Source organism: Clarias gariepinus, chromosome 28 (genome assembly GCF_024256425.1).
Source record: "Clarias gariepinus isolate MV-2021 ecotype Netherlands chromosome 28, CGAR_prim_01v2, whole genome shotgun sequence".
Classification (NCBI taxonomy): Eukaryota; Metazoa; Chordata; class Actinopteri; order Siluriformes; family Clariidae; genus Clarias; species Clarias gariepinus.
The window spans coordinates 7,297,808-7,441,986 of NC_071127.1; the positions used below are offsets into that span (position 1 = coordinate 7,297,808).

General features: G+C 38.5%; 7 protein-coding genes across 14 annotated transcripts; 5 read left to right on the top strand and 2 right to left on the bottom strand.

Annotated features, from left to right (window-relative positions):
- Window positions 1-5,582: 5,582 nt before the first annotated feature.
- Window positions 5,583-16,746, bottom strand: si:dkey-81h8.1 (uncharacterized protein LOC100034657 homolog). Of its 2 annotated transcripts, XM_053490204.1 has the most exons (9): window positions 16,629-16,746; window positions 14,607-14,754; window positions 14,200-14,316; window positions 12,507-12,563; window positions 11,774-11,911; window positions 8,809-8,859; window positions 8,289-8,402; window positions 8,128-8,205; window positions 5,583-6,600 (listed from the first exon to the last, which is right to left on the bottom strand). In XM_053490204.1, exons 2-9 carry the CDS (start codon window positions 14,700-14,702, stop codon window positions 6,472-6,474), a joined length of 780 nt encoding a protein of 259 aa, XP_053346179.1. In that variant the 5' UTR covers window positions 14,703-14,754; window positions 16,629-16,746; the 3' UTR covers window positions 5,583-6,471. The 2 variants fall into 2 exon arrangements, with proteins under 2 accessions (XP_053346179.1, XP_053346180.1); XM_053490205.1 differs by lacking the exon at window positions 8,809-8,859.
- A 2,267-nt stretch (window positions 16,747-19,013) lies between these two features.
- Window positions 19,014-69,460, bottom strand: sema4ab (sema domain, immunoglobulin domain (Ig), transmembrane domain (TM) and short cytoplasmic domain, (semaphorin) 4Ab). 2 transcript variants are annotated; one of them, XM_053489878.1, is made up of 15 exons: window positions 69,218-69,460; window positions 50,572-50,818; window positions 31,425-31,585; window positions 29,923-29,982; window positions 29,679-29,777; window positions 29,461-29,566; window positions 29,132-29,254; window positions 26,373-26,500; window positions 26,084-26,265; window positions 25,849-25,993; window positions 25,531-25,720; window positions 25,328-25,443; window positions 25,050-25,213; window positions 23,806-23,903; window positions 19,014-23,658 (listed from the first exon to the last, which is right to left on the bottom strand). In XM_053489878.1, the coding sequence occupies exons 2-15, from the start codon at window positions 50,675-50,677 to the stop codon at window positions 22,883-22,885; spliced, it is 2,454 nt and encodes an 817-aa protein (XP_053345853.1). In that variant the 5' UTR covers window positions 50,678-50,818; window positions 69,218-69,460; the 3' UTR covers window positions 19,014-22,882. The 2 variants fall into 2 exon arrangements, with proteins under 2 accessions (XP_053345853.1, XP_053345854.1); XM_053489879.1 differs by lacking the exon at window positions 69,218-69,460 and adding an exon at window positions 66,080-66,204.
- Window positions 69,461-79,128: 9,668 nt separating this feature from the next.
- LOC128515875 (uncharacterized) lies at window positions 79,129-85,866 on the top strand. 2 transcript variants are annotated; one of them, XM_053490115.1, is made up of 9 exons: window positions 79,129-79,238; window positions 79,975-80,277; window positions 81,088-81,384; window positions 81,476-81,574; window positions 81,686-81,707; window positions 81,824-81,855; window positions 82,705-82,739; window positions 82,840-82,926; window positions 85,513-85,853. In XM_053490115.1, the coding sequence occupies exons 1-9, from the start codon at window positions 79,175-79,177 to the stop codon at window positions 85,687-85,689; spliced, it is 1,116 nt and encodes a 371-aa protein (XP_053346090.1). In that variant the 5' UTR covers window positions 79,129-79,174; the 3' UTR covers window positions 85,690-85,853. The 2 variants fall into 2 exon arrangements, with proteins under 2 accessions (XP_053346090.1, XP_053346091.1); XM_053490116.1 differs by lacking the exon at window positions 79,129-79,238 and having other exon boundaries at window positions 80,140-80,277; window positions 81,159-81,384; window positions 85,513-85,866.
- A 2,042-nt stretch (window positions 85,867-87,908) lies between these two features.
- Window positions 87,909-94,372, top strand: LOC128515654 (immunoglobulin kappa light chain-like). 5 transcript variants are annotated; one of them, XM_053489750.1, is made up of 9 exons: window positions 87,909-88,258; window positions 88,380-88,512; window positions 89,585-89,896; window positions 91,550-91,867; window positions 92,589-92,693; window positions 93,362-93,389; window positions 93,520-93,563; window positions 93,661-93,710; window positions 93,804-94,372. In XM_053489750.1, the coding sequence occupies exons 2-9, from the start codon at window positions 88,443-88,445 to the stop codon at window positions 93,876-93,878; spliced, it is 1,002 nt and encodes a 333-aa protein (XP_053345725.1). In that variant the 5' UTR covers window positions 87,909-88,258; window positions 88,380-88,442; the 3' UTR covers window positions 93,879-94,372. The 5 variants fall into 5 exon arrangements, with proteins under 5 accessions (XP_053345725.1, XP_053345727.1, XP_053345726.1 ...); XM_053489752.1 differs by having other exon boundaries at window positions 87,909-88,139; XM_053489751.1 differs by having other exon boundaries at window positions 87,909-88,134.
- A 15,182-nt stretch (window positions 94,373-109,554) lies between these two features.
- s100v2 (S100 calcium binding protein V2) lies at window positions 109,555-114,957 on the top strand. The gene is made up of 3 exons (XM_053489973.1): window positions 109,555-109,674; window positions 111,882-112,013; window positions 113,887-114,957. Exons 1-3 carry the CDS (start codon window positions 109,663-109,665, stop codon window positions 114,055-114,057), a joined length of 315 nt encoding a protein of 104 aa, XP_053345948.1. The 5' UTR covers window positions 109,555-109,662; the 3' UTR covers window positions 114,058-114,957.
- A 2,597-nt stretch (window positions 114,958-117,554) lies between these two features.
- On the top strand, window positions 117,555-122,349 carry thap7 (THAP domain containing 7). Its single transcript, XM_053489972.1, has 5 exons — window positions 117,555-117,656; window positions 119,188-119,267; window positions 119,565-119,720; window positions 120,035-120,151; window positions 120,911-122,349. Exons 2-5 carry the CDS (start codon window positions 119,188-119,190, stop codon window positions 122,277-122,279), a joined length of 1,722 nt encoding a protein of 573 aa, XP_053345947.1. The 5' UTR covers window positions 117,555-117,656; the 3' UTR covers window positions 122,280-122,349.
- Window positions 122,350-128,049: 5,700 nt separating this feature from the next.
- Window positions 128,050-130,603, top strand: zgc:64022 (Ras-related and estrogen-regulated growth inhibitor-like protein). The gene is made up of 4 exons (XM_053490138.1): window positions 128,050-128,180; window positions 128,538-128,591; window positions 128,700-128,776; window positions 129,354-130,603. The coding sequence occupies exons 1-4, from the start codon at window positions 128,066-128,068 to the stop codon at window positions 129,768-129,770; spliced, it is 663 nt and encodes a 220-aa protein (XP_053346113.1). The 5' UTR covers window positions 128,050-128,065; the 3' UTR covers window positions 129,771-130,603.
- Window positions 130,604-144,179: the final 13,576 nt, after the last annotated feature.

The following is a 144,179-nucleotide window of genomic DNA, read 5'->3' on the forward strand; positions in this document are numbered from 1 at the left end:
TGCACTTAAGGACCTTTAACAGTACTGTATATCAAGGTGAACTGGATTAATACTGTTTGAATTTGACATCAAGCATCACGCCCTCATGTGTTCTTACATCAGCATCAGCGCTAATCTTTAACCCCGCCCTTATGTTAAATTGTCCTTTACTGCACTGACAAACAAACATTGGCCTAAATGCCAATGTTGAAATGAATTAAGTGAATCATTTTTCACAACTGAATGAATTCGAAGGGTATTTAAGAGAAACTTTAATGTGTAGTTAAACAATTTGTTTAATTTAACACACGTTGTTCAAAGCTTAGGGTTCTCATCAAAGCAATGCTATGACTGTACAAAGAGTTTCTCAAATTTTAAAAATAAATAGATATTAATTACATTTAAAACTGGTCCGTATTTCAGGCAGCAAACCTGCAACTAGAAATGTTTAATTCACTTAAACAAGCAGAATCAACTAAGAAAAGCCAATCGAAATGTCCATGCCAGGTGTCCACAGCTGGCATTGTTCACATTTACTGAATGAACATTTATCAGCTACTATAAACACAGTTATGGTACTTTGTTAAGGTATGTTTACAGTGTGACTGTATAGCTGCAGAACACAATGAAAAGTAAAAGTTTAAGCTGATATTACTAGGTGTAACCAAACAGTATCCAAGTGCTACCAAGGTAATCTCTGTCCCAAACCCAATTAAAGACAAATTCTTCCACATGGGAACACCTGCATACTATTAATGCCATTTGATATTCACATCGCAAGCATTAAGTTGGGAAATTTCCTGCTACTTATTTCAATGCTTCTATATCAATATATACGAATAACGCTTGCTTAAAACCATCAGGAAAGAGAATGCCACATTGGTACTTATTATGTGCATTTAGCATTAACAGCTTTTTTTTTCAGAAGAGATCTCATCTCATCCTCTACACCACTTTATCCTGTATTCAGGGTCACGGGAAGCCTGGAGATTGATAGACTTATGGCACTAGGCGGGGGACACCCTGGACAGAGTGCCAATCCATCGCAGGGAATGTTTGTATGTTTTCCCCGCCACCCAGCCTGGGGAAAACATACAAACTCCATACACACAGACCCACAAACAACGAAAAACTGTGCCACTAGACCTCCCAGACCTCTATATGACACTGTTCACAGGAAAAAGGTGCGAACAAGAAGAAGAGTCTTTTATTAAAGGTGTTAAATTGGGTTACTGCTATTTATTTAAGAGCTTAATTGTTTCTGGTATTAAATAACTTAATCTTATCTGAAGGAAATATTTGTAAAGATAAGCCATTCCGTTTGTGTTTATGATTTAAGAAGAAGAGAATGGGGAGCAGCAGTACTGTGAATGGGTGACACCTCGTTGATGAAAAAGATCAGAGCGAGCAAACTGTTTTAAGCTGACAGGAATGCTACAGAATGGATGGAATCAGATGTTGTTGGACTCTCAGCTGCTTCCATCGGGTGTCACCAGAGCAGACCATTTAATCCACATACAACTTGACACAGATTTTATACCAGATGCCCTTCCTAATGCAACCATTCCATTAAATCTAGGTTTGGGAGCCGAGTGAGGGCACAAGCTTTGAATAAATGATCATTCAACTTATTTTCTCCAAGTTAATTTTCCTCGTTATATACTTTGGCTTAAAACGGTTAATTTTTCAAAAAGCCATGTCTTTTCTTCCTGGGTTTTTCCGTAGTTTTTTGCGGGAATATTGTTGTAGGATTCATGTTTCGCAATAAATTTCAATGAAGGCCAATTCAAATAAAAAAAGAACTGACGTGCAGGTCTGGAAGGTGTATCTCACCTATCTCTAACTCACTGATGTTTACTGGACCACGAGTACCTGGCCAAGTGCACAGCACCATCATCACCTCTTTTTGCTTAAAATGCAAAAAAGAAATTTTCACCGATTTGCTTCAGCTTTACAAGTGTAGATGTCCATGAACATGCCAGTGGTGATGTTGATGAGGAAAAACTCATTTGGACAACATGAGAATTTTTTTTTAATTGAATCAGGATCGTAAGTATGGCGACCCAGAAGAACAAATGGCCAAAACATATTATTATTTTTAATATAAATATAAATATAATATAAATTATAAAGTTTATGCCACATGGAAGTGACCAATTTTGCTTCCCTAAAGATTTTAAGTTTTTAACTTTAGCTGTTTTGGAAAGATGATTTTATTAATGCCCCAAAAATGGCAATTTTTCAGCTTTATACTGTCTCACTTCAAACAATAATATTTAAAATGCACATTTTTTATATTTAATATAATAATTGGTATAAGCTTCTAAAAGGCTTTAAACTTCACGTTGCAATATCTTAACAATTTTGCATTTTAGAATAATACACTTTTGTAGGTTTATGCCTTTTTATGTGAAATTTAAATTGGCCAAGTTTTATCTAAATGACAATTAAGATCATGAAAAGATTTGAACTTTAAAAAATTACTTACTGTACGCTGCACCTAGGTGAAACCCATTTTAGCATCAATATCATGTTTTGGTATGTATATAAGTATGCTTTATTCTGTGTATAAGTATGTTTTTTCTGTGTATTTGATTATGCATAGTCATATACAGGTGAGATGATTTGCCCTTCTTGGCCACAGTACAAAAAGGACACTGCTAGTAGGATTTTAAAAAATATGACAGTATGGAGTTATGGACAAAGGAGAAACAGTGCTTTTAAGAATATGAAGAATAATTGTATTAAAGGTTTAGATACATATTTAATTTAAGAACCACACTGGTGCAATTCCAGTGATGCCTCATTTTGCCCTGCTAGATCCCTTCTAACTGTAAGTCCCAGTAAAATACAAAGCACACAGTAATTAAACTGACAAAACATTCACTATAACATGCTCGTTATTAATTAGAGGCATTGAGTATATCATTTAAAGTTCGGCCTGCGCCTGGTTGCATGTGTAGCTCCATGTGTACAGAATGTGCGTCACAGCACAATCTCTAAGCATTTATTTTTCGATTAATAATCATCTACATTTCCCCTGAAACGGTCATATCACTAAATAGGAATCATTTTAGGCCACAAGCAAACACACCCATGCACATTATCACTTAAATAAGCATTTACGCAACAACAAAAAAATCGGTATAGGTGCACATTCAATTTAATTCAATCTCATTTTAATATCAAATTAAATATGTAGTATATAAAAAGCTTTTCTTCTTCTAGTGCCTTATAAGCATCGGCAGTATTTGTTGTTAATTCATTTACTATTAATGTGGACATAATCGGTAAGTGTGATTTATATTTAGGTTTACCAAGATTGTTTTTAGGTTTATTTCTAACCAAACACATATTTATTTATTTTCTTAAGTTCATCTATTTGCTTTATTGATCGTGTGGGGGGAAAGGCACAACTTCTATAGTAATCTTTGCAACTTAACAAAATTAAAAAAACAATTGTGCAAAAGTATATAATTGTACTCATATTGCCACTGAATTACCTGCTGATTTTGGTACAGTGGGATTGGTACAGTGGGACTTTCACCTCATCTTTACACAGCTTCATCTCTTCTTCATCTCTTCCACAGGTTCCACTTTCCATCTGTCCTTTGTCATTCCAACAGTAACATTTTAATGCAAACTAAAACACATCAATTCTGACAAACTTCCAAGCACTGATTATGTAAGAGTAGGCTGCGTCATCAGTCTGGATGTGTCCCAGAAGTTTATTGAGAGTATGCCAGGGCGAATTGAATTACAGACATCTTGAAAGAAAAGGGACACCACTGCAAGTATTGACTTCACTTTACGGTTAACTATTAATATTTTATTGTTATAATTTAGTTAATGTTGATGTCAGTCAGCTGAAATGGATTAACCTAAAACTCATTAATGGGAACCAAATAAGAACTCGTTCTAAACAAAAGGCGCCATTTCAGAAGGGTTGAATTGTTGGGCTCCATCAAGCAAAGAAAACTATGAAGATTTGAAATGTATGGGACTGGGTAAACAACACTTAATAATAATCTTATTAATAAATAATCTTATTAAATAATTAATTAATAATACGTTATCAAAACCTGGTAGGATAGTGCTGAAGAAATGTGGTCTCAAAAAAGATAAATGGAAGTCACTTAAACACTTGGTGAAGTAGTACAGTATGAAAAAGATAGATAGATAGATAGATAGATAGATAGATAGATAGATAGATAGATAGATAGATAGATAGATAGATAGATAGATAGATAATCTGCATTTTGATCTGCTGCCATCTAGTGGATAAAAGAAACTCAGCTTCCATGTGCAACTAGTAGAGCTCGAACTCACTTATTAAGATAAAATAAAGAAACCAACCAGACTACATCATAATATTTTATGTTTTTTGTGCTGTTATGATTAATGCTGTACTGAGACATAAAACATGTTTTTTTTCCGGCAATTATAATCTCCACTGCATGTTTGGATAGAGGATGATTGATCATCACAATTAATCCAAGACCTTCATTTTTAAAGTTCGGAAAAGGCTAACTGAATAACTAGCTCGCTAGATAACTAAGCTGGTTATTTAGTGGGGTAAATTTGTCCTTCGAGTTGCACGACAGAGTTGATACATGTACTAGGCCAGCTAATACTGTAATAATAAAAGTGCGTTAACACAGTAAGTATAATGGATATTATTTATGATTATCATCTGCTTTTAATGAAGCATCATAATTATGATTAAAAGTATTGGCTCTGACTTTGCTGTGTTCCGTTCTCATGAAGAACATGAAATATTATGATGTAGTCTGACTAGTTTCCTTATTTTATCTTAATTGTGTTTAACTGCAAGGTGATGGCAGGAGAGACGCTGCACCACACTTGTCTAATGTTTTGTCAGTCATCTATGCATGCTGATTATTCTACCTGGTACTGTAACCACATTTCATGATGACCCAGATCACAATGTGATCAAAACAAGGAGCACAATATTTTCAATAGTTATCACATCAATGCACATTACATGAGAATGTTGATTATGAGAAAATCTAACGAAGAGTTATGACAAAAAAATATATATTAAATAAAAATACTTCTTTGATTTCTGCTTCTTTCGGACTTCTAATGTGCATGACCGACATAGCACATGATTAACATTTCAAGCATTTCAGATTTTCTTTTTTAAAATATTCCAGCATAAAAAAATATATAATAAAACAGCCATACTGTACAGTATATGTTCATCAAGCTCATGTTTAGTGAAGGATGAGATGCTTCAGTTACATCATGGTTAAAATCAGGTCTTTCCCGGATAGTCAAGTCTTTGTACATGGAGAGCCCTGTTTAAAAGTAATCACCTATAGTCCATATAGTGCACTAAAAGTGTGTAGAGGAATCTCTCCCCGGCAGAGGACACATCGTCCAATGTGTTAGCGTTACACGGTTATATTACAAAGGCTAATCACACTCATCCACTCTCTAGTGCAAGCGTTAACGTGTAACACCAGGTGCCGTAGACATATGACAAGAAAATGACAGTTTAAGTAAACAAACAAACAAACAAACTAGCTGTATGCAGTATTTTACATCAAACATACATGGCATTAGTGTACAATTTTTCTGCTTGTAGTTTAGTACACGTGTTCCCCAAACCACTGAAAGTCATTATGAAAAGTCATGTAAGTAAAAGTTTTAAACACTTGTGTGTGGGTGTGGGTGTGCTGTTACAGGAAAATAATCAACGACAGAGTGGTGTGATGGAGCTAATAACCCTGAAATGGATTATTTTCCTATAACAGCATGCCTAAGATGGTTGAAATCCTTTTTAACTCCTGAACACAAAGTACTTTTTATTCACTTTAGTTATGTAGAATGTCTGTGAAACAAGAAACAAGCTGTTTATCACATAATCAGCTATAAACAAGACCCACACAAGTCCTTTCCACTTTCCTGTAGTGTATAAGACAGAAAATACAGCTCCTGAGTCATTAATACAATGTAATCTGTTACTGCTTTAAAAAGGGCTGACACTGGAGACTCCTTCCATAAATAGTTGCTACTATAGAAACAATAATATTGAAAGAAGTGAAACTTGCGATTTACCTTCCAGCAGGAATTATGGCTATTTATAAATAATGAATCAGCACCTCCTGACCAATCAGCTTGGAGAATTCGACAGCACTATGGTATAAACACTATTAGATATCTTTTAAAAGTCTCCATGCTTAAAAAATAATTATTCACTTGGCATGACTTTCATAATGTATCAGTTTGACTTAAAATAGGAGCCACAAGGCTAATGTAAATTGTATACATTTTATTTTTAGCCTATAGATATTTGCTCTCATCTCTGATTGGTGGAAAAATCACATGGGAACTTTCACACATTGAAACTTATTCTGAGAGCAGGAACATGACTCACTACCCGCCACGCCATACTTCTGCTTGGAGGATCCGTTTAAATGAATAAAGCTCCTATTTGCAGGGGAGAAGTGGTCACATGACCCTGACTCAGACCTCCGCTATAGAGTCAATGGGCTCGACTTGTGGTTCAGTGGGAGGAGTAGACGCTTCCTCTAACGACTGAGGATATGGTTCATGTGCTGCCGCGGGTACCATCACCTCCTCCAACACCTCCACCTGCATTAAACAATGATTAGGATTAATATATATATGTATGTCACAATAAACATAAAAGCTTGTCATACTATGATAATCTTCATTTTAACATTACACAAACATTATTTAAAATAAATTCTAGCACTCTAGCCTTGATTCTGGGCCTTTTTTTATTATCCCATATGCTATTATTAGGACATTGATTTGGTATAATCCTAATAGTCTATATAGTCATAGTCTATCCATCCATCCAGTGGAGCCAGTGGTGACCATTGTATTTATTCCCATTATGAACTTGCTAGAACCTCCGGTCAGCATTCACATGCTCATACACTTATTTGTACACATACATTATTTATTTTATATGTGCTATTAAGCTTTTTAGTTTTTATGTTTTTTTTTTATTTATTTTATTTTTATTTATTTATTTTGTACAGCACTTTGGTCCAGTGTGGGTTTGTAAAGTGCTTTATAAATAAAGTTGGTATGGTATGGTATACACACACTACAGGCAATTTGGAAACGCCAATTAGCCTAATCTGCATGTTTTTGGACTGTGGGAGGAAACCTGGCAAAACACAGGGAGAACATGCTTAATGCACACAGACCCTGAGGCGGGATTCAAACCCAGGCCCTAAAGGCGCGAGGTGACAACGCTAACCACTGAGCCACCATTAATATATACAGTACAGTCGGGGATATAAGTATTTGGCTTCTAAGTTTGCCCACTTACAAAGAAATGAAGGGTCTATCATTTTTATCATAGGTTTATGGTAAAGGATTGAGACAGAATATCAACCAAAAATCCAGAAAAATGTTAAGTTGTATATAGTATAGTCATAATATTGTCAATATGATTGTAATGTACTTTTTATGGTCCTAACATGCTAACATTCATGCTAGCAAAATGCTAACATCAAGGCTAATCATAATTCCTAGCTAACTTTATGTTATTATTACTCACAGAATGATTGTCTTATGATTTTTGTGTCATAATATAGTTATCCTTGTTATAACACACAAATATTTAGAACTAATATTATTTTGAAGGTGCTAATCTTTGTCCTGATTTGCCAATCCAGTATTGATACACTAACCTGCTTAAAAAATTAATTAATTATATGTATTAATCTTACTAAAGTAGAAAAAAAATTGCAAAACAGATTTTTTTTTTTTTCTTCTGTATTGACTAATAAATTGCACAAGGAGTGTTCAAGTCAAACCGGGACTTTTGATTGTGCAGAATAACAGAACACAGTTAAAAACTCGTTTTATTTCTCTATGTAATCCACTGCTACACTAATACACTTATCCCAGTGTTTCACTAGTGCGTGAATCTAAAAAAAAATTTTTTTTTCAGATTTTCCAGTTCATCTATCTGTATTTAGTTTTTAAAATGGTCAGACCACTGCCGTGATTTTATATCCATTTGTATAAAATACAATACAACTTTTTTTATATAATGGCTTTGATCTTGTGAGATTATTGACTATAATCTATTTAGACTTTGATCTGTTCGCTCTGAGACGAGTCACTGGCTTTCTGTACCTGAGCAGGGGCGATCTCTGGCTGAGATGGAGCTGGAGCAGCTGGAGGACGTTCGATACGCTGGACCACGCCGGGCAGCTGGAGAGCGGGAGGACATTAACTCATGCTCTATACAGTACATAAAAAATCTATATAATAATAATATTAGAAACCGTACTGACATGCAGGCCTCCTTTAGCCAGAACGCTGAGTCCAAACAGAATGGTGACGATGCAGATGATCAGCTCCACCACCAGGAACAGCACCAGAGTAGCCAACAAGCCGTCAATCAACAGCTAAACTCCGCCCACAAGCAGAGACAACAGAGCAATGGTCAGGTGTTTGTGCAGACAGAATGCTTGGTCACTGCACAAATCTCATATAACAGCATAGGAAATAGTAACAGGATAAAAAAAAATTTCACTAAAACGATTTTTCATCAGGTTTGTTTCAGTACAATACGACACTACAGTTCAAAACACTGTCCAAAGTGCAAAATGAACAGCAAATTATAATCCCAGATAACAGACTGGTGAAGCAAAAAAACAATCATGGTACACTGATGTGCCAAAGGTGCACTACTTAAGAATAATCACTTGAAAATTTACTCGGGATTAAGTCCACATACTTAATACATAACTTTTCTATTGAAGCAACTCCATGCATTATAGAACCTCAAGCACAAGAGCGAGTGTTACTTACTTTACAGGTTCTTTCGATCATATTAGAGCATTTCTTGAAACAATATTGTTGCTTTGGGAAAGCAGACACAAGAGACAAAGCTGGGTTCAATTTAAATAAAAAACAATTAACTTTAACATTTAAAGTAGTAAATAGAAACTGTTACAGTTTTTTTTTTTTCATTGCTTATCAAACTGCTCTCTCCAAAAATCTGTACCAAGTGCAAACAATATCAGTCTTTTTTGTTTTTTCTAAGGGCTTAAATGTGTTTTGAAATGAACACATCAGCAACAGATTAAATGCATAACTAATCAGCATAACGGTTTTAATTTTGCATGCACATACAGTGACATTACTGGCCTGTCTCTAAAGCACATGACTTTTAGTAATCGTTACAGTCGATTCAAATCGTTTTTTGCGAAGAAAGCTTGTGCTCTCAGTTCACATCATCACCAACACAGTAACAGAAAATCCTTGCAATGCATCATGCACATGACATTATTCACTGGGACGTCAGTCACATTTACAGCTCCGTTCACATTAGTGACCGGCGCGTATCGCTTACAAATGCAGCTGTAAACAGCTGTGAAAGAAAACAAAAATTTTAAAATCATAAGCAAGTGTAAAGCACGTGAAGGCACAATAAAAACGCGGCGAACAAATGACGGCATGCAACATTGTCATGAAAATAAATAAATAAAGGAAAAAAAAAACTTCTCAAAGTACTCATGCACTACTGATGTCTCTAGATCATAGAAAAACAAAGCCAGTTCTTAGGAGGTTCGCTATTAAACCGCTATCTTTATTAGGTATACATACAGTATAGTTCTGCTAGGTGCACTTCACCTCAAACAAAACTTTTCCTCATAGCAGAAATAATCAATCAGGTTTGGAACAATCTGTTAGTGCTGTAATATTACATTAAGATAAATAAACCTCACATGTGTACAGTAGGTCTATAATTTCCAACTGGAGATGTACATGAGATCTGTTGCTCATGTACAATCGTGTTCCTGCACTCTCTACTAATTCTGCTAAGTGAAATAAATTTTCTGCTTTTTTGCATTAAAAAGCAATCTGCAGGCCTTGACGGGCTTTGATTGATATCTACTGTATACAACGCTGATCCATAGAGTTAACCAGAAAAAGACTGAAATTCAAAATAACTATTGCTGATTACTAAAAATTGGAATTGAAGATAGAAAAGAAATCAAAATCTGTTTGAATTACAGTACTGGAGGCAATTCACATGTAACACGTAAAACTAGCAATATTTACTGCATTGTTTAAAATAAAAAAGCACAAGCAGCAGCATGTTAACTACAAGATAGAGCGAGTATTAATAACAGCTTTATTGTTGTGATATTGGTTTCCTGACGCATGATAAATAAACACATTTGTTCAGCAAACCGAGTACTGCGATGAGTATTAATGAAGCCAGTGGTAAATTTGGGGTTCAGCAAACAAACAAACAAATAAACAAAGAAACAAATAAATAGGTGCAAGTGTTAATTGTGCATTTATTTGGCTATTTGGTTAATGTTACTTGTTAGGATAAATTCTAACCGACCCCAGGAAAGACTAGCGTTACTTAATGTCCCCAAAAGTATGTGACCACCTGACCATCACACCCATTTGTTGTTGTAGAACATCACAGATTCCAGATTTATTCCTCCAGTGTTTGCGGTTAAAATAATTCCCCCACTCTCTCCTGGGAAGGCTTTCCACTAGATGTTGGAGTGTTTCTGTCGGAATTTCTATTCATTCAGTTCAGCTACAAGAGCATTAGTAAGCTCAGACACTGATTTTTGGACGTCAAATACCCCTCTTCCACCAAACCAGTTATTTGTTTTCAGACAGCCAAAGCACCGGCTCTCAGACAGAAAACCCAGCTCATGTTCCTCCATCATTTGTTTTGCCACTAGAATTCCTGCTAGCACTGCTGGGAAAGTAGAGATGTACAGTGACATTATGATGTTTCTAGATTCTTAGGAGGTTCGCTATTAAACTGCTATCTAAGCCGGCACTATCTGAAAGGCTCCGGTTCCAGTTCATCCCTGTGGGTTTGAGTTCAGTCAAGGCATTTGAATTCTTACATTTCAGACACACCTATTAACACACCATGTTTTAATGGAGCGGCTTTGTGCACAGGAGCATTGTCATGCTTAGTCCCACAGAAGGGAAATTGTAATGCTACAGCAAACATACACGTTTTCTACTTCAAATTTTATAGTAACAATTTGCGGAAGAGACACATCATCACCAATGTGATTTCCAGATGTTTACATACTTTTGGCTTTACAGACTAATGTGTCCTATTACATTGCATTACTTAACCTTGGGTCTGGCTGTGTCTGGTGTATTTCCTGAGCTTCCTGCTCTCTCGCTACAGTATATCAGAGTGGGTGTAAATGGTCATGTAATGTTTTTTTAATCTAAACGCACTCTGTGCTTCAACATTCTGGCAGATTCTTATTGCCAAATTCATTTTGCACTTTGGTACAGTCCTTTGAAATATCACTTGTGCATTTTTCCTTTTTTAATATGAAAAACTGTAACAGAACATAAAGGGCACATTTCTTTTCACTTTTATACACATTTCAATTAAATACTTATGATATTTTCTTATTAGAAGCATGCACAACAGTCTCAATTCCAACCATCACAAAATGGAGCAAATGTCTGGATTTTGTAATGCAACATGTCGAGAGTTAAGATGGATGTAGCGCACAAATCGGATATGCAAATATGCCCAAAGTGCTTTTAAATTATCAATTATAAAACTAAATGCATGCAGATGCCCTGATGTAGATGTTACCATGGCGATTATATGGAAGCGGTTAGGTGTGCAATTTTTAAATTTTCGCCCATCCGGACATAAATTCATCCAAGGCTTGTAAGTCAATGACTAGAAAGGAGACTGGAGGGTGTGTTTGTTTCTTTATATTAATATGCATGTGTGTGTGTGTGTGTGTGTGTGTGTTACCACAGCAAAGATCTCCAGTCTCCTGCAGTGCTCGCAGTGATACGAGTCCTGTCTGTAGGGGAGGTGGCGGGACAGAAGGCCCACGGCAGCAGTAGAGAACGCAGCACTCACAAGGTGAACAGCCAGCGTCGCCTTGACCTGCCCACACGCATACGAAGAAAAAGGATTTAACATGGAACCAAAGACTTTCATCAAACCATTCGACACCAAACAAAACACTTGACACCTAACCATTCAGGAGCAATAAACTAATTTCACTGGAAACTGTGGATCCACAGTGGGTCTTTTGCACATCTGTTTTTGTTTGTTTGTTTTGTCGCTATACACATTCTCCAATAATTTATTTCTTTTTTTTTGTTATGTTATAATTCCATCCATTAAATTATTCAGGAACCTCTGTAGTCTAACTAGGGATTGTGGAGGCCAGTGGTGATGATTGAAGGTCAATGATGACCCATTGTATTTATTCCCATTTTCACAACCATTGGTAGGACCTCTGGTCAACACTCACACACACATTCAAACACTACCTCAGATTGGAAACGCCCATTAGCCTAATCTGCATGTTTTTGGACTGTGGGAGGAAACCAGAGTACCCAGAGGAAACCCACCAAGCACGGGGGGGAACAAGTAAATTCTATGCAAACAGACCCTGAAGCGGGACTCGAACCCTGACCACTACACCACCGTGTCACTTTATATAATTATTTGCTTTGTTTTTTCACAGACTCACCCAGAAAAGAGAAGGGAACCTCCCAGCATGGATCAGGACAGAACCAGAGGCAAGGATCTATAGTAACAAATATTTTTTATATAAATTTACTGTACAATCAAAAAAATTTGCACATTTTTTTTAAAATAAAAAATATTATAAAGCTATGTGTATAGAATATACTATGTGTGTTAACTCCCATCATTACCTTCAGATATCAGCCGATATATACCAAATATACTATTATATATACTAACAACCAAAAGAGCTTTATTGTCATTAAACCAATAAAGGAACCATGTAATTAGTGAGCAGTTTTTGTAGTATAATTTAAATAAAATCCTCATTAATGTCTTAGCATAGGAAAATAAACAAAGATACGGTGAATTTATTCACTCCCAAACAAAAAAATAAAAGAGCTGTAACACACTGAGGACAGGGTTAGCTACAGTATGGCCCTCTTCCTCATAACAAACCCAGTGATTAGTCCTCTGTATGTTGCTTTGATTGACAGCACAGAGAGATGTTGCTCCTCTCACCCAGAGATAACAGCCAGTTTTGTTGCCTTCTTCTTTATTGTCGTTTAATGGAGGTTAGAATTTACAGTAGTAGGTTACATCATCGCCAACTGTAGGTCTTGTTCTCCCTCATGTTCCTGGCCTCCTGAAGAGCTTCCCTGATCTTGCTTCTTTTGCTGTCTTGGACAAGATCAACTTGCAGCTACTGTTGTACCACTCGGGGGTTGCAACATTCTCATAACATACACTTCAGCAGGATTAATATTTCTGCAGTGAAATTTGAAAATAGTTTTACTCTACAGTACATTCTGTAAATCTAATCAATGGATGAGAGTTCTCAACCAGTTCTGTGCATCGTTTCCATACTTGGATAACTTCCCTTGCGTTAATTGCACCTCTACTTTGTTAACTGATGGATTTCAACAGCGTCTCAGGACACTTTCTGTCAATCTTATTTCAGGTTTCGACTGACTGGGGTTATTTGCTTTAGATCAATGAACCAGTGAAACCACTCAACCCTGGCAAAGAATATTTCGACATTCTAAACACTTACTGTAACTGCCTGATGACCGTGTCACCTGACAGCATTGTTACGATTTTTGTTGCTGTTGTTTTAACGTTCAAGATGGAAAAGATGGTGCAGTGTGTAAAAGAGTGTCCAGGTTCTTCCAGTAGAAAATATCTCGAGTTGGTAAATTATATCATGCTTTTATGATTTTCCTTGGGCTCGTAATATTCATGGCAAATATTCAGTCTATGACCTCATCTCTGTAATCTTATTGTAATGTAACTATGTGTATGTAAATATACACAAATCCTATGTCATTATGGACCTGTTATTGGATTATTTTTCTTTTTAAGGTAAGATTCTTAATACATGTCTGTCTGTCTGTCTGTCTGTCTATCCATATTTCCATCTATCCATCCATCCATATATCTATCTATCTATCTATCTATCTATCTATCATCTATCTATCTATCTATCTATCTATCCATCCATCTTAGGTTCAGAAATCACTCAATCAATCAATCTATCTATCCATCTATCCATCCATCCATCCATTCATTCATTCATTCATCCATCCATCCATCCATCCATCCACCTGTCTATAAACTCTGGACTACAAACTGCCCATCAGGTTTTTATCCTCTTACTATCATTCAGACATTCTTTGACATTTAGTGCTGGGATTCACCTGGATGACGATCACTACGACTACGATGAGGTCGGGGGTGAAGTGAACTTCATAGTAGATCTGAAGCACAGAGACACTCAGGCACAGTAACAAAACAGCGATGATGATCTGGATCGACTGAAACGCAGAAAAGAGCATCTTCAATGTGCAACTACTGGTTGGGATCCAAATCACATCCTATCCTAACAATTACTGTCCAAACTTTGACATTATAATTTTAATACTCTAATAACATTAAAGCTTAAAATCTGAAATCTGAAAACACTAAGCAAACTATGAAAAAAACTTTGGAGTATAATTTTGACAGTGTAAAATGACTTTGGCATAAAATCAGATACAGGCACCAATTAATGCTCAATAAAAGACTAATAACGGTACATGAGACAACACTGAGTGCAGGCTCTCACCCCTAAAGCTTTTGGTTCGACCTTTTGGAAAGTCTTGACCTGTCTGGGGGTCAGGTTTACTGCAGCCTGGGTCGGGGCTTGACTCTCAATCCCCATGGCTGTTCTTGGTTATTATGCAATGAAAAAGTCACAGTGGAGGATACAGGGCCTGGAGAAAAAAAGAGAAGAACATGAGGGCGAATAGAGAGAAGTTTCAGTATGATGAGAATTAACAAAACATTACAGAGCATAATGAGTTGGGAACAAGTTCAATGTATGGAAATTATTGTCATTTTTGAAGGACACTCAGACACAGACACACTCATTTATATTTACAGACCCAAGGACAATCTCAAGTCCATCTATTTACAGTATGCCCTAAGTGACATGTCCACACAGCCTCTCTACAACAATTTACACTTGGTAATTATCCTGCCATCACATACTTCATATTTATGATCCTTTTATTATGTATCTAATATGATTATACATTATATTAGATTATATTACTCAGCTCACATACGACACATTAGGCGTTTCTCTGGCAGTTACTCTACACCCAACTGTCATTCACACGCTACGGGTCATTTGGGAGCAGCTATTAACCTACTGTAACGTGCATGTCTATGGACTGTGGGAGGAAACCAGAGTACCTGGAGGAAACCCACTAAGCATGAAAAGAGCATGCAAACTCCATGCACACTGACTCCATGCACAATCGAACCCAGATCCTGGAGGTGCAAGGCAAGTCACTGTGCCACCTTACGCTATGTAAATACATCTGCTGATGCATCTGGACACATCTTTAGTGATGTTCCTGGAATCATACACCCTTAACCAGGTGACCCAGCCAGGTTTGATCAGACTCTAGCTTGTGTCCAGATGGCTAACTAGCTACCATGACTCCATGCCACCTTATAATATATTATGCAATAGATATTATAATATATTATATATTCATCCACCCATTTAGGAAAGTCCAAATAGGGGCCAGGAAGGCCAATTGTGTCTATTATATTTATTCCCATTTTTCGGTCATGGCAGGACCTCTGGTCAACATTCAGAAATGCATACACACACTACGGGCAATATGGAAACACGAATCAACCTAAAATGCATGTTTTTGGACTGTGAGAGGAAACCGGAGTACCGGGAGGAAACCCACCAAACTCCATGCACACAGACTCCGAGGTGGGAATCGAACCCAGATCCTGGAAGTACTAAGCCACCATGCCGCCAGTATATAGTATATAACATCATATATTATAGATATTATATTAAATCATATCATATATCATAAGATCATAATATACAAAAATCTACTAATAACAGCATATTCTATTATATGACAGCATTATGGCATGACCCTGATTGGGACGTCCTGAGCTCTGATCTCTGCATGGAGGAGCTACAGTACTGATATGCATGTGGTTTCAGGACCAGGATGGCGTCCTGCTCAGTCCCGCATTGAGGAAGAGGAGGAGGAGGAGGAAGATGCTGAGAGACACACTGCGGCACTCGGATTAACTTCCATGACTCAGGGCTTTTTTCCCCCCTAACAGACGCACTGAGCAGTGCAGTGTTTATGATTCATATCAATATTACAGCTGTTTCACGCGCGCGCTACAGATGTGTGCAGGGCGGGAAACCCGACAATTAGCAAATAAATATGATAAACCTTAAATACACTTAATTTAATTAATGTATGCAATTGATAAATGAACAGATAAGAAGGGGACACAGCATATGCAGCATTATCACCAGATATGAAAAGAAATATCCATCATTTCTCTCTTGGGGAAGAGAATAAAGAGAATAACGTTTTAGATCTATAAAGGTAGTGCAAGTTTTCTGTTCCTGCGCGTGCCAGTGCGCGCGTGAGCATGCATGCATGCGCGCGCGGGCGCTCGTCCCGCGTCCCGAGCCTTCCAGAAATAAACATTTTTTCCCGCATTGGGTCCATCTTCATGCACTGTGTCGAAAATGTATAAAATGCGTTAAAAAGCTGGATGACGTAATTTTTTTTTTTTTAAAGCATCCTACCTGCAGAAAGCTGGAGCTGGTGTTATGGTGCTGATGATGGAGGAGAGATGGAGAGAAGAACCCTGTAGAAAAGCAGCTCTGGGATCCAACAGTCAAAACACAGATTTCTCTCTCTCTCTCTCTCTCTCTCTCTCTCCCTCTCTCTCTCTCTCACACACACACACACACACACGGAATTACAAAGCTTATAAAGGAAAACTTGTATGTTATCTAGAAGAGTGAAGAACAGGGAGAGTCAGTCCGCTGGTATTCAGCTTCATTTGGTCACCTTATCGCCCCCTAGTGGCTATAAAAGAACCAGACAGTCTTTGTTATGGGGGTTTAAAGATGCTAGGCCTTAGTAAACATCAGTCCCTGTATCAGTAGACTGCATGAAAAAGGACAGGTCAATCCCTCTGTGACGGCACCCAAGGGTTTTCTGATGAAGGGTTTACTAAAGATCACAAAGCCCGTATTCACAAAGCCAGTATTCTCTTAAGCCTAAAAGTTGCTCCTGGTTATTTTTGAAGTATGGCATTTTCTAAAAATTTTACCTTAAATTTAGGACTAAATCTTAGTAAAGATAAAAAAAAAATATTCACAAAAAACATCTCCTCCTAAGACAACTCCTAAGGTAAAAATTGTTAAGAGTAGAGAGAAGGACATTTAAGAGGCTTAAGAGTTTCTAAAGCAGAGAACAAAATGGTAGAAAAAAAGAGAAATATTCTCCAAACACTGAATGTAAAGATAAAAGTAAACACTGGTCTTCTTTGTTTTTCTTGTTCTTTTACACTCTTTCATGTCTCTTGGATTGTTGGCTACATACCCAAGTAGACCTATATGTCCTACAATCATGTAAATTGGTTAAAGCTGAGCCATTTTGCTCCCATCAATCTAATAAAGTAATAAAAGTAATAAAATCAGTTTGGTAAATAAATGCAAGAACTTATTACAAATATAGTAACTATTGTGTGGAAATTGGTTGCTTCAAAAGTAGACACATTTTCAGCATTTGGCTGTTTAATTATCTTTAAGATATCTAGCCTATAACAGAAATTTTGCTTAAAGTAGCCTGTAGTCATTATTGTATATAAAAAAATGTATAAACATTATGATTTCACTGTCTATTCTATTATCATATTGTGGCGTGAGCGGGGCAGCGGCTGACGACCGTCATGCCTTGCGGGGGGTTTCTATGTGTTCACACTTTTTGGGAAGGTTGTTTGGGTTAGTGGCTTCGGCCATGTTGTGTGTTGAGTGGGGTGTGTGTGACCTGTTGAAGGTGCTCCAGGTTATGCTAAGGCTTAATTGGGTCTGGTTCTCGAGTGAATGTGTTTTCCATGCTGTATGTGTACTGTGCTGTGAAGTAATAAAGAACTCCCAGCCATTTGCATTGGGAAGCAATCAAGCCAACTCGTCTCTCCAAAATCCTTACCGGCGGTAAAAACGCTACAATATATTCCATTTTCACAAAGAGTGCAGATTTTTTTTAGATCCTTGCAGATTTTTTTTTATCACAATCCTTGAATTGCTGCGCCAACCATAGCAACAGGGTCGACCACACCTCCTCACTAAGATAAAGGTTTTTGTACTTTCCTTATTCAGGGTTGCTCTGAGAAGTTTCCTAAATCACTTTTAGTCTAGGACTCCCTAGAATTTTTTAAGCTAAGATAGGAGCTCTCTGAGAGAATTCTAAGAAGCTTTGTGAATACGGGCCCCGAACTTGACTCGGTTAACCAAACAGGCGGAACAAACACAGCCTGGGTGTTGGTTGGCAACACATCTACTTAGCTATTTCAGTTTCCACAAGCTAGATAGTTGTCTTTGGGTCAAACTGACCCGCACAAACGACTTGTGGTTTTACACTGAATGCCCTTTCTGAGGTAACCATCCCACACGGGTCTTTGATTGTGATTTAGATTGCAAGTGACTCAGCTGTACGGACAACTAGGGGAAGTTCATTCCACCATCAGAACAGACTTTTCTGTATATAAAAATATCTTCATGTAATTTTGTAATGTAATTTTAACTGATAAGTTAAATAACATGTACATGGGTAATCTAGCTATAAAGACCAAAACCGTTTTTTATTTTTTTTTAACCCAGGCTGTAAACGTTGATTTGAGATATAAAGTTCAAAAAACATGTTAACATGGAACTCTATGGGGATTGACTCACTTCTAAAGCCAGCTCCTAGTGGTCATTCCAGGAACTGCATTTTTTCATCACTTCCATGTTGGGACTTATTTTTCTAAACCGTGGGTTGGTCAGTTTCAGTAAAAATCAGGAGCCGTGGAACAACCCTGAATTACACTTTAGCATGAACCGCATTAAAAGTATGTTTTATAAATGTGTCAATCAAATCCAGATGAACTTAAACTTCCCCTTAAATGAGTGACACAACTGTGAATTTAAATGTTTATTTAAAATACAGATTTACATAAGAGATATTAGTACAAAAATATATCAGTAATCTTTTAAACAGTGGTGAGTTGATTTTATCCTCCCCTAATCCCAACTGGGGGGGAAAAAAAGTCAAAAACGTACCAAGTCTGTTAAAATGGCAAAAAAAGTTTTTGTCAAATCACAGTTCACATGTTAGGATCCAGTCCAATCCTCTTAAATACGAACAGGCAGACGTAGACTGGTGCGGATACTCGTTTATACTGTACGTAACAATAATAATCACACTGTCACGAGACGGTGTGTTAGGGCAGTGATGGAGCTCCAGGTAAAGTCTGGTTTGATCAGATGGTTGTCCTCACCAAATATAAAAAGGCATCATCACCACCATCACTATTTTTTAAAGTCATGTCTGCAGCTTTGAACCAATGAGATGCTGCACAGTAGAAATAGCGGAAGATAAAACAGTAAATTATTATGATAAAAGTTCTGACTGGTCTTGTTGTGTTTAACAAGAACAAAATGAATTGGCTCTACAAAAACAAACAACAACCAAAAAAAAAAGTTAAACTTTTAAGAACCCTTATTTCAAACATGTTCATATTCCTTTACTCTTCAAAATCATCCCAGTCTAGAATCTAGTACTATATACAAGGGGCGTTCAAGTCAAAACTGGGACTTGTAACAAAATTTTCTCATCTGTTTGATCTCACTCCAAGCTCACTTCCTGGGAGGCCGGCGTTTCAGATGTAAATCAGACAGGCAGGTCCGATCATGGCTTTGACGTACTGAGAAAACTTTGGTATGCAAGCACTTGTGAAACACTGGGATAAGTGCATTAGTGATTATATCAAAAAGTAAGGGGGATTTTTACCCTCACAAAGTCCCGGTTTGACTCGAACACTCGTTGTATTACTATATAGATTTATTTACAGCTCAAGTATAAAAAAAAGGTGCACACTAATTAAAGTCCACGTACACAGAGTGGCCCAAAAGTCTCGACCCACAGGCCTTTAACATTGCTACTCTTTTAAGATGGCTTTAAAACTAATGATAAAAGACTCAGTTGTTTCCTTTGGGCTGATCTGAAGTCAGTGGCCTGAATCGGAATCGTACCAGGACTAAAGGAGGAAATCATCTCTGCATGGAACATCAGTTTGGAATCATTAAGAGATGTTCAACAATGTTTACCACCGATTTGAGCGTATAAGAGGATGCTATAATTTACACTTTTAAATAAATAAATAATTTGTCTCGCCTGTGGATCCAGACTTCCGGGCGTCCCGGTATCACCCTGTCCTCTGACAGTCTCATCATTAAGAAGCATTAAATTATATTTAATTTATAAATTTGCTACCAAAGTGCCGTCAGCAGCGATTTCTCACAGACCAGAACGAGCGAAAGCTAAATAAACAGGATTGAAATCTGCTGTACTATACGTCTTGTGTACGGAGACTTTATCATAATATTAACAATTCTGTAATGTTAACGTAACATACATACAGACAGACAGAAAAAACACAGAACAATACTGCAAAATTTAAATCCAGCACAGGAACCTGCAGTCACTTTACTTTAAACATAAAGCACTTTGTCTAGAAGCTACAAGTTTATCACAAAAACAAAAACAAAAAAAAATACTGCAGTTACTTTTTATAAAAATGTTTTATTTGTCATCTCAGCTCAGAAGTCATGAGTCCCGGAAGTGGTGCTAAAAATTACGATTTTGAGTTTGGAGACTTTTTCCTCCGAGTGGTTTTGGTATGAAAGGAGCGTACCTTAAGAAAATATTTACAAAATGTCTCTCATAACATCTCACGGTGAATGACATTCATTCGAATTATGTGCCATGAGACATGTTCACAGGAAACAGTGTTAAGCGTGAGCTCAACGCCGTCGTCATCAGGACGTACCGCATGACCGCCCTCTTCGCCTAGCTGCTAGAACTTTACTGAAGTTTAAGAAAGTGCAGATTAATGTAAAAAGTAAAAATTGTTCGGCGCTCATCAGCTACGTAAAAATAGAAATAGTAACCATTTCAGCGATGTGTTGGCTATTCTCATAAAGACGTCAACAATAAACAGATCTTCATTTCTATGGTATTTATATTTTCATACTCTAAGACACATTTAACACAATGTTAGAACTGTTATTATTGACTTTTATAATTGTATAATTTTATTGTTTTGTTTAAATAATTTGTTAAGTAGTTGTTTTGTACTGTAGGATTGTTTCATTAGGGGTGTTCATGTCAAACCAGGACTTATGAAGAAATATCTGGTGAATGACGGCGTAAAAGCGATTGATATTTACCGAGGACTGTTTTCTTCCAAGCTACTTCAAAAGCGTTCGCGTTGTTTTTTTTGCTCTCTGTACTCGGGTCCGCTTTGATATTTAAATCCTCCGATACAGCAGGTGGCAGTATGCACCTACTTCGATTGTAATCTGCCGTTAAACACCAGAAAAATAGGAAGTTATCCTTTGCGCTGTGCCTAATATTAATGATATTTCGGAGAAAAAGGCAAAAATCACGCTCGCACATGCCTTCCTACTGAATCAGCTATGGCTGTGTAAGTTCGAGGATGAGTTTGCCATTTGCTGCATGCACACGGGAAAGATTTACTTCTGTTCTTGTGTACGATTGGTTCCATTTCTCACTGATCAAAATGAACCAGACTTTGGTGCCAAGTCTTCCTGGAAACAAGTCTGGTGTCCTAATGTGAAAACATTCTTAGTCGCAGTAAAACATTTGAAAGGTGCAATCGTTTTAAAGGAGGCCGTACGTTTGTAAATGACCTGCTACAACCCTTGTATCGCCCTGACCTCGCTTCAAGCCATTTTCACATGTCTGGACCATTAAAGGAGTTCCTGCACACAAAAGTTCTGGTTTGACTTGAACTTCCCTCCACCAAATAATGTATACGACATTGTTGATGTTTCGCCTGCTCCTGTTGAAGGGTCGCCACAGAGGACCAACTGATTGCCCTCCCTGGCACAACCCTTGGGATTGAACCTGCATGAGCTGGTGTTTACAGCGTGGTATTGCTTGTGCATTTGGCGCTAAACGAAGCAGGAACTAGCCGAGTTCTCTCCGCTACAGTTAACTACAGTTTATCTGCGACGTACCAAAAACCAGCCGTTAAAAACGGCAATCAACATTAAATCGCGGTTTGTTTAGAGCGAAAGCCAAAGTATAGAAAAAAGTAACCAGGCTATTGGAGTGACAGCGGAGATACCGAACTACCGCGTACCGTGATGCGTCCATTCTCACGTCACACGTCGCGGAACGTCTGCAAAACGTTCCTGTTCTCCGTTACATTATAGCAGCGATAAACACTCGTTCCCTCGTCAGTCTCTCTTTCCTGACTTAAAAACATTACTGATGAACTGCAACCTTAAACAAACTTTGTACAGAAAGATTCACCAGAGCAACAGTTTTAGACGTTCGTCATTAAATAACACCATTCCAGGGAAAAAAAAAATAAAACAAAAACAGCTTGTTAGTTTTTGATCATGCGTGGCATCTGCTGTAGTACGTTTTCTGCTAAAAAGTTAATCTATTTGAACGAGAGCTTTGATATGAACCACAAGCGGCTGCGGCATCGTCTGGATTCGCGCTCGTAATCGCTCCTAGCTCGCCTTTTGCGCCTTTCACAGGATCCAAACATGGTTAAGTTTTTCTCGACTCCACATCTCGTAGAAGACTTTGATCTCGTTCAAAAAGTTCAATCGTTCAGCCGTCAATCAACACGACAGAAGCAGACAGGATTAGCTCTGTGCTGGCTCAGGAAGGCGAAGCTGCGGGAAATCCACACAAGCTCTAATTCGTTGGCTAAAAGCGCAGGGCGGCGGTAAAGTCTCGTGTTTGGGGATCAGATGGGAATGTTCGGTAGGTGGCCGTTGGAGCCGTTTGACATGCTCTTGCTGTCAAACGGAGATTTCTGTTTCTCCTGTTGAGGCGATTCCCCCTTCAGCGACGCCCTCTCCTGATCCGTACCCCCCTCTGTCGTCGCCGTGTCTCTACGCAACCAGGGCAAATGCGGCGCCGTCCTGCTATGAAAGCTCAACCTCAAAATGTACGCCGCCAACAGGACGAGCGCGCAGATGCACATGGCTAAGAGCACCGAGACCGCAACAAGCTCCTTTAGGTAGCTGACTCCGTTGTCCCGCTGCAGCATATTGATCGAGCCGTCAGCGGGAGCGTCGTGACCGGAGCCCAGCATGACTTTGGTCACGCTCATTCTCGGAGTCGTCTTCTCCGGGTTCATCTCAGGCTGCTTCTCTTCCTCCTCATCATCGGGAGCCTCAGGAGTCTCCTCGACCATCGCCGGAGTCGTCGGATCTATTTCAGGGATCTCAGGGATGCGAGTCGGGGTGGACGTGGAGGGCGGCTGAAGGGTCGAGACCTCCTTCTGGACGACATCGTAAACGCCAAGCGTCTGGGTGAAGTCGTTCTCCGTGGCTTTACACGCGTATCTGCCCAGCGTACGAGGCGTGGCCAGGAAACTGAGATTGAGATCCTTCTCGAAGTAGATGATTGACGAGAGTTCGCCTCCGAGTCGCTCCCAGTGCAGCCGTGCCAGCTGGGACTCAGACGTGCAGCAGAGATGCACCACCTCATCGAGAGACACCGGAACATGCTGCACACCTGCAGCGGAGGGCAAAAAGGCACAACTTCTGTTACAGGATTTATATCAATCAAATGCATTACATTCATTCATTTTAGATATTTATTAAACTGAGTTTTTAATGCTCGTCCAGTCAGATTTAAAGCACATTCTGAGCATGTACTCACTGGGAGAAGCATTAGTGGCTATGGACCGTCCTCTGGGAAGCAGTGTGGTGAAGCTCGAACACACTTTGGACACGTTTCCTCCCTCGACATCCTGACCACTAAAGAGCAGCCAGGAGAAGCACGCACACACACACACACACACACACACACACACACACACACACACACACAATGAGCATGTCTACCAAGGGTCTTGGTACAGTGTGTGATATTAACTTTTTGTTTAATTTTTTGTGTGTTTGTTCCTTCATGCGTATGTGTGGGCTTTTCTGTGTGTGTATGTGTTTATGTATGTGTGTGTATGTATTTGTTTGTTTGTGTGTGTGTGTGTGTGTGTGTGTGTGTGTGTGTGTGTGTGTGTGTGTGTGTGTGTGTGTATGTGCATGTACGTAGTATGTATGTGTGCGTGTGTGTGTGTGTGTGTGCGCGTGTTCATGTACGTAGTATGTATGTGTGTGTGTGTGTGTGTGTGTGTGTGTATGTGCATGTACGTAGTATGTATGTGTGTGTGTGTGTGTGTGTGTGTGTATGTGCATGTACGTAGTATGTATGTGTGTGTGTGTGTGTGTGTGTGCATGTACGTAGTATGTATGTGTGCGTGTGTGTGTGTGTGTGTGTGTGAGTGTGTGCGTGTGCATGTACGTAGTATGTATGTGTGTGTGTGTATGTGCATGTACGTAGTATGCATGTGTGTGTGTGTGTGTGTGTGTGTTTGTGCATGTACGTAGTATGTATGTGTGCGTGTGTGTGTGTGTGTGTGTGTGTGTGTGTGTATGTGCATGTACGTAGTATGTATGTATGTGTGTGTGTGTGTGTGTGTGTGTGTGTGTGTGTGTGTGTGTGTGTGTGTGTGCGCGTGTGCATGTACGTAGTATGTATGTGTGTGTGTATGTGCATGTACGTAGTATGCATGTGTGTGTGTGTGTGTGTGTGTGTGTGTGCGCATGTACGTAGTATGTATGTGTGTGTGTGTGTGTATGTGCATGTACGTAGTATGCATGTGTGTGTGTGTGTGTGTGTGTGTATGTGCATGTACGTAGTATGTATGTGTGTGTGTGTGTGTGTGTGTGTGTGCATGTACTGTACGTAGTATGTATAAATGTGTTTTTGTGTATGTGTGTGTTTATATGTGTGTGTGTGTGTTTAGGTGTGTGTGTACATGTATGTGTACATATGTATATGTGTGTGTCTGTGTGTTACGTGTGTGCGTGTGTGTGTGTGTGTGTGTGTGTGTATATACTCACGCCTGGTCTTTGATAGATGAGACGAGAGCACACACTTGGTGTGTCGAGTCCCAGGCACAGAACGGGTCTCTGGCTAACACACACTCAGCACAGGTCCTGTAGTGAGAACAGCTGGAGACCGGAACCGAGGCCACGCCCTCTGAGGAGCCCACTAACACTGCACCCTATACACACACACACACTTTTTTTAGACTAGCTCACCCTGATCACTACCTGTGTACATATGTGTGTGTGTGTGTGTGTGTGTGTGTGTGTGTGTGTGCAGTAGCAGGTGTTACCTGTGAGACGGAGAGCAGGAGACTCCTGACGCGCTGAGGCTGCCTCAACACCTGGATCTCCTCTATGATGTGAGCTCTGCCCTCCACCAGCACGGCCTTGTGCAGGAAGCCGCTTTCTACACACAGCAGAAACGTCCGTATGACACGCGTATGCATGCATGTGTGTGTCCAAATGTGTGTGTACAAGTGTGTGTTTGCGCTACCTGTGAGCAGGTACAGGACGGTGTACTTTTGCCCGCCAGCTCCCTCCACTCTCTGAGCCGCGATGTTGCTGTAGCGACGGTCAGAAGACACCAGCGCCGGCCCTTGACTGCCCGGAGACACGCTCTGATCCGCCAGGAAGTTCTCCTTGATGAAGCGGAGCGCGGTATCCGAGGCGTTATGGAGACCGCACTGCGTTTAGAGGACATGTCTAGGTTACTGTCTACATCAGTGTGTGTGAGTGTGTGTGTGTGTGTGTGTGTGTGTGTGTGTGTGAGAGAGTGTGTGAGTGCTTTATAGTTTTCCCAGAGCGTCCTCACCTCTCCAGGATTAGCAATCTTCTCCTGTCTGCGTGAGCTCCATTTCAGCGTGTCCCTGTTCAGCTGCTTGTAGCTTCCCGCGAACGCGGCTTTGACGGTTTTGAGGTTGAACACACACACCGCGGAGCGACCCGAGTTCCCGGACCTGCGGAGAAAATCGTATCCAAATTCCATGGATTGTTCCAGAGAGTATTACTCTTCTTATATGCAGCGTGCGTTCGGTTTATTTATTCACCACTGGGAGCTGAAGATGCCGTAGAAAAGCGTGTTGTCGTCGCTGTCGCCCTCTGCTGGCCGCAGCGTGGTCATGTCCTGCAGGACGTTATAGGGCAGCTCTCCATTGGCCTTACACAGAAGCTGGGCTTTAGTGAAGGTCGTCCATCGCCGCTGCAGAGTCCGCTGTCCTCCTACGTCACTCTATACACACACACACACACACACACACAAACAGTTACGTTAATAATGCATATCGTAACCTGAAACAGAGAGTGTGTATTTATTCACACAGGAAATATCACACTCACCGTGCAAACCTGAGCCACGCGAGACACCGTGAACTTCTCGATGAACTCGTACTCTCGGCCCAGCTCGCTGAAGAAGAAGTAGACCTTCCCCTCGCTCTGGATGTGCGTGGAGCTGATGAAGGTGGGTTCTGGGGAAACACAAGCGAACAAGCACGGGGTTAGGAAATAAAGCAGACGAATCTCTCGCAAGTGTCCTCTACAGATCTGGAACCCAAAAGTCTGGAACCATAGACATTCTTCTTTATATGAAATGGTCTGAGGGTGCACCCGGTGCCGAAACACCTCACCAAAGAGAGATGCATAAACAGAAGCATTTGGAAAGCTGCAAACAAAATGCGGCGCGAAAAATTTCCTGAAGAGAATCATTACTGCTGACGAGACACGGATTCCAAACTGGATGGATGGAAACATCCTCAATCACTGACCGAGAAACAGCTTAAAACTCGACCATCAGCTGGAAAATTCATCAACAGTTTCCTGGGATTCTCGAGGGCCAAAAGTATTGGAACACCATCAGGTAAAAGGTTCAACAATCGACAGCGCTCGTTACAGTGAGACGCTTATCGAACACCTGAAAGCAGACGTACAAGAACGAAGATTCACTTCTGATAGAGAGGTGAAGACAGCGGCGCGTTGTCGTGTGGCTCGCAGCTCAGCCTAAAACATTTTTTAAAGGAGGAAATTCTAAAGCTTGTCTACAGATGGACAAATTGCATTGAAAAACAAGATAACCTTGAAAGATTATGTATTTGTTTGTTAGTTTTTTCCCTAAAAGTTTAAAGAAAATTAATCCTACAGCCAGAGTGCGAATAATTTTGGACTACACCCAATAAACGCTGTGCAACTTGTGCTGGTGATTGTTTAAATGTCACACATTTTCTTTCTCCGCTTTACACTCCAGGCCACTAGGTGGCGATACTGCACCAGCTGCACATAAAAATCTAAAGAAGAAGAGCAAATATTACATAAAACCGAGGACTTTTGTGTTTTCTATACTTTTATCTTGTCAGTCTCAGATGTTAGTAAGCCGACTTGAATCATTCATAAGGAGTGAATCAATTCTGAATCAAAATCAAAACCGACTCTTTGAATCAATGAATCAGACAGACGAGTACACACAAGTCAAGGCAGAGCAAATCATTTAAGTACTTTTAAATGGAGACATTGAGTCATCGTGTGTGTGTGTGTGTGTGTGTGTGTGTGTGTGTGTGTGTGTGTGTGTGTGTATATATGAGGCGCCGTATAGGGCTTAAATCAAACTTTACTCATGCACACACATATGAAACACTCACACAAACATACTACTAACTGCTCAAACAACTACATATGAAATGCACACACACACTCTCTGCGCGCACACAAGCATACTTTCCGCACACACACACACACATACTTTCCGCGCACACACACACACATACAAACTCTTCACACACACACCTATGAGATTCTCAGTGTAGACGGACTTTTCGCTTCATTCTCCCTGAACGGTAGTACTGGTTTGTAAACAGCCTGCTGTTGGACAGTTTAGAAGACGGAGTAGGACAGTATAATGATCATCACTGCTCAATCACATGGCGTATTCATTACTGTCCACATAACGTCTGAATATTTCAGCGGCAGAAAACGCAGGTGATGATTTGCAAAAATAAAATTGAAGCACGGAATCTGTGGCTAATATGTCGGATCCTACAACAGAATCAATTACTGTTTTGTGAAATGTGTTTCCTCGCCTTCGCTAATGTGAACAATAACTAACTCAAGGGAATCTCACGGGACTCTGAATCGGAAATTCAAACATTGTTTCGACCCTCCATATCACCCACTTTTGTGGTGATAAATAAATCACTCGTTGTCTTCTAAACTGTCCATTAACGGTCTATTTAATAAACGCTACTAATCAGGGAGAATGAAGTTCATATACATTGAAATTACTACTCCCTACACCCTACTCCCTGCACTCTACTCCCTGCACCCTACTCCCTGCACCCTACTCCCTGCACCCTACTCCCTGCGCAGGAAATGTCCGATAAGGGAACTTCACTTTACAAAATTCCACCATTCAGAACACCATGCAACGTCACTTCCTCCCTGCGTTACCATGGTAACACAAGCACCTCGGATACCTGTCGCTGCTGCTGCGGAAATTTCACGCCATGGACATTAAATATAGAAAATTTATTAAAACAAAAACTAAGAGCTTTAAATATATAACGTATTGAAATGTTAGAACTTACGAATAAATTATTCGATTAAGTTACATGATGAACGGAGATGTATTTATTTTTACAGATTACTAGCCTATATAATACGAATGGTTTCTTAATTAAATTAAAATGTAAATTATTGTGTCCTATTTATATGATGTCATCCTCGATAATAATTATAATAAAAATATAAACTATTTTTCGAGTTAAATTTTTTTCACACTCCAGCGATACGTAATGACTTATAGGAAATTATTCATTTCCTTTTCCGCTAAACGGAAGATCCGTTGTTCACTTGTTTCCTACACCGCTACAGTTCACTTTGTGCGCGTGCACGGAAAGTATGTATGTGTGTGTGTGTGTGTGTGTGTGTGTGTGTGTGTGTGTGTGTGTGCGGAAAGTATGTATGTAAGTGCGTGCGCGGAAAGTATGTATGTATGTGTGAGTGTTTCATATGTGTGTATGCAAGTGTTTCATGTGTGTGTGCATGAGTGAAGTTTGACGTGCCCTATACGGCGCCTCGTATGTGTGTGTACAAATTAAACATTTCTGAACCTTCTAGCCAGCCTTGTGTGTCGTCCAGCTTCATATCCACATGGTCACCTTCACTCAGGTGGCGAGAGATGACGGGATGATTCCCTCTGTAGTCTGCCACTGTGGCGGTGTAAAGTTCTCCATCTACACACACACACACACACACACACACACGTCTCTACATGAAGCAGTTTGACATTTAAACTAATCAGACCATAGAGAGATACAGAGATGGAGATCTTCCCTTGAAGGAAGTCAAAATAAAGTCCTGTGCTCACAGACAGCCGAGTCAGGCGTCTACGTGAGAGCATCACGGCGTCACGCTCCACAGACACAGAGAGGGGTCTTACCCACAGTGATGGCGGTGTTCTTGTGGTAGGGGTTGTACGGGCAGCGACCTCGGCCCTCCTCGGGTTTGCCGCTGGGATTCGTGACCAGCGAGAACGTCTCCGAGCTCTGCCGTGACATCATCACAACGTAAACCGTCAGTAAACACTGTGAATACTGCACAGCATTGTAAACACAACATCATGAAAACACAGACACCGGGTGCAAACTGCGCTCTTACGATGTAACTGCAGAGAGGACTGAAGGCGAACGTTCCACACGCGAACATGTGAGTCGAGTTCAGAACCTGCAGCACTCGCACGAAGTTCCAACAGTCAGCCTGGAGACAGAAAAGTCACGATCAGACTCTAACGTCCATGTGATGCTTTAATACTCTTACTTTAGCATGCACAAGACATGAGCGAATCCTGTGTGTGTGTGTGTGTGTGTGTGTGTGTGTGTGTGGCTCCTCATGGTTCTTTTACCTTATCCGTGCCCTTCATGCTGCACTCCTTCACATTGCTCTCCGTGGGTGACCAGTCAATCTAAAAGACAAAATGTCAATCATAAATATCTGAATGGTTTTATAGCATTTTAGGAATTATGACAAACTTTAGTGTTGAATGTTTATACTATTTTTATTTTTTTTTTTACCACTAACACTAGACATCCTGAGCACGATCAGAGGATGGCGCTATACTACGTACAAATGAGGAAAACAAACAAACAAAAACAAAAAAACTGTTCTGATTATTATTATTACTATTATTATTGTTGTTGTTGTTGTTTTTGCATATTTTTCACACTTAAATAATTCAGATCATCAAACTTATTTTAACATTACACAAAGATATACAAAGAAAAGCTGTCCAAGCCTACCATGTCCTATGTCCTAAAATATTTGCATAATTCAACATTAAGAAAGAGATTTGAGGGCAAAAATGGCGACCACGGGGGAATTTCCAAAGAGAAAGCCACCGCTGACTAAAAAGAACACAAAGGCTCATCTCACATTTGCCCCCCCCCCAAAAAAAACATATATATATATATATATATATATATATATATATATATAGAACTTCTGGGAAAAGACAAAACTTAAACTTACTTTTTAGCAAAAAGAACATCATACCAACAGTTAAACATGGTGGTGGTAGCATGGTGATCTAGGGCTGCTTCGGGAACTGGACGACTTGCTATAATTAACAAAACCATAAATTCTGCGCTCTAGAAAATCCTGATGGAGATGTCCGGCTATCAGCTCATGACCACTCGGGTTCTGCAGCAGGACAACGACCCGAAACACACCAGCAAGTCCACTTCTAAATGGCTCAAAAAACTCAAAAAAAGGTTTCTAAAGCGTCCTAGTCAAAGTCCGGACTTTAATGTGATTGAAATCCTTAAACAGGTCGTTCATGCTCAAAGACTCTCCTGGATTATTGAATACTGGATTAAACCAATTCTGAGAAGAAGAGCGGGCCAAAATTCCTCCACAGCGATGTGAAAGACTTATCGGGAGTTAGCGCAAACGCTAAGGGTGGAACAGTCAGTTATTAGGTTTAGGGGCAATTACTTTTTCACGTAGGCAGACCAGACAGGACAGGTTTGGATTTCACCAAATAAAAACTGCACTTTGTATTCACTCGGGTTATCTTTGTGTAATATTAACATTTGTTTGATGATCTGAATCATTTAAAGTGAGACCAAAAAAAGAAAAAATCAAATACTTTTTCACAGCACTGTAGATAAACTGAGCGAACACCACTAAGTGTGCAATTAGAGTAGAATCACAGTCTGTTGTAAAAACACAAAAACTCTCATTCCTCAGAAGCACTGGGGTTCGTGTCTGAGGACTCGGGCGTCTCCACGAGACCTGACAGCATTGATGGAAATTCTAAAACAACAACAACACCGGGCTTGTTCACTCCATGACTACCAGCATGACCCCATGACCTGTCGGTACACGCACACACACACACACACACACCTTCTTGTTGAGCTGCAGGCTTCCTGACTTGCTGATACTGAGGGACAGTATGGCGTCTCTCGCTCCCACGAACAGCGTCTCCTCATCGGCGCTCAGCAGGAGCGTGGTGGTGTTGGAAACATCAGGGAGGGAGAAGATCGTGAAGGGGCGACCAGGACTGTCTGCAGATTCACACACAAACAAAACACACACAATTAATATCTGTGCACTTTAACACAATAAATCTGAGTGAATCATTCAAGACTTCATAATGAAGCTGCATGAACAACGAACAGTTTGTTCTACACCTTCTGCTTAATTCCATGATCGGCCAGGACATTATGATCACATGACTCATATCGAGTGGGTACCTCCCTTAAAAGTGATGCACTGTGTGTTCTGACACCTCTATCACAACCAGCATTGACCAGTTCACCTTCCTTGGATCAAACCACACACACACACACACACACACACACACACACACACACACAAAGGTCTGTATTACGTTGTACCTCGGCACACAGATGCCCCAGCTTATGAATTTTTTCACCTTAAGAACTACAATTTTGCAAGAAATGTGCTCCAGTATACGAAGATTTTTTGGCATAAGTGCGACCAAGCTGGTAGCACACACTCCCAGGAGTCACCCAAAACTTGTTTGTTGCAAGATTTACTGAAGACCATTTATTGGGTGCCAAGAACATTAGCAAGAAGAAACGGGAGCCACTTCCAGTTGAGTTTTTAAAGCAACAAGAAAGAAATCGGAATACGAGGAATCATACATTAAGGTTTAGCGGGGTTTTAATGTCTATGTATTTCAAGTCAAATTTTAAGTTATATATCCATCAAGGAAAAAAAATAATAAAACAACCGACAGCTTTAACATGCGTGAGAAACAAAGCAGGCTGGACTGCAGTTGAATTACTGAGAACATGATGCAAATGCAGCCTTAATGAAGGCTGAGATGGACGTGAGATTATAAACTCCCGAGCGAGATATATGAGGTAACAGGACGACGAGGGATGTTTCACACGTCATCATATATTCGTTATTACATAAGCTGCATTCCCAGGGATTTTTTTATTTATTTTATTTTTTTTTGTCTGAGGTGTAAAACTTTCATCCTAAGTTAAAAAAGTTTAAAGCATTAAAGCGGAAGGAGACGCAAACAGTTAGCTGTGTATTGATTGGAGGGAGCGTTCTGTTGTGGGCTGTAAAATGGAAAGGAGCGATAAAAATATCAGCGAGCCAAAAGATGAAGAAACCAGAAAGGGAAAACCACAGAAACCGTCAGTCACGTCTTATGTTATGGCTGAGAGGTAGATTTTTACACTTTTACATCTGAAAGATTAGTTGCACCACATAGTGTTTATGTATAATTATTCATTTTAATAAAATGCGCTAAAATGCCCCCCCTGCCACAGATTGCCCCCCTACATAATCTCTATCAAATATATTAGGACACCACAATCGAAAATTTATATTATTATTATTATCAAATATATTTTATTATTATAATAAAATATATTATTACTATTATAATTAACCCTAGGCATGTGAAAAATTAATACATGAAAATTAATACATGTAATACAAATTCTCATATAATGTTTATTTTGTGGCACATTTATTTCGCATTGGTTTGTCATGTAATACAAAAATGTTTACACTAAATAAATATTGTTTATAAAAAATTACACGAAACGATTTTTATTATAAAATAGGCAATAATAATATACATGTTGTACATGAAAAAATATATAATTTATATGATGTCTTCGTTATATTGCTTATTTTATAATCAAATTAGTTTGGTGTAGTTTGTAAATCATAAACCTACAAATTTATGTTGTAATATAATATTTAATAGAGATTATGAGTTGGGGGGGGGGGTCCTATAGCGTCCATCACGGTCGCTATAGTTACCTTACAGCCGAAAGCGGAATCGAGGAATAGTGTCTAGTTCACGTCTTGAGAAAAGTGAAAGACCACCGGGTTGATCAGGTCCACACACACACACGCACTAATATAGCTAACAAGTGACGGAAGCTTGTAGCTACCGGTTTAAGCTCACGCTGTAGTGTTCCGCTCGTGCAGTAATTGAACGCTATACTTACTAGTGCTTTTACCATCGCCGCACCGTGCGTCTTTATTTATAAGCGCTCAGGGTTTTTTTGTTGTTTTTTTTTAAAACCAAGCAGCTCTAGTAATAGCATTGAACAGTGTGAGAGTTCCGAGAGCAGGTCTATTATTTACTTAACCCCAGACATTTAAGCGTGTCGATCTGCACACGTACAGTGACCACATGCTGGTAAGTAAAAAGAGTGTCGTGGAAAGGCAAGGTGGATGCGGTTTCATTGGGTTTCGTGATCACACACACACACACACACACACAGGAGCTATAGAAAGAGAAGTGTGAAGACTAAAGGGTGCATAAAAACAACTATACGCTGAGGTGTGTGGGGAAAGAACACAGGTTATACAAATACTGATATGAGCCTGGTTTGTGTGTGTGTGTGTGTGTGTGTGTGTGTGTGTGTGTGTGTGTTCGTGTGTGTGCGTGTGTGTGCGTGAGTGAGAAAGTGTGAAAGTTTGTCATTTCTCAGAATTCTATTAAAATGCACCTCAGGTCAATTTGGTTCCATTATGTATTTGTGTGGTCCCCTGAAGTACAGCCTACAGGTGTGTGTGTGTGTGTGTGTGTGTAGTCACCAGAACAGAGCAAAATATGCCAATAAAATGAAATAAGTACGCCAATAAACAAGGATAATTGGTCATCTTGTCAAAATGTGTGCTTATGAGGACCTCTGGTTCCAATACAGCACAGATGTGTGTGTGTGTGTGTGTGTGTGTGTATGTGAACAGAAAATAGCAAAATGTGACAATGACACATCCTGACAATATGACTTATTGTCCTTGTTTACATGCATACGTGTTTGTGGGGACTTCTGGTCCCCATAAAGCACAGTTGTATAAAAGAGTATGTGTGTGTTTATGTGCATTTGTGTGTGTGTGTGTGTGTGTTTATGTGCGTTTGTGTGTGTGTATTGTTACAAATGTAACACGTCTCCAAAATATAGTAAACTACATTAATGTTAACTTACAAAGCCTTTTGAAGATGTTAAGAAAATAGTTTTCTCACATTAAGTAATTATAAGCACATTTGGTCCCCTAAAGTACACCAATATGTGTGTGTGTGTGTGTGTGTGTGTGTGTTGTCACCAGAACAGAGCAAAATGTGCCAACGACACATGCGTGTAATCAAGGACAATTGGTCGTCTTATGAAAATATGTGCTTATGAGGACCTCTGCTGCTAATACAGCACAGATGCGTGCGTGTGTGTGTGTGTGCGTGTGTGTGTGTGTGTGTGTAGGTGTGTGTGTGCCAAAGACATGCATTTAAACAAGGACAATATGTCATATTGTGTTTGTGGGGACTTCTGGTCCCCATAAACCCAGCAGCTGTATGAACGTGTGTGTGTGTGTGTGTGTGTGTGTGTGTGTGTTTTGTTTGTGTTTACAAATGTTTTTACATAAAACCTCTCAAAAAATAGTAAAAGTTGGCAACGAAATCAATGCATGTGAGGCTCAATGCATGAGGACTTTAAGTACAGAACGCGACAAACGCGAGTAAATCCAATTCCATAAAGTCCCGTAAATGTGTGTGTGTGAAAGTGAGTGTGTGTAGATTACTGAATACCCACAGGGCCACTGGGTCAGAGGGTAATGCACTGGAGAAATGGAGCAATGAAATGACAAAACAGGAAGGAAGAAGCAGATAATCAGATTGTGGTTAGGTTCTTCTTCTGTCTTAATAACATGACAACACTGCGAGTTTCTTATTGTGAGAACTTTGAGAAATCCAAGTTGAGCGATCCATTAATCAAGACAAACCTTTTGGATGGTATAAAATAATAAAAAAATAAATAAATAAGGGAGTTTTAGCGTGACTTGATTACTGTGCTACTGTATACCTGGATGTCCTGAAGGGTTTTATTCCTCAAATACTACAAAAACTCCATAAATACATGTTGTTTTTTTTTCAATGAGCAACTTTCAAAAATCAGATTGAAGATGTAATAAAAGTTGCTGAGCGGCTGTGAGATGTATAGCTCATTTCCTGTTATCAGCTTTGTGAAAGCTAGTCACACTGCTTAGAATGTTACTATATAAAACGCTGATTAATGACGTTAACAGCACTGCGGTAGAAAGACCCCATCTGTGTTTGAAGTGACCAACTTTTTTTTTTTTTTTAAATCACACTGATAAAACAGTTAGGTGTTAACAATGACAATATTTTTTTAACGTGATTATTTTTTTCTTCATTTCTTGAGCATCATTTTTTCCCCAAAACCAGGTTACGCAAGGACTTAACAATCTAATCTATGATAATGTCAGATAAGTCCTGCTTTTTCCATTCACAGGTCTGAACAATATAAGCAAAGTCTTAAAACAGGAACTAAAAATCATCTGATGCTGCATCCCACATGCAAAACCGTCACACGTCAACAGGTCTAGAATGCACGCTATGCGCTCTGACAAGGCCGCAGTCACGCAGTGTTTAACGACCATTTATTTTTAACACATTCTGTAAGACACTGTGAAACACACATTCTGACACTAAATGCATTTTTCGACCACATCTACTGTACAGCGCAAAGTAAACTGCCCCGATGAGTTAGCCGAGGGAGACGCTGGGAAGGAAAAACTCCCTGAGATGGCAAGGAAGAAACCTTGAGAGGAACCAGACTCAACAGGGAACCCATCCTCATTTGGGTGATAACGGATACCAGGGATTGATCTGTGTGTCACAGGAGGCTGAAAGTTCAATATAAAAGAAGAGGTGTTTAAGTCAACATGGAATCCAGTTTGTACACCAATTTTAATGGTGATGTTTTTTCTTGGCCTTGGTCTACCACATCAGATCATCTGAGCCGAAAGATCTGGCATACGTCAGATTCCCATCCTTTTGCAACCCTCCAATTTTAATCGCGTTAATACTGGCACCACGTGCAGTGGACGTGCTGTATGGGTCGTAGAATGTCGTGACGACCCGGCAGTGTTCAAACTCAAACCGCTGACCATCCAAACAGCAACCCGGAGCCTCAACCGCCTGAGCCACCGCTGCTCCCTGATGTCAACATTGATACATGGGAGAAATATACTCCAAAGATGGGAAATCTATGGACATCTGTTTTTTATTCATTTATTATTATTATCATTATTATTATTGCATAAACATTTAAAATGTTCTGAAGATATCACTCTAAAGATTTAATCGTCCCATTAGCTAGAAAATATTTGTATCTCAAATAACCAAAATATAGCTTCATTTACACATTCCCCTGAGAGGTTCCTCTACAGAAATACTCGGCTACTAAGAAATCTAAGGAAAGATGCAACAGCTGTATTTAGACCTCGAACATGAAGCGTGAGTGCCGGTTTAAAGTCAGCAGGTTCTTCATAAATAATATTTGGGAAAGCATTTACATTTAGCCATAGACACTCTCATTCAGAGCGACTTTCAAGAGTGCTTTGAAGATCCCGTCATGTACGCACTAGGTCAGGGGGGGGCAAGTTCAGTCCAAGAGAAGTTGAGACCAGCAGACTTCAGCTCAAGCCCAGGACGGATTAGCTTGTTCAGGTGTGTTTGATTAGGGTTGGAGCTGAACTCAAAAATAGGATATATTTAATGATGAAAACTTCAAAGCATTTACGCAAGTCGCTCTGGATAAGAGCATCTGCTAAATGCCTAAATGCAATAGAAATGTAGGATTTGCAGCTTGATTAGATTTGCTGCCTTAGAACTGGTGCTGCTGCGACCGAACAGTCGATGACGAGGATCATAAAAGGTTTCTTAAAATCCAGGGTTTAACACACATCATGTTGAATGATAATGCGAGCAGGAAGTTTTCATTTTATTCAATCACAGATCTATACCAAGCTGGTCATGGAGGACTGACATTAGCAGACAGGTGTTTTTTAGAATGGCATAGTGGCATAGTGGTTAGAACTGGGGCCTTTAAGGGTTTGACTCTGGTCTTCGGGTCTGTTGGTGTGGAGTTTGCATGTTCTCTCTGTTCTTGTTGGGTTTCTTCTGGGTACTCTGGTTTCCTCCCAAAGATTCATATTCGGCCAATTAGTGTCCCAAATTGCTTGTAGTGTTTGAGTGAGTACATGCATGTGCCCTGCAACTGAGTCTCCTCTTTCAGAATGGAGGATGATGGAGTTGACCAAGATGGTCTACTTAGACTTTATACACATACAGTGACATCATAATCTTAGAAGACCACTGACAATGCACAGTTTAAAAATTATCTATGATATATACGAGTAACGTCCGCGAGCACGTTTGTAAGTCAAATTTGTTCTTAAGTCTGACAAAAGTGAGCCTTATACGCCTCTTACGCGAATATTCATTGTAAAGCATACTGATCCACTCGACTAAATCTCTGTCCCCTTTCTCCACACTGCCATCATGTGGCCAAAAACCATACCCGCCCCTAAGGAAATGAATCTCACACACATCAAATATAACAGTGTTGTCTCTGCAACTTTAAATCACAAGGGGAATCCCAAATGCCATTTTGTCCCAGAGCTGTTTTCCACTGAATCAGCCTGTGAGGTTGAGATTTTCAAAAATTAGGATTTTTCACCATTAGGACAGCTTTACAGGACAGATATTTTCTGTCATCGTGCTCCTGGACTGATTCATTGAAACCGACAAAGCCGACTCATTTCTCCTGCACCACCGAACACACACACACACGGACATTTCATACATTCAATTACACACTGAAAATATGGTTTATGATTGTAAATATTGAAATCTGGTGCTCTGGAATGTCTATTAAAAAAAAATCAATCGTGGAACCGAGGTCCGTATCTGTGGAAATTTGTAACTCGAATGTTTGTAAGTCGGAAACTACCTGTACAGCCATTTTTTTAAAAACCCTTTTAGAGTACCAAGTTTGTTTATGTGGTACCTGTTGACTTGGGTGTAATCTGGAGAATGAGACTGCTGCTATAAAAAAACAGCGAATCATGGTGGCTCAGTGGTAGGTGTTTCGCCTGCCATGCGGAAGGCCCGGGTTCGATTCCCAGCCACTGGGTGCAGTGCCGGCCCCAAGCCCAGATAAAATGGAAGGGTTGCGTCAGGAAGGGCATCCGGCGTAAAACCTGCGCCAAGTTGTAGTGCGGACTGGGTATTTTACTGTGGCGACCCCTTGCCAGGAGCAGCCGAAAGACAAACAACAACAACAACAACATGCTCAGAGTCAAAAATTTATTTTAGTTGTCATTTTGAGCATAAAACTACACATCTGAGCCCCTCATAGACACTGCCCCCTCTCCCCGGACCGCGGCCATGCCGGGCAGGAGGAGGAGTCATTGCCCTGGACACTTAACGGAATCTGACGTTCCTTTCTGCGTAATTCTGTGCACAGAGGGCTGTGTGACGGTATGAGGGGAAACATTTACAGAGCTGCGACGGAAACCAGTCAAGGTTCTTTTTTTAAAATGCGGGTGAGGTTTTTGTGGTCGTGTCGTGTTCACTCTTTTTTTTTGTTTGAGAAAATCTGCAACAAGAGCAGCAGCTCTGTGAGATCTGTCCATAGCCATCTGTTTTACTTACTGGAGTTATTCAGCTTTACTTTGTGTATTGTTTTCCTTCTGGTTCCTCAGTTCAGTAATAGGGCACTACAATTTCACGTCAATTTACTGCTCAGGTTATGTTGCTCAAAACTGATTTTTTTTTGGTCAGATCAGATTTCCCTTTGTCATGACGGTTCACATTTAAACATACAAGTGTCTTTTATCTGATGCGTACGTGGACAAGTCGGTCCTCATGCACACATCGATGCGTCTTTGTTCGCGCCGTCTGGGTTAAAACACGTCATTTGTTTAAGCACTCATTCATTTCATACAATAGATAGCAATTTTAGCAAAAGCATGCTTGGGATTTGTTGGGATCCTTAGTTTTTGAGGAAGAAAGCCATAAGCCCTCACTTTAACTGTTTTACAAATTATTGCCGGCGCTGCCATGATATCTTCTCCCTGCCGGTGACGGGGAAATATTGATGTGTGAACCTTTTGCATGTGAGACCCGTTCTCAATCACGTTGCATAACCATGTAACAGATATACGACAGACAGTATGAGAGAGGATCAGATCCCCTTTAGAAAAATGCATTCAGACAGCCCTGATCACATTAGGCTAAAAAAGACGGATTTAAGTTTTTTTTTTTTTTATTATTAGTCTGGAGAATGGTTTAAACAAACTCTGAGCTGAGTACATAAAATGTAATGAAATTAAATGAAAGACTGGGAATATTATACATACAGCAAAAATAAATAAATAAATAAACAACAAACCACGTAAACAAAAACTAGATCCGAAATCTGAAGTGCATTTCGGTAAAATAGATAATTCTGGTGTGTTTCTGCAAATTATTTCAACACTGCAAATCATTAACCAAAAAATTAAATAAAAACAACATTAGATCATTGGCTAGGAGGCATTTAGAACTGAAAACGGTACTAGTAAAATGTGTTACGCAATTATCAATCAATCAATCATAAGTTAAAAAAAAAAAACATTTTACACACAACGAGATTTCTCAACCCTGATCCTGGACCTGGTCCACTGCATGTTTTGTTCTTTTCCTTGCTCCATCACACACACACACACACACACACACACATACGCTTACATTCAGGAACTCCTGTTAATTAGCTGATTAGATATCTCAGGTTGTGAAAACACTACAATGTGCAAAGGTTGAGAACTGCTGACTCGAGAGAGTTGGTCTGGAAGCGGATCAGAGCCACCTCATCGCTCGTCGTTGTTCTCACCTGCCCGAATAAGAACCACACAAAAGTCCCGCAATAACTGAAATTCAGTACTTTAATGGACTAGACCGCGCTATGGTTATGCATTTGGCATGAAAGAAGTGAAGTGAAACCCTGTTGACTCGGCCACTTCTCCTGGTCTCCTCTGGGCTGTTCAAGAAACAAAATATGTTGCGCAACTACACATGAGGGCTGAGGAAATTCCTGCCTGAACCTGTGCGTACACGTCCTGAATGACACACACACACACCTCTTTGCGCCAGAGTGCGGAAAGATTTGAAAGATGCATGATGTGCAGATGCATGTGTGTGTTTGTGTGTAGGAGGAATTTACTCGTAATGAAACCACAAACCTTTTCTTTTTTCTTTAAGATGGCATGAGACTCTGAAAGCCACCTGTCACTTTTACTTTACGGCTCTATGAACTGAAGTCTTAGCGCTCGCTTTGTAAAGGTTAAACAATTCACTAATTAAATACTGTACACGGATCACATTATTAATGAGGCAAATCGACATCTATCTGTAGAACCTTTATTTATAAAGCTTTGTTATTATTAATGCTTTATTTATAATTGCTGCTGGTTTATTAATGTATTTTTCTAAATGTGAAAGCGTTGCTGATTAATGCAGGTCGCACTAGTCCTCCTCACCAGAAATTAAACCTTAACTTTTCACAATTTATGGCAAATTATTATTTTTAACTTGCCCCATAGAGACTGAGATCAAAACATTCAGCAAGGTCTCCTGAGCCCAATGGAATGATCCCGGTCCATAACGCACAGAGTACCCTTTTGGTACCCATGCTTTACCACTTTGCTCTCTTGACTCCTAGCTCGCTCATTTTTGGTCCAATTGGAAAACAACACGGCACGTCGCTTGGCTTGAAAAACTTCGTAAAAATCATGCTGAAGAAAAATATTTCACTTCTTCAAAACTGGTCCTTAATTCAAATCACTCAATAGACTAGAACTGGTCCTGTAGAGTGGAAGAACTTTAAGAAACCACTTTGAGAAAAATTTGGATGCATTTTTTTTTTTGTTGCCTGTAATGGTCCTGTGATACAAGTGTATGTCCAGTAGGCCCAAGCGTCCCATTGGTTTTGAAGTGAAAGCTGGATATATTCTCTGTGTCTGTGGGTGAGTGGACCATCTACAGACTCATATCTTTGTAATCGTATGGGCAAGAAGCCAGACATGTTCAGTATCTTGGCCAGGAATCGCATCCACTTTTTATACAAATGCTTTCACGTGGACAAGATCCCAACACAACACCTCAGAACTATCCCGAACACTCCTCTACTCATTACTGCTAACAACACATCATCGTTCACGCTACGGGATTTCACCATCCCTCACTAAATTAGCATTTCGAATTGAATCACCTCCTCACAGAGCCATTTCATGCATAGCTTTTATTTTCACTCTTTTAACGAGAATAAACCGTTAACTTTCTCACACAAGAAGTGAAAATATCTGGCCCTGCTTCTGGGGTGCTTGCTCCATCCTGTGTGTGTGTGTGTGTGTGTGTGTGTGTGCAGTAAGACATTTTTCAGAAAGTAGATGTGAAACTTAACACATTGGTGAGAAAATGAGGAACTAAGTCAGCAGAGTGGCACAGAAAAGAGGGAAAGAATTCTTTATGTTGAGTGATCGGACTCCAGTCCTGCAGTTCATCTGTTACATCAGTTACTCAGGACTAACTAGAATAACGAGGAATTACAAAAGTGTTATTTCGAACTTATTTAATACTAAATGACCCCAGGCATTAGAAGTTGAGAGGGAAAAATATAAATTTTTGTAATCACAGTTTTTTTGTGTAGAAATTCATACATTCAATAATAAATAAATAAATAAATAAATAAATAAATATATATATATATATAAAGGTTTAGTTTCTCTTTTAGTTATATCTTTACGATTTATGCACTGGAAAATCTGAAATGAGTCTCATTCTGTATGTCTGTATGTCTGTCCAGCCAGCCTTTGTCACAGCATCACGGAAAACTGTCTAGACAGAATTTGATGGAACTTTTGCAGTACTTAGACATCCGTCTGAAGTTTAACCTGCACCATAAATTAAATCAAAATTATTCAAAGCGATGCTATGAACAGTTATGTGTCTAAATGTGGATTTAATAATCCGCTTTAAAATAAGCCACTTGCTTAATGTAAACAAACACCTGCACCAAGAGATATTATGTAGAATCATGTCCCGTAGTGGTTTTAAGATAAAACTGTATCTTTATCCGATCTACATTTTCGATTTCTCACCTGTGATTCACTCTCCGATTACTGAACAGGAAGTGTATTTGAGTGCTGACGAAAAAAGTACACCAAGGTCTTTAAAAAATTATCTTTTTTGTATTAATTAGTATTAATAAGTTAGACAAAGGGTTCTGTTGTACACAAAGACAATGGCCATGACAGTACTGACACTAGTAACCATTATTCATGCTGACAAACAGTATGAAAATGTCTTTGCACCCCACCGCCAGTACAGACCCTGCACCTTCAAACGCATCCTCTACACTTTCCCGGGTTTCCTCTGGTTTCTGTGCAAATGATTTGAGAAAGAACCACTACTACAGCTGAAGTCATAAAGCTGGCACATGGCTGGCACTTTTCTTATTTATTTTCATAAGAAAACAATCTCTGGATCAGACACGCTTTTCTTGGAATTTCTCCAGATGAAAAATGCCCGAGTCAAGTGTGTGCACCTCATCGCTGATCCCTTGCATAGTGTGACTGCGGCTACAACCGCAAGGAACTGTAGATCACAATCAACATCACACCACACCCACAACAGTCGGTCATGCACAGCAGCAATAACACAATTTTACTCACTATTTAATTACAAAGCTACACTTGTAGCCAACAAACCGACTCTTAGCATTTGAACAGATGTGAACTCGCACTGAGGGAGCTTTCCCACATTCACAAAAAAAAAATTTATGGCATGCGAAATGGGTCAAACTCTTAACTCTGATGTCACATGCTCTAATCGCCTATAATAAATATACATTTTTGAATATTTATGGAAAATATCTGAGCACCACCTACAAAGTTCTGGAAGTGCCACTATGATCTACCTACGAATACAAAAGTCCCAGTTTGGCTTGAACACCACTCGAAGTTCCAGGTTAAATAACTTAGCGATAAAATTCCTGATCTTGTACAACCGTGGCCATCGGTTTTGAGAATAACTGCTGTTTCAGTGTTTTAGACCTTTTTTTTCAGATCTTTCATCAGCCTACCATCAGTCCCGTGTCACCCCAACAGTAAAACATCCTGAGACCTATTATGTGTGGGGCTGCGTCTCACAATTTTGCCTAAGAACACAGCCATGAGTAAAGAATGGAACAAAACTTCTCCCAACCATCCAAGATCAGTTTGGTGATGAACAATGCCTGTTCCAGCATGATGGAGCTCCTCATCATAAGTGTCTCAGGGAACAAAACATGAAAATTTTGGGTCCATAGCTAGGAAACTCCCCAGACCTTCAAAAACCCACAAGTTCTTCAACTGGCATTATGCAAGAATAGGCCGCCAGTAGTCAGGATGTGGCCCAGAGGTTGACCATATACCAGAGTAACATCTGACTAAAAGATCTAAAAATGCTGAAGCAGCGGACTTTGTGAATATTTATATGTGTGTCATTCTCAAAACCTTTAGACACAGCTGTAGGAAACAAAGAAAAAAAAAACTACTCAGACGAACAAAGCGCATTTCAATTTAGACTTTTGACTCAGTGGAAAGAATTCAAATCAAATAAATAAGTGCACAGCATTTTTTTTTTTAAATAGACCTTATTGCAAAGCAGATTTCCAGTAAGCCAGATTTAGATCCAGAGGCGACAGGAGTTAAACCCAAAAAAATCTGAGACGACATGGTGAGAAAGATCTCTTAAGAGGAACCAGGCGCAAAAGGGGAACCATGCTCTTCTGGATTCAGAGGAAAGTGAAATTATGAATCATTACAGTATTAAGGTGTACAACAGTCACATATTCATTTGCTCTCTTTAGCTGAAGCAGAAACGGCACTTTCATTTAATCTTGACATTAAAGTTGTTTTATTGCGAAAGTAAATGCGTTTATTATAAACCCACAGTAATGTCATGCCTCACTTCCTCAGTTACTAATTTGTGCATCAATGTTAAACTGGGTTTTGTAAATTCAATTTTACATTTATAAATTAAATGATTTTTATAAAAAGCATGCAGCAGCTTTCAGTAACTGTCTGCGGTGATGAGGAACATGACTGTCTTCTATCGAACCTTGGATGTGAGAAGTACAGCAGAAACTGCGTGATATTTAACAATGAACCACACTATGAGGCGTGTTCAAGTCAAACTGTTACTTTTGATCATGCAGAATAACAGAACACAGTAAAAACGCCTTTTATGTCTCTATATAATCCTCCGATACACTAATCCCAGTGTTGCACTAGTGCTTGGACACCATCAAGGTAGAAAGTTCTCTCAGTGACCGTTTTGCCCGCTTCACGTGTGGCAATGTCAGAAACGTGGTAATAACTCCCAGACGAGGTCCTAAAACACGCAGGTGCAGAGATTGTAATAGTTTTAAATCACACAATTGTGTCCTGTTATTATGCACATTCAAAAGTCCCAGTTTGACTTGAATACATATGGTCACTGGTGTGGTGAAGTTTTCGGTAAGATGTTTAATATATTTAAGGACACTGTGCTCTGATTGGAAGAGTCCGTAGGTTCCCAGTAAACCCCAGAAGCTGTGTAATTTTTCTTATTAACAAGATACTCTATTATGACTGTATTATTACAAGTAAGTACAGGAACTAACTCGTTTCACAGGAGGTAAATGACAACAAAATTAACCATGGACAAATACAAAAAAATGCGTTTAGTAATAATAGTATGTACACCATATAGACAAAAGTATTTGGCCAAACCTCTAATGATGTTGTATCCATATACAGTAATATGGAGTCGGTACCTGTTTTGCAGCTGCAGTAGAACAGCTTCCACTCATCTTGGAAGGCCGTCCACAAACGATTTCTGAAGGTGTTTTCTTTGGTAATCCATTCTGTAGAGGATTTATGAGGTCAGGCTCTGATGTTGGACGAAAAGGCCTGGCTTTTTGCAATCCCCGTTCCACTTCTTCATACCTAAAAGTGCTCCATGTGGTTAAGATCAGGGTTCTGTGTTAGGGCCGGTCAAGTTCTTCCACACCTTATTAGAACTAGTCCATAAAGTCCTTGCTTTGTTCACTGGGTCACAGTCATATTGGAATAGAAAAGGGCCTTCACCAAACTGTTGCCACAAAGTTGGAACCATAGCATTGTCCAAGATGTCTTGGTATCCTGAAGCATTAAGATTGCCCTTCACTGGGGATAATTAAAACCTGAATTTACTATTCAACTGGTTTGACCAAATACTTTTGTCTGTATGGCGTAGTGATTAATATAATAGTTCTACGGGAGAAAAAATACAATGGTGCAGTAACATCAACTCCATCTCTGATTATTTTCCTACAATACACCCCTGGTTTGTTTTTCCAAGCCTTTAATGATCCATAGTGCCAGGAGCAAGAACATTTATTCAGGCTAATGTTTACCCGAAATTACCAAATAATCAAATCCACCTCAATCTGTCATTATTTGGCAGGAGGTGTGTTATTGCTGTGCCGTATCGAATTAAACCTGTCTATTGAAGTGGAGTTTGAACCCTGGCTTCTGTTGGGTCTTGTTTATCCCCAGAGGAACACACTACCTCACACCAGTCAGCATTAACACCTCACCGTGACGCCTGAAGCAACAGCACAATCAGCATTAGAACATAAAAACATGAAGAGGAGTACTGTGTCGGTTCCACGTGTGCCACTGGGGCAGCTCTGGACATGACTGGACCAGGACGTTGGTGACGTGGTTTTAGCAATTGTGCCAGGTCCAGCATGGGTGAGCCTCAGATGTCCATGATCCTGTACCAGTTTACTGATCTATAGTTAATAATCAAGGTTACTGAGTTGGAGTTGTGTAATGAGAGTCATGATGAGGGTCTGGAACCAGAGGCAGATTTTTACGGCTTGACATCTGTCTTTGTGTTCCGGTTAAGTTAAACGTACAGTAGTCACTTTCGCTCAATAATACACACAAAATACACACACACGATCAGCATTTCTCTGTAAATTCCCGTAAAGGAGGTCCTGTTGAGCAATTCTGTGTTCGAGTGGTGCGGAAAATTGGGAAATAACAAGCTTCACACTCAAACAGAAAACAAAACCGCATTTACAACACACACACACACACAAAAAAAAAACACAGTTTTTCGTCGGACGTGAGATACGTAACGTGAGCTTCTAGCACATTTCTCTACAGGTGCTGAAAATGTACAGAACAGAAAAACTAATTGCTTTTCAATAGGGAAATAATCAGACTGAACCGATTCCTGAGCTACAGTTTAGCGGTGCAAGTTAATAAATGTATTCTGTAAAGAACACAACAGTTCAGGGAGTGCTGTTAGAGGAAAATAAGCAATGATCTACCTGGAGCTGATTCCAGAACGGAATCATTATTCATCCTTCAACCCATCTATTGTACCCCAGCAACTTTATTTATTATTTAATTAAAGCACAGCTGATACATTTCATCTGTTTACAGTTAAATTTAATCCCACGAAACCGGTTAGTTCATGTTCTCGCGGGTATAAACCGTCTCTCTCACTTTCGTTCAACAAAGCACTGATTCTTGAGACTCCTTCCATTTAACTCTATCTCCTTACAGAAAACAAAAGAATCATGGTTTATAAAGCTGTCGACTTGGGGAACATCTGGTGGTGCTGATCATTAAAAAATAATATATTTAAATACCTTACGATTTTATTATAAATTTTTAGTTTTAAAGAATTGCATCATGTTAAGGGTTAAACTGAGAAATAAGTTTAAAAAACGCCGAAACATGTCGCCTTTGCAAAACGAGCCAACCACACACACACACAAAACCGATGTAACCATCTGCCTCTACAGAACAAACCCTCTATTCATTAAAAACAAGCCACAATAAAGAAACAAAACAACTTTTTTCACCCGAGTCAGCGGTTTCGTAGCTCTGCCTCTTCATCTCCTTCAGCAAAACAATCTGACCCGAGTCACTTACATTTCCTCCTCTGTGTACACCATTTTCTTGACCTGTAAACCATACACTTAGTCACCCCCACCACACTCCACCCTGCCCCACAATACACAACACACACTACACCATTGTTCAGAATCCTAATACACTGTGAGAAAAAAAATATATCGATTTTCATTTTTGTATCATTTGCAGAAATAATAATGGTTTCCACAATAACTGACACGGAGACTGCGTCAAAACCTCGTTATAAAAAACCGTTTATTATGCGCGGACGTGTTTAGTTGGAGTCTCCGGCGTCAGAGAGACAAGAAGACAAAGGGACAAAAACATCCATGTAGAAATAGCTTCTTTTTTTTTTTTTTTTTAAAAAAAGCTTCTAATTTATAATGAATAATAAAATTTTGGCTGTAGTACAAGAGAAATAAAACACTTAACCACATAAAGAGTCGTCCCCTTAACCAGCGCGTCCTCATGTCTCCAGTGTCAGGGAGAGAGACGAGCAGACGCGCTGGTTACGGGAACGACTCAAAGTCCACGAAGTCTGTGAAAAAAATCTAACTACAAATTGTTTACAAGTGGTGCAACGAATAATAAAATTGCAACTCTGGGCTGCAGTATAAGAGGAATAAAGCACTTAACCACATGGTGCTTTTGGATGGTCCACTTTTAGTTTAGTACACATTAGGCCTCATCATACCACCTTACTGTTGATTATTTTCCCATAACAGCACATCGTCAGGTGCCTCGGATACAACCGATTCGTCATAAACCGGTCACATGAGCACCAGAGTGATGCAACAGAAGCGCGTTTGCTCGGTCATCTGGAGATCTTGAGTTCGAATCTCGCCACAGCGCTCTGTAGCCGGGAGGTCTCATGGGGGAGAGGCGCACGCGCTCAGACACGTCCATCACAGCCGCACTAGACGGTCATGTGAGTCTAGCATCCTGACGCTGCGCTTGTATTACATACCTGTATTAATACTGTAATAATCCAACATTACATAAATACATTAGACACCTGTATAACTTAAGCAATACTTTAACTTTTTTCCTCTCATGTGCAATATCTGTATTTTGAATTTATATTTACGATATTCAAAATGTTTAGTGTGCAATATGGTACTCTTATTATTGCATTTCATTCTTATTTATCTTAATTTGGTTTATTTATCATTCTTCCTCTATTTACTACTACCTTTTCCTTTGAGCAACTGTAACCAAGAATGAGCCATTTCCCTCTGGGATTGATAAAGTTCTTTGAATCTTGCCGCAGTCCGTGACGCTCATGACTCAGAACTAGCACATGAGACCTTCTTCCTGCCTGCTGAATCTTCATCATCATAATCGTCTGTCTTTTATTGTGTACATAAAACTGAATTCACAAAAAGACTTTTCGTTTGCTGTCCATTATTACATTATAGTTATGGAAGGAAAAAAAAAAAGAAATCGGAATCAGCAGGACGGACTTAAATAAAAAAATAAAAATAAAAATACTAAAAACTCAGGGACTGGTATCGGCTAAGAAGATTACAATCAGTGCATCTCTATTAATATTCATCTGAATCGACAGCGTGGTGAACTGCAGCTCGTTATTCCTCGTGTGCTTGAAAGAAACTCATTGTTTCAAGTCAGATAAAAAAGAAGAGGAAATGTGATTTGAAAGTCAGATAAAAAAAAAAAAAACACTGTTATGTGATCTGACCATCGGCGTCTGTAATGCCACACACACACACACACACACACACACAAGCGTCCTTTATTCCCTTGCAGCATCAAAGTCCTTTGCTGCATCAATAAATATAGTTTACATCTAAACAGAACAGAGCACGTGTGTGTGTGTGTGTGTGTGTGTGTGTGTGTGTGTGTCTCACTTCTTTTCGTCTTTGCTGTTCGTTACAGGATATTCACTATATTTCCCCCAGTATCTGATCCCCCATACCATGTAAGTGCTTCTTTGGGATCATTATTAGTTTATAATCATGATTTTGGTATCGACAGAGAAAGTGATGTCATGGCACCTAGTGGTCATTGAGCAGCTCGGTTCATCTACTGTACGTCATAGAATCTATCAATATCATCACGATATGATGAAGGTGCCTATTCGATTTGTATTGCAATTCCATAAGTATTTTTTTTTTTTAAATATTGTTAAAATTCTAAACACTTACTCATCTTCTATAGCGCTTTATCCTGTATTCGGGGTCGAGGGAACCTAGAGCCTATCCCAAGAGACGTAGGGCACTTAGGGCACCTATCCCAAGAGACTTGGGGCACTTAGGGCACCTATCCCAAGAGACTTGAGTTTTTCCTCATCATCACTCCGAGGTCAGTTCATTGTCCTTTCACAACACTCCCTGAATTGTTTTATTCCTTTTTTTATTTCTATAAAGGTATATGTACTATTGTGGAATTACTGATTATTGGTTTTATAACACCTCTAATCTGTCACACCCTCAGCACTCACATCATAGAAAAAAAATCCCTTACTACGGTTACTATAGAAACGATGACCTAATAGAACGAGTGCATTAATAAACAGATGTGATGTGTGTAAAAGGAATGCAAATGTAGCTGAGACCCGATCCCCTGGTCGGAAAACGTCACCACCGTGGTCCGGGTTCGTTTCCCGGTACAGCCCCAGCCCCCGTGTGTGTTCCCCAGTGCAGGTCCTAACGAGCAGACATCCTGATGCCTAATGCCTAATTAAAACAACGTGCTCGGTCGAAGGGAGCAGCCGGAAGATAAAGCTGAAGAAACACAGCTGGATCTTCTAAACCTCTCAACCAGTTTTTTGTTGTTCATCATGTGACGGATTTGCTAAATCACCACACAGGATTGCGCAACGTTCTAGAAAACAAAACATTAACCCCGTCGTGTTTGTGAACTTTGTCACTTTATTTAAGTCTAACACACTGCATGAAGGCGTGATTTGCTTTATTAATGCATGAGCTGATCTGAAGTTATCTGTTCGGGAGGTTTATGAAAGTATACACATTGGATCAACAACTGGACGAACTCACAAGCAGCAGATTAGCAAACATGCAATAGATAGCACGAGGGAGAGAGAGAGAGAGAGAGCACATGGCTCCTGTCATGATGGTTTATTTATTATTGTAATGCATGCATGGAACAAAAAAAAAAACCTTGCTGTTGGTACATGCTGTTATCTGATCAATAAACTAAGATTCATTAAAAAAGATGAAAATCTTACCGAGAGGAAAGGTGACACGGGGGATTATTTGAGCGTGGCTGCTGCTGCTGCTGCTGCTGATGAAGACGAGGATGACGGCGAGGAGCCGTGCCTGTGTGGACACCATCCTGCCTGGATGAGGACGAGGCTGAGCAGGTGCACTATCTGAGAGCGTTCGTCTCGGCGCCGCCGTGTCTTTCTGCGTCTGTCCAATACGAGCTTGCGCGCCGCTTGCACGGCCCACAGGAAGTCAGCGCCGTCATGTCATCTGTTTTGCGAGAAGACGGAGGTGCATAGTTATTGACATAGAAGCAGTCACTGTTTCCTTTTTGTCTAGAGCTCACTTCCTCTTTCTGAGGCGAGAATTGAGCATAAACCTCAGCTCTTCACCGTGCAGCACTGATATCTCAGGATCAGAACAGATGATATCAGCATCGAAACCTTTGTCAGATCATCATAACATATAAACTGAGTTCCAACTAACCCCACGAGACACCTCAGTGTGTGTGTGAGGGAGAGAGAAAGAGAAAGAGGGAGAGTGATGATATATGCCGTACCAAATCATGAATAGAAATTAAAGGAACAATTAGTCTCCGTTTGACTTGAACACCACTTTAGAACACAAGTGTGGATTTACAGTCAAATCTTGCTCGTACAAGTAAAATACAAGCATGCTCGTATATCACAACCCTCGTATATCAAAGCATATTTAAAGTAAAAATAAAACAGAAATATAAAGTAAAAATATAACAAAGTAACCTGGGATAAGGTTCGGAACACAGCAGTGTGTGTCAGCAAAAACGTGTATAAATATTTAAAAAGTATAATGTATTGCTATATGTTATATATTGACATATACTCAACAAAAAAAGGCCCGTCCCTTTTTCAGGACTGTGTATTTCAACAATAATGTTGTAAAAATCCAAATAACTTTACAGATCTTCATTGTAAAGGGTTTAAACAATGTTTTCCATGCATGTTCAATTAACCACAATCAATTAATTAACATGCACCTGTGGAATGGTCGTTAAGACCTTAACAGCTTACAGAAAGTAGGCTTTTAAGGTCACAGTTCTAAAAACGCAGGACACTAAAGAGACTTGTCTACCGACTGTGAAAAACCCCCAAAGAAAGATGCCCAGGGTCCCTGCTCATCTGCGTGAACGTGCATTAGGCATGCTGCAGGGAGGCATGAGGACCGCTGATGTGGCTAGGGCAATAAATCGCCATGTCCGCACTGTGAGACGCCTAAGACGGCGCTACAGGGAGACAGGAAGGACAGCTGATCATCCTCGCAGTGGAAGACCACGTGTAACAACACCTGCACAGGATCGGTACATCCGAATATCACACCTGCGTGACAGGTACAGGATGGTCACAACAACTGCCCGAGTCACACCAGGAACACACAATCCCTCCATCAGTGCTCAGACTGTCCGCAATAGGCAGTCCATGAGGAGGAGATGCACTGCAGTACTTCAAGCAGCTGGTGGCCACACCAGATACTGACTGGTACTTTTGATTTTGAGCCTCCCTTCATTCAGGGACACATTGGGAAACATTTTTAGTTTATGTCTTATGGTGTTGACTCTTTTAGTGTTCATACAAATATTTACACATTAAGTTTACTGAAAGTAAAAACAGTTGAAAGTCAAAGGACGTTTCTTTTTTTGCTGAGTGTATATGATAATATCACAATAATATATTATTATTATTATTATATTAACATAATATACATCATAATAGTTTTCTTTTCCTGAAGTGTCATAAATTTTTTTTAGCTATTATATATATATATATATATATATATATATATATATATATATATATATGTGCGTATATATGATGAAGCTTGTGTGTGTGTATATATACACAGTACACATACTGTATAAATCTGGTATCCAGTATATATATATTACTGAAACCTCACAAACACACACAAAGCATCATCATATATAGGTTCAAGTCAAACCGGGACTAAGATTTCCTGTACTTTTCCCGTACAAGCATTCCTATTGCTGTCTCAGGGAGACTATCTTCGCCACCGTCGTCCTCGGCTCGCTCATTAGGGACAATCTTATCATTCTGATTCATACACATTTCATACAAGCTTTGATTCTTTTGATAAAGCTGCTTTGCGACAATGACAACTGTTAAAAGCGTTTTAAACATTTTTAATGAACTATTTAGGTTCAATATTTAAGTTTAAGTTTTTTAAAGTATTCACAGTTCCATGTTTTATAGCTCATGGCTTTAACATCACTCTTAGAACAAAAAATAAACAGGATTTAGCCTGTGCTCCTGGCGGGTTATGATTGGTTGAAATGGCGAGGTCACATCTGATTGGTTAAAGAGCACAACTGACGCGGACTGACTCACGTGGGAAAGAAAAGTATCTTGAATATATATATCGCTATCAAATATTATATTAGAACATAAATTCATAGGTTTATTAACATCAAATATGATATTACTATTATAATAAACCCTAGGCACGAGACAGCCGTCAAGACCATTAATATAAATTCTTGTATAATGTTTATTTTGTAACACATTTATTTTTCAGGGGCTTGTCATGAATATGCAAATAAATATTTATATATAATAAAAAAATATATAATGAAAAATTGGACGAAACTAATTTTATTATAAAATAATATAAAAGTATACATGTATTTAAAAAAAAATATATAATATTTCTATTTTTTCATATACAACATTTATTTTCATATTGCTTATTTTATTTTTTTGTCTCATGTAATTTGTAATTTGTACATCATTAACCTATGAATTTATGTTCTAATATAATATTTGTTAGCGATTATGTGGGGGGGGGGATCCATGGCGGGGGGCATTTTAGCGCATAACACATGTTACAAAAAAAAGTTGAGCCGCTCTTTTTCCATTTCGTCAACCAATCGCAGGGCTTGTGATCAGTGTTTCTACTGTCGATGCATATCGCCTTTTAAACCAACGCACGAACGCACAATAATCCAGCTACACTAATCATCAACAACAGGTGAGCTCGAAAAACCAACTTAGCCGGATCAGAATTAACACGATGATCTCATCTTAAATGTGTCAGTTCATCTCAGATGTGTCAAGCGACGTACGAAGAACGGACCTTTGCAGTCACAGCACAGCGCTGTTAATCAGTCACACTCATTCATGTTCTTCTACCCTGCCAACACCCCAGTGTAGTCAAAAGGGAACCTGGATGTTCCTGGCAAAACCCCATCAGGGAAAGCACAAAAGCCCAGCTCACGCAATAAGCCAAGGACTTCAGCCCAAAAGGCCAGGGTTTCTCAAACCCTCAGACAAAACCAACTTTGTTTGTTTCTTCTGAGGTTTTTTTTCCGTTCAGAGGAAGCACCTTTGGGCAAAATGAGTCAAATCAAAGCACATGAACAAAAGGGAACATGGCAATGAGGCAAGAGGATTCAGACGGTGCATGTACAGAGATGAGTCGAGTGCAGTCACGGACTGGAAAACGTGCTCTTTAATAGAAGAGCAGTCATTTCATAAGAGCCTGCGGTCATGAATTACAGCTCAGCGATCAGACTGAACAGCTGTTTCATTCAGAATTACACTAAAAAAAGAAACTTTAGTGATCTGATAATCTGATATGCAAATCACTCAAATTTAATTCCCAACCTTGTTATATTATCCCAAAAAACAGCAAACTTAATCTGTTTTAGAGGCGACTTTTTAAGACAAAATGTCATATTGTGAAACGCATTTTTACATAGGAAATAATGTAAACGCAGATAATCTGTTCCAGCCACCCAAAAATATTACCAATATTACCAATCTCCAACAGTATAATCATATTTTTGCATGTAAAAACAACAAAACCTTTCAAAAAGACAAATTATGACTCCACTAGGCACCGGCTACTTAAAAAAATATATATATTTCTTTCTTAACCTCCACTAAAATTGGTATACTTTTTTATTTACGTGTAACCGTACACTCATCAATTTATACACAATATCTATATCGCAAAGAGTTGCGATAAATTAAATTGATGAGTGTACGGTTACACGTAAATAACCGTCCTGACTTATACAAACAAATTAAGTCATCAATTCAATAACTGACTATATATGAGGATAAAATCATGAACAAGTGTTCACATTCGTTCACACTGGCAGCCACTAGTGACTCAAATCTGATTTCTTTTTCTGATTTTTTTGTGTCTGAACACACAAAACCGATTTTTTTTTTTTAACGTTATGTGACACAGATCAGATTTTTTTGGTGTCTGTACGCTCAAATCTTAGGTTTTTTTTAGATCAGATCTGAGTCACTTTTGAACGTGGACCTACATTAGATCAGGTATATACAGTATCGGATACATGGTCACGTGCCTTTAACGAGGACGGGCAGATCACAAATCAGGCAACTTTTTGATTTCACAGCTGTGCTGTTAAAACAGCTAAATCAAGCCGTCTGGCTTTATTCCTTCATCCGGACCTCAACAAATACAGCCGACTAACTGCTAGAATAGATGCGTCCACATTAGAGTAAAAGTACAGTCAGTTGTAATTATAAACGTGAACCGTCTAGACGTATGTAAATCCAATCTGACCAAAAAATTGTAATTGAGCAATATGGCCTAAAATGTGAACGGGAAAATATCTGGAACTGGAGTAACTGTTCCCACCATAAATACTCCCAATTCATTTTCCATTAACACCAAATCCCAAAGCTTTTTTTATTCCACAGGTGTGTGAATGACATCTACATCAAATCTCCTCATTCTTCAATCCAGTCTGATGGAACGACAGTGCAACAATGTTCCTTTGGGCTGCGCTCACACTGCAGATCTGGTTCTTTTGACTCAGCACTGAGTGTGCTTTTACAGCTGCGACTAACTGACTGCCTGGATAAGAAAACATTTTGATAAGTGAAAAAGTGTGTGCGTGCGTGTGATTTCTAAGAATTCCGCTGAACATTTCTCTCTAATCCCGTACTGGATGATCCACCGGGAGTTGCTGTTCACAGAGTACTGGCGGCTCTGTGGGACTGTTGCGGCTCTGGGGTTGGGGTTTGTGAAGCAAAAAAGAAAAAAAGAAAAAGAAAGAATGAAAGAAAAAACAAGATATAAAATCAAAAATGAAACCGTTCCAATACACACACACACACACATCTACACTGCGACTGATATCGGACAGTGACAGTTAGTGGCCAAACTTGAATGGTCTGAGATTAACAAGTATCTAATTATATAGTATTGTATCCTCATTCATCAGTACAAGCAGCTCAGCACGTACACACACAAAAACACACACCAGTCATCAGTGCACTTTACACTATTTCTCTTTTTCCGATTTAAGTCAAAAATTCACTTCTTGGCGCGCACTTGCAGAAAACTAATCATAGCAGAAGCTGAGTAAACGCTGATTGTTTTCCGATTACAGCACATCTAAAAGTGTTCGATTCCTCTTACCCTATGGAAAGGCCTGTTCTACAAAGCTGTGTGATTAACCTGGTTATACAATATATTGGATCTTTTGCTGGTCGATCCACTGAATCAACAGAATCCAGCTTTTAAACAGTCCAGTTACTGTGTGGAGTTGTTGTTTACATGGGTTTTCCTCTTCAGTTCTTTGGAATCATCAACCAGAAGCTCAAAGGTTGTGTGAACGTTAAACAGATGGACTGGCTCATCCCGAAAGCCTCTATCTACAGAGACTGACAGTAATGTCCTGCATGTGTATTACTCTATTACATCATAAAAACATCCAACGTGATAAGAAGTAAATAAATCCGTCCTCTCGACGGCATTATTCTAATCGCTCGTTGAAAGATCATTTGATTCCCACGGTTTGTCCAGTCTCGTCAAATGACTCACAAATCACTCGGTGAACCTGATACATGAGTCACATGAATCACAAGGCTTAAGGTGGCGAGTCTGGTGATGGCGTGTGTACACAGCAATAGTGGAATATTCAGAGTAAGGTAATAGTGTGTGTCAGTCATCGCAAATTGCTTAAAAAACCTCTGATACCACAAGGCTGTTGAATTTCCTATTCTGATTGGTCAGAAGGCATTGATTCATTTTCAGTAACAGCAGCTCTGATGCGTTGATTGCGTCAAAGCACCGCTTTGAAGACGAACGATAATGTTTGGTAATTGAAAAACATATAGAACGTCAGGATGGCGCAGACGGTTTTGGCTCTGGGTTGTTGATTTGGGGATCTGAGGATCCGGGTTCGTGCCCTGCCGTCGATGGTTGGCATACCAGCCAGTGGATACAGTGCCAGTCCCAGACCCGTGGAGGGGCATCTGGCGTAAAAAAAAAACCTGTGCCGGAGCAAATGAAAAAGTTTATAGATCATCAATGTTTTCTGTCTGTCTTTAAGGATGGCGTCTGTTCTGAGCGTTTTGCATCACAGGAAAGTCTTCAGGAATACAAGAAAAAGAATCTTTTGATGAGAGATTTTGCCATAAATCATGTTTAACACTAAATGCAACTAAACACATCAGCGCAACCGTTAGCCTTAGATTTCATGCACCATGCTTTATTTTCTTAGCGTCATTAAGCTTTTATCTCTTTTGAATGAGGAGATCAAGCCTCAATTCAACATCTCCAGAGAACCTCCTTACGCCTAGAATCCAGCACACGCAAGCCTGTGCACGTCCGTCCCGCGCGGCACGTCCCCGCCGTTACTTGGAACTGACCTTTAATCTGCTGCTGGGGGAAAACAAGGCTCTACAAGTCATCGAGCTGTCTGTGTGTTCAACGAGCATGCATAAACCAGCCTCGAAGTAATAACAGCTGTACATCACTCAAGTCATCTGTCATAACACACGCTGACTAAAGCCTACCTGTGTGAGGATTACGTTCAGGACGAATGCAAAAAATCCTGTAGAAAGATCTTTGAGATCATATATTACTCAGCTCCATGTGTGTACGTGTGTGCGTGACACACACACTTAAACATACCAGAGGATCCAGATATCCTTGCTCACACACACACACACACACACGGAACAGGAAAGACACTACAGTCAGGACTGACTGGCAATAAAGGCTGTTTATAGCCGTGTGTTGCTTTACGATCAGGACTGACAACTCTAACAACGATCACAAAGCCTTCACTGCTCTGCATTGTCTTAGATGTACTACAAATCGCTCTCGAAGAATAAAAGGGCATGATGCCTTGAAGTGTGCTGATGTTCCCTGTTACTGTGTAATTTGTCATGAATAGTGCTGTAAATTTGAGATTTTTGGACATTGCGATTTTCAGTTCAGGTCAATTCGACAGCACTAATGTTTACTTGTCTGATTTGTTTCAAGCAGCTACATTTATTATAAGTTTTTAAGTACAGCGGTAACTCTGCATACAAATTTTATCCATTAATGCGAAATTTCATACTGTGAAACACATCTTCACATAGGTTATAATGTAAATATAGATAATTCGTTCCAGGCACCCAAAAGTATTACTATTATTACCAATTTCCAGCAGGATAGGGCCTTGTTTAAGGGCTCAACAGTGACTGGGGCTCGAACCCTCAACCTTCCAATCAGTTACCCTGTAGCCTTAACCGACTGTGCCACCTCAGTTTTGAGTGGCTCCCCGGCAAACGCACAACTTATCCGGCGCTCGATTTGGCTCAGTTCGGTCACGTATGCCAAAAAGGCTAAGAATGCTGAGGTAACTTTCGTGCAAAAAGTTCTTAAGGCAAAAATGCCCCGCAAACTTCCGGCGTGAGAACTGAAATTTTGCAAGAAATTTACCAATATCGTATGCCGAGGTACCACTCTATTAAAAGTTGCAAAACATATCTAATATGCATTGTAATTGCTGTGTAACTTGTGTTGGTGATTGTTTAAGCGATGATCTTGGTCTTCTGTCAATCCTCAGTGCAACACTTCCGTCCAGTAGGTGGCGTTACTGCACCGATCACCAGAACTCAAAAGATGAAGTGATAATCTCACAAAGACACAGAAGATGAAATCAATTTGCAGAGGCTGTGGTATATTTTTAAGAAATGTATAATTTTTATCAAATTTAACTCAAACTTGAGAAAGTCTGTCAGAAGATTCAGAAAGTGAATCTGAAGCGATTCCCAAATGGAAAACCAACCCATCAATAATCGACTAAATCGCACAGCTCTAATCAAAACGTGGAGCTGAGAATCACATGTAAACTGTCTAATCAATTAGATTTTTGAGCGTTACATCTTTCGATTCGATTTAACAGCACCAAGGTTCCTTCTCTGATTTCTCTCAAGCAGCTATATTTCTTATAACTTTAAAATATTCTTAAAATTACTAAAAGTACCTAATAAACACTGAAATGCTGTTTACTTTGTGTTGTTGATTTTTTGAAGTATCATCATCATCTATAAAGCGACAATGCGTTTTTTACCTGACAATATCCTGCTCGAACCTCCAGCCAGTAGGTGGCAGTATTGCACCAAATGTCAAAGTTAACCAAAGGAAGAAGCTACACTCTTGCAAAATGCAAGAATTTAAGATTAATAGAAGCAGTTTGCTGTAGTACATACATCTTTTAAGGAATTTAACAATTTGATAACTTCACACATTTCTAAGTTTATGAACTTAGAAATGTTCATTTAAAAAGCGTGAATTGATTTTTTATCTAAAACTTGACTGAAAAAACAAAAAGCGTTTATTATTACGAAGTTCGGCTTAGCGCTTTACGTTATTTATAGTTACCCGAAGATCCGAATATGTCGAAAGATCACAATATATTTGTATAACTTATTTTGTAAAACCTTTTTTATACTTTTTTGATTGATTGAATGTGATGATAAAGCTTTGTATTGAATGTTTGAAGTTGTACTTTAGTGGTTTAACCTTGAACAATGAATGTTTGTTAGCTTGTTATATTATAATACAGGTCATATGAAATGTTCGCGATGTAACCTAGTCTAAATCAAAATCCAAACGAAAGCAAAAAGATTAAATTGTGTTATTCTTACAAAGATATTTCAGGTTTCTCATGAACTCTCTCTTACTGTCAGTCTTTACCACGTTGTTGTTGTTTTGAGGTGAAACAGAGAACAGCTGGGAATTAAAAAAAAGAGTACAGAAGACGTGTGCGGTAATACCTGCTCATGGTTTGCTTTACTTCAGGTCAGCAGTGTCATGGTGTTGTGTGTTTATTAGCTGTTAAGTAATCGAGTTACGGTCTTGCTCAGGCTAGCAGTTCAGGTAGCTCTGTACCACCAATCACCCCCCCCCCCACCACCACCACCACCACAACACGCGGCTACATCCTGTCTGATGTTTGGTTTTAACATAACAAGCCTCCATGTTGTCCTGTGAAGCCCTGGAGGTCGTGGTTTTTAAAAAGCCGGAGGGACATTCGAGTCCGCTGCGCTTCTTGGAATTGTGAGGAATTCTCATTATGAGATGTTGGGAACTCTTCAACTATTCGGCATCTGCAACTCCTCCAGACTTTCTCAGCAGCACAAACATGACCCGCGTCGACCGACTCCCCCTGCGTGTTGGGTTTCAGTCGCCTGAGGACGCGTTCGATCGTAAGCCATTTCAGGACAAAGAAGATTTATACCCGTTTTGTCGTTTCCCTCCTCAGGCAACAGGCTGAATGTTTGGAGTCATGAACAGTTTATTGATGCCGATCAGAGGGAAACCATGCCGTCGGGCTGGAGGGTCATCTTCGGCTTCCCCTACGGTCGTTTCACTTTAGTCTCATACGAGCACATTTTAGCTCTGATTAGAGAAGGAACAGCAATAATGACAGATGGGGATCATCAGATGAACTGATAAGATCCGTCAAAAAAAAAGAAAAAAAAAGATGCATGAATTGCCATACAAAAGACTCATGATAAGGACAAGAATCATAATACATAAATGAATCGAATTCTCCTGTCTAATAATAATAAGAAGAAAAAGAAGAAGAGAGAAAGAATATATACATTAAAAACAAAATGTGAATTTGAAAATCTGAATATATCTGATCTAATGGTCACAATTTGATTTCTTTAAATTTAAGTTCTCCTTTCATTTCTCCATCATTTTTTAAAATTTCATCTGAAGTATTGCATAAGTTCAAAACTAGACTTAGTAAACTGATATCTATAACTAATATACCATCCAAATATGTTTTATAATAAAATTACTTCCATAATAATGCAGCCATTCCCAAAATTAACAAGGCTGGAGCACAATTTGAAATGTGAAAACCTTCTAACTTCAGATTAACACATGATACTAAGATAAATGAAGAATATCACATTGTTTAAATCTCAGGGCTTTGATTTATTAGATTTGATTCCTTTCGAAAACTAAATATCTTAACCATAATTATTTTAAGCAGTACTCTTACCTACCCCTTGTGGCCTACCCTCTGTGAAACACTGCTCAAGTCTGTCAAGCGCCCTCAACCTTACCCACTCATCCATCCACTCATCTTCCAATTCCACCTCATTCTCTCGTACATCCTTATCCCCCGAGCAGAGCTTCTTGAGTCCAACATTTTCTCTACTCCTCCTCCTGGATTTCACATTATGTTGATGGTGAAAACCCTCGAGTCAGGACACTGAATAAGGGTTGTGGTTCAAACTGTGAAACCTAAACATGCTTTAGGTGAAAGTTTGAACCTCCATGACATCATGTTTCTCCATGACAGTGTTTACACTGAACACACGCATGTACCTGCGCTTATTTTCCGTACTCAAGACTCATAAGAAAGAACAAATAAATATAATATATTTTTATATATAATATAAAAATAAATACACTTGAGACGTCACAATAATGCAAATGAAGCTGTAGGATGACTTGAAACGATCGCTTTTTAGAAAAGAAAAAAAAAAAAAAAGAGTCCCTGGAAACTCTCACTTCTCTTGTCTTGTTCACATCCTGGTGTCGTTTCCTTTAAAGACGGAGATGTGAACCTGAGAACACACTCAATATGAAAACACTAATCATAGCTAATAGAGATCATAGCTAAGATCAAGGTTTTTGTGTGTGGCGATACGTGCATTACTCCAAAATTTATATTTTCACATTAATTTTTTATCCAAATACGTTTGCATTCGAGTTAAAATGTTGCAGTTCCTTTTAAATCCTACAGGTGGAGTGCTTTAAACTATTCACCCAGTGTCAGGCAGGACGGCGTCCTGTGTTTTAGAAGCAAATTATTTGCTAAGTTTGTTTAGAATTGAAACAAAATCTGAATATATATTTGTATTACATTGAAATCGTAATACAAATCGAATCGTCACTTGGGTATCGTGATAATTTCGTATCGGGTCGCTCCTGGTGATTCCCATCCCTAATACCTAATGTGTTGAAATGATAAAATTTACATTTAAAGCGAGAAACGAGTCAAACATGCATTTATGCATTTCTAATTAATGGTTAAGCTCTAACTCTGATGTTCACATGTCAGAATGGTTAGATGCTTATCCAGAAATCTGTAACTTCAGACATTTTACCTGAACACCCCTTATCTAAGCTTTTAATCAGCTCGGAGAGATGGGAAAAAGTTCATGATATCACACATGTTCATCTTGTCTTGATCATCTTGTTCTGATAAACACACACACACACGTAACTCCAGGTAATCAGCCAGTTACCCATGCAGTGTTAACCGCCATCTTCCCTACAGCTAACCGATGATCTGTACTCGATAAACACCGCACTGTTCCACACTGGTGCAAAAAGAAGCAGGATTTACTTTTAACACAAACGAGGAAATCAAGTTTTGGGGTGGACTCGGGACTTTTGTACCCTGCTGTTAAAGCAGGCAGCGCGGTGTAAACAAGGTTCAGCAAAAACAACCAAGCAGATTAGATGGCCCTTAAGAGCAACAATGCAAGTCAAGAAAGCAACCAATCAGAGAGGAGCTTTCAGTTTGACTCTTTAATCTGGGAGAAACCTGAGGGTAAAGACAGCCGTTAGGAAAATCGGGTGTGACGGGCGTTTTCACTTTGAGGCACAGCTCTTGTCTTCCAGCGACAAAGCGAATAGTAGCACATTAATATACAGTGGTAAACAAATCCCCAACAGACTTGATCTCTTCGTCATGTTCCTTAAACCATTTTCGGTTTAAGCCTATTACAATCAGGAAGCACTGCTTGGATGAAGGGTGTAACTTGGTCAGCAACAATGTTTAGATAAGGGTAGCTCATGGGCTAAGGCATTGGACAGATCAGAAAGAGCCAGGTTCAAACCCCACCACCACTACCACGCTGCCGCTGTTGGGCCCTTGAGCAAGGTCCTAAACCCTCACCTGCTCAGATGTATAATAAGTAAGTCGCTCTGGAGGGTGTCTGCCAAATGCCATAAATGTAATTCCAGCGTTTCACTAGTGTTTAGATACCATCAAAGTAAAGTAATGGCTGGACCCATTTCCATCACCCTGCCTCTCCCGGGTCGTCTTCCTTCCCTAATGTATCCTGGTGTCAGCTCATCCCCAAGTAACCCACCAAAATTACCCACCCAGCCAACCACATGTGACTTATCCGACCAGACCACTTTCTTCCATTACTCTGTGGTCCGGTTCGGAATGCTTATGTGCCCAATAATGTAGGAGCTTTCAGTGGAGGACACGGGTTAGCATGTGCGCCCTGACCGCTCTGCAGCTATGTTGGCCCATACGCAACAAACCACTATGTATTATGCTCTGGGGCTCCTTCCTTCTAGAACCAGCATTAACTTTTAACAGGGGCTCTTCTATTGGATTGTTGGATCAGACTACACGGTCCAGCCTTCACTCCCCTCATGCATCAGTGAGCCTTGGCCGTCTATGACCCCGTCTCTGGTTTCCCTGGTTTTCCTTTCTTGGAGCACTTTTGGTAGGTTCCGACCACTGCAGACCGGCAACATCCCACATGATTTGCAGTTTTGGAGTTGCCCTGACCAAGACGTCTAGCCATCACTATTGTCAAAGTCAATCAAAGCTTTACGTTTGCCCCATTTTTATGTTTCAAAAACACGTTCAACGTGACAAAATGTTCACTTGCTGGCCAATATATGACACCTCTTTCCAGATGCCTTTGTAACGAGATAATGAATGTAATTTACATCACCTGTGAAAGGTTACAACAATATGAATGATTGGTGTACTTTATATATATAAATCATAAAAAAGGATCTTTGACTAAATGCCTAATGCACTTTTTAGTCTAAGCGTGCCGTTTGGAACACAGCCAGGATGCTGTAAACACAGTAACTTTTTCTTCATATGGAGTGTTTCCTCTTTTTTACGAGTCACTGATGAAATTTCACAGGTCAACTATAAGACAGAGAGAGAGAGAGAGAGAAAGTTTGTGAGCAGAAAGTGGAAAGAAAATACCTCGAGTAGGGAGGGGCTGCAAGAAAAATAATCTGTCCGCTGACAAATTTCTCTCCATTTCACACTAGCACGCAAAAACTTCACCAGCACTGGGTGTTTCAGAGCGAATAATGAGGAGGAGAAAACAAATGGGGGAAAAAAGAGGGCAGGGTGCTGAGGTTTGGGACGAGTCCCAGCTTCGGCTGCACTTTAAATGAGTCCAAAAATCAAAGCAGAAAGATTAGATGTGGAACAGGGTCCAGAAGAAAACATGTGCAAACCGAACAGCGTGGAGATTCTTGACAGAACATGAAAAGAGGGGGAAGAAAGAAAAAAAACCAACAACAACTGAGGAAAATGTTGTGCCTGAATTTTCAGTACTGCCTGACAGGCAGAAAAAGGGGAGGATGTACAGAAGAACACAGTGATCACAGCTGGGTCATGCTGAGGCTTACTCATAATGTTGCTACACAACATCCTGTATGTGCTCAGCACACTCAGTACTGCTCATCTTTTCCTTTAGGTCATCCATTACACTGTACGGCTGATGCGTCTAGTTAAACCTTCAGCAATCCTTCCAAAAGGTCCAGGCTTCTCATAACACACCCAAAAACCACACACACACTTCCCATCAGCTTCAATCTACAACATGGGTATCATTCATAACCCACTGTTACATACTGAAACTAAGAAAGAACAATATCCCATCACACATCTTACTATGGTATGCACTAGAGTGTAGTACTGTGGTATTTCATTGGTTACCATGGTGGTACTATGGAGTATACTACAATACACTGGTGAATACTATAGTACTTATTGGATACCAAAGTGGCTAGCAAAGTTCAGCACATATCTAATATGGTGTATTTGAGCATACTGTACTATATAAGCTATGTTAAGATATAGTAAGTCCTACAATGCCTACCATGGTAATGTTTGAAATACGAAGTAATATATTATGGGATGTACTATAATTTAACCCACATCTTATGGGATGTTTTCTTTTTTTTCGTATTAAAGAATATTAAAATGTTAGAACATATTAACGGTATGGTATAGTACAGTACAGGAAGTGCTGTATTAAATACCTGCTGAACGTTAGTAGCTCATGCGGTAACCAATAAGTACTATAATATTCACCAATATACTGACGTACACACCATAATACTACGACGGTACCCAATGGTACTCTATCATCCTACGGTTTATATTAGTAGGATAGTACCAAAGTATGTACCATTGTAGAACTATATATCATAGTGTGGTACATGTAATATATTTAATACCAAATATAATAATAATAATAATAATATAATAGCAAATGAATACCATGGTGCAGTCAAGATACGGATACCATTGGACTAACATGGTAACATTTCTTATGAGATGCAGAGGATTTAATGGTAAACTATGAACATATTTTAGTTCTTAAGCAATTTGTTTTCTACACAATATACCTGAAGAATACTACTCCAGCTAAACTTTCCACCAGATGTTGGAGTGTTTCTGTAGGGATTTGTGTTCATTTGTGCTGATGCTGGGGCATCGCAGAGACTCCGGTTCCTATTCACCCCCCCAAAAAAAAACATTATTTGAGAAAGGAGATCTGAAAGCGTTCTTCTATTCCAACCTTAAACACACCAACTCTTCACTGAGCTTGCTTCATGCATAGGGGGATCTTCATGCTGGAACACGATTGAGCCTTTGGTTGTAATGAAGGGAAACTGTAATGCTACAACACGAAGACGATCTATACAACTGTGTGCCTTCTACAATTGAAAGAAGAACGTGATGGTCATGGGGTGCACATACTTTTCTCCATACAGTGTTTAGTGTTCTTTAAATAATAAAAAGGAAGATGATTTATTGTGATAGCACAGCACCGACAGATTAAGCCTATAAGAAAACATTGCCATGGTAACAGGAAGTCGCCAGCAATGCTGCTGATTGTTTTCCTTCAACGGCACATCGTGTTAACATCTCGGCCAATTCACATCTACATACCGGGATTTAAAGCGCCCGAAATCTGAATAGGGCCGTACAAGTTGATGCTAATTGTTGTTTTGATGTCATGGATATGATGCCGAGCAGGTCTGTCTTGAAAAAAAGAAATAAAAGAGATTTATCCCTCGATGAGACTGTCCTGCTTAAACAAAAGGCACAAAGACAAAAGCTTTAAACCTCTCCTTAGGCTTCGCAGGCAGTCTTTTCTAATAATGGGTGTGAACAGCACTACTCACCCTCGGTGTCATCTCCCTGAGCTCAATTCATTCACAAAGCCGCTCGTGCACTCTTTTAACCGCCGCGTTTCCTCCTCACGAAAGGTTCGAGCCTCCAGTGGCTGCACTGCAAATCCCGACTCTGCGACTTGCTCTGACGTACATCGCTAAAAGTTAAGCTTTTAATGCTTTCCACTTAAGTAGGTGCTGACAAGTTTTTGCACATCATGACACAGAGACACAGACGCGTCCAGCTCCGCCTCGTCTGAGATGCGCATTAGTAAACACGGCGGCGTGGGCGAGTGGGTGTCACGACATGGTGTAAGTAAAAAATAAGGGGAAAAAATAAGTAGTTAGGTAAATTCCACCGCCAAAGCGATGCATGGACCCGGGCATGATGTGACGAGTGGGGAAAAAGGCCGAACATGCATGATGAAAACAAAGTTTATCCATGTCCTCTTTTTAGTAAAGCAGATCATTTATTAATCGCCAACACTTGTGAAACCTGCAAATCTTTGATATATTATGAGCTACACCTCATTCCCGTTGAATTCAGTTGTAAACTCAGATAGTTAGTGAGAAATCCATCATGGGAAACAAACAGAGCTCGTACACAACGTGTTCCTGAATCAACAAAATACAACGAAATACTGTGGAAGTCGGAAAACACCCGTGAACTTTGCACTGCGTCAACAAATATAACCTGAACACCATGATTACAATCTCAACACTCCGTAAATCAGGTGAGTTCCTGTTATCAGTTACCTCATAACAGAAATCAACATGTAAAATCATCCAAAATCAGTCCATTTTTTTTTTTTTATCCCTGTTCCTCTCAAAGTTAATCACACTTAAATTACTGTGAAAGTGTAAACTCTTCTGCCCTGAAGACACTTTCCAACAGAAGGCCGGCTGACACTGGAGACTCCTTCCATCCTTCCTTCTTGGCGAGCTTTCCACTAGATGGATATGGATTTGTGTCCATTCAGCTACTGAGGTCAGGCAGCTGCAGAGCTCGCCAAAGTGTGTGTTAGGTCAAGTCTTTAATTCTCAAGGTATGGTACTCCCCAGTCAAATTCTTCACACATTCTAGCCTGTTAGGAAGCTGGAGTCAGTGCGCAGGGTCTTCCATGGTACAGTGGCCCTGGAGTAGACTTGGTTAAGGGCCTTGCTCAAGGGCGCAACAGCAGCAACCATAATTGCAGGAAATAGGGGTGCATAACCCACACTAAGGGTCCCACCCTTTGCTTTGACTAAGGCTTTACTTGTTTCATTGATGGAACTGTGAAATCTTCAGGCAGTTTTTTTTTTTTTTCCTGAGGTAGGGTAGAGTTTCCAAGCACCTTTGTCACATTCCACATTATATTTTTTATACCTTTTTACTTCTCACACTTTTGTCCTACTTTAACTCTATTTGACTTTGTAAACTTAAATTCCAGTGTAAAATTACTGTATTGCAAATTCCTTCTTTAACTTAATTGTATTTTTTTGTGTAATTTGTAGTCAAATTCTGTTTTCAGTTTATTTTTTCTATATTTACATATATCACGGGGGGGGATCACGTCACACCTCCAACCTTCCGATCTTAACACCTTATTACCTGAACTTTTACTGTTAATACCCCAGCTGAAATACCGCTCAGGTAATCTGTTCATACCTCAAACTTCATCTTTTTCACCCCTCTTCCAAATGCACCATTTCAGTGTCTATGTAAATAAGCTACTGCTGAGCCACACCACTAGAGAGAACAGCAGAGAACTGAGCAAACAAACCAGGAGAGGGGTGTCATTGTCATCGAGGACAAGCAAGAAAGTAACTGATGAGGTTCTTATCATTTAGAAATTATTAGAAAAGAGGATTTAATACGAGGGAGATTGAGATCAGAAGGTGGCAGCAATGCAAAATATTGAATGCAGGGAAATACCAAGAAGACAAGACAAGACAACAAGCCAGGGAAGGGGCTTGTCTTACTGTATATGAGGTCAGAAAAGGGGGGGGGGGATCTAATCGGCTTGTTTTACACCAATGCGAGTATATAAAAAAAACTGATAAAAAACAGTTAATGTTTTATTCTCGGGATTTTTGTTTGCACATGTAATTTGTATAAATGGCCAAAAAACTAATTCTGCATAATAGGGTGCCTTTAAGATTATAAGTGCTACTGCATGCACAATGCACATTAATATACACCTGGAATATGCCTTGAGGCTGGAACTTCTTTCCAATATGAATTATTAACAAGAGCATTATTAATATTATCATTAATATCATATGTCAAATATTAACATCTTTTGACCGATCAGAGCCGAGAATCCACTCATGAACTGCACATTTAAACCAAGAATAACAAAATCTAATAATGCAAACCACATTGGGGCAGGAAAACTAGTTCATAACCAGACTGTTATTTCCAATATCCAGATTATTAGACAAAGGTAAGGTTTTGTCTGTAAACTTCTGTCTTCAGCTCTTTAAATGAATAGTTTTATACACCGAAGGCCCTGAACGCAGTATTAGAAAATGTCCAGCCTGATTTAGTCACAGCATTTAAAGAAACTTTTATTACTTAGATAAGAAGTTTAACCTGCACCATGAGTGAAATAAAGCTGTTGAGTAAAAGCAATGTCAGATTTAATATTCTACTGTCTCAATGTAAACAAACACCTGCATCAATAGATATTGACTAGAAAAGTTAAACTAAATATTTTTACTGGGATTAGTTCATATTGTCACTTTGGCTGAAAGACAGACAGTGGGCTTCAACCTGAATTAATAATAATAATAATAATAATAATAATAATAATATCACTGATTACATTTAAGATCATCGGATTATTTTTAGCTTTAACCTTTTGACTATTTCTTCACACTCTGCAGCCGTTAATGACGGTTAGCAGATAAAGATAGAAGTGAGCTCGCGCGCTAATGATTTAACCAGGTGTTTAAAGAGAAGCCAGTGCGCGCGCGAGTGCGTGCACGCGCGGCAGTGTCGACGCTGCACATCTGGCGTTCTTTTTTTTTTCTTCTTCTTCTGCATTTTGTTTTTGGTGTGTGTGTGTGTGTGTGTGTGTGTGTGTGTGTGTGTGTGTGAAACCCCGCAACGCACATCTGTTGCCCCGTTACCATCGTCTCTGTGTAGCGTGTTTTTTATGCACTCACGGGTCCATGCGTGGCTCCCCCGCCGTGTCCTCTCTCCACTCGGCTTTTTTCTAGATATCGTTACTCCGACGTGGCCCCTAAACTTCTGCTTTACCTTTGCAAAGCGATTCCAAAAGAAATAAGACAAAATAGTGAACACACCGCCTGTCCGTGCACCTACGCAGCGCTCAGAGCTTCAATCCTCGCCATTTTATTCGCGGTAAACACACTCCATGCCGCCGCTCGCGCGCCCACGCTGTTATGAATACACGAAGAGCCGAGCAGGGGGGCCGTGTCCCAATCCGAGAGCGCTAGCTAGTCAGCACACTTGGTAGTGCACTAGCAGGGTTGAGCTGGAACCGTTATCTCCTTGGCCTTGGATTTTACAATCACATCTGACTCACAAATAAACAGAAAAGTTGCTTGCAAAAAGATTTTATTTATTTATTAATTTACAGAAATAACCTATTTGTTTACAGCTAATTTGTTGTTGTTGCCTCGCACCTCCGTGGTCAGTGTTGGATCCCTGCCTTAAGTCTCTGTTTATAGAGTTTGTATGTTCTCCCTGTGTATGATGGGTTTCCACTGAGTACTCCGGTTTCCTCCCGCAATCCAAAAACATGAAGATTAGGCTACCTGGCGTTCCCAAAATTGCCCATAGTGTGTGAACAAGTGTGTGTGTGTGCCCTGTGATGGATTGGCAGCCCGTCCAAGATGTACCCCACCTTGCGCCCCAAGTCTCCTGGGATAGGTCCAAGCCCCCATGCCCCCCTCACCACTACCACCCTGTATTCAGGATAAAGCGATATAGACCTTATTTGTTTATGGCTATTTTTAGCATTTAGGTCAAGGGTTCAAATCTCACCTCTGGTCTGGTCTGCATGAGTTTGCATTTTCTCATGCATGTGTTTGGTGCTTTTCCTCTAGCAACTCCAGGCCATTTGTGACTCATGTGAGTCATAGGTTTCTCGCCTGCCATGCAGAATTATTGGGTTCGATTCTTAATCAATGCCCAAAAAAAACAGCCATTGGATGCAGTGCTGGTTCCAAGCCCGGATAAAATGGGAGGGGTGTGTGTCAGAAAGGGGATCAGGTGTAAAACCTATGCCAAGTTGTTGTGTGGATCGGGTTTTCCGCTGTGGCGACCCCTCGACAGGAGCAGCTGAAAGACAAATAACAACAACTCCAGTTTTCCCCCACTCTTCAAATACAGCCTTAACATTATGACCTGCCTAATAATAAGTAGGTACTCTTTTAGCCACCATAACAGTAATGCATTGTGTTCTGACAACTTTCTGTCAAAACCAGCATTAACTTTTTTATAAATTTGATGTACAATAGCTCTTCTATTGGATCGGACTTTATGGGCCAGCGTTCACCCCTCATGTGCATCAGTGAGCCTTGGACACCCATGACCGTGTCACCGTTCACCGGTTTTCCTCCCTTGGATCACTTTTGGTTTGTCCAGACCACTGCAGCTCGTTAACATCCCATAGGAGCATCCCATCACAATCTTGCTTATTAAAGTCACTTACTGTAAATCCTTACGCTTGTCTATTTTTTCTTCTTTCCACACATGAACTTCAGGACGAAAGGTTCACTGACTGCAGTGGGCACCGAGCCACCTCGGTCAGGATCATTATTCATGGATTTGTGGGCTTCTTCAAAACGTTTGCACCATTTAAATGTTTTCCTGCGGCTAAGAGTGCCATTACTGTACTGTACTTAAAGCCTTCTGTAAATGTCAGTTAGTTTTAAATTTACATCTTCAATCAAGTCATGTAAGCATTTCACTGCAGTTGTGTCTGTGCTGACAAAATAGATACAAATTACAATCTTTGTCCTCTGATTAAATAATTTTAAAATGAATGATTTAACTCACTGAATTTATGTAAGCATTATAAAAAATAAATATATTTACATTAAACAGGAGGTAAGCGTATAAGCCTGCAAAACAATAATGTATTCTGAACACCCTGAAAGCTCATAGCAACAGGAAAATGTTTTGTAACTTGTAACATGTCTAGACAAATGTGGGTTTGTCTTCCTGAGGTCAGAGTAACAATAAAAGGATTTCTCTGAATAAAAACTCTATAGAAGTGTGCGATTATAAGCAAACACTGCTATGATGGTTCATTATGTCACTACAGTTTTCATTCTGTAAAGTGACACGAACAACATACAAATGAAAATTAACTACAAAATACAGATAGATATGATGTGTCTTGTGTGTTTCTTAAGAGTTTCCAATTTAACTACAAGGTGCAATGGTGTACATTCTGACATTTTCTACACATCACTTTACCTGTACTGGACTGTGATAAGCACCATTCTTTCAAAAATAATAAAAAAGTTTCAAGACCGGTTTTGTGACAGGCCGAAGGATGGCAGCACAGGGCTTTCATAAGTCAGTGTGCCAAAAGAGATCATCCTGTGTACATCGGGAGCTGTGCAACTGGTGCTATTCTGACCACATACATTACCAAGTCTGCTATTTCATCATGGACAGCAAGTTAGAGCAAAGAGAGAACGTCAAATTCTGTGTAAAACTGTGCAAATCTGCAACAGAGAGATTTGACATGATTCGGCAAGTTCACGCTGCAGTGAGTTGTTTGGGGTGTTTTGAGTGGAAGAAGAGCGGAAGAACATCACTGGGAGATGATGAAAGATCAGGACCTTCAACAAGCTCAACCCTCCAAAATGTTGAAACCTTTTGGCAACTTGTCCATGATATTCGCCAGAGAACAATCCACAGGCCTCTGAGCGGCGCAGTGGTAAAGTCCTCGCCCTATCATATGTAGATCTAGTGGTAGTAGTAGCTTAATGTGGAAGCCCCCTAGTGACGGGAAGGAATTGGACGCGACTAAATTAGGAAGAAGATTGCAGTCCAGGCAAGTGATTTGAACATGTGCCGTGTTGCTGGCAAGTTTGTCCCCAGCTGCTGACCCAAGAGCAAAAAGAACATCACATCGAGAACAAGGATTATTACTGTTGATGAAACAAGGGCGTATGTGTACAATCCAGACACGAAGCAACAGGCTTCACAGTGAAGGAGCCCATCATCTCCACAACCATAAAAGGCGTGGCAGGTCTGCACCTGGACCAAGCGCATGCTCATTGCTTTTATCGACATTTCCAGCATTGTGCGTCTAGTATTTATCACCGGGGGACCAGTCAATAGTGAAATCTACTGCCAGGTTTTTAGGCATCTGAAAAACGATGTACAGCGAAATAAAAATAAAAAAAAACCCAGACCTTATTTGTTACCCCTTCGAAGTATAAAGATATAATTGTTTGTTCTACGGTATTATACCTGTATAGTACTAGTCAAATAGTAATAGTATGGTATGACTACTAAGAGTACTGGATAGCAAAGGGGGAAAGAGGGGAAATATTTAAAATGGCCAGACAAGCAAACTTACACATAATCATTGTATTATAATTCAGGTTCTAGCTGTCATGGTAGTGAACTTTGTTCTCATGAAAAAAACAAAACAGGAAAAGTAAAAAAAAAAAAAAGATGTATTGGACTCTTGTATGCTGATGCTTGTTAGCATGTTAGCAACTTGATATTGAGGTAAAAACATTAAACTACAAAATATTTACATTAATCAAAGACCTTTGTGGTCGAATTGATATAAATTGTAGAATTATTTAAAGGTGAAAACTACTGTCCTGTCTGTGTGTGTGTGTGTGTGTGTGTGAGAGAGAGAGAGAGATTAGTTTAGGTTAAACTGGCTAGCTAATCGTTAACAAACTGTAATTCTCTGTCGCACGCGCTCTCTCTCCCCCTCTCTCTCTCCCACACACACAATAAAGTCTAGCTCGTGTAAAACAAAACGTCACGTGGAATATCATATATCCTCTCCTCTTGCGACATCTAGTGGTAGTTGTTGGAAGACTTTATAAAATGGCAGCCAAACAAACAGTGCCAAATTGAACACATTAGCAGGCCTAGGGAGCTGCATGAAGTAAAATTTGATATATTTTATACTTGTTTTTCTTTAACACTGTTTAACATTGTTCAATTCTCGATTATGATTGGTCAGAATTCATTAATTCATATCGTGTATACAGGGTCACAGGGGATCCCTAGAGACGTAGGGCACGAAGTGGGGTACACCCTATCACAGGGTACACACAAACAATGTAAAGACACCAATTAACCTAATCTGCTGTGGGAAGAAACTCTCACCGAACTCCATGCACACAGATCTGAACCGGTAATCAAACCCAGGGCGACAGTGCTAACCGCTACACCAATCATGCGTCTGCAAATCACAGCTTTATAGTACTTTGTCTGTTAAGAAGGTAAAAACCTACTACACTGGTACAGTCGATGATACACAGAATTAAAGTCTAATAATAAATATATGCAGTGTTGAGTTGTTGCAATTTAAAGAAGAAAAATATGCAATAACTGATATGATAATGTTTTCCATAAGAAGAACTAATTAAAAGCAATTTAAAAAGGTAAAATGCACAACATGGCATTGCTTTCATGAATACAAAAGTGAATTGCTGTGGTGTAAGAGGAATAAAACACTTTATGACATGCTGTTATAGGAAAAGAAATCAATACCAGGGTGTTAATAGTAACTCCGCTTCATCACAATGCCACACTGTTAATTATTTTCATCTGCATGTGTTATTTCATGCAGTAAAGTCATATTTCTTTAATAATTTACAGTTGCATTGCAATAAATAAAAGACAATTTAGTGCACTGAGTGACTTACAGTCTAAATATTCATGCACATTTCATGCTTTAAATATGCTATGAAATTATCCAGACGAGACACAGTATATAAATATTGTATGATTACAATATTCAGATCAATTATAATGATATCTTACCTATTTCAGTCAGTCTAAAGGAGTAGCTTTTAAGAGTAATGTCCTTATTTTAGCCAGCTCTTGACCGCTGCTAAGATAAAGTCGCATACAGTAGACCTTCGCAGGTTCATCCAAGTCCATGCACATTGAAATAAAACAAAAACTAATGATAATAGTAAAAAATGAATTATAATAGCAATAAAGCTGCATGCACACACCATCTAGTCCGATTTATTACAATTTATTGTATAAAACAATCTAGGTGTCATTGAAGTTTCTCCGACCTGCAGGTCGACTAGGACAAAGTGACTGCAGTAAGAGGATCCAAGAGAAGAAAAGAGGATTTGAGGCTTAACACCGACCTCGAAACCCTTCTGCAAACCGGCAAAGATTAAACATGCAGAACTACAGACTTAAAATAAAAATGCATCGTGTTAAAGATGACATCATGGTTATATTTGGGCTCTGCTTTAACCTCTGTTTCAATTTTGCATCAGAGGGAAGGTCAACCAAAATCTTTACTGTAATTACACATGCAATCCTTCATGTGTTTGCAAACTCATGTATTCTGTGAATAGTTTTTATTTATAAATAGGACACTTAAATGTGAATGTAAATGGTACCAGACTGCAGTAAAAAAAAAAAAAAAATCCTGTTTTCCAAAATGGTCGGCATGATAACGCTACAGTTCTTAGCGACATTGTGTTTGCTTTACGTACAGTAGCAGTTTGATGTAAAACAAATCAAATGTTTACTTTGTGTGTGTGTGTGTGTGTGTGTGTGTGTGCATGTGTGTGAACAGAAACGCTTTCGACTGAGATAGACATCATGATGTTAGCTTTATTAGCCGTATAGCACCAGTGCAAAGCAAGTTTGTGCTATTTCAACTCTTCTCTGCAACACCGTAGGCGTTATTTAAGCAACAACAATTACATCATCACTGTGAGGTTAAATTTGGCACTGCTCCTTCGCCTTTCTAAATCATGGTGTTAGGATGGAGTTCATTCAGAAGTAAAGACACTTTGATGGTGCAGTCATTTAGCACACCTCCTCATCACAGCTCCCAAAGGTCACACTGATGTTATCATAAAGAAACACCACGCAGGAAAGCACACGGCGTGGGCGTCATGTATTGTAGGTCATTCTGCTCTGTCTCCCGCTCACAGTCTCGTCTCTGCGTCACTGTTTTATGGCCTGCGTGTGGTTTTAGACACCAAACGCTGTGCTGTTTCTCTGAAGACACGGACATGGATGTAAATGCTGAGGGGGAGCATCCGGGACCTGCAGTGTGACAAACTAAAGTAAAAACCTGCATGTCCCTACTAATATATCTAGTGTCAAAGCACATCAGGTTGAGTAGATGCATTTTAACCCTATTTTCTATAACAAAAGTTTTATGTGTTGAATGTGAATTCCAACACGTAAATAAAGTCATTTGTGAACTGAATCTAACATATAGAATTACAAAATTTACATTTACTGTATATCTTAATAAGTCACGTTACACATGCCGTGGTTAAAAACCCTTAAATACTAATCAGTCAAAATATCAAATTAAATTTTTAAACACCATAAAGTTGCTTTTTATTTTAAGAGATGTTAAATCAATAAAAGAAACTGTGGCATCTGCAGATTGTTCCTATGTACATTAACGTACAGAAATAGCTGTAAATCAATTATTTAGTTAAAAAGACAAATAAGTTAAAAATAAAAAGAGGAAATACATAAATATATAAATAAATAAAAAGCATTAAAAGAAGCTGTGGCACCTGCACAATATTTCCATATATTATAACTATAAATTAATCTTCTAGTGGTCTAAAAAGGACGATTAAAAAAAAAAATTATAAAAAAAACATTTTTTTGAAGGATTCTGAAAAAAAAGTTGTGATATATCTAATAAAAATCCTAGTTTAAATGCAAATAAACATAGATGAGGGTGTTCAAGTCAAACCAAGACTTTAAAATTCCACAAAAGCAATTGACATATGAGACTTTTAAGAGTAAAACATTTAAACGGTGCAAACATTTTAAAGGCCGTCATCCATGTATAACGATCAGAGCCCGCTGCAATCATTCCTCTGAAAATTCAGCTAGTAGAACATCTGATCCTTAAAAATCAACAAGTAGATCTTTGCCAACTTGCAGGAGAGATGCTTCAGTCTGTGTGAACTGTGCACACAATCATTCACCAACACCACTTGCACATTAAAGAAACTCGACTGGGAGTTATCGCCCAATCCCTATACAGTCCTGACCTCGCTCTAAGCCATTTCCACATGTTTGGGCCATTAAAGGAGTTTCTAGCAGGCCAGGGTTTCAGACGTGAATCAGACAGACAGTCCAATCATGGCTCTGGTGTACTGAGAAAACATTCCAACTTCATGGTATCCAAGCACCGGGATAAGTGCATTATAGATTAAAGTGGATTATATCGAGAAATAAAGGGAGCTTTTATTTTTTATTTAGACACTGTGTTTTGATATTCTGCACAATCAATAGTCCCGAGTTGACTCGAACACCACTTGTACTAGTTGGCATCCAATCATATGATATCTGAAATATTTACACAATCATTTAAACTTAAAAAAATATATTGCCATGGATTTTTATGAGGTTATGTTTTATAATGTTATTTATACTGTAAGTGTGTATACAGTCGTATGCAGTACAACAATGTTGCTGTATCTGTATTAAACCTAGGCATGTGTGTGGACTAAACTAGACAGGATTCTGTTGTTGATTTTTATATAAACTCTACTGTTACAGCCCAAGAAACATTAGAAAACATTAAGGGGGTGTGAATTCTGGCAAAAATTTGTCTCAATGAGAGATGATGAATCCTGACCATGTACTGTAGTTACTAAAGATGATGAACCAAACAGAGGTTTTGTTTGTCATAAAGAAAGAAAAACCCTTCTGAAACACAATTATCTGTTTGTTTTTAAATATTTTATTCATATTGAGTCATGTCCTTAGCACACAGATTCTGCTTCTCTAAAAGCAGGATAGAAAGTCTGTCATTGGCAGAGAAGTTGGTCCAGAGCCCAGGCCGGATGTTAGACCGCACACACTGCTGAGAGACAGAGAGAGACATCATGCCGCACCCTGACACCAGCAGTTGGAGATGGAAAAGTTATATGACGTTCCTGAAATTGCAGAAACCAGAAATGATCCAAAAACCAGAACGTGGCTCTGGGGCAACTCGTAATTTTCTTGGAAGACTGGATGGAGGAACAGGCAGCGTAGACGGGAGTGCATGACTAATAATCCTTCCACTGATTTAAAAAAGATGTTGACTAGTCATTTTTTCCATCATTAGAGCACAAAAATCATTTCAGCTCATCTTTAGTTCTTTTTTATTATTATTACTGCTCTATACAGACTGCAAATGGCATTTCCTTCATTTGCTTCAGTGCTTTTTATGCTACATAACTGTTGTTGGTCTTTTTCCCGCTCTCATCAAGGGGTCTCTACAGCAGACTATTTGATCTTTATGCAACTTGGCATAGATTTTACACTGGATGCCCTTCCTGATGTAACTCTCTAATTCTATCCTGGTTCTGGCCTGGCACTAAGGATGCCCTGCATCCAGTAGTCTGGTATGGGCATTGGGAATCAAAACCGGGCCTTCCACACAGTAAGTGAGAAGCCTACAACTGAGCCATCGGTGCCATTTTTATGCTATGCAGTGTCCTTCGGATGTATATGGATGAACATGCGCAGCAACGTCCATCAGAGGAGCTGTATCTGTATCAGACACTGATGTGCAACCTGAGGGTAAAAATGTAAAAAAAAAAAAAAGATTAAACAAACAAATAAATGTTATTATTATTTTTTTTTTACATTTGAGCAATCGAGGGTTAAGGGCCTTGCTCAAGAGACCAACAGTTGGAACTTGGTGATTCCACTTCCGGTCAGCAGCCCAATGCCTTAACCACCAAGCCTTCACTCCTGACCCACATATGTATGAATTATGTTTTATGTATAAAAGTTCTTAAAACTTTACACAAAAACTGTATACAACAGAAATAGATTAGGTCTAATTTTATACATTTATACATAATATATAATTTATATGTAATCTGTATTTTTATTTATTTATTTATTTATTTATTTATTTGTTTGTTTGTTTGTTTGTATCCTTTTTTTCATGCTTATGTCCTTGAGAGGACTAGGATCGGTATTAGACAGTAATGTGCAACCTGTGATTTTTTTCATACACAGCTGGACATAAAGGAATTTATTTAACTACAGTATACTTGGCTTTAAAGTACAACAAAAAATATCTTGATGCGGGTAAGGGTGGGGATTAAAGACACACTCTTTACACATGCACACACATCCACACTTTTAGAAATTTTTTAAACTATTAACAAACAAAGTAAGAAAAAAAATTGTTGTCAAGATGCAGTCATAAGACACAAAATGCAGCTCGCAGGCTTCTTCTCTAAACATTAAATAAACCTTAGTCATTGAAATTAGACATTCAAAGAAACAGAAAAAAATCTTTAAAAAAAATTATTTAAACAGAAAAAAATATCATTAAGTAACAATAAATAATTTTATCAGTTTAGTTCATTAAATAATTTATTAATTTTATTTATTTTTTTATCATGAGGTAATATAAAATTAACCTAAACGTCTGCATTACATGTGTGTGAATGCCGAAGTCCTACACACGGCACTAATGTCACTGTCAGAGCTGCTTCCTTCCTATCACATCTGAGAGTCTGTCCATAAGGTGGAATAATAAAGATGATCTTCTCTTAGGTCTCTTAGGATCTTATTCAGTTCTACTTATTTTCCTGATTGTTTGTTTTTTGTATCATTGACCAGCTCACCTGATGCGTCACTTTTTTTTCTTTTCATTTTCCACTGTTTGGACTAGGGCATCATTTAAAAACTTGTGTGTGTGTGCATGTGTGTGTGTGTGTGTGTGTGTGTGCATGTGTGTGTGTGTGTGTGTGTGTGTGTGTGTGTGCGTGTGTGTGTGTGTGTGTGTGTGTGTGTGTGCATGTGTGTGTGTGTGTGTGTGTGTGTGTGTGTGCGTGTGCGCGTGTATTCTGATATGTGAGGTTGTACAGAAGTGTGTGTTCACGCACACACACCAGGGCTAAAGGAGAGGACAGTTAAAGGTGTTAATGCTCCTGAACCTTTTCAACATGACACATAATCTCTTTCTTTTCTCCCTGTTTGCTCTTCTGTGTAAGTATGTTTTTGTGCACAGTGTTAAGGTCATTTATACATAATATATAATTCATGCATAATCTATATCTTTATTTATTTATTACATTTTTTTTATTTAATGAATCCTTTTAAATCTTTATTTAATTTCTTTCTTGTTTGTTCGCTTGATTGCTTCAGTCTTAATTGTTTATTTTTTTATTTTCTTTATGTTACCTGGTTTCTTTATCTCTCTCTTTCTTTCTTTCTTTCTTTCTTTCTTTCTCTTTAATTCTTTGGTACCTTTCTTTTTCTTTCGTTCTTTTGTTCTTTATTTTACTATTTTATTTCTTACTTTTTGTTTATATTTCTAATTATTTTTTTCTTTCATGATCTCTTTATTTATTTTTTCTTTGTTTGTTTGTTCCTTTCTTTCTTTTTTTAATTTGTCTCTTTTTTAAAAGGATTCTCTCTCTCCCTGTCTCTCTCTCTCTCTCTTTCTTCCATCTTTCTTTTTCCCCTTCCTATCTTATTTATTTCTTTTTTACTTTGTTTGTAAAAGAAGAAATAACTTTTCTTCTTTCTTTGTGTTCTTTCTTTATTTCTTTCTTTCTTTGTGTTCTTTCTTACTTTCTTTCTTTCCTTTATATTTACTTATGTTTTTCTTCTTGTTATATTTTATGCCTTTTTCTTTGTTTCTTTCTTTTCTTGATTTATTTAAACTTTTCCAGTTCTTTCTTTCTAGTTTAGTCACTCATGGTGTTTGTATGTTTTTCAGGCATTTCTCTCTCGAACATCGTTCAGTATCCCGCAGTAGTGAAGGTGTTTCGTGGTGAAACGGTCTCACTGACGTGTGATACGCAGGAAGTTTTGTACAAATGTGATACAATGTTCTGGTTTAAAGTGGACCAGAGAACCGGAGAGATGATGTTGAGCAGAGCTGTTCACACGGAGAAGAAAGAAAAACTGTGTAAAGGATTCATCTACAACACGAACACGACTGATTCAGGAACTTACTACTGCTCGGTTAAACACAGTTTTATAGCTTACACAGGCAACGGATCCACTGTAATCATTACAGGTAGAGTGTAAAAAGTGTTTAATGTTATAGAAATGATTTTAAAGTTGCCTGTACACTATCGTCCACTTCATTAGGGACCTATTCAGTCATGTGGCAGCAACACTGTGTGGAAAAACCACACAATTGGACAATTGGGCATTGGCCTACAGTTCAGAAGGTCCCTGGTTCAAATCCCACAGCCGCCAAGATGTCCCTGTTGAGCCCTTAAGCAAGGCCCCTAACCCTCAACTGCTCACATGTATAATGCAATGCAAAATGTAAGACACTCTGGATAATGTTGTCTGCTAAATGTAAATGCCTTTTTCCTCCCAAATGTACAAGTCCAGTTTGTGTGCCTCAGATTCCTGTTTATAGCTGGCACGACTGGAACCTGATGTGGGCTTCTGTTGTTGATCATCTGCCTTAAGATTTAACATTTTCTGCTGTTTTGAGATGCTTTTCTGCTCATCACGGTTGTTAAAGTGATTCTTTGACTTACTATAGCTTTCCTGTAAACACAAACCAGTCTGAATATTATCAGTAAAAAGTTGTTTCTGTCCACAGCTTATTCGATTTTTAATTTGACTATTTTGTGTGAAAAGTCGGAATGATCAACAACAATGCAAACCTGATTCCAACAACCTTGTCACGGTCAAAGTCTCAGAGATGTGAAGCTCTTGACTGATGGTTATACTGACCGCTATGCTGCTGCCCCACGATGGGTTTTGCAAACATTCCTAAAAAAGTGGACGGTCATTGTAAATGTCATCACATTTGTGAATGTATCATTTAAAATTTGACTGGAACATAACTGGAAAAAGTCTTTTCCAGAGCGCAGTCCTCGTCCCAACATAACGGTCTATGTCCCGAATGTGAGTGTCGGACCCTCGGTCTCTCTGCAGTGTGTGGTGATGGGGGTCGTCCCGTCCGAAGTCAGTGTGTCCTGGGTTATAGATGACTCAGAGATGACCGGGTGGACGGAGTCGGGCTGGACACACACTAACGCCTTAGCTGTAGATTACACACGTGCTCACATCAGCGTTCCCTCAGAGAAGTGGACGGAGGCTCGGACCGCGGAGTGTGTGGTCGAGGTGGACGGCAGACGCTTCTCTAAATCTGTTAAAGCAGGTGGTTAATCATCAAATCATTATTCGTTACATAAACTCATGGATGTAGTGAGATTACCTGGATTGAGACATGCGTTTACTTCTGTGCACAGGCTCCAGTCAGTTCTGTCTCTGGTTGATGTTTTTGTGCTCTGGCGTTGCCCTTGTTGTTATTGCTGTGTTTAGTATTACCTTTGCTGCATTACACTCAGGTAAGAGAACTACATTAAACTCTAATCCTCTACAATACTTTAATATAATGTTCTGATGACATGTTTTTAGCTCTGCTCTTATACGATGTGTAATTTGTAACTTTTCAACAGGACAGCGTTGCACGCCTACAAGGTGCGTCTCCCAATACAGAACAACATCAAACAGGGAAACGTCAATCTTTCTCAGGCTCTGTGTGTTATGGTGTGTGTACAGTGTGTGACTAATAAAAAACATGATTTTAATTTCAGATCACCCGAAGCTCGCTTCAATCGGCGAAATGGTAATTTAAATATTTGTTAAAGCTAATAATAATAATAATAATAATAATAATAATAATAATAATACACTTTATAATAATGCTCACTTGAAGAATAAACAAAAAAAAAACAAAGAAAAAACTATATAAGAGAAAATTGTAAATTGTTAAGAAAATAAATGGAAATTTAAATATTGAATAATAAAATAAAATAGGATAAAATACAATAATGGGTAATGGGAAAAAAACCTCACTCAAAATATCTCAAGGAAAAATCATTAAAAATATTTATATTTTATTTGGTTCCTTTTTTCAGGTGCTACTGATGCTTTTTGAAGTTTCTAAACTAAAAGCATTAATTACTGTGTAATATGCTCCAATATATTCAGAATTCTCCCTGTAGTGAGATATATTATATTAATGGTTGAGGAATACTAATAAACTGGATCTAATTAATAACCAACTTATTATTTTATACTTCATTATATAAAAAAATAACTATTAACAAAAAAATTGTACTGATTTGGTGCATTGAATTTAATAATTACTTCATATTTTCATTCAGTTAAAATAATTTTTAAAGAATCCTATTTTTAAGATTTTAAGATTTCTCCAAGATTTTAATTTATCAAATGCTAGGAAGAATTGCTTGTGTGTAAAAAAAAAAAAAAGAAAGAAAAAACCATAATGAGGTTACAGAGCATGAACGGAAGTAGAAAGGTTGGAAACAAAAGAAAAAGCATTTGAGGTGTTGTTGTATCTCAGGGGTCCGTCTCTGTCACAGTCTGGAGTGTGTACACACAGGAAGCGGAAAATTACACACAGCAACAGTGTGGTTTAATATACTGATGCCTTTTGTGTTTACACTCTTAGGAGGAAAAAGGAAGACAGAGAAATTCTCCACAATGGTATGATGAGATCTCATACACGTCAGGGACAAATACAATATAGATACAAAGCACATCTATAAATGTTCCAGTGTGTGAATGACTCTCTGCGTGTTTATAGGAAGTGCAGTACGCAAGTTTGGACCTGATCAATAACAGACAACGAGGAAGCAACACGTTAAACAGGAATGTTGTATTTAATGAAAAAGTGAGTGAATAAGTATGTGAGTGAAAAAGAGTATGTGAGTGAGAAAGTGAGAGAGTCAATGAGTGAAACAGTGAGTGAGTGTGTGAGTAAGTTAAAGAAGGAATAATTAAATAAGTGAAAAGTTATTGAAAAAGCATTATACTCTTCTAAAATGTCTAATAAAACCTTTTTATAAAAAAAACCTTTATAACATATTATTATTATTATTATTATTATTATTATTATTATTATTATTATTATTATCTATAAGTTTAAGCTACTAGGTTCTACAAAAATACATTATATTATAGAATAGAATAGAATAAAATAGAATTATTAATGTAGTGTTATTAACTATCATTTTAAACTCTTAGTATAGGTCAAATTAGGGTTAGGGGATAATAATGAATAACAAATATTCTCCATTCAGTAACTACAATAATAGGCTACATCACAGTATAGTATAGTATAGTATAGTATAGTATAGTATAGTATAGTATAGTATAGTATAGTATAGTATAGTATAGTATAGTATAGTAAAGTATGGTATGGCATGGTCTGGTCTGGTCTGGTATGGTCTGGTATGGTATAGCGTAGCATAGTATATTATACTATAGTATTGTAATGTATAGTATAGTATTATTATTTCATTAATTTATTGTTAGTATTATCTATCAGTTTAAGCTACTTCTAATATATGTCATACTAGGGTAAGTGGATAATAATGAGTAACATTTTTTTGTATTAGTCTCTACACTAATACCTCATAGAATAGAGTAGTATAGTAAAGTATGGTATAGGATAGTATGGTATGGTATGGTATGGTATGGTATGGTATGGTATGGTATGGTATAGTATAGTATAGTATAGTATAGTATAGTATGGTATGGTATAGTATAGTATGGTATATTATAGAATTATTAATGTATTGTTATTATCTATCATTTAAAGCTACTCTTAGTATAGGTCAAATTAGGGTTAGGGGATAATAATGAATAACAAATATTCTTCATTAAGTAATTACAATAATACATCATAGTATAGTATAGTATAGTATAGTATAGTATAGTATAGTATAGTATAGTATAGTATAGTATAGTACTGTATAGTATAGTATAGTATAGTATAGTATAGCATAGAATAGTATAGCATAGCTGTGGCATAGCATAGAATTATTGACTAATCAGTTTAAGCTACTCTTACTGTCCTAAGTCACACTAGGGTTATTGGATAATAATGAATAAAAATCCCTTGCATTTAGTTTCTACAATAATATGTTGCAGTATTGTATGGTATAGCACAGTATAGAGTAGAATTAAACATATTATTGCAGTAACATTTACATATGGTAATATTCAGGGACTATGTGTATAAAGTTTATGGTCTTAAGCACAAGTACTGTACAGTGTACATGAAATTCCCACTCATGTATTCTGCTGTAACATTACAAGCACACAAAAATGAATTATGTACATTTGTCATAGTTACACACAGAACTGACAGTGCTAAAGTATTTCAGATAAATCGGGTGCTGAATCATCACTGCCTATTAAGTTTTTAAAAGTGCAAACTTTTGCCACCCCCAGATTTCACTGTGCTGTAAGGTATATGTGACAAACAGTGTTGGGTGTAACGCGTTTCAAAGTAAAAGTCACGGTGAATCATGATGAACCGTACTTACGGCCACCTCGTGAAACCGCGTAGGTGAGATAGGGGTATTAGTATTTAACAGATTGTGGGCCAAACTTCACTGAGTGATGATGGTAGAATAATTTTAAAGGTCTTGACTAATACAACATACATGAGGAATTATAAAGTTTTTATTTTCTGAAAAAAAAAAAGTATTCGAACTAGTTACTTTTATCAGAAAGTAACGTTATAATGTAAATAATTACAATCCTCATCACAAAGTGACCATCTATTTCATGCCTACTGTATTACAAGTCCTTTGGACTGATGATGTCAAAATCTTTTGGGCAAAAATAAATAAAAATTGAATGATTCTTTTATGTGCTCATTATGTGATGATAAAAAGTATACCTTTACAATTATTAAAAGTTAAAATGAACATACAAGTCCAGTGTATATCAGCAAATCCTAAAAGCAAATATGACACAATAAGTCAAGCATCTGAAACTGAAAGAGAGTTTCTACAACATGATGATTCAAAACATAAGGCAAAATTAACCATGAACTCCTTCAAGAAAGACATTGGAATAAAGCTCACTAAAGTCACTAAAAAACTCCACAGATGTGATAACTAAACTGGTGACGCAATAAAGAAGTAAACTTAAAAAGATGAAAGAGTAATTTTCATCATAAGTATACCAACTATGAGAGACAAAATAAGAAAAGAAAACAGAAAGTCACATTGTAGGATAAAAAAAAAAAATATTTGCAAGTTATGAATATAAGAATTAGGTCACCTACAAATCATATTAGTATATAATATCTATTTGTATAATAAATTAGTATTATATTTTCTATTTTTCAAAAATAAGCTGGGACAGTTTTCATTTTAAGAAACAATTTTATTTTCTTAAAAAACTGCACATATGTCACAAACTTTATTTTCAGTTACTAACTTTCTTTCCTCCCTTTTCTTAGCCCCTCTCCAGGCTCATGCATGTTAAGAATCAGAGCATGTGCATGTCCTCTGGTTTCCTTGCAACAACAACATCAACAGAAAAAAAACCCCAAAGTGTCACTGTTTGTGCTACATTTGCATGCTGGAGAAGTACACTGCGGATTTCACTGAAGGGTCGTGAAACCACAACGAGCTGAAACGAAGGTGTGCAATGGCCCCTAAACAGTCTAACGCCGCTTGCCCGAGTCCTGTGTGGTTAGAACAAAGCTAGTCGCAACACACAGCATCAAAGCAGGATGTCAGGTGGAAAAGGTCCTCTCAACGGACAACACTGAGCACCTGCTCTGTTACAGCACTGATATTAGCCTTGCTGTTAGACCACTAGAACACACACTGTACTCTGAACACACACTTTGGTCAGTGTGGGTGGTGTGAGGCTCAAATGTGATTTAAATTAGCGGCTGAACACAAGACTGCTTTTCCTGTGAGATCAAACCACACCTTGTGTTACCTATTGCTTTACATTCGACTGTACAGTTACTGTATGTTTAGTGAATTTAACTGAAATAAGGACACATCAGATATACATGATAATAATAATAAAAAAGATTGGATTTATTAAAAATGTCTTTATTATTATTTATTTAAAAACATTTAACATATATATATATATATATATATATATATATATATATATATATATATATATATATATACTGTATATATTTTGATATAAAATTATTACATAATTTCATTAAAATAAATAATTAAATATACTCTTACAGAAGCTGTATAGTTAACAAATAGAAAAACGTCATATGTTGTGTTTCTCTCCAGTCTTTAAATCTACTGTATACCTTGTTGTACCCTAAGATGCAATATGTACAGATACATTTCTGCTCACCGCATTTGTTAAGAGTTATTTTTTATTTAAGTTAATGTGACCTTCTTGTTGACTGTGAATGCTTTTTAGTTTCCATAACACTCTTTGTAAACCCTGGAGAATGTCTTGATCAGCAGTTTCTGAACTCAAACTCACAACCACGCCACAACCAAAGCCCCTGAGGTCTCACTTCTTCTTCCTTTTATGTTTAATTTAAACAGAATTGTACAAAGTATTTTAAATATATTTTTTTAAGATATATTTTTAGTATTGTTAAAACAGTTTTTGTAAAAAGTGGAAATTATTTCAAATTATTATTATCTGTAATGATTATTCATGAATCTAGTTTTTAGCATTTTTGCCGTCTTAATTTTTTTTGTCTGTTCGTTTTTTGTGTAGGTTTTTTTTTGTAGGCTTCTTTTTTTATTTCTTTTAAAAAAAAAATTCTTTCACTTTTGTGAAGCTGCTTTGAGACAATGACTATTGTTAAAAGCGCTATATAAATAAAGTTGAATTGAATTATTTTTGAATTGAATTTCTCTTGAAGCTCATCGAGAGAATGCCAAAAAAGGTTAAATAACTGAAAACATGTTTTATATTCTAGTTTCTTCAAAATAGCCACTCTTTGTTTTGATTACTGCTTTGCACACTCTTGGCATTCTCTCGATGAGCTTCAAGAGATAGTCACCTGAAATGGTTTCCAACAGTCTTGAAGGAGTTCCCAGAGGTGTTTAGCACTTGTTGGCCACTTTGCCTTCACTCTGCGGTCCAGCTCACCCCAAACCATCTCGAGTGGGTTCAGGTCCGGTGACTGTGGAGACCTTTTTTTTGTTAAGTACATAACTCCACATGTGTTCATTCATAGTTTTGATGCCTATATATATATATATATATATATATATATATATATATATATATATATATATATATATATATATATAGTTAAAATCTTAACAAAAAATTTAATTGAATTTCTACATTAAATACTGTGGTTAAACTGAAGTAATTGACAACTTTATACATGTAATTCAAACCCTTTATATTCATATACTTTGATCTTAAGATTCATCTAAAATTACGGCAAAAACTTGTATCTCTCTGATGCTTTAAGTAAAACAGTACACATGACACAGGCAAAATGATTATGATTGTAATGAAACAAAATAAACTGTAGCTCAAACTCATCATTCTTTAAATGGATCTGGGGATCTCCAAGGCTCAGTGAATCATAATGTTTACAGCAACCTAATGACAGCTTTAATACGAGGTAGCTTTTTTTAGAAATAAAAGTCACAGACACAGAGTCACACACACACACACACACACACACACACACACCTACACCTACACACACACACACACACACACACACACACCTACACCTACACCTACACACACACACACGCACACACACACACACACACCTACACACACACGCGCACACACACACACACACACACACACACACACACACACACACACACACACACACACACACACACACTATTTTAAATACACTGCTCAAAAAATGAAGGGAACACTTCCCGGTTTGTCTTGAGCCATATGTACACATACGAGGGGTGTTCAAGTCAAACCGGCACTTAGTGTTCACTTAATTTTTCTGAAATTTTCAGAAATTTAGATAATTCCTTTTTTTTTACCTTGTAAAATAAATCTATACTGAAATTATATATATATTTTTTTTATTATTAATATTATTACTGTCACTTTTCTAAATAGGAGTCCAAGTCTACAAAAGGTTAAGTAAATGCTTCATTAAACAGATATACTATTTATTACTGAGATTTAAAGATTTATAGCCAGACAGCTTGTGGACTAAAAAGTTAATTTTTTTTAATTATCCAAAGTCCTTTAGTGTTTAGGTAATGTTTTTTTTTATGTCTATAAGTCTATCCATTTTCTAACTCTCACTGATTAAAGATTTCTCATTCTCGCTAAATGGAAGAAAAAAAAGGTTTTTGTTCTGTTCTGCTGTATTTTAAGGGGCAGGACGTCTCCTATAGCCTTCGCTGCAAAAGCACCCAGCGTTTCCCTTTTCATCTCGAGATGTTTGAGATAAGAGACACTGAAGGCTTCATGGCACCTCGACTGCTGCTTCTCTGCTGTGTTTTTACAAGTAAGTGTTACATCTTTTTTTGTTCATGTTCTCTCCATTTCAAGCCCAGTGACCTGCATCAGGGTTTTATAAATCCATCATGAGTAATGTAGGAAAGTACAGACATTATACACCAGCTATAATCAGGACACCACAGCCTTCAAAGACTGGCAACTGTTACATGACATATAGTATATGATTCAAATGCAGTAAATAAAATAATTCTTTATTTACTATTTATATAATTAACCTACTGAGACCTGGACTCTGGTGCTGTGTGCGCTGCAGTTTCTCCTCAATGTTGCAAAAAAAATATATATATATTATACATTTCTTTATATTACTCTTATATTATTTATTACTTTATATTGTTTTATATATATATATATATATATATATATATATATATATATATATATATATATATATACTGTGGAAAAGTATAGGCACCCTAAACGTATTATTTTATTTTATGTCTGTTACTGTCAGTAGTTCACAAACAATCTTTTTTTTATTATTTAATCATTTATTTACTTCTATTTTTACCTGTTTATTTTCATGTTATATTTAATAATAGAGTGCTTTTGAGATAATAACTTTTATTATTATGATTATGATGATGATGGTTATTATTATTATTGATAATAATAATTATTATTATTATTGTTATTATTATTATTTTATTTTTACTGTAATCTAAACATCTCCTGTAAGTAATCAAATCATAATAAATTTCTATTTTTTTTATAGTTTACATGCAAGCTGTGATTAGAAGTTTAATTATCTGTGATACAAACTACAAACTAAATGCCTGTCTTATAGGCAAATTGAATTGCGTAAGCGTTTTTGCATTTTGCTAGGTTAATTACTGTGCTAGTGTATTTAAAACCTAAATAAAGAAAAACTTTATTATCTAAGCACTATTTTAGATAAATATATTTTACACATTGTTTTTTTTGTGTGTTGTGTTGTTCTACAAAATTAATAAAATGAATAATAATAATCTAAACAACCACACTACTGCTCAGGTTTAAGCACTGACATTAAGGTTTTGTCTTAAAATTCTATAAAAATCCTTTTTTTTGTCTTGTAGCTTCTCTCTCATCCGTGGTGTTTCAGTCTCCTGAGTTCATCAATAGATCCGTCGGTGAATCTTTTACATTAAAATGTGCTCGTGACCTGCCGTTTACTTACTGTTACAGCTCAGTATCCTGGTTCAAAGTCAATCCAAGAACCGGCAAACTGGATGAAGTCAAACAAGTCAATGATGAACTAGTGGATGATAAAAAATCATGTAGTAAGACTTTCACTGATGTTGAAGTAAAAGACTCGGGCATTTACTACTGCTCAGTTTTAAATGATCAAATGGTTTTTATTGGAAAAGGCACCAGAGTCGTCATTACAGGTGAGTTTATTTTAATACAACTTCTTCCATCATATTTACAAGATTTTGACAATACCAAAATTCTACCAAAATGACCAAAAGTTTTTGCACCCCTGTCTATCACACCTAAATGTACTTCTTGAACATCCCTTGGTAGATTTAATCCCTGTGTGTTTGTTGTTATAATGTGCTTCGCTCTTGTGAGAAGGCTTTGCAATAGATGTAGGAGCATGGCTGTGGGGATTTGTGTTCATTTAGCTACAAGAGAGATGAGAGATGAGCTACAAGAGTATGTTTCCATCTATTGTAACGGGTTCGACCCTATGTTGCGCGGTCTTAAGGAAAAAGGGTAATTTATTTAGGTAAATGGGGAAGGAAAAGGTTAAAGGTGGGAGGATGAAAAGATAGGGAAGAAAGGTTGTGCACGTGCAGGTCTGGTGGGCAGTGCCCTGCTGGCATATGGGCACAAGCTGGTGAGCGGCGGGCAGAGTGGCAGCGTGGACGCGGGGAGAAGTCCGGGATCATTTGCGGCGATGGGTCACCAGCTGTGCTTATCTAGTGAGCAAAGAGTGATTTTAATTGATAATGACACTATCTAAAAAAAAACCAACTAAATAGATACATAAAATTCCTTTTGGGATTAATAAAGTACTCTATCTATCCATCCATCCATCTAATCTAAAGCAGTTCAGTAGGGTTGAGTTCAGTCAGGGCTCTGTGCGAAACATTCAGGTTCTTCCAGTCCAAACTTGACAAGGTTGGTTTTAATGGAGCTGGCTTTGATGTTGGAACAGGTTTGGTTGCCATAGGTCCACTTAAGGAAAAATAGTATGCTTTAAATGCAAGGGAAAATGTGTGCTTCAAATTCTATGGTAATGATTTGAGAAAGATACATATAACGATGTGATGGATCACATTTCACATTCTTTTGGCTACATACTCTATTTTTTGTAACGCATTTTATTGCGCGTATGAAAATGTTCTCTTGAAAAGTTTCTCATACTACCAGCTGAAAATAGCAAAAGAAAAAAAAACAGAAAGAACATTATCAAATAGATTTTCAGGTCCTTACTAATAACTTGTATTTTTGTATTGTATTGAAAAAAGAAGTCAATATCACTATAAGTACCATAATTTCTATTTATTCCTTGTTATATTTGATGTTTATAATAGAATAATAATAATAATTATTATATATTTAATGTGTAAGAAATATCTTTCTTTTGAAGCAAAATAAGGTGCCAAAAAATGTGCAGCTTGTCATTAGAAATAATAATTCTCCATGGAGTGGAAAACTATTACAAGGCTCTAATACTGGAGACTCCTTCCCAAAATAATACATGAACATCTTCTTGGGTCAAAACACAGAAATTATACATTTTTAAAATATGATTATGTAGAGAATTCCCTGGACAAGTTCCTGTAATTGACATTACTATAGAAATGACTGCATTAATATAAATAGGAGAGAAAACAGATGTGCTACTATCAAAGCTGCTGTTATAGAAAATGAATTAATCAACACCTTTTGGTTAATGAGAATGCAGAAATTTTTTATAGTAGTATAAAAAGTATAGGAAAACAAATTGTAAAAAAAAAACAAAAAAAAAAAACATGTGTGTTAAATGCGTACGTAATTTATGTGATTTGTATGTAATCATGTGTGTGATGTAGAAAAGGGTCCATTACAGCCGTCCATCATTCCGTACACACCACTGGAAGTGGAAATGGACGTGGACGCTTCCTCTGTCCTCCTGCAGTGTGCTGTGATGGACGCCGTCCCCTCTCAGATCAGGGTCTGGTGGTTGATTGATGGAGAGGAGCGCACAGGATGGACAGAATCAGGCTGGACACGACACGACGAGTCAGCCTCGGAATACACTCGAGCTCAAATCATCATTGCTGCAGAGGAGTGGATCGAAGCGTATCACACCATCGAGTGTGTGGTGCAGTATGAGAACATGAGCATTTCCCAAACTCTGCAACGACACAGTAAGGAAAAGTTTATTGTCTTTAATTATAAAAACTGATTAAAAAGTGAAATTATATAACTATAATTAGTTTTTTTAACCTGGTAAATGATTGTTTAAGTTTCTACGGACTATACTGTTATATTAAATGGAAAGTATATTGTGTTGAGAAAAAATACAATAAACTGCATGTATAATAGTCATACTAAAAACAATCAAATATGTTGTGAATGTTTAGTCGGAATTGTACAAAATATAAATATGTATAAGTAAGGTATTCAATTTTGCCGTGTATGTATGCAGTTATAGAAAAAAAATCCCAAAGCAGGGTTTCTGTCACCACGCAAAACTTCTTTTGGCGATGAAAAAACCGAAAGGAATAATTAAATGCACTTTTTATCTATTAAACACAATAATAAGCTGATATTGTATGTGTTAAAAAAAAATGCAATAATCTCCTTCGAACAGTTGATATTAAGATGTGTGTGCTACTTATTATCTTTAAAGCTTCGTAACGGCTCTAATCTATTAATTGGTGATTTTTGAGGTTGGTAACTCTAAAGCCGTATGTGTTATTTCATAGTCTTGAAATCCCCAGTATGGCTCTAGAATGTAAAAATTACATCACAAAAGAAAAAACAAAAAAAAACAAAACACATTTGACAAACATTTGACTGGCGCTTTATAATTAATATATAAAACCTATAATTGATAGACGAGTAATAAGTTGTAAATGTGATCAGCAGGTTATTCAGACTCTTCATGCACATGGCTGCTGTATGGAGGCTGCTGTATCGCTATCTTCACCATCGCAGTAGTGATCACCGTGGCTCTGTGTTTACGTAAAGGTGAATACAACACATTTATACACACATTATGTTTTAATGCCTGAACCCTTAGAAGCTTCCTGATTCAGTGCAGCAGCTACTCTAAAAACACTATTATGGTTAGTTCGGTAGGTTAACCCATCCATCTAGAGACCTCTGTCGTCCAAATAGGAACCATGGAGGCCAATGGTGACCATTGTGTTTATTCACATATTTGCAATCAACGTGGGACCTCCGGTCAACGTTCACACACTACGTAATGGCAATTATGCCTGCACTCACTCTCTATACCGCTTTGGACCGGAGCCTATCGCAGGAGACTTGGGGCACAAGGCGGGGTACACCCTGGACAGGTGTATAGTGCACATACTATACTGGTCTGGTTAGCTTACTGTAGTTCATAACAACTTTAAAACAGGTCCGGACGTGTATGTACTAACAGCTCAACTTCAAAATGTGTTTGGAAACGCATTTGCTTGGCTAAAATAACAACTTAAGGATGTGGATTTGCTCAGCTTAAATGATGCTTAGCTTTAAATCAGAACTGGATCTACATGTTTCTGTGTCATATCTTACTGTAGGTATTTCTAACTGCGTCCTGTCTTACTAATAGTGTACAGGTTTCAGTTTGAATATTTCATGTTTGCTATTTTTTACTTTAACCCATTGTTCTTCCTTTTTTCTCTCAGAGAAGCGAGGAACTTTTCCAGTTAAAAGGTTTGTCTCTGATTTCCCCTGAGTTCAGTCCGATTTGAGAAATGAATCCTAACATGTTTAAAACTTTGCAAGTGTTATAAGAAATAAAACTTAGCATGCGATAAAGCTGTCCTTCTGATCATATTTCCAGGCATCGCGCAGGTGTCGATACTCAGCGGAAACACCAGACTCGCGGTAAAGATAACTCACACTGATATTTTGAACATGTGGTTGAACTCTGTGCGTACACCATAGTGTTGAAAAGTCTACAAAGTCCATGTCGACTCCACAGGAAAACAGGACACACTCAGGACGAATTTAGAGACACTTCCTGCAAACTCGGTACAGTATCGCGTACAGTAACGTGCACCACACTCACATCACACACTTTTACACTTAATAATGGTGCCTTCTCATGTTTTCATTTTCCTAAAGGAAGTCGAATATTCCTGTCTGAACCCTGAGATCTTCAAACGGCAACCAAGTTCTCCAGCGTTGGAATTAGATTAGCGAGAGTTGTAGCAAAAATGGAAATCTTAACAGCAGCAAAGATGTTTTATTTTAATCCTTTTAAAATGTATTTACTGAATTGTATATTATGTATAGTATGTAGATATTAAACCAATTCAAACAGCACATTCTTGAATTTTTTTCTTACACGGTAATGTGAAAATTATGATTAAATTAATTATATTACAATGTATAATATTGTTATAATATAATATATAATGATTGTTACATATTATATAATGTTAAATATTATAATTGTTACTTTATTACGTACATTTTGCTAGTAATGAGGTGGACTCTCTTCTGCCCTTTTGCCAACCTGGCATTAGAAAACCTTCCTAATAGATTTTAATCCATATTAAAATGACAGCATCACTTTGTCGGCTGCACGTCTATGATGAGAATCTCTCATTCCACCACATCCCAAAGATGCTCTTTTGGATGGAGATCTGGTGACTTTGAAGGCCACTTGAGTTCAGTGACTTTACTGTCATGTTCAGGAAATCAGTTGATTTTTCAAGACGATGTGAACGTTTGTGACGTGTTATTCTGATACTCAGGTAGGCTCATATTAATGAGCTCAAAGTGTGCCATAAAATGATCTCCCACACCATTATACAGTAAGACCACCAGCAGCCTGAACCGTTAATAACGGATCCATTCATTCGAGTTGGTTGATGAGTTCTGACCCTACCTTCTGAATATCACAACAGAAATCGAGACTCATCAGACCAGGCAATGTTTTTCTAGATTCAAGATTCAAGAATTTTATTTGTCACATACATGGTTGTACAAGTACAACAGTAGTAAGATGCAATGCAAAAAACAAACACAAATTACACACAATATGATATAAATATAAAATTATAAAGAATTTTGTTGTAAAAATTGTGAACCCAGTGCAATGATATTAGATATCAGTCATTGTAGGGGTTGAGTGTTTATTGCCCTTATAGCCTGGTGGAAAAAGCTGCTGTTCAGTCATTCAGTACATGACCTGAGTGACCGGAGTCTCTTACCAGATGGCCGCCATTGAAACAGATTATGATTAGGTTGGTGAATGTCTTTAATAATGTGCTGTCCCCTTGACCTGGACCTGCACTGCCTGATGTAAATGTCCTCCAAGTCCTTTTTGTCCTGGGAGCTTTCCAATTCCATACCAGAGGGTAATATTCCCAGAGACAACAGGATGGATAATCGAGGTGTAAAAGGTTTTGCGTAGACCCCTGATATCATGAACTTCCTATTCCTGATCCTGATTCCTATCTTCTATTGTCCGATTGTCTTGATCATGTCTACATGTCTAAATGCTTTGAGCTGCTGCCGTGGAATTGGCTAATTAGATATTTGTCTTGATGAGCAGTTGAACAGGTATTCTGTACCTAATGAAGTGACCAGTGGGTTGTCCTTTTGATGACTTTAAAGTAGGATTTAGGGTTGTTACGGTTAGTTCCTGAATTCTTATATATACTACAGATTTACTGCACAAAGTGGAACAAACCATTGACACAAAGAGACAAAAAATTATAAATAGTGTTAAGTTTTTAATAATGAAACTGGAGAAACCTCTAAATAAATATAACATTAAAAAAGAGTGTCCATAATAAAGGTATATAAGAGAGTTGCGAGTTGCATTACAGAAAAAATATTAACGCCGTATAACCAATCAGCATCTGTGGTAGAATTATGCAGTGCAAAAAGTTAAATCTTAGTAATTTAGTCTCACACACATACATGTAAGATAAAAACAAAGCAAATATATTATTATTATTATTATTATTATTATTATCATTTTAGGCATATTTCCTAAACAGAAATTCGAAATATAAATGCTTTCAATTTTATTTTCCAAAATAACAAAAAAATATACTTTGTTAAGTATAATAATAAAAATTGTTAAATGTGTCTTATATTTGTCTTAATCTAATGTATTAAAAAACTGGATATTAATTTAATTAGAGATTAATGATGACTTTTCAAGACTTGCTAATTTGACTAGACTGACTTGCTAAGATATCACTTTTTGTAGTTTATTAGTGATATTTTTGTTTTTTGCATCATTGCATAATGTAATCTGCTTTGCTCATATAAGGTATATTATCTTGTACTTGTTCTATTATTTTATATAAATAAGAAGCCAAATTTACTTTGGCACATAATGGACTCTAATTTGGGCGTATCCCAATATACAGTATATACGTACCGCCGTAGGAAGGAAGGAAGGAAAAAGAAAGGGATAAGCATTACGACTTTTTATAAACTCATTATATGAATGTGCATCTGCATCACTTTCAATCCACTTACCGTATCTACTTCCTGATTTACAAACTGCATGTTTTTTTGTACATAATTCATATTTTGCAATAAAGAAATGTTTGTTTTCATTCACAAATAAATAGAATTAGATAGAAATCAAATAGAAATCAACAATAGTAAAGCAAACCAAAGTGAAGGTAATAAATATGAGGTAAAAAACAAGCCTTGCGATCACATTGAGGCCTGGACACACACTGACACCTACAGGCTGGAGAAAGTGCAGGTTCATCTCAACGCATCAGGTCAAGAGCAGATAGAGAGCTTTTCTAGTCTCTTTATTTCAACTACAGTTATTCATTACATTTTAACCAGATGTGCAGCAGCTGTTTTGCCCCACCCCTGGTCACTGTGAAACCATCTAGAAAAAGAAAAGAAGAAAAAAAGAAAAAATAATAAAGAAAAATAATAATAATAAGAAGAAAAATATAATAAAAGAAAAGAAAATTTTAAACTAATAAAGTCCGACCTTTTGTGTCTTCATAGTATATAACCTCAGTGGTTCCAGTACATCTAGTGATGTGGGGTTTTCCAAACTGTGATAAAACAGCGCAGGTTTACTCTCTTCGAGCTATAAGTACATCAATATTAATGATGGCATTGTGAAGATTTACTGAATGCTAGAGTAGAAGTAGGTCCTGAAACCTAGACACCTGGACTGACATCTGGCCTGATTAAAAATGGTAGTGAGTGAGTGAGTGAGTGAGTGAGTGAATAAGTAAGTAAGTGAGTGAGTGAGTGAGTGAGTGAGTGAGTGAGTGAGTAAGTGAGTGAGTGAGTGAGTGAGTGAGTGAGTGAATAAGTAAGTAAGTGAGTGAGTGAGTGAGTGAGTGAGTAAGTGAGTGAGTGAGTAAATAAGTGAGTGAGTGAGTGAGTAAGTAAGTGAGTGAGTGAGTGAGTGAGTAAGTGAGTAAGTGAGTGAGTGAGTGAGTGAGTGAGTGAGTGAGTTCCTAGCTCCAGCACTATGCTGTTTAATATGTGAAATCACTTTCAACACAAGTTTCAACACGTTGCAGAACTGACATAGGAACAAAATACGTATGGGAAAAACAAACATGCCACCTGATGAGCGGCTCGAAATTAAAGCTAAAACTTGTGCAACTCAGGAAGGAAGAGGCGGACAAAGCTGCTGAGGGCACTGGGGGACTTTTTGTGACCTTTGATAAGTGTGAATTTATTACCGCAATGTGTTAAGAAACCTACTTTTGGTCACGAAGTACAAAACATGTGGCAAATGTTTTATTCTAAAAAAGAAAAACTAAAGAAAAAATACTACAGTATAATAAAACCCTATCGTGGTAAAATTACTGCAGAAAATACTATACTAAAAAAAATACTAAAAACAATAAATTATACGGTATACCACGGCATTCAGTAAATACTAAAGTTTACTAAAGTACACTAGAGTAAGTTACAATATACCCTCGTAATTATTATAGTAAACGCTAGCATTTTTCTCCTATGGGAATGCAGAAATGTTTATTGACATGTTGCATTATGGCCAGAGGAATATAAGCATCCATCACTCTGTAACTAAGACTGCAGTAAAGACATGCTGGAGTCCCTGGTGTTATGAATGGATATATCATTAACCCACTTTGCCTAAGCAAATAAAAAATGTGGGACAATTGCCTATTTTTAAAATATTTTAACAGGGCCTGAGTACTCATTTTACCCCAAAAGGTTAATTAAACCTCAATTATATATTTTTTTATTTAAAATTTAAGTCATTAGTATGTAATTGTTAAAATAAAATAATTAATCTTGTACAAAACATGTAATTTTGTCAATTTAATATATTTTTTTTTTTAATAAAAACCAACATTTCTTTATGTCACTAAACCATTGAAACAGTGTTGTTAGTGTTGTTTAAAGCTCCGCCCCTTATGTATATCAGTTTCAGCCTGTGACCTGGAGCACTGGTCATAAGCAAATTAACTCATGAATATTTATGCGTTGCCCTGGTACATGAGATTCATTCTGCTTTTTTTTGGCAAGGTGCACGACTGGGATGTTCCTTTTAAACCAAAAAAATTAAAACAAATAAAATGCACATATACTATGACCTTATCTTATGTTTCTTCATGGCATCCCAGCCTGGCTGAGACTGAGACGGAGGACACCAGGCCGACACCCCTGTCAGCTGCACAACACCTCATGAGCAGCTACAATTCCAGCTGTATGATGTAACTAAAAGGCAATCCAGATGTTTTATGTCATCTTCCAACACAAGACAGAGAGTAGAGCCCTGATCAGAAGACAGTAGTATTTACCGTACTTAATATTTAGTAGTCATTTACCACTTTGGCCAGAGCTGTTTTTGTGCTATAATGATGCCTAAATCCTGGCTGATAATGTTTATGAATGTTATTCCTATGTGCATATGCATCAATCAGCCATAACATCAACACCGCTACCAGGTGAAAAGAACAACAATTATCAACAGTTATACACCAAAAAACTGTTGACAGGGTTATAGGCTCCCATGACTTATGCATAACCATGAGGTCAGGTTTTCCAGTCCCGTTCCCAGATCCACCCCTGTCCAAACTCCCCAGATTCCAATCCGATCAAGCAACCAGACAAGGAGGCCCTACCTTGCATCTCACAAAGGATCAGCTGCTAAGGCTCTGGTGCCAGAAACTCCAGCACACCACCAGTGAAGTGCCCTGTGAAACCACACCCCAAGAGACGAGAGCTGCCCTGGTGGTACAAGAGGTGCCCAAAAACCAAGAGGGTTTTAATATCATGACTGATAAGTGTATGTCTAACTGCTGAGCTACAACCTTTTCTAGAATCTTGAAGACAAAAGACGGGTCCCTGACACAGATTGCTTCTGGGAACTTCTGTATCTGCCCTCTTCCAGATAAACAGACAAAAAAATTCTTTCATGTACATTTTTTCCCAGTCTCTATTTGAACCCTTTACACATTCCCTGAATTTGTATTTTAATTTTAAACCGAAAACCAACCAAACCGTGTAACAAACTGTTCTAAATTCTCACGCTGGAGGATTAAATGATGGATGACTGTGCGTTCCGTATATCTGCCATGCTGAGAAGATGTGTGTTACAGAAAAGCTGGTACTTGTTTCAGTATATAAAAAATTTGCTTCTAATCAGCACATTGCACACTCTGACATGGTTATGACTCAGGTATCCTGAGTGTGTGCGGTATGTGAGGAATCTCAGTGGGCTTTAGAGCACACTCAGTTAAGTCACTACGGGTGTGAAGGATTGCGGACTGCACTGAGCGACACCGCCAGAGGGGGGTGACATCAGTATGACTGGCTCAAAAAGTTACTTTCCCATACATTACCTTAAAAACGTGTTAAAACAATTAAAAATTCGTCTTACATGTATTAAAACACCAAAAAAAAAAAAAAAAAAACTTTTTGAACATTCCAATGTGGTCAGAGCTGTTACTCTTACCTAGTTACAATGATTTTATAAATCACATGGTTTCATCTCAAGCGCTACAAGCACAAGCTGTTCTTGGAACAGTGGTGTACTAGAGTATCTTGGTATCTTACATGTTAACAAGATACCTGGTTATCAAGCTAATCATGAATACTTGGAGCTTCTACACATTCTGAACATAAGCACGATCCCCAATATGCCAGATCTTAGCGGCTTGATCTATGACGCTTATATAATATAGGAACGGGAAGAAAGTAGTACTGATTCAAAACTGAAGGTCCTCTGGTGGCTTGGATGAAGGCATGGGCATCACTACAAATAGTATGAACTTAACAAAGATGGTATTGGTTGGTCTTTCACAAAAAAAGTATGTGAATATTAATTTCATCCTGCTGCGTACTACCATCGCATTGCCACGCCTCGTGTTGGAACTGTAGAACATGATAAAAGTGTGCGAATGGGTGGAATATCCTTTAAAGTAGCAAAGACGACAGAGGACACCAAAGCTCTGAACAACAGCCTGACTCAGAATCCAGAATCACTGACTCATATCCTGCACAAGACATTTTCACACAATGAGCATTTCTGTGTTGTGTGTGAACATGCCTAGGAATGGTACAGAGAGAGAGAAACAGACAGACAGACACATGGACAGACAGACAGAGAGGGGCGCATGATAATGCATTATAATGAGTGAGTCATCATTGTGGTATTAAGTGAATTATCTCCACTGTACTTAGGTTCTCCTGAGATCTGTCTCCTGTTCCTGCTGTAAAATATGCACATAAGTCTGTTACCATATGTACACATTGCCCACCAAACCGAGTAAAAACCTGACCTTTAATACTGGTGCTATTCAGTTGTTTAGCTTGTGTTGGGAAATCCTGGCTGATGTCACTGCATCTGAATTCAATCAACCAGCCAAAAACGACCAAAACATTGGCTTCTGAGCAAAACTGGGTTTTTCAGCCTGTACTTCACCACCTCTTCTTTAAGAAAAACAAATATGTGTGGAGTTCCTGTCCATGTGCTCCCTGTGTTTCCAGGGTGTTTCCTCTGGGATCTCCTGTTTCCTCACAGCTCCCAACAACATGCCATTAGGTACACTGTTGGTCTTGGAACCTGAGTGCATGGTGTCCTGTAATGGACTGGTGTCTCATCCAGGGTGTATTTCCAGGGCACAGCCAAAGAGTGGGATCCTCCCAAATCCTGCTTAAATGTAAATGAATGAACAAATCAAGATGTTAAAGGCAACTTTGGAACTTGTTGGTTTTGGTTTTTAGGAATGAAACTGCCACAAACTTTAACAACTTTTTAAGCAAAACTTAAAAGCTTCTATATAGTTACATTTTTACCTCTAAGAATGTATTTATTGAAGGGAGTTATTTATGGTCATGTTATCTGATATCAACCAAATGAGGGTGGGTTCACTTTTGGTTCGTCTCAAAGGTTTCAGAGAGTTTTTCCTCTCCACCATCACCTCTGGGTTGCATTCCTGTAAAGCTTCTATGCAACAATATCTTGAATATTTGAATGTGCTTGGGAAGGCTTCACTCGGCGGTCTGACTCTCCCATCATAAATACAAGATCTTGGAAAGAAATGAATCTGACCGTGGATGGAAATATATGTTGACGTGAATGCGTACTGTAATGAAAAGCAAAAGGCGATCCATTAAAATATTCGAGTGTGTGATTTTCTTTTAGTGTTTTAATATAATGTTAACTAAACAATGAGCCAGTTTAACAAAACCTAGTGATAAAAAAAAACGTTAAATGTATTTTAATACACTGCCCAGCCAAAAATAAGTCACACACTCTAATATTTTATTAGCATCATTTTTAATAAGCATTCACATGACCTCACATGTTGGGGATGATGGGTGCATCGCTTCATTCAACTCTCATTTCAACTCTCAACCCTGATCACTCTATAACAGGGACAATTTGGACTCATCAGACCACATGACCTTTTTTCAAAGCTCCATAGTCCAGTTTTTATGCTCCTAAGCAAATCAAAGACTTTCTTTCTGATTTGCCTTACTGATAAGTGGTTTTGTTAAGGATACACATCTGTTTAATTTACAATCCCTTGAGTTCTCTTTGCATTGTGTGCATGTGGAAATGCTCTTTGTTTGTGTAGTCGTTAAGTCGTGTCCAACTCTTTGTGACTGTGACCATGTCCATGGGGTTTTCTTGGCAAGGATACTGGAGTGGGTTGCCATTTCCTTCTCCAGAGGACCATCTACGGGCAGTTTGGAAACGCCAATTTGCATAATCTGCAATAATGCCACTAAGCACAAGGAAAACATGCACGCAGACCCAATGCGAGAATCGAACCTAGGACCTGAAGGTGCAAGGCGACAGTGCTAACCAGTATTTTTTTTCTGACACATGATGGCATTCCATGTTTTAATAATGCATGTAACGGTTCTTAACTCAATATTATGAGCTTCAGCATTTGCCTTAGTTGTTTTCTTCGCTTGATAAGGAGCAAATAATCTGACTCTTCTGAAACAGAGAAGCATCTTTGCCATCGCCACGGGATACTACATGTGATAATGGATAATGAAAAGCTACTGCATCAAATCGTATGCATTTATTTAGACTGTAATGTTCGAATGGGAATTTTGATAGATTCGGCAGATTCGGTCACTGAAGAGGCGACATCGACGGCGCACAGCATCACGAAATAAAAGTCACAAAGAGTGATTTTTATTTCAGACAGAGACTGATGTAGACAAAGCCGAAAATGAAAGTAATAACACATTTCTCATAATAAAGTTATAATTTTTTGTTTTTGATTATGCCCTTTAACATAAACATAGATATTGTAGTTTAGATAATGCCTAAAGAATGTCTCAACAATGCTTAAGGAATGTCTCACTAACCCTCTTTATCGTAGTAACAGGGTCACGGGGTACATCCTGGAACAGGAATCAATCTAACATTGGTCACACACACCCATAGACATACACAGTCACACACTCTTTCATACACTACTTTCAATTTGGGAATCCCAAATAGACTAACCTGCATGTCTTTGGACTAAAGGAGGAAACCAGAGGAAACCCACCAAGCACGGAGAGAACATGCAAGCTCCATGTACACAGGCCCTGAGACATGAATCGAACCTAAACCCTGGCGGTTCAAGGTGACAGTGCTACCTTGTTGGTTTTTCACTTTAACCAAAATGTAAAATACTAGAACTTTACATGTGATTTAGATACCTGGAACAGGGCCATTATCAACGGGATTTCACCCTGGCCTAGCCTTAAACTCTGAGTCAATTGTTTTGTTCTTTTTTTTTTTTTTTTGTGAGAGTTCTCGCTCTTAGATCCACCCTGACTGCTTTCTGTATTTGGACAACTTATCCACCAATCCTTCTTTTTCTTTTTTTTTTTTTAAATCTAGATCTACCCAACATTTCTCTTTACATTTTATACGGAATTGTGTGTGTTTGTGTGTGTGTGTGTGTGTGTGTGTGTGTGTGTGTGTGTGTGAAGGGGGGGGGGCTGCCTGGGGGTCTAACTGAAACTTAAGTCTCTGTACCCCACTATGTGTGTGTGTGTGTGTGTGTGTGTGTGTGTGTGTGTGTGTGTGTGTGTGTGTGCGCAGGCAACAAAACCTGTTATAGCATGAAATGAATGCAGGCTGTGTGAAAATAACTGCGCAGAAGTTGTAGAGCGAGGTAGCTCTTGTATGTCATTTACACATCGTTGCACAAGATGGTGTGTTTAAACGTGCAAGAGTGAGTGTGTCAGACTTTTGGGCTCGGCTGAAGCTGGAGTGAAACAGTGTAGGATTTTAGGATTACTCCCTGTTTGTGCATGTGTGTGTGTGTGTGTGTGTGTATATATATGTGTGTGTATGTGTGTATCTAATGACACACCCTGCACAACTGGAGAGTCATAAATAAAGACGGAAACTAGCCAAAGTGGATGATGTAGTCATCAAAAGTCTTTAAATCCGAATGCAAACACACACACACACACACACACACACACACACACAGTAGTCATTATAACTTTATTACATTACATTTATATTTACTTACTGTACATTTACACATTTTATGAGCTTTCCCATTCTAAAATTCAAAGCTCGTGTGAACAAAACCTGAATGATTAAAGTACACACAGCCCCTTAAACCTTGAAGTGGACATTCTATAACAATAACTATACAACAGTTATTTTGAACCGAGCAATCTGATTGGACGAGAGGTATTTCGCGAGTGGTGATAATAGTCAGTAACAACACTGTGTCTTCTTTTTGTGTGCTTTCATACTCTCATTCAGTGTCGGGGGGCGTTACTTTTTAAAGTAACTAATTACATTACAAAATTACTGTCGTTAAAAAGTAATCAGTTACATTACAGCGTTACTTTCTGATAAAAGTAACTAGTTCGAGTACATTTCAATTGCAGAAAATAAAAACTCCTTTGTGATTCCTCAGGCGTGTTGTTTTAGTCAAGACCTTTATAATTATTCTACCATCATCACTCAGCCAAGATTGGCGCATTATCTGTTACCTACTACTGCGGTTTCGCGCAGTGGCCATAAGTACAGGTCATCATGATTCACCGCGGGTTTTAGTGCTGTGATTAGGTTTCCATCTTCCCGCTCGTCGGTCCTCACATAGTCCAGCCGCATGGGCGAGATAAGGGTATAACAGCAGGAATAACAGAGAGGGCGGGGCTTGTAGAACGACTTTCACACACACACAATAACAGATTGGGAATGTCTGCTGTCTGGCTCACGGATTACATAAATTGTCCTAATAACGGATTACATTTTTGAAAATGTAACTAAATAACTGAGTACTTAAATGACAGACCTAACACGTTAGATTACTCGTTACATCAAAAAGTAATCCAAGTACTCTAACCCATACTTGGTACACTTAACACTGCTCTCATCCCATTCTGTTAAAACCTGGTTCATTCTATTTGCCTCTTTGTTCGCAAAGTACTTGATTACATTTAACTCTCCGCTGATTTCACATTGGTTGAATCACTAATTAAACATAATGAGAACTTGTTTTTGGTACTTATATAATTATAATAATCATAATGACTTTTTTATTGCAACAAGATCAAGTAATAGGTGTGTAGGTGATCAACATCAGAGTTGAGAATTAGTGGACACTGATCAGGGCTGGTGTTCGAAAGTAGGTCGGTAAGGTCTGCAGTACTGAGGAGAGAGCAGCTGCCTGCCAAAACTCACTTTAACAACCAGTCTCGGAAGTATTTTAAGTGGGAAAACACATCGGATAATGTTATGTCATCTTGAACAATACGCTCTCTACTTATTAACTGCTTTTTAGTCATTCTGAATTGCATCTAACCTGATCATAATGAGAGCTACAAAGCTTACTAGCTTCTAACACAAGGCTGAATTCCAGATCCCTCTCTAACCTCTGATCACGAGCACTTCTACTTGGTGTGTGGAACAAGGGATTGTACAGTCTACACAATGCACTAGCTTTCCATTTCATCTAATTTGGGATTTAACCTTAGAACCTGGAAATTAAAAGAGCTGATATTCTAAAGCGGAATAAGGTAAATATTGTACGTTTCTCAGGACTGTCCACCACCTCCATGGTTTCTTCTCCTCACCGCTTGGCTATATAGTACCACTTAGAATTTAAAATTACTTTCACCATTGTTTATCACAATAACTTTAGGTTCGCCAACTCCACCAGTCATAGTTAGTTACTTCCGCCAATTGCAGAAGGATATGATAAATAACTGGTTAAATAAAGAAACAAGTAAAAATCTCTTGATAATAAATGGTGTTTGTGGAACTGTTGCATAAAAGCAATATTGCACTCAAGGTTGTGTTGTTGTACTGAATATCAGCACAGCTGTGGCTCAGTTAGCCTCCTCATGCCTGTGGTAGTAAGTAAGAAAATTCTCAGTGTTTGCACAAAATGTGGAATGTGTAGAATGTATGTACTAAAGAATGAAACACTTCAGGACTTGGTGTTATGAGAGAAAAAAATATTTCAATCACCCAAAAAATTTACCTGTATACTTATAAAACATGAGCACTAAAGTTAATATATTGTAGTATACAGTATTTAGAACAAATAAGTATCGACTGTGATTTTGGTGTATATTCATTAAAGCAAGCCGTTTTATGACTCAAAATCTTTACGAGTGATCAAAAGCCACTTCATATGTGCAACAAGAACTGGAGAGTTATTAGTTCAGCTTTTATTTATTTCAAAGTGGTTTGGTTACTGGATGACTGATCACGACTGAAGTGAGCGATGAAGGTTTGGTAATTCGAGTAGCTCTGTCGTTGTGTAAGTTACCAGATGTGAAATGATAAAACATGATGTGCTAACAATGCTAATAAGCTGATTGCGCCATTCAAAAATTCTTTACTCCAGCAGTTATGCATGAGATGTGATCACAAGATGGAAAAAAAAAAATCTTTAGGTACTACCCAAAAAACAAGCACTCATTGAAAAAAAAGCCAAAATGTCATTTATGTGACTTGACTGGTGATGATCAACTGACCAGCCAAACCCTACCCTGTGGCAAGAGCAAATGGCTCTCTGGATAATGAATGACATGATGGACAGGCACGTACACATTACAAAAACAATCACATGTCTTTGGAGTGTGGGAGGGGCTGGAAAAACCCAGGGGCGAGATTCGAACCACCGACCCTGGAGGTGTGAGGTTATAGTATTACGCTCAAAAATCACTTTTCAAGTTTTCAAGTATTCCAATATGTCATGGTATTTAAATCATGACATAATGCTAAGGTAAAAAAGGCAATCTCTTATATCCCTAGCCCAAATATTAGTCTTTGCTCAAATTTACATGATTTTCACATTTTGTTTAAGATGAAACATGTTTACATTTTGTCAAGTAATGTTGTGACTGGATTAATAAAGAAGTTGTCGAAAAGGCTTATGTATCAGATGTTAAAAGGATTCAGGCAACTAAATCCGCTCCGTTAAAAAATTAAAAGAGATCATAAAGAAGTGGCGATAATGAGGTGCTCATACTGTATCTATCTAGGGTGGGGGAAAAGAAGAAACTGAAACATTGGTTTAAAACAATTATTCTGGTATTTAAGTTTTGTTTTTAAAACTTTCCTTTTTATGCTTTATTTATTTCACTGGTTAAAGTCATTAAAATTATGTAAATGTAGTATCTAGAGTAAGAAGTGCCACACTGTACATATAACTTTGCTACTAGTTATACCAACAATACTTTTCTGAATCATTAAAGAAATAATTTTTATACCGCTTATCCTGGACAGGTTTGCGGGAGGCCTGGAGCCTATCCACAGAGACTCCGGGCACTGGGCGGGGTTCACCCTTGAAGGGTACCAATCCAACGCAGGGCACACATGCACACACTCATTCATAGACTGTTCAGTGGGAGAGTACTAGAGTACCCAGAAGAAGCCCACCAAACATGAGGAGACCCAAGGAAGGAATCCAACCCAGACCCTGGAGGTGTGAACGTAGTGTGAATGCAGATCAATTCCTGCTATCTGTTTCTCCCAGATGAGGATGGGTTCCCTGTTGAGTCTGGTTCCTTTCAAGGTTTCTTCCTATTACCATCTCAGGGAGTTTTTCCTTGCCACTGTCGCCCTCAGCTTGCTCACCAGGGACTATCTGAAAATTTTTTATTTATACACATTCAAATTCCATACAAACTTAAATAATTTTTTTGACTGTGTAAAGCTTCTTTGGGACAATGACAATTGTTAAAAGCGCTTTACAAATAAAATTGAATCAAATTGCTAACCACTAAGCCACAGTGCCGTCTGATGAAGTGTTCATTTCCAACTCTTTTTTTTTTTACATTGAAAATAATATGAGTGGTGTGACTCCTGAGGAACCCGTTGCTTAAGGCCACCACGTGTGCAGCAACTAACCTTGTTTTTAAGCACAAGCATGATTTATAGCATGCTAGTTACCTTAATGATGATAATGAAAGACAGTGAATGTGAATAGTGGTTCTTTTTTTGTTTTTTTATGACCACTGCTGTACTTTCACTCAATATCCTAACAGATCTTTATGACAGTATATTGCTGTATATTATGCTTGGTGTGGTCACCATTTCCAACACCCTTGTTCATAAAAATAGTTTTGTTTTTTTTTCATTCCCAGCATTTTCAGACACCCTTATCCAGAACAACTTACATTTTCATCTCATTACACATCTGAGCAGTTGAGGGTTAAGGGCCTTGCTCAAGGGCCCAACAGTTTGGTGGTGCTGGGGTTTAAACCTGGGACAGCATTCCAACACCCTAACCAGTGAGCTATCCCTGACCTATTATTTCCCTACTATTTTTTGAAGTTAATTTATTTAAAAGGAACCTTTTCCTTTTTCAAAAATCACATATTATTCATGTTTGGATATTCAGCTGGGTGTACATCTACAAACAAAAACAACATAATCTGCTTTTTGTCCTTTTCCATTTGTGTATTGACTGTGGCTTAAACAAATTTTAAAAAATCAGATTTCCCCGCTGTTGTGACCTCATATAAGAGAATCCCCTACCCAGGCTTGCTGCTTGTTCTGTTCTGTTATCTGAAGGGGCGTGGCTCAGCAGTAGCTCATTTATATAAACACTAAAATGGTGTATTTAGGGGAAAAGTAAAACAGGGGTTTATATATATATATATATATATAATCTGGATTGGGCCCTGTCCCAGCAAACGTTGGTCCGACAGCAACGTCTCGTCCCTGGCCAAAAACAGTCATGGTATGATGGCATTATTCGCTAAAAAATGCATTCAGATACATTTTGGATGAAAATTTGGACGATTGATGAACATTTATGAAAGCTGTTGTGAATCAGATAACATCAAAAATGTTCGTTCAACTTTCATTTTGCAACTATTTTTTCAGCCATGATGGGACGTGTCGGAGGGATGTCAATGCGCAGGGTCAGCCAGGATACAGCACCTCAGAGCACAGAGGGTTAAGGGCCTTGCTCAAGGGCTCAACAGAGGCAACTTGGTGGTGAGGGGCCTTAACCCCACAACGTAGTAACCCGCATCCTTAACGGATTGGGCGACCACTGCCCCTAGTAGTGTGTCGCTCCACATTTAAACATGTGAAGCAAGTGTGTTATATTTAAACATTTCTAATCTCCATGAAGCAGGAGTGATTGGCCATTTCTACACCACATGTTCTACGCTCTACTCCGCATCATTTGTAATTCACTTTGGACAAAAACATATGCAAACTAAAGAAACAAATAAACGCAGTTCAATCTGCATCTGCATCTGCGTCAGCTTCGATTTCTCTCATTTTCCAGAATATAACTTGAGCCCAAATTCTTCTACTTCAACTACAAACGCTCAGACGTTTTTCACTACTTCTTTTGTTTTTCATCCCTAAAGGATTACATCGCTTCGGATTATCAGGCGGGTGTGGGGACGCCGTCATCGTTTTGGACACCATTCTGCTTTCCACCACGCCTCATTTTTGTAGAACCAAAACTCTTGCTGAGTCTGCTCTGATCTTTAGGTTGCATTCATCTTGTCAGGCTGCTTATAACAAACATATTAGAATTAACAAGCGCAGTCTATTTAGCAGTCTTTATGCTAACTCGTGAACTGGTAGTCACTTTTTTCCTGTCTTGATGTAAAAGTTCACAAAAGATTCACAGCTTCATTCGGTCTGTACTTGTCGTGCAAGCTTCTGCAGGGGAAAAAAAGGGGGGAAAAAACGAGACGTGTTCCAACTTTCTACTGAGAGTTTCCAGATGTGAGGAACTCTGTGTGTGTGAGTGTGAGTGTGTGTGTGTGTGTGTATCCTCTGCTTTGGGACACTAGAGCGGAGCAGTCTCTACACTCATCTCCGCCCTGTCCATTTTACAGTCCCAAAGCATCAAATTACAGGAGTGTGTTTTTTCCCTCCTCCGTGGCACACTGACACTGTAGGTGGTGGGTTGTCCTTTTTTTTTTTTTTTTGCCCCGAGTGGGAGGATTCAGGATCTCGGCCAAGATGTGACAGCAACGGAGGAAGGTCGAGCACCAAACTGCTGAAGAGAAGGAGAAAGGAGCGGCAGAAATGGCGCAACAGGTAATGGCTTTAACTTTTCTCCTTATGTTTAGCAGGAAACTACCAGATAGTAAACTGAGATAAACGAGTCTTCATGTTGCTTTGCTGAAGCGGTTAAGAGATCAGACATACAAGGAAGACTTGCCATGTCAGGAATTTCTATTCTTTTTTTTCTTTTGTTGCTTTTTTTTTCTTGGATGTCAATGCCAGATCAAGCTTTCTGAAAAGCTTTTTCACTCTTTGTTTCTGGCGAAGTCTCCTTGGGGGAAGCTCTGAAGAACTGAAAGAAAACTTCTTCTCTGTCGACATAGCTACGTGTCAACTGCAGTAGGGCATGTTAGGAATTCTGTCTCTGGACCAGATAAAACCTCACAACTCTGAGGATCAGTGTTACTGTTGCACACACACACACACACACACTCACACACACACATAGAGAGAGAAAGGAAAAGAAAAGCAGAGACAGAGAAAGGGCTGGAATCTCATTTCATCTGTATAACACTTTTTTTTCACAAGTGTGTGTTGAGAATGTTTTTAAAGTTGCGACATTCCACTCGAGGCTTGATCTCTCATTAAAGCGGATTTAATCGAATAAAGCGCCGATCAGATGGAGTGAGACGAGGTGAAGTTTTCGAAGGAGTGCCGGAGTCTTCCAGTGGATCTGACCCTTCGCATTTCCTGAATTCATACCAATCATGTTAATTGAGGCCATATGCTCAACTGGGCGTCTCTCCATTGTGTGTGTGTGTGTGTGTGTGTGTGTGTGTGTGTGTGGAAACGGAAAGCATGAGGAATCAATCAGTCCATCTGCATTCCTTTATAAAACACACGGAACATACGGTGTTTCACTCAGTTTTTCGATAAAGAAGAAACGATGCGGCAAACCCGCTTAAGAAAGGAGCGTCCGCACGCTGTCCACTTATTTAGGGACACCTGTACACCTGCCTGTTTAATGCGCCATAAAATCAAACAAAAACCGCGTGGAGTAAACACAGGCCTTCGATCCGTTTTGTAGCATCAAACATCCGAATAAGGATGCCATCTCCAGGTTGAACGCTCCAGAAACTGGTGATCTCCTCAGACCTTCATGCACAACGGGTCGAGGTCTAGAGTGTAAAAGTCATAGTGATGAAAAGGAACGAACAAAAACATTGCAGTTCAGAGAAGGAGAATAGTCGGAGTGATTACGCTTTACAACCGTGTGGAAGAGAAAAGCTTCTCAGAAAGGCGTTAACCCATCGTGAGGAGAGGTTCTGGATGCTGGTGTCAGCTAAGAACAGGAATCTGATGCTGTAGTGGGCGCAGGATCACTCCAAAAAAAAAGTACAGAATGAATTAAGTTAAAAGACCAGGTGTTGTTTTATAGCGTTCTAGTTCAGTTAAAACGTTGTGGATTTCTACAAATATTTCCGTAACTTTATCTATCTTAACTCTTCAAATCAGACAGTTGTAGAGTTTGAGGTCGTTTCTAATTTCTTGTGGGATGGTTGTGTATCCTAACAACATCGTGTGTGTATAGATCAATATGGCTCAGTTTGGCGTGTATCCTTTCTTCCTTTTTTGTCCTAAAAATAAGCTGAAGAGCAATGTCTGTGCTTTGATGGTACGAAGCTGGTGGCAGAGCTGCAGCTTTTTTTCTTTTTTTTCTTACTCTCTCTTTTTAACCGCACACAGAATGGAAAAGCCGTGTGCTCAGGTCAGTAATTAGAACCCGGGGCTTTGACATTACACACAACAATGCGACCATTTACCTAAAAAGCAGGTTTTTCGTGCTAACAATGAGCTTCTAGTAGATCTTAGACTGACTCGAGGCCCCGGTGTGTGTGTGTGTGTGTGTGTGTGTGTGAGGCTCGGAGACCAGGCTCGACTGGTTTAAACAGCGCGGTGGTTTCCCTCCACGCTCTCGAGATCAGGATGTAATGTTTTCAGGCTCAGGTGTGTCCATGGGTAAATAGTGTACAGGGGGGCGTGGCTGTCATGGCTCGACATGCAGGTATTACAGGTATAGCCACGTTTGTGATGTGCCAAAGTTTGAATGACAATTATTTTAAGATTGTATTCCATCTATGAGGATAAATAAGGGTATTGTGTGTGTGCGTGTGTGTGTGTGTGTTTTCTTAGTTGAAATGTTTCCTTCTCATCTATTGTTTTTTTTTTTTTTAGATTGTAGCAGCAACTTCGAAGCTAAAATCTCTCTCTCTTTCTGTTTGTGTGTGTGTGTTGTTCAGTTTTCAGATCTGGAGAAGGCCATAAACACTCTGGTCACAAACTTCCACTCTGCTTCGGCTGATAAAAGCTCCACGCTCAAGACAGATGAATTCAAGAGCCTCCTTTCCTCGCAGCTGCCCAACTTCGTCAAGGTAAAGATTGCGCCCAGGCACTTGCAGGGTGCGCGCTCGCAGGGCGTGGCCACCGCACAGCCCTGTTAGGAAACTCTAAACCACCCCAGAGCGCATGTTAGTTTCTTATGTGGAGATATTTTTATCACTTGGTCTTGATTTGGTCGTGCGTCCAAGAGAGAGAGAGAGAGAGAGAGAGAGAGAGAGAGAGGGAAAGACTTTCGGGCTGCTTTAGGAGGAGAAAATGAGAGCTCGAGTCCGAGCCTGTCAGGTCATTTCAGGTCCTGTTACAGCAGGCTGCCTCGGGCCTAACCTGGAAGTTCTGCTCAGGGAAAAGAAAACAAGCTGAATGATGAATGGTGGCAGCTGAGAGAGAGATGAGCAAACAGTTTTGCAACAGGTTTAGGTTTGGTACAGCAGTGTTAACACACTACAGAGCGTTACTAGTCAGGGGTTTAAGATCAGGAGGGGAGGTTTTAATCAACCTACTGCTTTATTAAAAAGATTTAACATAATGTTTATTAATTTGCACTCTCTCTCTCTCTCTCTTTCTCTCTCTTATATATGTTCACTGTTTTACTCCAAATGCTGCACTGCTACTGATACAAGTTCACTTAGGCTTCTAGATGTTTGTAGAAATTACAGAAAATGTTAAAACATTTCAAAAATCTAAATTAATTACAGAATAACTGAAGAACAAATGCAGAGCAAAGAAACAAACAAAAAGTAAAGAAAGCAAGAAACAGAGGAGATGAAAAAAATCAATGAAATAAAAAATGAAAATTGAAGGAAAATAAACCAAAAAAACAAAAAACAAAAATAAATAAAGGAACAAGTAAAAAAAACAAAACCATTAAAAAAAAAAAAAAAAATATATATATATATATATATATATATATATATATATATATATATATATATATATATATATATAAAATCAAGGAAACAAAAGAAAGAAAGAAAAAATAAAGAAAGAGGGAACATAATCAAAAAATTAGAAAACGAGAAGGAAAGGAAAAAACAGTGATAATATATATTTAAAAAAAATAAACAAAAGGAAAGAAAGAAAAAGTAACAAGGAAGATGGAAAGAGGAAAGAAAAAAGGGTAAGAAAGGAAAGATTAAAAAAGCATGATAGCAAACAGGAATTAAGAATTTTGATTAAGAAGGAATACGAAACCATGTACTAGAACCATAAACATGGCACTTCTTTTTTAAGATTTCCCTTTTTACACAGTGTGAGAAATCAACAGCGTAACAGCAACATTATAATGAATGTGAGATTAGGAGATCAGATTAGACTCGGTCTGATTCTGTCCTGTGAGTGTAAAGTCTCTGATAAGCAAACGTGGACAAACTGAAACACAAACTCGTGTGACGTTTCTACGGTGCGGAACGAACACACTGAATATAAAGCATGTTGTGAAACTGCATGCGTGTGCGCACGTGCACGCGAGCATGCATGCGTATGTGTGTGTGTGTGTGTAGAACAGGCTATGGCGACTGACCGACTGCCTGACTGAGTGTTGGTGTCTGCATTCATTATTCTGATCTGCAACTTTCCACCAATGGCATTTTTGTATTTAATAAACACAGTCAGGTTTAATGATGTGGCTCAGCCACATAAACATGGCATTTTCCTTTCTGTCTCTTTATTGAATAGAACAAAAACACAAAATGTCATGTTTACAGATTAACTGGAAAACTCCCCATGACTGTACCGTGCTTACACTCCTAGTGTAGCAAAGCACTGAGACTGGAGACTCCTTCCATATACAGTGATTAAACCGTTAATCCCAGACACGCCCCCCCGGATAGGCTGTTACCACGGCATGTTGTGTCTCACCGCACCGCAGTAAAGCCATGTCCTGACTTTGTATCTTCCTCGTTTCAGACCGGAGGGTCAGACGCAGGGTTTGGGGAGCTGCTAAAGCAGATGGGGGTGAAGGACGGAGAGGGAATAGACTTCAAACACTTCTGGTCCCTCATCCAGAACGTGGCCTCCACCCAGTTCGGCCTGCTCAGCCACGAGAAAGTGTCCAAATGCACCTGCCTTCTACTGTGAGCGCCGCTCTTCAGTTAGGTCAAGATGGAGGGATGATTTTTACATTGTCATGTCAACAAAACATTCTCTCTCTCTCTCTCTCTCTCTCTGTCTGTTTTTTTCCAACTCAAAACACTAATGAAACTGGTAAAAAGTTTGCTTTTGTTGATCCATTGTAACATAAATTCAAGTCATTTTATTCATCTATTTTTCATCAAAACTAGATAAAGGGACCACAAACTGTACAATTGCTTTAAATCATGATAAACTGGAGTTTTGTAAAAAATAAAATAAAATAAAATAAAAAGCTGTCTATTGTTTTTCGAAAAATGTTTGTAACTGAAATCTGTACACTGATACTGGACGCTACATGTAACACTAGTCATTTGCTTTAACATTACACTACCAGTCAAAAGTTTGTGCACCCCTCCTTATACAGGGGCTTTGACATTAACGCTATAAAATAACGCCTATGGAGTTATGAATGGAAGTATTATAATAAAAAGTATTAAAACCTAAAGATTTTATATTTTAAAGTCCTCATGAGTGACAAGATTCCAAATAACCAGGAACCTCCGAAAACCTCAGGGCTGCACTGGAAATCTGAAAGAAAATTACTTGTTCAGGGGAAACGATTCGATTTTACCTGAAATGCATTTTATTGTAAAAAACAAAAAACTTAACAAATCCCTGAACATTAAATTTATGGCACATTTTCATCAAAATCTCATTGAGCCATTCACACTTGAGTTGTTCCTGTTCAAACTTTTGACCACTAGTGTACATCAGAGCTTTAAAGCCGCTCGTACTTCTCCCGACGTATTGACGTGATTATCTCATATTTATATTTTGAAATTTTCCTCTTATCCTAAAATTGCATTCTGAAGCATTTGTTATAATTAAAGCCAAGCCATTATTAAATCCTTGTTTCTGTCTTTAATATTGTTTTCATAAAATCATATGTTCCTTATTTTGACATATACAGTATGAGATGGGATCAAAAAGTTTCAAGACTAGTTTTGTAACTGGCCAACAGTTGGCAGCACAAGGCTGCACACACAGTCACACAGAGCACTTTCATAAGTCAGTGTGCCAAAAAACATCATGCTATTCTGACAATGTGTGTCACCACTTCTGATATTTCATCATGAACAGCAAGTTAGAACAAAGAGTGAACATAAAATTCTGTGTGAAACTGGGCAAATCTGCCTCATACACATTTGACATGATTCGTCAAGTTTACAGTGATGCTACAATGAGGCATTCAAGGTGTTTTGAGTAGCACACATTCTGAAAGAGTGGAAGAACATCACTGAAAGACGTTGCGAGATCAGGGAAACCTACAACAAGCTCAAACCCAAAAAATATCAAAACATTCAGGCAATTTGTGCTGACACAATGATCTTTGGAGAACAATCCACACCATCGCTGTCGTTGTTGGTGTGTCATACGGAACAGTCCAGACAATCCTCACGTGTGATTTGAACATGCGCCATGTTGTTGCCAAGTTCATCCCCAGGCTGTTGACCCAGGAGCAGTAGGAACATTGCATCAAAGTCTGCCAAGAACTCTGTCAACATGCCATGGATGATCCGTCTTTATGTTAAAGATCATTAATAATTAAAAAAAAAAACACTTGGGTGTATGGGTACGACTGTATGGGGAGATGAAGCAACAGTATTCACAGTGGAAGAGCCCATCATCTCTACCACCAAAAAGGCGAGGCAGGTGCATGCTCATTGCCTATTTTGGCATTTATAGTATTGTGCATCAAGAATTTGTCCCCGGGGGCCAGACCACCAACAGCAAATTCTACTGAGGGAGGATGTACGGCAAAAGCGATCTAGAAACTTTGATACTCCTTCATATATTATACACCAAAATAAAATGTAAAACAAGAAAGAAAAAAGAGTTGAAGAAAGAGAGAAAGCTTGCTGTTGTTAGGAAAATAATCAATAAGATGAGGGTGGAATCATTAGCACCGCATTAAAGTGGTCTATTTTCTATAACTGCAAAAAAAAAAAAAAACTATTGGCAGATCATGATTTTACCTCTTAGTTACATTTGACATTGTGGAAAATTTGTGAGACGAGCCAGGTCATCTTATCACACACATCATAGCAGCTATAAAAACACATTAACCCACTTTCTCCAGTCTCTTGAAAAAGTCTATATTGCCCGAAAAAAATTAAAGTTCATTTATCGCCTTTAGCGTTGATGACAACACACAATGTGGTGTCCAGGTCATGTGTAAAAATGATTCCTCATGCTGTCAGAATCATACTGTCGCAACTTAAATCCTGGAGTATCCCCGTGCCACATAACATTGCTAAGTCTCAACCTGAGATGGGGCATCACTTTATGCGCTTCCCTTCTTACCCTAACACGCCCATCACTCTGGAAAAGGGTCAGTCTGGACTCATCAGACCACTTTTTCCATCACTCCAAAAGTCCAATCTTTATGCTCTAAAGCACGTGTACAGGTTAGTGTTTTTTCTTTTTCTGATTAAACTCACTAAAAGGTGGATTTCTTATGGACATAGCTGTTTAGTCTGAATCTTGTGAGTTCTTATCACGTTGTGTATGTGTACGGAAATGCTTTTACTTTCACTTGAATCGGGTTTCTGGCATCAGTTTTTTACCATGCATCTTGAAAAGTGTTTAGGTGATCCCCATTTATAATGTTTTTTCTGATCCTTACAAGTTGATAATCTGTAATGACTGAAATAATCGGTTGGACATTTCTTAAGCCAACTCCAGTAATTTCAAATGTCCTTGCAGGCCGATTATTTGATACTTCTGAAGTGGTCACTTGTTTTTGATCAGGCAGTGTATCTATATAAATAGAAGAAGGGTTTTGTCTGTACATTGGTCAAAACTCGCTCTTTTAAGGATATCTTTATATTTTATACATTGGAGTAAAATGAAACCAAAAAAAATAAAATAATAAAATAACAGTGCTGAAGAGGTATAAGTTTTAACAAACTGAAGTCGTTTTAAGACAAAGTTTAAGACATCTTTATCAGATCTACTTTTTTGATTTCTAATCTGTGATTCATGCTCCCATTACCGAACAGGGAGTGTATTAGTGTATTTAAAACATTTAAGGGTTCATCTTTGTTGTAGTCCGACATGTATGCGAGCTTCAACCTGAAATAATATGACTAATTACAATAAAGCAGATCATGCCATTTTCAGCGTTTAACCTTTTAACTACAAATTATTTTTTTCCACTAACAATGGGAACTAACACTAGAAAGAAATACAACTTGGATTATGAATAAAGCACATTTTCTTCTGCTCTGAACACTGGAGACTCCTTCCAGAAGTGTTAAATAAACAAATCCTTACATCATATTTTTACTATACATATATACTATACTATACAGTCTTAGATCATCTGACATGACAGCGTGTATTTAAATAAACCTGTGATTTGCAACTGCAATATAGTCAGAACAGCCTTTATGTTAAAAAATAAATAAATAATAATAACACCTTCTGACCAATCAGAATCCGGCACTGTCCGTGACGTCATAACCAGCTCGTACTCTGATTGGCTGCCTTGCATAAAGGTCGTTTTAGGAAGAAGAAGACAGCCATCTTCGTGAGGTCGAAAGGTAAGTCTTTATATGTTTCTACAAACAAAATGGCGAGTATTGTGTTTCAACTGCGATTCAAACATTTTACATTCCAGTAATTTAGACACTGAATCAAAGAAATTAAAAAAAATTGTTATAACAAGTTATAACGTTATGAACGGACTCGTGTGCATCCCAGCTCTATAACGAATTTGTGTATATACAAACAGACACAACGTATTAGAAAATGATCACAGCTGTTTCGGGGAAATACATGTTGATTCACTGGTTTTATCAGTCGTTATAACATGCCAATAATGAGCAAACAGATATGATCATAACGACGTTTACATCAGAGATGATTAAAACCGTGGAGGAAAATATTACACACTCCCGTGTAGCGCACCAACACTGCGCAAGATATGCGCAAATACGCATGCGCAGAGAGGTTTTCTTTTTCCTTACTTACTATTTAAGGGAGCAGTAGCACATAGGTTTTATTTCAACTGTAACACACACACAGATCAGCCATAACATTATATTAACTGGCTTTATATTGAATAGTTCCCCCTTTTGCTCTGTGTTCTGACTCCATTTTATCACAACCAGCATTAAACTTTTCCTCAATTTGATCTACAGTAACACTTCTATTGGATCCACCTCCACGTGCATCAGTGATCCTTGGCCACCCATGACCCTCTCGCCAGTGTACCAGTTTTCTGTCTTTGCACAACTTCTTGCAGTTCTGACCCTGCAGCTCTTGTGGGATGTTCCTGGTCTGCAGTGGTCAGGACGTAGCAAAAGTAACCTGAGGAAGGAAAACCAGTGAACTGGTGACCGGGTCATGGCTGTCCAAGGCTCACTGACGCACATGAGGGCCGGTGTAGTCCGATCCAATGGAAGAGCTACTGACGAAAATGTTAATGCTTATAGAAAGGTGTCAGAACACACACACACGCACACAGAGTGCAACGCTGCTTTAGTTGCAGAAGTGGACCTACTTGATATTAAGCAGGTGGCCATGATGTTATGGCTGATGTGCGTGTGTAAGTGAGTATTTTACAAAGATCCAGACGAGCTGTGTAAATATTTAATGCACTGTATCACTGTATACAATAATGTAATATATCTAATTATAAAATATAACAATAGAATTTAAATTCCTAAAGATAAAATATATATTTAGCAATACCACTCCATTCATGGCTCTGGCGTTCTGAGAAAACTTTAACCCTTATACCAAAGCAGGCATCACTAAATGGCGCTTTCAGAATTCGACCGAGTGACAGTTCTATCCGGACTCCGATGATTTTCTGATATACGAGAATAATTAATATAGCAGTAGCCTAGCACTTTTTTCCCCTCGAGGTGGGCATGGCTATACGTGTCACTCAACGAAGCCAATCCCCCTGATATCGAAAATTAAAGGGAGTCTTTACTTTCACCACATTACATGAGGCGCCCGTCTTAGAAATACAGTACATTTCTAAATTGCATCTAAACTGTGACTGAAAATGTTCAATCTTGAGTGTTTGTTCTGTTAACTTTAGACATGGTGTGTTTTCTCTAGATGCCCAGACATTGCTCTGCCACTGGCTGCAAGTCACGTGACAACAAAGAAGCTCGTTTAGCTGGAGTCACCTTTCACAGGTGAGATCTTTTGATTATGGTCATTTCTGAATCAGTGTGGAGTTTAAGGAAGGTACACCCTGAAAACCTGTACATTGATTTTTTGTAATTGGCATGTAATAATGTTAACCAAACGGATATATTTTTTAAACGATTGTCTATTTTCACTTACATCGACTACTGACTCAGACTACTGCTGATAGTGTTTATTTCTATTTTAAAGACAGCGAAGACCTTCAGTCTCTTCGGCTGTCTCGCTTCTTCATCTCAAAATGATGACTTTATGCTGACACATTCTGTGTTTTTAACGATGATTAGGCTGCCAAAGAAAGGAAACCCTCGCCGGGCCACCTGGATTGTCAATGCTCAGCGCAAGGGTCCTGGAGGAAAGGGGCTTTGGGAGCCTCAGAGCGACTACATCTATTTTTGCTCTAAACATTTCACACCTGACAGCTTTGAACTCTCTGGAGTCAGGTGTGTATTACAGCATAATATGTGCACCTTTACATTAATTTAATTAGAAAGCAGGAAATGTGGAAGATAAAGTGCATTTTAATCTACCAACAAAAAAAAAAATCAACACCGTACATCGGACACATCTTTAAAAAATCTCTGTGTGCTGTGTTTCCATTGCACCCAGGAAATAACCAGAAAATAACAAGTGACACAAATAACACTCATCAGTTAGTGAGGAGGAACACACCTAAGGTTTCTGAAAAGTTACTGCAACTGAAATTATCAGCATGAAGGTGTTGATAGTGTTTCATCTTATTTTTTTTCCCCTACAGTGGATACCGCAGACTGAAAGATGATGCCGTGCCTATGCTGATTGAAACCCCTTCTGGGCTAAAAGGCAAATCCTCTAGACGAAGAAACAAAACACGGAATGAGGACCAGCAGTCGAGGTATGTTTACCCTCTGGCGCACATACACACACACACACACACATAAACTGGTTAACACTAGGTTTGGCATGTGGGTGTCAATTTTAGAAAAAAGAAGGCGTGGCCTTTGTGACAGTCTCAGTAGCGGAGGTGTGACCAAGGACTAAATCTCAGTGAAGGCGGCGTGGCCTTAGATACTATATGTCTTAATGAAGGAGGCGTGGACTCTGTGCCTGTGAGTCACAGAGAATGGCCTTTATACCTTTCAGTGACGATGTGGCCTCCCACAACCCAAAATATTTTTAAACATGCAAAATATAGAATCACATTTCATCATATCTCAGTGAAAAAACTATAAATCTTTTGTTCGTTAAATGTATTTTTCCTACATCATCTCATCATACCCAGCCTAGTAGTCTGGAGCGAGTAAAGAAATTGTCACTTTATTTGCGGGGCGGGTTGGGGCGATAAATGGAAAAAAAATTGTCAGTTGTTATTTAGCATAGGCTGTAAACTGTAGGCCTGCCCTATACAAATCTAAAATAAAAAAATTTTTAGCCTAGATTACAAACGCTGCCTTGTAAATGTTTAAAATGTGTATCATTATCTTGATATTAATATGACCCGATTTATTGTTCATATTCATAATCATATGTTGTCGCCAGTTTACAGGGCGATATTTCCAAGCACTTTCAGGCTGAAATAAAGGCTGTTTTCATTTGAATTACAATGCCTAGTATGTCTATTCAATTTGTTTGTTTAATATGAATTTCTCTTTAGCACTACAGGTAAAACTAACAAGGAGAGCTCAAACAGTAAGGATACCCAAATTAAAGAGCCTCTCATAGACGTTGTGGGAGACGAAGAAGCAGAGAGCAACAAGACAGCCAATGAAGAACATAAAAAAGAAAAACCATCTCTGTTACCCTTACCTTTAAAAGAGTCTGTACCTGATCAAGTCACAGAGACCCCTTCTACTCCACCTTCTCCATCCCGCTACATGAGGCGCCTCCCTCCGCCTCCGGGCTTTTACCTGGCCAAAGAGCACAGCTACGCTCAGCTCTGCCCGCTGGAGTGGCGGAAACGCAATGAAAAAGCTACAGACAATTTGGAAAAGGCGCTGCGTTTGCTCAGGTCTGCCCGTCGCCGGGAGAACCGTCTCCGGATCACACTCCTGCGTCTTCAAGACAACAGACTCAAGCAGACTTTATCTCAGATTCAAGATAGACGGAAGGAGACTCAGGAAAGCCAAAGTAGGTCGGGTCAGGGACGTCAGAGCGGTAAGCTGAGTAGGTCGGGCCAGGACAGGGGTCTGGAAAGGATGGAAGAAAATGAGATGGAGGGTGCTGGTGAAATAATAGAGCTTCTTACAGAAGAAAGTTGGGGGAAGGAACATACCACTAAGCTGAAGTATGGTGTGGAAGACGAGGAAGGGTGCTGTTTTTATTGTGGACGAGGAAGAGAAGATGAGGAATCCAAAGTAGGCAGGAATCAAGTGGGACCTCACAGAAGCACAGGTAGAAGAGGAAGAGGAAGGAACGTGTCCAATGTGTTGCGAGAAACAGTTCAGGAAATGGCTGAATCAAAGGGCCAATCAAAACCATCTGTGCATCAGAACATCAATTCTGATCAGCTTACCCTTCTTCACTCTCACCCTGAAATGCTCCTGCAGATGCATGCACTTCCTGGACCTACACAATCCACAGCAACGTTCCAAGAACCTTTACCTCAGCTACAGCACCTCCACCTCCTACAACCCGATCTGAGCCTTCTCCATTCAGATGCGGCAACCACTGACATTAGCATCACCCAGAGCGAGGACGCAGGAGGTGGGATGTGTCATGTGTTTCTGGTTCCTGTGTCTTCTGAAACCAAAGAGAAGAGCACAATTGGTGTAGATGGCTTGATTCAGAGAACCCAGTCAGTACTGGTGGCAGAAGAAACCCTCCAGCACATCGTCAGCGAACAAGGAGATGGGCTAACCATTCAGAGTGACGACATGGGGTTAAGCCATAGCGAACAGAGGGTTAGTCAAAATGACCAGCAGATAAATGTCAGAAGCATGCTGGTGGGTGAAGACGTGGCGCAGAGACTTAAGGAACATCTAGAAGGTTTTCAGCTGCAGCTAAGCAGTGAATTTATTGATTAGTCATGCTAATTATTATTATTATCTTTTTTTTTTTTTTTGCTTAGCCATTAAAACTGGTTCGCCGACTATACTCCCTGTATTATAGCTTACTCATTTCTGTCTAGACAATTTATAACTACATGCTCTTACCGCATTACTTGCACTTTTTAAGAAACTTTGTGTGCTAGCTTTTGATCGCGGATAAAAACACAATGTTTAGCTACAATAATAGCTCAGTAATATTTGGCTCCCTGGTTTATACTTCGTTTGTAACATCTTAGCTAGAAACTAGCTCACAAATATTAGATGTTTACTGAAGATTAAATTAAAAGGCCTCATGCTGCTGGCTCATTGGATGCTTTATGAGCCAATGCTCCTCACCCAGCCTCTGGTTGGCAGGGGGCCCTTTTAAACCTTTATAAAAAAATAGGTGGGTTCAGCTCCTAAGTGGCGCAACAGAAACATGTTTGCCTCACCATACTGAGATCAAGAGGTCAAATAGGGTGATTCTACAGCTATCTGTACCCGAGTGTCCATAGAGCAAACTGGTTTGGCCGCACATTCTTGGTGAGGTGAGGAGACATCAATCATAGTGTCAGTAGACACCTGTGAGTTCATGCAAATGGAAGGGGACAGAGAGCGCTTTCTTACAAGTATGTTACAGCAGCAGTTTAGAACGATATGGTCGGCTGGTGTCACATGTCTCAGAGGAGCCTATCTCAAGAGACTTAGGACACAAGGTGGGGTACACCCTGGTCAGGGTGCTAGTCCATTACAGGGCACACACACTACGGGCAATTTGAGAACGCCAGTTAGCCTCATCTGCATGTCTTTGGATTGTGGGAGGAAAGCAAAGTACCCGAAGGAAACCCACCAAGCACAGTGAGAACATGCAAACTCCATGCACACCGAAGCAGGAAACCCTTACCGAGAGCAACCAAAGAATAATAACAACAACTAAGTAACTCACAAAAAAACTGACATTGTTAGGTTAACATTAAACTGATTTTAGGTAGCATAACACCAAAATAAAGTGGCAAGTTGAACTTGTTCAACTGGAACAACATATTCAGTTCAGTGTTGTGGGAAGCTTGGACCCTATCCCAGGAGACTTCGGGGCACAAGGCAGAGTACACCCCAGACAGGGTGCCAGTCTATCGGGATGGCAGACATACACACGCACTTATACACACACTAGGGGCAGTTTGGGAATGGCAATTAGCTTAATCTGCATGTCTTTGGCCTGTGGTGGGAAACTTGAGAGACCATGCAAACTCCTATCACAGACAGACCCGGGGGGATTGGACCCTCCACCCTGGAGGTTTGAGGCCACAGTGCTAATCAACGACAATGTGCTACCTTATTATTATTATTTGTCTATATAACAAAAGTTTAATCATAACACAATATTTAAGGAAATGTTGCAAAGGCCAAGTGATATAAGATTATGAATCTGTGTGTGTGTGTGTGTGTGTGTGCGCGCACGTGCGCGTTTTAAGTAAGTTAAATCAACTGTCACTGTTAAAGTTAAACGTGTCACTGTGAAGCAAACGTGTGGCTGACAAAAAGAAAAAGATGACTTTGGAGGATGTAGAAATTATTTAATTTCCCTTTTTAGTCCCTTTTTTTCTACAAATAAAAGTTATGATACGATCCTGATTTTGAGAAAAGTCACTTTTGTCCAGTTCTTATTTCAAATTAAAATTGTAACGTCAATGTAATGTACAGTGTGCTGACTCAGGCTTAATGCGCCCCCTAGTGGAAGTGATGCAAACAAACAGGAAGTAAATCTCTCAGTAAACCTTGAATCCATTTCAGTCAAATCTCAGAGATTAAATCATATATTATTTAGACATGTTTACAGGAAAAGCAGAGGAAATGAAGATGAAATGAAGCCACAACAGGCGTGTCAAGGGTTTAGAGCCAATAGTTTTACCAAAAGGTTCATTTCATGAAGCTTCATTTAAGGGCTCGTTATACTGACATCTAGTGGACAAATTTTGTGTAGCAGGCAGCACAATTAATATGAACAAGAAGCTGCAAGTAGTATTGCATTCATCATTGACAGTGTGTGTGTGTGTGTGTGTGTGTGTGTGTGGTGTTTGAAAATCCACTGTTCAAAGGCACTTGTTTATGCACATGATTACTATCTATATTACTATCTTTTAAAATTAATTAAAGAATTAGCACAGAAAGAAAAAATACAAGGATCAAATAAGAAGTCCTTATCTTTCTCTTTTTTGTCTTTTTTTATTGTGAACAGAAAAACATGAACACAACTAACAACACACTGTTTAGAATCTTTGAACAGAAGATATATATAAATTCACCTGCAAGTGTTAAGGATTTAATACATAACTCAAGTGATTAACACACAGAATAAAGACAATTAATTGAAGAGAAGAAAACAATGTACAATGATGCAAGAGTTTATGAGATAGATCAAGGTCATTTATATGAACCAAAAGATTTTCTGTCCATTTGTCTTCTTCATATATTAGATGAGAAGTAAATCTAAAGATCAGAGTGAAATGCAAAAAAAAAAAGTCTTCAGTTTTCCTGAATCTTAATTTATGGATTTAAGAACAAAAAATTCCAATATAATAATTCGGTCATGTGATTCCGGCAACTGCAAGGTTTTGTTTGTCATTGGTCACGGCCCCCTTTTGCTCCTGTGTCACAGTGACATCACTAATAACTACATTTAAGTCAACCATTTTATATGCATTTGATTTTACCAAGCCATGCTTTGACACAATACACAGCATTTTTAACCGGAAAAAAACATTATTTATCATTAGCTAAAATATTAGCTAAATAACACAGGACTGCACCAGCTAGGTAGCTAGCTTAACAAATATTATCACACAAGTAATTGACATATTGTGTAAGTTATTGTAAATGTACATGAAATTTCAACATGATTAAAGGAGTTCCTGAGAGGCCAGTGTTACCGACGTGAAGCATGAAGGCCGATTATGGCTCTCGCGTATCGATCAAACTTTCTACCTCGATGGAATCCAAACACTAGTGAAATTTTGGGATAAGTGCATTAGTGTAGCAGGGGATTACATAGAGAAATAAAGGGAGTTTTTACTCACGAGTTTCTTCTGTTATTTAACACAATCAAAAGTCTCACTTTGACTTGAACAAACCCTTGTATTTCATATAAATGATATATGCAAAAAAAAAAAGTAAACACTTAGATCTTTATGAAAGGTTGTTGGTGCCAGATGAGCCGGTCGGGGATTTTTACACGCAATCATCTCTAGGGTTTACAGAGAATGGTCTGAAAAAGAAAAAATGTCTTGTTGATGCCAGAGGGCAGAGGAGAATGTCCAGACTGGTTCAAGCTGGTATGAGAGGCAATGACAGGAAACTGAGGCTACAGTTCACATGGCCTCACCTATTAGGAAAATGTTTCCCGGTCTGATGAGTCTTTATTTCTTCTGGGACATTTGGATGGTAGGGTCAGAATTGGGCACAAACAACATGAAAGAATGGATCTATTCTGCCTTGTATTAACGATTCAGGCTGCTGAGGATGCTGTGGTGGAGATTTTATTGGAACACTTCAGGCCCCTTAGTCTTAATTGAGCATGGTTTAAATGCCACATGAGTATTGTTGCTGACCATGTCCATTCCTTTATGACCACAGGATAACACGTGTCCATGCAACAAAGATGAAATAATCTCACACTTGTTTCTTGAATGTGACAATGACTTTACTGTGCTCAAACGGTCCCCAAAGTCAGGATGTTATAATGTAATAGAATAACAACATGTTCACTTGACATGTATATACTTCATGTTATTATTTAATCAGAAAACTTATTTTCTTTATTTTGTTTTAATTGTTAGATCATTTTTATCACCTCCAGCCAAATGTAAAAAAAGAAAAACGAAAAAAAATTTTTTTTTACTCCTTGCTCAACCTTGACCAGGATTAAGTTCTTATTGCAGACTCTTTTTTTGCTAGATTTAGACAATAAAAAGATTTGCATGAAACATACTGTAGTACTTATAAGTACATTATCAATTTACTCCTTGAAAATGAATTATTTGGTGAAACAGTAATTTTGACATAAAATATATTGCATTATGTTATTTTTAGAAAATAAAAAACTTGCTTTTAACTTTCACAGTCATGTAACTTAAACACACCGCCAGGGGGCGGAAAAACTCCAAAACTCATCTTTATAACTACTGTAGATCTATAAAAAGAAGTGATTTTCCAAAAATAATAATATTCTCTATGCAGCTTGATTAAACCTGGTGCAGAGGGAGTTCAGGTCAAACCTGGGGCTCAGTAAACAAGTAGAAGCTTGTCCTGGGGTCTTTTCAGCTCTGGATCCAAAGTTGCATTGCTAATGAGGCACACATTAACGAGCTGCTAAAGGGCCTATCTCATTAGTGTGCATTTTCTATTCAGTAGTGGGTTCATGCATTACTTGTATAAGCTGTTGTGAAAATGATTATCATCTCAATATTAACAGACTGGCATATCAAATTACACAATAGATGTATGTACAATGCATTAGGGTTTTTTTCAAGTGCACACATATATATATATATATATATATATATATATATATATATATATATATATATATATATATGCATGGTGAATACTGTAACCCCTTAATAATAAATACTTCATTCATGCTGAAGGAAATTCCAGAACATGTTATAGTAATAATAATTAAATATGAATCATAATGTGACGATCATGTTATAATCAGTTTGTTTTAAAAAATCACCAAGCAGGGTGTTCAAACTGGAAGTAAACATTACATGTGTACATTAAACATATAATTTGTATGTTTAAAGTCAAAGTTTAATACAAAACCTCAAATTGTACCACAATAAATTTAGTTACTCTTCAATTACTCTAACTAGTGCTTACTTTTAAAGCACCTAAAATCATGACATTGGCTCTCGCACTCATCCTGGACATTCATGGACACTTCATATTTATGTTTCATTCTTGGATCATACACACAAGTCACTTTAATAATAGATCACGTTCATGCATATTTGCACACCTCCAGTCATTTTTCTTTATTTACACAAAAATTTCCATAATTTCTATATTTTTCTATTGCACAGAATATTTTTATTTTTATTTGTACAGATTTTTTTTTACTTCATTTTTACCTAGCTAAATGTAATTGTCTATTGTATTACTTTTTCATTCATACTTATTTCTTATAAATAAGCTTTTATTTTTAGGGTCACTGGCGGTCGTGTAAGCATTTCACTGCATATCGTACTGTGTATAACTGTGTATGTGACAAATAAAAAATTGAACTTATTTTGCCATTACACACAGACTTAATTTCATCATCACCTTTTTTTTTTTTTTTTGTATTTGCACAATTAAAACTATTAGCACTGTTGTAACTTTGCCACATATAAAATTGCACATCATGGCTGCACTGCAATTAACCTCCTCCTTTCTGTCTCTTTTTATTTTTTTACTTGTGATTTATATGCTTCTTATATATTTTCCTTATATAAGGATATAAAGTATCTTTTTAAGCACAGATACACGTGAGAAATAAATCGAATTAGGTATTGAAGTAGATTTTTTAATATGTAAATATACAGTTCTTATAATTAAGTTATCTTTAGCTTTAACTGTCTACGTCTTTGAGGCAATATGTAAATCCACCTGCCCGCGCACAGAGCTCTGATTGGTCAGCGTGCGCTCGAGGCCACGCCCACACCCACACGCTCTGCTTATATAAAGCAGCAGGCGCGGCTCCCAACCGTCACTCTCGGTTCGTAGCGCTGCTGAGTTCACAGATGGTTGTTCAGGTGGAGCCTCGTATCCGCTACAGCAGCAAGAGGATGGACACCAACCAGCCCAAAGTGGAGGCCAATATTTTAATGCTGGGAGCCGAAAATGTGGGAAAGTCTGGTGAGTTGGTTTTATATAATAATTATGAATCTGTTATTTACAATATACAGTACAGTGCATGAAGTCTTTCACTGATACAACTTGTACAAACTACAAACATCTGGTTTATTGTAAATTATTGATAAAATTCTAATAATTGATCTGTTTAAGCCATACTTCCATTTAGTCTGTTTTATAAAATGGTTGTACATGATACATCATAGGAAGGACTTTATATAAACCCTGTATGTCATCTAATACATGAACAGTTTGCATGTGTTGGTCTGTAATGTGGAATTTATCAAACAAATTATTCTTTTGCCTTTGTGTTTTATTTTTCACAAATCATTAAATTTTTTTTTTTTTTTCTCTTTTCAGCACTAATAGTGCGTTTCCTGACTAGAAGATTCATTGGAGAATATGGATCTATTGGTAAGTAGTGAAAAAAAAAAAACTAATGAACATGCAATACTTGTATGGATAGTAAATTCAAGACTTTCCCAGTTATAATTTACTAAGAAATGTATTTTCTTCCATCAGAATCAATATACAGTCATCATGATAAGATTGATGGACAAGAGATCTGCTTCAACATCTGGGACTCGCTCTGTCCACAGGTGAGAAAGAGCTTGTTTGTGTTTTGTTTGCTTTTAAGGCTTAGTCTAGATAACTGCAACATAATTTGCGACATTAAATGCTGGATGTCGTAATCTCAATCCATCTAACTGTTAAAAGGTTAATCACAGATATTAATGCATTATCCCGGAGCATTTGCCCGGTCAAATTATTCCTGTAACAAAATTAATGTGCCTTTTTATATGATTAAGTATACAACCAAACACCTGAGCATTTTCCTATCATAATGGGTGATGAGAAATCTAAACAGCCTGTAACTACCAAACTACCATAGAAAATCTTGTATAAAAATGAAATTGTGCCATTACACTCAAATCAAGGGGCTGATTTGAGTAATTTTGTTAATTAAATTGGGGGTGAATATTAACACCATATTTATTTGGAATGTTAGCATTTTAAATAAAATTAAATCAGGGTATGAAAGCAGGCATAAAGAAACAAAGCTGAGCTTTAAAATTATTAATCTTGGATATGATAACAAACGCCTAACCACACATTATGATGTCACAAATCTTAAACAACAGCCTCTTACTTGGCAATCCTTCTCATCTTTTCCAGAATGCTAAAGAAGTAGGCTACATCAGCGACAGGCAGCTGCAGTGGTCTGACGGCTTCATCCTGGTCTACAGCATCTGTGACCGTGCAAGCTTCAACATGGTGCGACAGCAAGTGCAACTCATCCGCCAAGCGCAGCAGAAGCTCTCCAGCTCGGCTCCACTCGTCATCGTGGGGAATAAACGGGACCTGCAGCACCGGCGCGCCGTGTCCAGCGAGGAGGGCCGTCTACTGGCGCTCTCGGCCGACTGCAGCTTCTTCGAGATCTCTGCGGCTGAAGCGTATCATGGCGTGCTCATGGTGTTCCACGAACTTCTCGACCTGATCCGTGAGGCGAAGGCACTGAAAAAGGGCACGGCCGGCTTCAGGGGAATCGTCAGGAGCATGTCCGCTGTATTTGGAAGGAAGAGGACTGAATAGACTTTTTTTTTTTTTTTTTTTTCTTTTTTTTTTTTCTGGAAAAAGGAGTGAATATTGTGTCCACATTGGACTATTGATTATTGATTTATATGGATTTGAATGCTCCGTGAATGTTCAAATTCAGAGACTCTTAAGGGGTTGAAAGGAGAATTACTTTGTCTTGCACCACAGCACTGTGAAACCTCCAATTTGGTTGGTCCAATTCAATTTTTTTTTTTTCCTGTTTAAGACATTCAACAATGTTAGATTTAAGTATAAATGGACCCTAAAAACACAATGTAATGTAAATTAACAAGTGAGAAGTAGTAATTATTGGCCAATTGCTGTGGTGCAAGAAGGAATGAACCACTTTGGGACATGTTCTAGGACCAAAATTCAGCTGCAGGGTGGCAAGAGGCATTGCTTTCCTATAGCAGTTCATTCCTTACATCTGAAACAAACACGCATTGTAATTAGGAGGCTATTTCTATGCAAAGATGGACATCTATTAGTGTGTCTTCAGGCAGAATTTAACACCCCACCCCCGACAGTACTACATGATCGGGATCATTCAAACACCAGTTACACCAGCATACTGTACAGTATATACAAATCTATGTGGTTAAAAAGCTCAGGACCTGCCTCGAGTCAGTGACTCGGATAAACTGTTGCACTCGTTTGAGAATGTCTGGTGAAGTTTTACACCCTGACAAGGTCCTTGGGGTTTCTTTCTTTTTTTTAAAAAAAGTGTTCCTAGTAGCTGCAGGGTATTGGGGTGTATATATTAATAGTACAGAAGTCTATGTTGATGATGACTTTTTGTAATAAAAAACATGCATTGAAGTACTCTGCAAGTTCTCTCTTGTTTTTTCTTCCTTACAAATGTTCCAAACTGATTATAGTAAAACAAACTTATCAAAATTGTAAAAGGAAACCTGAATGATGCTCCACAGATCTAATTACTGCAGAAACAAAATGAAGCCTGTAAATAAATGTTAAGTGCATTGAATATCAATGACCTACAGCGCTGGTCAGAGGACCAACTAGAAGACCAAGGATGAATGAGTAAAATCCTCCTTTATTTCCCTATATAATTCCCACTCAGTGTTACACTAGTGTGGATTCCATTAGTACATTAGAGCCATGATTGCTTTAAATCTGAAATGCTGGCCTCCCAGGAACTCCTATAATAACCAAAAGATGTAAAAGACTTGGAGCGAGATCAGGACTGTATGGGGGATGTGGCGATAACTCCCAGCCGAGTACCTGTAATGTGCCAGTGGTGTTGGTGAATAATCGTGTGTATGCAGTTCTCACAGGCAGATGCATCAAGTTATCCGTCAATTTTCAAGGATCACTCGCTGAATGTTTACAAGAGTGACTACATTGGGCTCTGAGCCACCAATCGTCATTCACAGATGTACGGCCTTCTTTAAAATGTTTGCACCCCTCATGTTACCATGGATAAGAGTCTCATCTCCGCGCTGTGCTTGCAGTCTTCTGCAAATGACAATCGCTTTTACACCTTTATTCAGCAAAAATTTTATCACAAGTGCCAGTTTGACTTGAACTCTCCTCATATATACCTAGCAACATGTCTTCTCAAACAGCGTGGAGTTCATGGGTTAAGTGTTCCAGCAGGAATATTCCAGAAGCCCTGTGTTTGTGTTTATGTGCATAAATACGCTTGTTATTCAAATAAATTCCCTCATAGCAAATCACTGAGCTGGAGCAAAACCTTTCATTACATCCCACGCACGATGTGTGAGAAGAAGCGAGAGAAAGAGCAGCGTCCTCTGGGTAGAACCCTCCACTGTGTAGGCGTTCACAGTAGAAACGGTTGGCATGGCAATGGCCACGGAAACCCCTCGTCGCTTGATGTCGTTCGTCATCTTCTGACATCACGGGAGCCCACATCCAAACTCAAACCTCAGAGGGGACACGCGCGTGTCCAAGCTCCAGCACTGGTCCTCCTACATTCGCTTTTAGACACACAAACAAACCGCAGGTCCGTAGTGACTTGACGCAAGATATCTGACCATGGAGGCAGAAGCGACAGTGCAACGATAGAGATAATGAGTACGAGACCTTGGTTTGTGTTTTGTGTGGTAATTAAACAGCAGACGGTTTGAACTGGAGGTGGAAGAGGGGGTTCATGACTCACAATGTTTAACAAGAGATGCCAACAAAGCACTTGGTTATCACGTAAAAGAAACAATGAGAAGTATGAATGAAGATGAATTAGGTACTACCTTGTCCAAAGAAGATTTTTTCTGATTGGATTTTTTAAATCCAACACTTTTTCATACAGTATGTGTACTGTATATAGTGATGGAGCGTACCACAACATTGATTTTATACATTCTCGATCCTGATTGGTCAGAAGGTTCTGTAACAGCAACAGCACAGGTCTATATACGTAAATGTACGTATTAATGCGCTTATTTTAATACACCTCCAACTGAAGTGTTTAAAAGACATGAGATAATTGATGTCAAGATCTCTGTAAAGTGATTTCCAGTATGTTTAGTAATGTTTATTAAGAAGGAGTCTCCAGTGTCAGCACTTTTTTTCTTCTCAGTCAGGAAGAAAGGACGCTTTTTCGTTTCTGTACATATAACATGACGCAAATACTTTTTTCCCCTGTCTTAATAACTACAAACAAAGGCAAAAACAATAAGATTGGTGATATTAAAGCTTGTCAGTAATGACAAGACTATGGAAGGATTGAAAATCACTCGGGTCCTATATACCCGTGCTCTATATAGCACATAATGGAAACCTGAAAAAACACATGAAATTGATTACGTTCTTTCTAGAGAAATCCAAAACAACATAAACCATTAGGTTTTAAAGCCTTACTCCAATAAAACAAACTAAAAAAAAAAGAAAGAAAAATCTAATCTTTCATTGGACCGCTTTGATACACCCGTGGCATGATTTTGATTAGCTTATGCAATGTCACAACATTTATTTCCATCCAGACTCGCAATTAAATTCTCTCCAATATCTTGTATTGGTAATGAAAGAGTCGGACTTCAGCGTAAAGCCTTTTTCAGCACATTCCAAAGATTCTCACTCGGGTTAAGGTCTGGACTCTGTGGCTAGTTTGTGCCACATTTACTTGGTGGGGAAAAAAACCCCAGAGGTTGCATATGAGGCAGCAGTGCAGCAGACCCCGTAAACCAGTCCCTAAATAATCTGATTAGCGAACAGAAGGATGTTAGCGAGATGCGGAGTGACAGCACGCCGCGTACCTGTGTGAACTCTCACGTACAAAGCCGAGAGCTGCTGAATGTCAAGAGCACTTCAGTTCATAATGAAGAGCAGGAGCTGTGCTTTAGCCTGCCACGCACCCCCTTTTAACACACACACACACTGAGCGAACACCAGAAATACACACAAAACTTAAAAAAATTTAAATACCATGTTATCTTGTGTGAGGTGAAAAAGTGGCCATATGGTTAAAGAGAAAACTTGATAAGGGAAACACTGATAGCAAAGACATGCGAAGGTAGTGAAAGTGTTATCAAGGTTTGTTATCACAGTATTGTAGCAGAGACACATTTTGTCCTCAGTGTTTTTATGAATCTCAGCACACTCCATGGTAATCTTAACACTGATATGTAAATTATTAGTCACGGCACATTTTCTTTTGAGCCACCAAGCCTGAGTGGTGCTTAGCTATCTAGCTAGGTTTTTTTAGGCTAGTTCATCCCAACTAACCATGTGTTAAAAGATAAGATATTTCCTGGATAGTGTTCAGTTTATTTTATTGTAGCAATGATTCAAAACTCTTGAAAACACAAAAAAACCTGTTGTTTTTGGCGTCTCTAGAAAGAATTTTAAAAACAAATAAAGAGCTTGGTAACATTTTTTTCAGGTTTCTATTATCTATATAAATAAAAGAAAGGTTTTGTCTGTACATTGTTTAGAACTCACTCTTTCAATTCTATCTTTACATCTTATTCATTGGAGAACCCAAATACATACGTTGAGTTCTCAGAAAAATTTCTGTCTGTACTGTATGTCTGTCAAGCCAAAATTTGTCAAAGCATCACGCAAAACTGGCTTTACAGAATTTAATACAACTTTGGCAGGTATTTGTCTGAAGTTTAAATTAAATGAAAAATGTTTCCTAGGATTGAAGTTATGAGCAGTTATGTGCCATATTACATCACAGCATCTAGCGCTGTTTGGACAAATATAGCACTTAACCACTCAACTATTTCTGCTATGAACTATTAACTCTTTTCCCATCTTCAACAGGTATTTCAGCTACTATGCTATATCAACAAGGGGAAGAGGAAGTTCCCAGCGCACTGTCCCATGGATCATAGGACCCAGGGAAAATAGGACCCTTTTACATACTCACATTGTGTGCCATATAAATCTGAGGACCATAAAACTCTGGGAACATAGCGATGCCCCCTGGTAAAAAAAAATCCAAGATTTGGTTTTGTCTTTACTGATGTGACTGCTGTTAAATTACCGAGGATGTAACAATGAAAAGCCAGACTCACATCAAGAGGTGATGAACAACACTATCTGGTTTAGCTGTATGCTAATGTTGAACACAGGTATTTATAAAGAAATTAGTTTAAAAAGGGCTTGAAAGAATGTGATCCAAACCAAATACAAATACAAGTTAATTAAGGAAAATATGATAAGCCATATCATGAGGAAAGTAATGGCACCCTGTATAGGAAATAAGCAGAAACCAATGTGACACAAAATAAATAAATAAAAATTTCAAATGTCTTCACTTTGGGGTTACCCTAAGAGCCAGGGCCCCGTGATTAGATTTGCACCGACATTTCATGAACGGCATTGTAGAGGGGAAACTCTGAATGCTTCAAAATGGCTCAAGCATATGGACCCTATTGTGCATTCATTGAACCCTGTGAGCACTAAATTCTTTATAATAATTTAAGGGTTACTAAATAGATTGTGAAAATATGTCTCTAATTACGAAAGATGAGGTGAAGATGTGGTTAAAAACTCACAAGCACACACACACACACACACACACACACACACACACAAGCGAATTAGGAGAAACGAGGCCTTATTGTACAGATAGGAAGGTGGAAATTGGATTAAGGGAGCAGATCTAATCAGAGCCGAGAAGATGGCTGAGAGAGAACAGAGAGACGTCTTGACCCGCCTTCACCTCCTAACAAACCATTCGACTCTCACCTGTCTCACACTGTTTATTAACTGCAGAGCAGAGATGAGGAACAGCATCCTACACTACCGCACCGCAAAACATAGGGATAATAAATTTCCACAAGCAAACAGATAATTTACTTTTTCTCTTGATTTAAAGTCAGGCAGGAAACACTCGTAACCCTTCTGTTCACTTCTGTTCTGGGCAAAATGATGTGGAAAATATACATTGACAATCCATTGAAGATTTAGTGAGTGGAAAACCGGATCCTTGAAAATCAACATATAAATTGTCATCAACTTGTGGAAGAGACGCATCTGTACACGCGCTTATTGACCAACACCACTTGCACATCACAAGAACTTGGCTGGGAGTTATTGTCACATCCCCCCGTACAGTCCTGACCTCTCTCCAAGCCATTTCCACACTTGGGCCATTAAAGGAGTTCCTGGGAAGCCAGGGTTTCAGGAATCTCCGGGATATGTACATTAGTGTAGCAGAGGGTTATATAGAGAAATAAAGGGAGTTTTTACTCTTAGAACTGTGATGTTCTTGTGCACGAGTCCCGGTTTGACTTAAACAACAATATATAAATTTTTTACTTATTTGTGTGTGTGTGTGTGTGTGTATATATATATATATATATATATATATATATATATATATATATATATATATATACACACACAAAAAAATAAGTAAGGAAATTAGTGGCTAAATTTTGCCCTTTAAAAAAAACATTATTGGTACATTATGCAAACCACATGAGGATAAAAAAGTCACCTTTTTAATATTTTAATAAAAAAAAACACACACACACACACACACACACACACAACCCACAATATTATTTTGTCGGAGAACTGTGTGAACTTTATGCAATAGAGTGGAGGTGGGAGGAGGTGCTGTGTGTGTGCACATAAAATTAAAATTAAATCAGCCGAGCCACAGGCACACGTGCTCAGATGCACATGCACACATGCAAACACACACACACAAACACACACACACACACAAATTGTGTGAAATTAGATTTCGTGGACTTCTTCGAACTGGGTTTTTTTAGTCTTGTTAGTCTTCTGTGTGTGTGTGTTTGTGTGTGTGTGTGTGTGTGTGTGTGTTCGTGCATATTTCTCCTCAGGATGGTTATAAAGAGTGCTTATTTGAGTTACCTTAGTCTTTTTCGGTCTGACTATTCACCCCTGATCCTTCTCATCAGCAAGGTGTTCCCTCCTGTAAAACTGGACTTTTTTTGTTTTTCGCACCATTTTTAAAATCTCTCTGTCCCCCACTCCTTTTGTGTGTGCCAGCATTTTCTAAAATCCCTGCATCTGCATGATTTTGCAAATAGTTCTTCTGTGACATGATCGACGAACAGGTGTTCCTAATATAGTGACCAGCAAGTATATGTCTCTTCCTTGGACGGGTCCATCAAGTCTGAAGCCTATCCCAGGAAACTAGGAAAGGGTACCAATTCATCACAAAACACACATGCACACTGTGGGAGGAAACCAGGCGGGGGAGAACATGCAAACTCCATGCACGTAGACCCAATGCAGGAATCAGACCCTTGACCCTGAAGGTGCTAAACACAACACCATCGTGCTGCCAATTTAGATAAAGTCTTTGATTGTAATTGACTTAAGCCGAAAAGGCCCACCCCTGGTCATAACCGTCCTGTCTTGAGATTTCACTACACTAGAGGTGTCTGTTGTCCCTGCAGGTGTGTGGTGAAACAACAGAACATGTGGTCAAACAACATAAAGCCAAGCCGAAGCTCATTGTGTTGAGGTTGGGTCAGTTTCCGGGTGTACACGACCCCATGCGGTGTGTTTAATCATTAAACATAATAGCAAACTCTTAAGAATGTACTGTAGGTTTCACCTCTGGACCTAAACACACACAACAGAAGAAGGCATTTACACTGTTTGTTCTCTCTTTTTTTTACACATGTTTACCTGTATTTTTTTTTTTAGTTCGAATATTAAATGTGAATGTGAATTGAATGTTCTTGAGTGCTTGTGCTGTTTAAGTGCCATTTATAAAATCGTAAATCAAACGGAGGAGAATAATTTAGAGTCCTCAGAAACACAGCAATATTCCACTGATTGTCCAGTGACATAAGAGACATAAAATAAGGACAACAATCTACTTCTATCCGTCCTCATATGTTCTTTTTCATCCGTAAATACAAGGAATTTTAATTTCATCATGCTATTTATATTAACTAGAAACTGATTACTATGGCAACTAATCGAAATCTTCAAGTAGGAGGATTTTTCTTGGGGAAAAACACCGGCACTGTGATTACATAACGGTAGTACAAAGAAAGTAATTTGAGGGGAGAAAATGGTGTCGTCAGTATAAATACACCTTTGATACGCTCCGTCTTTGTGGACATCCTGAGGGTTCGCGTGAGTTCGTAGAGTTCGTACAAGGATGAAACTGAAATCTATCTGTTTATTTACCAAACCTTTTCTTTCTTTTGAGGAGACTGCCCATCAGCATGGTTAATTAATAAGAACTTGTTACTTTTAATGAGAGGTGAATGAACAGGAGCACATGGCAGCACATGGCAAGTGGTAGGTACTAGCATAGAGTGTAACGTAACACACACTTAGACCAAAATAAGGACTGATGTTACTTATAGTGCTGCAGCCATTTTGTAAAAATCTGAATACTGAAAAGTCTACTGAGAGAAGTGTGTGTGTGTGTGTGTGTGTGTGTATATATATATATATATATATATATATATATATATATATATATATATATATATAGGGGTATGTAGGATTGCGTTCAGGTGTTTGTAATTAGAAGTTAGGTGACCTTGAACATGGCAGGAAAGTTGTGTGTGTGTGTGATGGGGAGTGTAGTCCTCCATGGGCGGCCATGTTTGTAGGAGTTGGAGCTCGTTGCCGATTCTGGAGTTGAAATAACAAATGTGATAGTCATGTGCAGCTAACTTACATGATGCTGATGTGATCTAAAGTTCTAATGATGTGAGATTTTTGCAAAAACCAACGAAGACGGTTTTCTATAATTTTTTAAACAATATACTTCATGACCAAATGGTCCGTCCTATAACCAACTTGATCGAGAAGAAACAGTACACCTTTGAGTCTACATCAAATTCCACAAATATCGTACACATGCAATGTTACGAATAAGGAGTTGCAGAAGTTAGAACCATCATTAGAACTAGATGGCTACAGCATTCCTTCTTGCCAGAGGGCATTCGTCTGCAGATCACACCAGAGCTCTCCGTACATGCATCAATGGACACCCTTTGGGGTGGAGGCGAACACAAAGACGACCATGTCACATGTGGTCCAAAACCATCAAGGATGTACTGCGTTCATACAATGTTATATGATTCGCAGTCTGGAAAACAGCACAACATAGGAACATATGGCATCATCATATGATGAAAGCAACATCCTAGTGGATAAGCTACAGATGATGATGATGATGATGATGACTGCATGTACGGATTGAGTCGGATTAAATGAAAAAAGTGTCTATAAAAACAATAAGTTGTTTTTTTGCTCGACAGCCTGTGTTACTTGTGGAAGTATTTTTAGCATATGATTAGCTGCTAGCAGTTAAGCTGATTGTAATACACGTCCATCCATCCATCCATCTAGGAACCTCTGTAGTCCAACTATGGACTGTTGAGTCCAATAGAGACCATTGTATTTATTCCCATTTTTACGACCATGGTAGGACCTCCGGTCAACATTAAACACTGATTAGCCTAATCTGCACGTCTTTGGACCATGGAAGGAAAGCTGAGTACCCGTAGGAAACCAATAAACATCCATGAATGCTGTTTAATGTATTATTTAGAGAGAGAAAAAACACACTAAAACAAAAGTTTAAACATTTTAAAGCTTAGCACTGACACGCTGGGTTTTAATTCCGTTTGAGTGCTAGCAAAGCAAATTTCGAGCTAGCAGATACTGTATCAGTTTAGCGGTTGAAGATTAGCCAGAGGTCTTTATTGTTCATTAAGGGGATTTAATTTGGGAGAAAATACATGGTTCTAGGTTATATTTTATATCTATTTATTCTACTTTATGACACGATGTCACACTAGCCAGGTGCAACTACAGTACCTCAGTACACTGCTATATTGAACGCAGGGTGAGGGATACAAATGTGTGTCACATACATAACATTAAAACTAACATAAATTCAATTTCAGTGGTAATAATGATAAAATGGCACACAACACAAAAGACAAGTTTCTTTTTTTATGAGGAAACCACAGTCTTCAGTGGAAAAACACTGATGTGTGTGTGTGTGTGTGTGTGTGTGAACACTGACCCTGTTTGGCTAGCACTCCGACTCTCACCTCCATTATGAGCTTTTAAAGAGTGAGCAGTGAGAGGTCACTGCCTCTCGAATTCAGCACAAGAGGCCTGGCACGTGGGTCTAATCTGCGCGATGCTGATAAGCAGCGCAGGTGCAGCCCAAGTGAGAGGACCCTCTGTTGAAAAAGCCATATCCTTCACAGCATCATGACTGGAATTTTGCATAGTAAGACTGGAATTTCAGGAATGCCAGTTTCTCACTCTCTCTTGACTCATTTTTATCATACTGGTTGAGTGCACTAAGGTGACGTACGTGGCCTGATAGAGTCACTGTGAAGCTTGTTAATGTAAGCGTTTGGTTAATGTTCACTCCTCTAGCTCTGCAGGGGGCTTTGAGGAGAGTCAGCCTCCCACTAGACTTTGTACTTCTAATAAACATTTCTGTAAGATGTTACTTGGAGGTCTGTTCAGGTTGGTCATTAATTTTGAAGTTAAAAAAAAAAAAAAAAGGCCCCCCTACATCGCTAACCAAAAACTGAAATAAGCTCATGTTTCTTCCTCGGATGCCATCTAGAGGGAACACCATGCTGATTCAATGCCTAACATATAATGTTCCTGAGGTGCTCAGAGTTTCCCTGATAGTCCTTTAACAGTAACTGTCACTGTCAAAGATTGTTGGGCTGAATGCAAGAGTCAACCTCAAGTTATAAAAGAAAAAAAAATTGTGTCCAAGTTGAAAGTGTCAAAATGTGCAGTTTCTGGAATTTCAGTCAATCCCCATAGACGCCTATGTTGAAACTTTACAACACAAATAAATGCCAGCCTGGTATAAAAAAAAAGTTTGGTTTTGGTCTCAATAGCTAGGCCTCTCCTTTATGACAACTGGGGGTGAATTTATTCAGTTAAAAAGACATGAAATCATGCATAATAGGGGCGATGACCGTGTGAGTGACAGCTGCATTGCAGGTCGCTAGTTGTCTGCTATATTTCACTTTAGCTAATGAGCTTGTTGTAGTTTAACCCGCCACAAGAAATGTAGGAGTTGACACGGGACCATGTGTGGGGTATGGATAACAGAGTTTAATCAAATACAAAGTAATATTAGCATATAAATTAACATTAGCCAACGTAGTGTTTTTGCTAAGCTAAAGCTAAGCTAGTTACTTAGTGGTAACTGAGGGAACTAGGCATGTTCCAACAGTCAGGGGCCTATTTATGGATTAACCAAATTTTAGGCAAAGTCAGGTCCTGCCAAGATGGTGATGTCCAGCTATGAAAAACCAACTATGACGTGACGTTACAGAGGGTTTGTTCAGTTCTTATACAGTCTAAGGTTGAATGTAGCAGTAGATTTAAAGGGACAGGTGAAGTTCAACAAGAAGGTTTTGAACAGCCAATCAGAACAGAGTCTAATATTATCAACAAGAAGGAAAGGAATCAGGACTGATGGATTTTTTTCTTGTTAAACATCTAAATCTATCTATCTATCTATATTTTAATTTTTTAAACTTTTTGTTAAGCTGTGTTTTGAGTTTAAAAGTGAATTATCAACTATTTATCAACTTTAAAAATTAGTAAAATGATTTTGTGTAATAGCTGTTAAAGGTTTTGGGTGTTTCTTTCCAGTAAAATATGTTTGAAATTTGAAGTATATTAAAATAAATTCTGGATACTGCTGTGATTAAACTCCTATGGTGAGCACAGCATGAGTGCAATAATCCTGTGTCACTGTAGAACAGCGCAGAGGAAAACGTTTTAATCACTGGACATGGGTCACTGGGTTTTTGAGAGTCATAACATGCTATGCTTGTTAGACATGATAAAAATGTTCGGGCTTCCTAATCAGTCTAAGGTGGATTATAGGGAAGACCCTGACAACCACAGTGTTAATGGGTTCACCAATGAATTAATGAGGCCTTTTCAATAAATAAATAAATAAATAAATAAATAAATACAAACTTGTCTAAATCCAGAGGCAGGACATGAGTAATATTGAACCTCATTAGCACAGGCATCACATGTACTGTTCTAATGTGATGATGTTAAAGTAACCTGTTTGTTGAGTAATATTGGGCTGACATTTGTGTCTTTTCTTGTTATTTAATTTTGTCAAAATTTTTATAAAATCAAATTGTCCTTGTTTCAGAAAATTGGTTGCTAAAATTCATACAATGCATTGCAATTTTCTAATCGTAATCCAATCATGTGGCAGCAGTACAGAGCATAAAATCATGGAGATATGGACCAGCGGCACTAGGTGATGTTCACATCAACCTTTAGAATGTGATCTCAGTGATTTTGTCTGGGACATAATTGTTGGTGCCAGATGGGCTGGTTTTTGAGTGTTTCTATAGCTGCTGATCTCCTGGAATTTGTACACACTGAATTCTCTAAAGTTTACTCAGAATGGTGCAATAAAAAAAAGGTCATCCAGTGGGACGGAAATGATTTGTTAATCAGAGAGGACAATGAGAATGGCCAGATTGGGACAACATGGCAAAACGACTACAACAACTCAGATAACCCCTCTGTACTCTTGTGGTGTACAGAAGAGCAGGGCAGTGGTGTCTCAATATATTAAGGCTCCGAGTTACTAATCGGAAGGTCGGTGGGTCGCTCAAAGCCCAACTCCGCCATAAAAATGGTGCCCCTGGAGCAGACCCCAGCCTACCAACAAACTGGGATATGTGAAGAATAAAAAATTTCATTTTGCAGTAATGTATATGTAATTGATAAAGACTGAGCTTAAACAAAGGCTTCCAATTCTGTCAGCTGAGAGGAGAAAGGCGAGGCTGCAGCGGCCAAAACTGCACAGCTGAAGACTTTAAAAAGTAGTCTGGTCTGATAGATCTGGATATCATGAATCCATGGACCTGACCTGCATTATTCCGGTCGATGTGGTGCAATTACAGTATGTGGGAAATGTTTTAACACACGCGTTGAGCTCTTGTCACATTGTGCTTATGGAAATGCTCGCACTTCCACAATTAAACATATCCATGAGTTCTACTGGGTTTTTTGATTTCACTAACTGTTTAAGTGATCTCTCATTACGTTCATTCAAGGTGGTTTTTCCAGCCACATTTCTTCATCAAAAGTGATGAGTCATCCGGTTCCAATAATGCATTTTACAGTTTTTTAAATCAATGTTAGTAGTCATGGTGTAATGATTTCCTAAAACACTTTGGTAGGCATCAATTCCAGTTAACCCTTCCTTGAAATTATTTGACACTAGGGAATGTTTGCGATGACTTTTGCTTTTTGACACAAAAAGTGCAGTCTCATGCTGGTGGTAGCCATTAGAAGATGGGTGGAGCACATGATCAGCAACAATAGTCAAATATCCTTCCAGGTTTTAACTATGCATTTTCCAGTTTTTAAACTCAGTGGTAGTAGTTTCAGAAATCTCCTAAATTGTTTCTTTTCTTAATGCAGGCCAATAATTTGACCCCTCGGAAAGACAGTAACATCGTTGCCATGACCACAGGATGTGTCTTCTGACATGGTTGAGAAATGAGAAGCTACTCACTGCACCAGTTAGGGTTAAATAGCTTGTTGCCACCTGAATCATATTAATCACTGCAGTTATTATCCAATGGACGGCTCTTACTCATGTGCTTGCTTAAATCCAGGTGGCGACTTTAATTAGTTACTAATTTGCATATTTGTAAATATTTCACGGTAATAAACATATTTTTCAGAGAATCCAGCCCTCCTTCATCAGCTGTGACTGATGGAGATTACGCTTATAGTATCAGTGGCTGTTTAAAGTATATGATTCATCCCCTGGGGTTACAAAGTTCAGAGAGTTGAAATGAGTTCCTTAAGCTTTCTCGCTTCATTGCTGCCATAGCAACAACTAGTCAGGCTGACAGATCTGTTATGCATTGTCCATTGATATTGAAGTCACAGCATTACAAAGGAAACATCCTTCCCTACACTCTTTAAGGCCCTGTGATTGAAGTGACCGAGTCAATACTGTACGTCTGCTTGTAGATGTAGCTTCAATTCTTTAAAAGAAGGAAGCAGTTATAGGCTCACACACTGTAGGAGGCTTTTACGTATACCATCAGACATTACAGTAGTAATAAAATAACTATGATTATTATTATTATGATTAATAAAATGAATAAAATTAAATTATAAAATCACATGCTAACATTTCATTTGATTTTCATTTAGCTTTGATAATGCAGTGTACAGTTAATTTCCCATGATCCCAGATCCATTCAGTCCTGCAATATGGTGTCCATAGATGTGATAACCTGGATAAACCTTTTATTGCCACATAACGTTGCTGAGTCTAGACCTGAGGAACTGAAGCAACCCAAGATCATCACACTGTCTCCAGAGGCTTGTACAGTGGACACTATGCATGATGGGTGCATCACTTACCCTGATGCACCCATCACTAGGATAGACCAAATTACCTCATCGGACCACATGACCTTTTTTCCAGAAGAATTAAGAAGAAGAATTACTATTACTAGAATTACTAGAAGAATTAAGTCTTTTTTTCTGATGAGAAAAGCTAACAAGAGTCTCAGTAACTAAGTGGTTTTCCTATGGCCAAATTCAACATTTCTAATGTTGAATTTTTATGATGCAAATTCACCAAGCTTTTACATTATCCCTTAAACGATCACAGTTATTCATGATTTCTTTCTTCCATTAACTTAACAGGTTAACGCAACTATCCTTCCAGGTTTTATTAATGTGTTGGAAAGTTCTCAACCCAATTCATTTCAGTATATCATTAGTTGCTTTCTTTGACTGATGTAGACCAATTATTTTTACCCTGTATGGAATACATTTTTAAACAAGCAATGTACCTATGGATCTGACTGTACTGTATGTCGATGTTAGGCATAGACACAATCTATGATTTTAAGAAATGGCTGTGGATAGATCATAAATCAAATTATATCAAATTTTATCAGTCTT

Coding starts and splice junctions, on each gene's coding strand:
- si:dkey-81h8.1 (XM_053490204.1), bottom strand. CDS start 14,702: ATGGGGATTGAGAGTCAAGCCCCGACCCAGGCTGCAGTAAACCTGACC. Junction 12,564..14,199: donor TCGTAGTGATCGTCATCCAG/GTGAATCCCAGC, acceptor TTGTTACTATAG/ATCCTTGCCTCTGGTTCTGT. Junction 8,860..11,773: donor GACTGGAGATCTTTGCTGTG/GTAACACACACA, acceptor GCTTTCCCAAAG/CAACAATATTGTTTCAAGAA.
- sema4ab (XM_053489878.1), bottom strand. CDS start 50,677: ATGGTGTCCACACAGGCACGGCTCCTCGCCGTCATCCTCGTCTTCATC. Junction 29,778..29,922: donor GCATGAAGGGCACGGATAAG/GTAAAAGAACCA, acceptor TTCTGTCTCCAG/GCTGACTGTTGGAACTTCGT. Junction 26,266..26,372: donor GCGTGGCTCAGGTTTGCACG/GTGAGTGTGATA, acceptor GTGTGTGTATAG/AGTGACGTAGGAGGACAGCG.
- LOC128515875 (XM_053490115.1), top strand. CDS start 79,175: ATGCTCCTGAACCTTTTCAACATGACACATAATCTCTTTCTTTTCTCC. Junction 81,385..81,475: donor CTCTAAATCTGTTAAAGCAG/GTGGTTAATCAT, acceptor TTCTGTGCACAG/GCTCCAGTCAGTTCTGTCTC. Junction 81,708..81,823: donor CAGCGTTGCACGCCTACAAG/GTGCGTCTCCCA, acceptor TTTTAATTTCAG/ATCACCCGAAGCTCGCTTCA.
- LOC128515654 (XM_053489747.1), top strand. CDS start 88,335: ATGGAAGAAAAAAAAGGTTTTTGTTCTGTTCTGCTGTATTTTAAGGGG. Junction 88,513..89,584: donor TCTCTGCTGTGTTTTTACAA/GTAAGTGTTACA, acceptor TTTGTCTTGTAG/CTTCTCTCTCATCCGTGGTG. Junction 93,564..93,660: donor GCGGAAACACCAGACTCGCG/GTAAAGATAACT, acceptor TCGACTCCACAG/GAAAACAGGACACACTCAGG.
- s100v2 (XM_053489973.1), top strand. Junction 112,014..113,886: donor AGCTGCCCAACTTCGTCAAG/GTAAAGATTGCG, acceptor TCCTCGTTTCAG/ACCGGAGGGTCAGACGCAGG.
- thap7 (XM_053489972.1), top strand. CDS start 119,188: ATGCCCAGACATTGCTCTGCCACTGGCTGCAAGTCACGTGACAACAAA. Junction 119,721..120,034: donor TTTGAACTCTCTGGAGTCAG/GTGTGTATTACA, acceptor TTTCCCCTACAG/TGGATACCGCAGACTGAAAG. Junction 120,152..120,910: donor AATGAGGACCAGCAGTCGAG/GTATGTTTACCC, acceptor ATTTCTCTTTAG/CACTACAGGTAAAACTAACA.
- zgc:64022 (XM_053490138.1), top strand. CDS start 128,066: ATGGTTGTTCAGGTGGAGCCTCGTATCCGCTACAGCAGCAAGAGGATG. Junction 128,181..128,537: donor CGAAAATGTGGGAAAGTCTG/GTGAGTTGGTTT, acceptor TTCTCTTTTCAG/CACTAATAGTGCGTTTCCTG. Junction 128,592..128,699: donor TGGAGAATATGGATCTATTG/GTAAGTAGTGAA, acceptor TTCTTCCATCAG/AATCAATATACAGTCATCAT.